The sequence below is a fragment of the Gavia stellata genome, chromosome 15 (genome assembly GCF_030936135.1).
Source record: "Gavia stellata isolate bGavSte3 chromosome 15, bGavSte3.hap2, whole genome shotgun sequence".
Classification (NCBI taxonomy): Eukaryota; Metazoa; Chordata; class Aves; order Gaviiformes; family Gaviidae; genus Gavia; species Gavia stellata.
This window is the reverse complement of record NC_082608.1, coordinates 5690598-5812923: the sequence shown is the minus strand read 5'-3', so window position 1 is coordinate 5812923 and position 122326 is coordinate 5690598. Positions and strand designations below refer to the sequence as shown.

General features: G+C 34.7%; 1 protein-coding gene across 3 annotated transcripts; it reads right to left on the bottom strand.

The window, feature by feature from the left end:
- Positions 1–45798: 45798 nt before the first annotated feature.
- Positions 45799–119556, bottom strand: RPGRIP1L (RPGRIP1 like). Of its 3 annotated transcripts, XM_059824692.1 has the most exons (25): positions 119472–119556; positions 118541–118685; positions 115884–116182; positions 113246–113345; positions 110919–111062; positions 104555–104660; positions 100731–100877; positions 99475–99548; positions 95253–95392; positions 90247–90353; positions 89964–90014; positions 88579–88758; positions 87825–87942; positions 86317–86769; positions 84591–84732; positions 82182–82564; positions 78850–79058; positions 77556–77622; positions 75788–75804; positions 74044–74206; positions 72831–72910; positions 63062–63245; positions 56985–57069; positions 50106–50239; positions 45799–46688 (listed from the first exon to the last, which is right to left on the bottom strand). In XM_059824692.1, the coding sequence occupies exons 1-25, from the start codon at positions 119554–119556 to the stop codon at positions 46585–46587; spliced, it is 3717 nt and encodes a 1238-aa protein (XP_059680675.1). In that variant the 3' UTR covers positions 45799–46584. The 3 variants fall into 3 exon arrangements, with proteins under 3 accessions (XP_059680675.1, XP_059680676.1, XP_059680677.1); XM_059824693.1 differs by lacking the exons at positions 75788–75804; positions 78850–79058; positions 82182–82564 and having other exon boundaries at positions 72801–72928; positions 74044–74192; positions 77528–77622; ... (1 more) ...; positions 89964–90021; positions 90248–90353; XM_059824694.1 differs by lacking the exons at positions 75788–75804; positions 78850–79058; positions 82182–82564; positions 89964–90014 and having other exon boundaries at positions 72801–72928; positions 74044–74221; positions 77539–77622; positions 84581–84732.
- Positions 119557–122326: the final 2770 nt, after the last annotated feature.

The window sequence follows — 122326 nt, the reverse complement described above, 5'->3', positions numbered from 1 at the left end:
TTTTACAGAGCACAGCTCAGCTGGATTTTTTCCTTATTTACGTTTTAGTAATACATACCAGCTTCTGATACTATCGCTGAGCAGGTATACGTACATAGACGCACAGAGTGTTGGTTTATAGTTAACTGTACATACGTATACATACAAAATTCAGCTCTAGAAAGGTGCTGAAGAGAAGGAGCGAAATAAAAATAAAACTCAGGAGTTAGTTTTTGTTAGTAATCAGACTTTTTCTGAGCCCAGTAGAACAATTACAAAAACGCTATACCAAAACTGAAGTAATTTGTCAAGGTTTGGAAGATGACAACAAAATCTATGCTATCTCAAGTTCAAGAATTACAGAGAAAATAAAAAAATCAATGATTACAGGGTGGACTTTTTTTGTTCTAAGCTATGAGTAAAAATACCATGCTAAGGTTATCACTTGCCTCAATTATTGTAGCCTTCTCCTATCTTCCTGTCCTCAAAACACCACTTTAAAATCTTCAGTCAGTTAATAACGTTATTATTCTGGCCAAACCCCTGTCTCAGCTTCTAAAACCCTGTTGCAATTTCCTATTCTTCCGTGTTTCAAATGCCAGCTCTTTGCCCGCACCTCTGAAGTGCTGTACCGCTTCCGTTCGGGTTCATGTCCTACATCATCTACCTTCCACTGCCCCATGCAGTAGCAGCCACCTTTACCTGCTTTTCTTTCTTCATATCTTTCCTGCTCTCTGTAGTTTCTTTTTTTCTGCTCTAAATGTTTTCCCACCATCTCTCCTGTGAAGGTTATGTTTCCAGAAATCTTTTTTACATGGTTACCTTCATCAGCAGGCTTTTCAGACCCAACCATTCCTCAAAGTGTCTAGCCTGTATTAGGTCCTGATCTTGCTAAGGAATGCAAGATGATCATTAAATGCTCATTTACATGTTACGCAGATGCCGTAGATCTTATACTGCAAAATTCTGTGGCTTGAACAATGTTTTTGTGTTAATTGAGTGTACATGTTCAGGACGTTGCAAAACTATATCGCAGTCAATGTGAGTAATATTTTAACTTTGATACCAAGGATTGAGAGGAATACCTCATCGAGCCATCAAACACAATACTGTTAATCCTCCAAACCCCACTATAGTCCAAAGTTTCCTATTTTGCCAGCTACAGAAATAATACTTTGACAAGAAAGAAACTAATTTTTGTCTAACACATTTTCTTAAATGCTTTTCTCTGAACTACTGATAAGCAAAACACTTTTTCTATCTTTTTTTACTAGAACCACCTGAAATTAATGTACAGATCTACAACACCGTCACCTGTGTGAACCCAGAAGCAGTATCTGTTTGCAATCTGGATGCAAGGTCATCACTCAAAGTAGTGTGTCTGTGCTCAAATGATGCTAAATGTTTTCCTAAAAATATCAAAGCACCCTGGTTTAGGTCCCTGGATTTGTTGCATCATTTTGTCCTGTGTATGATCAAGTGAGGAAATCTGAAAACACGGCTTTCAATAAAATGTGATAGTAAATCTTTGGGTGTATGCATAAACCTCACTTAGCAGTACGGATGGTACTACTGCAGTGTAATAAAATTTCCTCCCTCTTTTTCTTGTGAAACCCAAAGCCCAGCCAAACAGATGTTCTCAGGTGAGCTTTACACATCAGGAAAGTTAAATGAATACATAGTTTACATGCTGGTAAATCAATAATACCAGAATAGCTAAACTTAAATATAATTACTTTGAAGAAGAACGCAGAAAGTTGACCTGCAAGCTGAACAAAAATACAGAAGCCTCAAAAAATTACATGGTAGACTAGATTCCCTTCTTGGTCATACCAGATCTGAATGAATTCTACTTAACAAAAATCTTTGTATTTTGACCGATATAAGAAAATAATATGGCTTAGAATGCTTTTGGTATATTGCTTACCTTATGAAAGGTTTCTTTCTCTATGGCTTGGTACCTGTAGAAAGTATTATAAGATTAATACAAGTCTAAATAACCTTTAGATAGTTTTTTCCCTGCCTTTAGGTGCTTTGTACCTGTTTCACCCAGAAGTCGAAATACAGTAAGGAATTTCACTTAAAACAATGTGTTTAGGCTAGCATAGGAAAAAAGTGTTGGCCAAGATTTTCCACAATACTTATGTTCATGCCCCAAACCCACAGCTACTCCTAATCCAAAACCTGAAATTGCCAAGCACCTACCTGCGTCTCTGTGGAAGAAGGAAGAGGGTGATCGCCCTATCGTTTAAGGCACGTTCAGTATTATGTTTAATTGTTCAGCGTGCAAAGCCTCCGGAGAGTTCTGGCTGACGGACCCCGGGGCAGGATTTGGCCCTGCGGTGGCAGCAGGTTGGAGAAGTGACCTGAACGAAAGAGCGGGGAGAGAGGTTCAACGGAGTGTTTAGCCTGCGGGAGCGCTCGGCGCCGCTAGGTGGCGCTGTGCAGCTGCTCTGGTGGCACGGTGCCGTCCCCGGGCAGCGGAGTGGCGCGGAGGCGGGACTGCCCGGAACGCGACAGATGCTGGACGGCAAAAAGGAATCCTCTCCCAGCCGCAAACAAATACGTATGCCTACCTCCCACTGAAGTCCCCAGTAGTTCTACGGGGAGACTAGTAAAAGAATTTTGAAAAATAACCCATGTAACTACACAAAACGTTACCTTACTTGATAACTACCAGTAGTAACATGACTTTTTCTCCTGAAAAATGCAAAGGTGAAAGATGGTATTTTCTCTTTTTCAAAGCTAAAAAGCAGAATTACAACCGTGGTTAAAAACCTGAACCTCTGAACATCTTTTTCATACTTTCAAGTGCAATTCCTTTGTAGTTTGTATACTAGAAGAACATACTAGCAACACTTTATAGAACAATGCAAGTAAAAATAAAAGCAGTCGAGTAGTCAATTTAGATTGATTTATTTTTTTTACCTTTGTGAAAATGGTGTCGTCTCTGATGCAGGGGTTACTTTAAATTTCTCCATGCTGGTCTCTATTTGCTTAATTGCTAATGGTGAATATGGAGTTGCTGAGAACGGGACATATCCTCCTTTCAGTAAACCAAGAGAGAGATACTATCAGATCCCTAAAACATGTTGATAAACATACAAGAATATTTTAAAATGTGTGGTTTTCATTTTAAATACGTCTATGAATCAGTGACTGGAAGGAGGTTATTTCACAGTCCACAACAACAGAAGTTGTCCGTAAGGAGGAATACATCATGTCACAGTTCTGTCATCATTCTGAAGGACAGTAGTACAAACAACAACTAGGTAAACTGTTTGGAATGGATATTTTCTGGTAAGGCTGGAGCTATTCAATGTCTCTGGCCCTTCCTGCTAGGCAATGCCAGATAGATATTTAATTTGGGAAGGCCTCCCCAAAATTTATTACCCAAAATGCTAGTTCCCATACAGGCCTTCATAGCTTGACGGAAAATGCTGTCCAGATCCGTGGCTCCCACAACACGTGCTGGCGCATGGGTCTCCTGAGCTGCTTTGGCACACTGCTCCACTTGGATTTGAAAGTAAGTACCATTTTTCTCAGTTTCACCCAGATTTACCTTAGCCCAAGACAAGCCTGTTAACAAAGAGTAAGAAAGAAAAGATCAAAATTAGTAAAGATTAATTAGAAGTTCAGGGTTTTTAGGAACAAAATTGGAAACAAACAGCAAATCAAATACAAAACCTCCTTCTAGCTTACACTTAATAGCGTCATATTTCTCTAGTTTCTTAAAACCAAGCATAAGCTGAAAACTTTTTCTTATAGTACTGTCAGTTAAAGATGTTGTACTTATTTTTCCTAACGTTTTTTATTACAATGAAATTGCTAAATGGATATAGCTATAGATGCACCAACATAAAAATGCTTTTGACTGCATATTTCTTTTTCCCTAAGGAAGAGATAAGACGAAACAGCGCTAACTGCATCATCAAAATTTGTTATTTAGTTCTTAGGGTAGAATCGCAGGATCTACTGTTGGTCTCTGCTCAGTCAGCAGCAAACTCACTATTATAACAGAGGGGCAGAAATATTAAATTTATTTATTCCCCATAGGAAGCCTCCTATCTACCTAGACTCACTTCATATAAAAAAGAAAACATATGTATATACTATTCAGCCACTTTTATATTTGCGTGGTTGTCAATGTATTTAAGAACATGAGAGATTGGCTGTACTGATGGTTCCTGAACAGCTGAAGCCATCAAAGACTAATTAAAGATCACATCATAGCCTTCAGACTACCCTTTCTTCCATGTCTCACATTGTGGAAAACCTACATTAAACATTTAAATCTGAATGTATTTCAGCTTCCTTAATTTATGAGCTAGAAGCCTTAGTTATTGTGAGTCCAACTGTGCAGAATTCAGAACCGTAAAACTTCTAAAACTGACTTACAGTACTTTTTTTATTCCTTTTTTATTGGCTTACATAGTAGCTCTTACCTGAATGGCGAGAATCACAGTTCTAAGATGAATTTTGATTCTGCACAGTATGATTTTGGAAGTAATTCCCCATTTTGAGGAGAGGAAGGAGTATTTTATCAATAAATTTAAAAAAAAAGTTGGATACCTGAATCTGACTAGAGGCTTATAATGTCAGAATAAATCCCTTTGAAGTCATCTTAGATCCCAATTGCACTCTTTTTCTACTTACGGGAATACTTGCTTATAGGGTAAAATATCCCAGAAAAGATAAGTGGTTGAGAGGCACTCAATTTGTTTGTCACACATTTTGAAAATATGTTCCGTGGGTATCAAAATCATATGAATCCTCTGCCTTGTAAATGCTAACACGTAAAATCAATCTAAAAACTATAAATCTATAGAACTTATTTATATATAGACATTTTCAGGATAAGAGCCTATATTTAATTCTTACCTACGTATGTCTACTGATGAATTAAAATTCCTCATTTTAGATTTTTTTACAGCCATTCTTTGATAATTTTTCAGAAGGTGTTAATTAGACTTACAGCTGTAATTACTATTTCCTTATGAATAAGTTTTTTTTTTTTTTTTGCAATACCTTCCTTTCATGGAACATTTTGAATCATAATCATGTAAAACATACTTTCAAACAAATATGTATGTAATCTCACACTCTCAACAATAACTAAGATTACAGAGTAATCAGATTAAAGAATCTTTTTGAAAAATCAGTTTTGCAGAGAGTAGTCATTAATGTGCGTCTGTATGAGACAACTTTGGCAAATCAGTGAACACAGTCTGTGTAAACAACCTTTGATCAGTGGTTTCCACAATATCATTATGAACTCCAGTTTTTGCTGTAATGGTATGATATGATGAGTGAAAGGCAGACCAAAACCAATTCATAACTGTGATTTTCCATCTGAAAATTAATTTGTTGACTGAAAAATACCTACATTGTTATGTCTTATCATCTCTGAAATTAAGTAGGACTATTTTTTTTCCTCTACTCACACCTTGAGCCAGATTTCTACAAAAAAGTCACTTTCCTCCTTTCATCTTCTTATTACTTTCCTGGTAAAGTGACATATTAAGCCAGTAAGTAAGTGGTTGGTAATTTTCAAAAGCTGCATATTTAAAAAACTGAGTGTATGACTGATCAAAGAACTGAGTATGAAGAGTAAAGACTGGAAAGAGAGGGTGAATATGCAAAGGAAGCTATCACATTCAATAAGAAACAGCTATGAAAAGCTACCAAAGATCGTGTCTGCCTAGCTCAACTAATACAGTTCCAAATAGAGACGATTTAGGGCTCCCTAGTCCAGAACACATTAGTAAGAATTAGCAAGATCTGATACTTCGAGAAATAATGCAGAATGTCCTCTCTATGTGAGAAAGAGTATCACATCAGACCAGTTAAACATCACAGCTCAAATATGAGAGTTGAAAAGTTTACACCCTCTATGTCTCTTCAGCTAAAAAAACCAAACCCCACATCTCAACCATATGAAACAGTACTGAGCTCCTTGCTTCAAAGGCAGAAAGAAAAAGCAGGGTATGAACATGTCTTCTAGTAAACCCCTATGCAGAAAGACATGTGCTTAAATAAATGGCATGCCACTTGGCAGCACCTTATATCCCATGCTTCCAATCCATGCCCTAATGTCCTGCCTTCTTAGGGCTCATCCAGCCCCTCGGTGAGCCAGTCTCAATTACTAGCTGCCCTGTCAGGCAGTCTAACATGTAAAGTTGGTGACTGCAGTATTCCAACGAATGAAAAGTTTGTGAGAAAGGTTGTTTCTTTTCCTTCCATCCCTCCAAACAGAAACTATAGCCAATGCTACCTACTCGGAGTTTATAACTCGGGACAGAGGAGCTATGTTTGCATACATAAAGGACGGAATGAAAACTCAGGAATGCCCCTCTCGCCCCCCAGGTTTTTTGGGATTCTATATTCTGTATATATATTTCTGGCTTAAACTAAACAGAAATACTATAGACAGTAAAAAAGAAAGCAATTACTACATTTAGCTCTTTCTAAAGGTGAGAAATAAAAGAAAAAGGTGAGAAATAAAAGAAAACAAAGAGAAATAAAAGACTAACAGCCTAGCATCTTCCCACAGCCTGCGCATCCTGGCATTTGGGGTAGAAGTAGATGTGGTACAGTCATTCTTCCACTGGAAGCAGGCATCTAAGAGCTGGTTATGTCTCAGACTTATTCTCAAATTTTTAGCCAACCAAGCTAAGCTGATGGGTGGTGTGGGAAAATAGAGTAACGTTTTGGTTCCACTGCAAATGGATCCCTTGCAATGAGCAAGAGAGAAGCAAGAACACTGACTCAGATGACTGACTATCTTGGAAATGCAGTTGGATTCAGAATCTGGCTATCTTCAGTTAGAGCTGAAGAGCCTCAGAAAAACAAACATTGGTAGAAGGAAAATCAAATATCTGCTCAGCAGGAAGCGATTTAAAGGCAAATAAGGTTATTGTTAGCTTCTACTGCATCATGACCAAGATACAGAAACTTCCGCCTGCCTCCCAATTCTGACTATTCACAATCAGTTTGACTAGACACAAATTAATGTTTTAGGGACATTACAGACCAATTAAATGTATTGACAGAATTCCTGTTAACTTCAACAAGATTTCAGTTGAGATACTTCATCTATGAATAAGAACTTATGTTGGCAAAAAAACCTTCAAGAGAACACCTCTGTCCACATCTGTTTCAAGTGTTTTATTTTTTAGCTGAATTTTGGTAGCTTTTCTATGCCACCTGCAACCTTTTCTTCGTTGGTTAGTTTAAGTTTGTACCTTCCATTCGGTTCTTTCTGTTTCCTCAAGGTGCTGTGATTCTCTTTTCATTCAGTCCTATCTTCTGTCCATTTGACAGTTACCAGAACCACAAGATGCTGGGAAGTTTAATTTTTCTTCTTTTTTAAGGGACACAAGTAGTGTCTCAGCAGCTTCAAAACATGGCTTGTCTGTTTGTGGTTTCCCTTTATTACATAGCATTTTGTTCTAAAAAGCAAGAGTGTGAACTGAGATTAGATTTAAACTGAGTATTTCCAAACATCATGAGAATTCCTCGATCAAATAAAACTTTCATCTTAATTATCCTTAATAATTTCCACTTTGCAAATATAAGGTCCCTTAATGCCTTTGGAAAATGAAGATTATGAGAAAGAGACTATACGAAGATAATCATGTCTCATTTTGCAGAATTTTAAACACCTTCTTTCGGATAGTAAATCTAATATTAATTAATATCAGGGTATAATATTAGATTTCGCTCTCTTATGAAAATCCTGGATAGAATGTTCCCTGATGCAGTATTTTCTGTGTTATTTTATATATTGGTTCCAATTTATAGTAGAGCGTATTGCTGAAAAATGTCATGTAACTTAGTCAATAGCCAAGCAAAGAGCTACTGTGACAATTGAATTAGTTTTCGTTATTTCAGTACAGACTATGTAATTATAAATTAATTTTTCTTTTCACTACCTCTGAAAATCCTGCCCACCAAAGTTTTGAACACAGGTGGGTGCTTTGGGTATTTGGGCTGGAGGGGAATTCCCTGTTTTCTTTAATTTATGACAACCTCAGTCTGTGTGTACGTGTATACACAAGTCTGTGTATACACAAGTCTGTGTATACAAGTGCACAGAGTGCTAATCCAAACACACCAATACCTTATTTAAGTCATTATGGCAGCTGCACACCAAGCCAAGCACTGTATTTTTAGAAAAACTCATATTATTTTCATTTTCTGTAATATACTATTCAGTATCCCATCACCTTCTAAAACAAATTTGTCTGAAACTAAGATATTGCTACAAAAAAATATAGGCAACGATTTCTTTTTAAGGCTGTTGCTACTTCCCATTCTAAGATGGATAAGCATGCTCTTAAAAAGGAACATGCGATGGGTTGTATACAAAAAGGAGAAAGTGAGCCAACTTTAAAACAATAGTAGCACAACAGCTGTACTTCCATGTGAGAAAACCATTAAGCGTACAATAGTTAACATTTCTTCCAAACACTCATTACATTTCATAAAGCCAAATCAGCCACCATGGCAAAATAAGAGTATTTAGAATTAAAATCTTTTTAATATTAGAGATTAGAAAGGATCAACAACCACCATAAGGACAGGAAAATGAAACTCTCCTTCCTTCCTCTCTGAGTGTTTTCGTGATTAATCTGGAGTAAAGATTTAGTTTCAAAACATTCTTTAGGGCTTGGTGTTGAAGTTTGCTGTGGCTGGCCTCTTTAGAAATCTGGTTTAAAACCTACCTCCCATTTAATTAGCAGAAAATATTTTGAATCTGCTCCTATTGACTAAAATGGCATGGAATCGGTCAGGCCTAAAATTAGCTAAGTAGATCTATATTTTTTAAAAAGAACCTCCCCCTAAAAACAAACAAAACCAACAAAAGACCCCACAACAAAAAACAAAAAAACCCACAAAACCCAGAAACAAAACAAAAGAAAAAACCCCCAAACCCCAAGCAATCAGGCAAAATAAAGTACTTTACAACTGGTAATGCAGATTAATATTTTGATCTCACTATAAAATTATTCCTTACTGAACTATGACAATAAATAACATTATATCAAGAACTTTAACAAGTCATATGGCACTTCTGCATCCTTGAATTACAGAAAGGATGAGGTGGGAGGGGTCCTCTGGAGATTGTCTGGTCCAACCCTCCTGCTCAGAGCAGGGTCAGCTGGAGCAGATTCCCAGGACCACATCCAGCTGGGTTTTGAGAATCTCCAAAGATGGAGAGACAGCACAACCTTTCTGAGCAGCCTGCTCCACTACTTGATCACCCTCACAAGACCTCCAGTTTCACGCACTGTCTATATAGGCTACTGTGCAGCAGTAGCAACAGACAGTGGTCTGCAGTGAACCACTATTTGGGTCAGAACACAGTATGAAATCAAAGGTAAATTATGGAAGAGGACAGGATGAGGAACTGTGTTCTACAGGAAAAAATGCCAGGTAAACTCTAACAGCCATGCAGACTGGTGAAAAGATCTTTAGTAGTCTCAAACTTAAAAGAAAAACCGCTCATCTCCCTTTCCTCCTCACTAGATCTCCATCTATGGGTGTTTGGAAATTTTTATGCCTTTACCAATTTCCTTTGATGAAAATTTTGTTATTCAGGAAGGATAATAAGAGCTCAGAGTTAGAATAAATCTACATTGCTATGTGTAATGTAGAAGAGGAGTATCCAAGATCATTCATGAAGTAGAAGCAGCCTAGGCAGGTAATACTGTGGCATCTAGCTAGAGTGTGCTTCTGAAACCTACAGCCCACATTTCATGTTTGGGTATATATACTACACTGCGGCATACAGTCCAGTTGAACTCCATTGCACAGGCTGTCAGATTTAGAATGTTTTATATCATAACCTATGAGAGATCCCAGTGCTGGGTTGATAACAGACATAATACATTTTTCCCTAGAAAATAAAAGCTCAATATTAGCTGCCCATTACAACTGCTATGCCTCCCTGCCCCCCCAAATAAAGATTAATGTTATACCAAACACTGCTCAGATATCTGATGTCATTACTTGTGATAAAAACAGGCAAAGAGCCATGTACACATAAAAAGCTGGTGAAATGCCATGTTAAGGGATATGTTAATTTTGCTAAAAACTACTGAGAAAGAACTCAATTACAAGATGAAAGAAAACAGAGAGAAAATGCTGGGAGATAAATATCTTTTTAGTCTAGTGTGGAAAGCCATAACAAGAACCAATTTCAAACAAGACATTCAGTAAGTATTTTAATAGTGAGAGTGATTAACCACTTCAGCTAACTACTGAAAGGAGTTATTTTATATCTCTTGATTTCTTCAAAGTGAGTTTGAAAATCTCAGAGTATAGATTTATTTTATGTAGCTACTGGGTTCAATATCACACTGGCTGGATGAAATGTAATGGCCTACCACAAAGGCTGGAGGTGACTTCTGTGATTTAATGGGCTCTTCTGTTCAAATGTGGACTTTCTGAATTTGGGCAGCTGAAGAAACTATCCTCATGTTAATATTACAACTAATTACTCTCTTTCTATATCTGAATACTATTAGATTGAGTTTATACGAATAGAAAAGATGTCCTCAACTTCAACTGACTTAAAATACTAGTCCTTCCTCTGACCTACCAACAGAATCCCAGTTAAGCTCAATGCAGGACTTTGAATAAAAAGAGGGAAGCTGAACATTGGCGTATTCTCGCACAGGCAATTTTAGTCTGGTTATTCATTTTCTTTAAAATAAACCATTAAGTACTTGCTGTTTGGAATACATTTACAAATACAAGTATTTTGGGCTTCTAATGAGTATTCCACTGATGTGGAATCACCCCCAAAATACGGGATCGTGATTATTATCAGATGGCAGTGACTGCTGTATTAACTGTGCAGTGAAGGAGCTAAGGTTTGTGTTACATGGATAAATTCCTCATTTTTACATCCACCATCCATCATAGTAGAATCTACTGGAAAATGGAGTACAAATCATTCACGAATTTGCAACAGTAAGTTGAGCTAGTTCTGTGCTGTATCATTTCTGGAAGTGAATGCCTTTGTTTTACACCCTAAGGGCTGCTCATATGCATAAATAGCCCCCTTTTTTTCTGTTTCTGAATCACAGTGTCCAGCCAATACAAAAAAAATTATGAAGTATGAAAACTGCACGTATCTCCCCCACAGAACAATAACAAGATCTATACTTTGATTTCCTGGGAAATAAAAACTATAGCTATACTTCCTGTCAGCCCATTTCTTTGAACATGTTCTCTTCGTAATTTGGATTTTGAATCGAGTTTAAATGGCAGTTAAAAATTGTATGTGGCAGTACACAAGGAAATTTAGCTTGACAGCTTGGACATCAAAACTAAAAATAAATGACTTCACATCCAAATAATAAGTAATAACAATGTTAGCCTGCATAAGAATAGCAGGACTGGATTCAAATACAATATTAATTTTAGGGATATGAGTGACTAGGGAGAGACAGAGGCAAAGAAACAAATCCTTCATATAGCAATAGTCTCTTCTTATCCCCCAGGCAACTGGCTGCCTTTCACCTCAGCGGCAGAGCAATTATGTGGCATAATGACTGCAGTGCAAATAAGCAGAGAGATTTTATTAAACCAAATGAGCAAATCATCTGCGTATTATTGCGATTTGATTGACAGTGACAAGTGTCGAGCAGACACGGATGTGAATATGATAAAGAAGCTTGCAGGAAAGCTCTTGATAATGTTACTCTTGATAAAGTTGCTCGGCAAACCTCTCTAAGTAAATAAAGGGGAAAGAATATGATGCATATTAATTCGCGTAGTTTGCAACCTGCCACAGGACTAGAGGAAAAGTTGCAATAGGTTCAGCACATGGCATTTCATATGAATTCTAAAATTGCATTTATGAGTCTCATAGACTTTACAATAATATATTAATATTAAAAGTAAAGGTCATTCCACATAACAGTTAAGCTGCCTGAGCTTCAACCTTTATATCAATAACAGACTCGGGCTGGGGGCATAAGGAGGAGGAGGAAAACAAGTGGAATGATCTGAATAATGTAAAATGTTACTTTGAAAGATCGCTGCCTTTTGCGGGGATGTCCGTTTACACATTTGTACTTTCAGTGGACCATTACATTTCTGACAGGCCTGCCATCAGAATCATTAAATCAATACCTTTCATATGGGAATGTGATTAATTGGCATGGGCCTTCAGGCCTCCATATAAGCCACTCTTACATTAATGACTCCCTTATGACATCATAGCTGCACAGATTCCAAAGTTTCCCATCGTTGCAGTCGGCATGGAACTCAGGATAATTACTTTTGGCACATGGAATGAATTAACCAAGGTGACTGGGAAGCTTTGACAGCAACACCCATGGAAGAAAAGCAGTGGGGATAAAAGCACCTGTGCTGTAATGGCACTACAGTCCTGAATAAATTTGGGCTTACAAGTTGAAATTGTTTTAGTGGATAAACCATGTGCTAAATAGTTCTCTTTCCTCCACTCCTTCATTTTTTATTATTATTATTTTAAATTTGAATGTGAACAAGCAACAGCACTATGCCACACTTCAGTTAACATTCTTTTGACATCAAGTACCATCAAGTTGAAAATTTTCACTCTTTGAAAAAGAATTGTATCTGAGAGGAAACGTTCTTGTCATATGAAGTACACTGTAAACTGTGGAAAACATTTCTGATTTATGTTGTAATACTGATTTTAATATCTATTTGGACATATTTCAAAGAGACCTGCTTTGCAAGCTTCTGCATACTCTGAGCTGATTCCTACAAATTCTGTGCTTAACTATGCAAGTAAACTTCAGCAGAGGCATTCAAGAGCTGGTGGGCTCAGAATAGCTGAGGCCTGATAAAAAAAATACTTAATCCCTTTATAACTTACTTACATGAAAGATACCACAAATACATTTTCCATGATTTGAGCCCTCCAAACTCTAATGAGCAGTCCAAGGGGTATGAACTAAGAAAAAAAAAATTACAATAGAATAAAATATTTAGTACAAAATCCATTTGTTATAACATTTGTTATAATTTGTTGTATAAACCATTTGTTATAATAAAAATTGTACTTACACAAATATTAGAATGTATAATTTAAAGCATGAGATGGCATTGATTCCACAAAAAGGAACTAGAGTATTCGGTAAAATGAATCACTCTACTAACCTAGTCCAGTTGTTGGAAATTAATTAGTAGTTTGTTGTTTATATGAAAATCAGAATGAATTTCATACAGCTGCAGGTTTTTCACTGTTTCGGAGTAAAATGTAGCAAAAGTATAGACAATGCCAGGAAAAAACTGACAGCATAAGAATTTCCTAAGCTTTAACATTGCTGTTTGTGGGTTTGTGTTTTTTTTTAATACTTTGAATATAATCTTTAACTTTTTTTGTTCTTTTTGGTAAACAGGTTTAAGAAATAGTACAACCTAGACAATTTTAAAGTACCTAATATTCTTCAAAGTGCATCCAAGTTGATGCACTCTTGTCATTAAATATAAAAGTAAATACTCTCGTTACCAGATTTTGCTCATCTTCAAAACCTAATTACTGGTATGCAGCATTTTTTACCACAAAGCAGTTAAACAAATATCTAAATAAGTCAATTGAAGTCCAAATCATCTCATTCTAAAGAATTAATTTTCCTCTAGTAGAAAGTCTGAAATTTTAAAATCTAAAAATTCATTTCATTGTAAGATTTAAATACTAAGTAAATTATTTGATATTTAAACTAAATATTAACTACTCAGAAGAGTTTTATGAGTTTTCTTAAAGTGCTTGTGAGCCTTCTGGGGTAAATTGTAATCACATCATTACTGCCACTTCAAAAATAGTGCATGTTATAACCTAAAATGCAAAATTTCTTTTAAGAGACAATTTAGAACCCGTAACCATTCAAAACAAAAAAATTAATCACATATTCAAAGTTAAGTGACATAGTGATGTTTTCTGAGACTACAGAGAGTGGATTTGAGAAAATAGTGTTAATCGCTGTTCATTTTACTGAGATGCTGTTAATTGCATGCCAAAAAAATGACTCAAAGGTATTATAGGAAATTAAAGAAATATGGACATTTCAAATCTTTTGTATTGACATTATTGTCACTTCTGTCACACTTAAAATAGAAACAAAAATAAATAATTTCTCTTCTTAAAAGAACAAAATTTGTTAAGAATGGTGAAACACTACCTTCCACTTTTAGTCTATGGCTAGAACTTCACATGTCCCTCCTTAACCTTCAGGCTCCTTTAACAAAGTCAATGAAACGGTAGGTGTGCATGTCTTCAATTTAAGTTTTAAGTAATGCACACACAGAAAGCTATTATTTTTCTGAAAATTTAGAAAAGAAAAAAAAAACCCAAAGTTTTTACAATTGGGGAAATAGGACTGAGAGGATGAATGAATGCTATATAAGTCTTACTTCTTTGTAAAACTGTTACGATCCCCTTTAAAAAAAGAAGAATGTTTGTACTCATAGTGGAAACCTGAAAATTTGGCAGAAGACAACATGAATCTGTTCACTCTAAGAAAACAATTCAATTTTATTTTTAAAAATCATCTGTCTGTACATTTATGCAAAATGAGTATGGATATGCAAGCGTTTAAGTTGAGCAAAACCAGACATTAACCTAGTCATGATTACTGGGCAGATCAAAAGGTTGACTCACTTTGTAACCCTACTTTTCAGGGTACGCAAATATTAGGTAGTCCATTGGGGATAGAGTCTTCACTCCTTGCTTTTGTGGAATCAGAATTGATTCTGATGTGGAGTAAGGCTGGCCCTTCTGGAAGGAAAGAAAAGAAAAAAAAAAAAGTCAATCAAACAAAGAAACAAACAGAGGACAGATTTTAGACCCTAATCCGAGATGCTCAAGTTCTTGAAATGAAGTGTGCTGCAAGTAGCATTTACTGACCCTACATTTTTTGTATCATTAAAATCTTATCTATCTTCCTATTTTAACACAATATTTATGAGGAACAAAAATTTGCTAATAGTCCAGTAGTGGAAAACACATATTTCTAGAGCTAAAACATGAATAAGAAAAACATTTTACATTTATTTTCTAAAAATATTATTTCTTAATTATTTTCAGGGATCCTTTGAGGGAGATAACCAGATGTTATAATAACCACTGTCATAATGTTTCTCTAAAATAAGACTTCAAAGCAGAATTGCAACCTAGGCAATGTTTAAGCAATTAATTTTTTATTAAATGTCAAACAGCAAGCATCTTCAGATGCTCCATTCTTTTTCTGAAAAATTGAACTGATTTGCTTAAGTAGTAATATTAATTAGGGACTTACCTTAAGAAAACACTAACATTGGTGTTAATTTCACATTCAGTATTCCCACCTTATTCAGTTTAGTATTTAAGCACATATTGAAGAGTAAGCATATGCTAGCTATTATTTCCAAGTTTGACCGTTCTAGGAAGCCTGGAGGATATGAGCTATTGAAGGCTAAACCAAAACATGTTATGGGCTATACTTTGTATAAAATAATTGATGGCTATAGAGATAAAAAGCATGTATCACTGCACATCTCAGTAAACACACAGCAAAAAACAATCACAAATTGCCAATGCATGTGGCCCTAGATTCTTCATCTTTTAATTCGGCAAAAGCTTTCATTGTTCTGGAGTTCTTACAAAGCTTATTGAGAATCCCTAGCAATCAATGCACTATTATTGGCCTTTATTGCTGTTAATAAAACTGACAATGCTAGATATGGGTCTTACCACATTTCTCTATTCTCGTGTTATCTTTCAAAAATGGAAGCTGAGAATTAGATGTGAACTAAAGTCAGCAAGTTTACTCTTAAAACCAAAAATATGAAAGATAACTGTTAAGGGTGTGTTGGTATACCGCACAATTTATATTGATATTAGATATTTAACTTGGGATGAACATGTTATGAGAAGCAGTCTACCTTTAAGATTAAACAATATATCTTCTTCCACCCTAGAGATAGCACTGCATCAGATAACTTATTTTGTTACAAGCCAAATTTTGTTTGTTCTTAAATCCAGGTATCAAATGCCTGTTCAGCTAAATAGGTTGCATCCAAAATAAGTTATTTTTAGTCAAAAAAATCTGAAACAAAGTGTAGTGAGAAAAGAAGTATTCAGTTGTTGTTAAAGAAAACTACATGTTGAAATGGATCTTGCCACTAAATCCTGAACTAAAATGGATTTCGTTTCTCTGGTAATATCAAAGCAGTGCAATATATAACATAGTTTTAACAGTAAATAGAAGAACTTAACTACCGTTACGTAGTTAAGATAGTTAGATACCAAAGTCATTTTTGAAAGGGCTTCTTTCTTATCATGCAGGCTGAGGCTGTTCTAACTTGCAATTTGAGGACTGATCCTGGTCACAAGAAGGTGGAAATATAAATACATTTCAAATCATTTTTGCATCATACTATCCAAGCTTAGGATCAAGTGCTATCAGTCACAGTCTTGACAGTCTGTCACCTTACTATATTCATTGTAAGAAGTATTAAGACTATAATAACAAATGCCAAATAAAAATCTGCCATTTAAAAGTAACATAGAAGTGTTCAAACCAAATGGTTCCACTGCACTTCAGAAATAATGAGATACTACAGATAGAGAAGACTCTGATATGAATCCCTCTTTGGGGAGGATCATAGCATTTGTGAAACTAGGTAACATTTTAGAATTAAAAAAAAAAAAAAATCAGTTAAATTACAGGACACTTTAGGCAAGTATTATTCATCTATACTGTGAACTGTAGCTCTGCCTCAGCTCCAGATAGTCCAATATCATGTCTAATGATAAGAAGTCATGATTAGTTTCTGTTTTACATGCAAAACTGAAAATCCAGAAGCAAAGTGCTAGGTCAGGGGTTCCCTGCTAGCTCAGAGGGTAAAGTGGTGCCTTCTTACGGGTATCCCATTCATACCTCATCTTGCGTGACCTGTTAGCTTATGAACTCTGACAAGATCACTGCCCGAGGTAAGGTGGTATGGCTGGAGGCCATAACAAAATGTGTGAGCAGTACAGGCATTCCAGCTAGGCTACAAAATTCTCAGTGATGTCCGTAAGAAAGAGCGCCTTTCTGAAACAGCTAATGCAGAGGTCACACACAATTTGTAAACTTAATCAAATTGGAATACATCCTGCACAACACAGAACAGTTTGTGAAGACTGAAGGTAATCATAAAACAGACCATCAGATTTTGTCTCAACCCTTTCATCCTTTCCCATTAAAAGCACCTTTAATATAGGACTCATCATTTAAAAAAAAAGCGAACCATACCCAAATACCTTAGTCACTCTACTAGAACCTATCATTTATTTTGATACATTCTGTGATACTGACACTAATGAACTTTAATAGAGATGAGATTTTTTTAAATTTTACTTTAGAAAAGAAAAACACAGAACTTTTGAGAAAGTAGGAAAGCTAAGAACTCATACTGCACAAAATATGAAACACAACTACCTCTTTTAAATTAAAACATTTGGGGGAAAGCTAGAGAAACAAAGGAATGAATATATGGCTCAAAAGTACAAAGAGTCATAGAATGGACATTCATTATCAATATTCTACCTCGAACAAAAAAGGGGGAATATTCTGAGAGAGGAGAAAGCAAAGTAGGTAAAAATGATTGTGTCTAAATCTCAGCATTGCCCTTGCAGCCAACTGGGACCCAGGCAGGGTCCATGCTACGTCTCTCAGTCCCAGTCATACCCCCTGCCCCACGCAATACACTCCTTCCCAAGTTGTCCAGATTGCGGGATGATGATTTAGACAAGTTAATCCTATTTAGATAATTTCATGTCAACATGTTAAACTTGTGTTCTATACCAAACCCCCTAACTATTACCAGTCATATCTCAAAAGAACTGAAGTAGGTGGTTGACAATAATAGTAAAAGGGAATTTTTTTTTTCTTCCTTTAATTCAAACACTCAGAGGGAGAAAAACATGCCTCCAAACCAATGAACATGCAATTGTATTAAACCCAGCATATGCTTAGCCAGTGGATGCATTTCTGTTGCTCAGGGTGGCACCAGAAGTTACATGTTATATTTTTCATTCTCTCCAGTGGTAATTTCTCGGTCATTTACCTCCTCAATAATAATGTTTAGCTGAGTAAAATAATGCTTTAGGCTTTATGTCTTAAAGGTTCTTCCCCCTTTGCCCCCCTCAGTAGCATGACTGATTTCAGCCCTTTAGAAAAATAAGCTTACTTATGAGACATTAGTGGCATTATTGCCTCCTTTAATATTCGTGACAGTCTCCAGCAAATGTATCACAAGTTGGCATTTATTAGTGCTAGGCACAAGTAAGGGGCATGTTATTTGATTTGAATAACAGCTTGGAGCTACAGTTTGAGTCCAGAAATATATTAGTCAGAAACAATCTCATTTAATAACACAGAAACTAATAAAAGAAAAGTATTCCAACTGATTCAAAATTGAATTTATGAATATTGCTTAGTAGGATTAATGATCAAAAACTGAACCTGTTTGTCATGTTATAACAGACTTTTCGATTTAAATGCAAAACTAGAAGTCAATGAGTCCAATGGATTGTATATTGCTTTGAAGAAAACCAGTTCATTTTACACATAAGCTTTGAAATTGGCAATAAACTTTAATTACAGGGTCAGATAATCAAATTATAATCAAATAGCCTCACATAAAATCTATGTTTGAAATTAATGAGATACAATTCTACCAGTCTGTAATATTGTACCTCTGAAACTTACTAAAAGACATTTCATTTTCATTTAAAAGTCACCTTAAGGACTTTTCCCTCAATTTCTTCTGCATAGCTCAATTTTATTTGGAAATGTCTCATTTTTAGACCACACAGTTCTAAAGATTTTTGCATATGGAAAAATCGTTTGTTATTCCACAGGTTTTTTTTTTATTGCTAATAAGAATTTTAAATATAGCAATATTAGAAATCTTTCAAGTAGATGCATATTTATGCATTTTTAGAGAAAGCCACAGTTCAGATAATAAAGCTGTATAGTTGTTCAAATGCACATACTTATTAAAATTTTCATTTAAGATGAAATTCTTGATGACTGATCTTAACTTGCAAGTGCAAACATATATGCTAGTGCTACTGCATAATCTGTTTTTTTGGGGGGGTATACAACCATGATAATTTCTCCCTACATGTCTTACCTTATTTGGAAGAAGAAATATGTCTTATATTTAGAACAAGAGATAGAAAGAGTAAATCCAAACCCACTCTGGCTTTCTTAAAGATTTGCTGTGTGGCTTCAGGCAAGTCACGTTGTATTTTATAGCCAAGCTTTCTCAAGTAAAAGGGCAGTTACAGCTTAGTACAACTTCAGTACAACTTCATTGGGTTTATCATGGGACCTTATTAATTGTACTATGATTATCAAAATGAAGATGCAACATTGTTGGATAGATAATGTCAAACCTCATTAAACATGCAACTGTAAAAGTACAGAAAAAGTAAAGTACTTAAAGCTCTATCATTCTACTGAATGGTAATATAAGTGCTTGATAGGCTACAATGTAATTTTTAAAAACCTATGCCAAAATTAACAAACCTTATACCAGAAGTACAATTCTAAAATTTTGCTACTAAGCAAAATATTTGTACTTCTAAAAATCAAGTTATTCCAAGTTAAAAAATAACAATTGATGAAAATAACTATTTAACACAGCTAATCATCTCCTTAGATGGAGTAAAACAAGGAAAATTAGAACTGTTGCACAAGAAAATCTCTACTCAGTAAACTTGGGTATGAACTTATGAAAGAGTAGTTACTTACCACATCTCAGTTAGGCCCCAGTAGGGCACTGTAGTCTCCCTAAGCTAGAAAATCCATGGAGAGAATGGCTCCTCAAGATCTCAGGTGAGCTAGGTCTGGACCTGCGTCCCTGTGCAAATACTTGCACTACATGCCAAACACAATACACTGAGCGGCATTAATCAGCAACTGTGAGGCACGTGTTTGTAAAGGACTGGTCTCGACAGGCGCCTTGCTAAATGATGCCCTCCTCAGCTGCAGACCCATACCCGCAACCTCTCTCATAGTCCCCAGCCCCATGCCGGACAGCTCTCCCCTATCAGTGGAGGACAAATGACCTTCTGTGTCTCACACACAGAGTTTAAAGCAGAAAGACAGCACTGCTGCTATGCAATAACATGAGCTGCAAAGGAAGCTGACTGACAGATCTATAGGCGTGGGGCAGCTTAAATGTCTTTCGGTAAGTAGCAAATTACTTTCATTTACTAAGAACTAAGACCATACACACAGCTTCTTAGTGTAGAGTAGCATCTATTCACATGTCCATGCCCTAAAACTCTCTTAATACTGACATTTTTTCAGAGAACACAAATGAAGCTTTAGAAAGTTAAGGGAATATTACAACAATTCCTGTTGATTCTTCCAGTGTGAGAAGCAACAAAGTTGTATCATTCGAATCACAACAAAGATTTTTAAGAAGTAATTGTCACTAGTATAATTGCTCAAAATTGTTAATATCCCCGATTATTACGGGTCATACTGTGAAATGTTAAGTACTGAGATGGGGTAGGAGCCTTTGTCATTCATAGTTCAGCCTTTTTGTCTGTCCTATGCATCATATTTGGAATAGTTTTAAAAACTCTTAAGCAGTGGGAATTCCCTAACCCCATTTGTGAAATTAATCTACAACTTTACATATCTCACCATTATAAAGTTTGTCTTTCATTTGTGTGATCTACTTTCTGTCCGTCTTATCACTTCATAGCAACATAAACAAACATCTTCCTTGATGTTTACACAATTCAAATATTAGCTCCTTTCTATTCTACCACATACAGCTATCATTTAGGCAAGTTATGCTGGCTAATACATTCAAGCCAACCAAAAACCAACCACAAAACAAAACAGAATATGTATTGTTAAAAGCAGAACTTTCTTCTCTTTGCTGATAAGCAAGATTGAAAATGTTCACATTTTACGTGGTATCTCTGCCTGCCCCAGCTACAAATGTCTCATGGTTTCAGTCATAATAAACCTGTGTTTTGTCCCCTTTATTTTCTGTATATATATTTAACCAGAAAAGATAAATTACAGTTAAACTTCTGTCTGTAATACATTTGACTGGAAAAGAGTGATATGTGCTTACATATGCATGCTAAAATTATGCTTCCACTATGGTATCAATATAAATTCAAAGTAAAAATATCAAGCCGAAACATGCAACTGCTTTAATTTTGATTGAAGTCTGTACATCATAACGCTTCCCTGCCCCTCCCTCCCCTGGTAATGTTTTCAAGCTATATGTGTTTCCCCCCCATGCCCCCAATCAGTTTCTGAGTGTTTTATTTCCTTGCAGAGGACAAAAGCCAATAAGGACAAATACAACTTACCTAGCAAACATCTAGAAAGCTGCAAACAACTTTAATTGAGCTTGACATGTTAGCACTTAAGGCAACAGGTCACAAGAGCAGATGAAAGAAAAGACAAAGTTGAGGATTGACACGCTCATGAGACTTTTATGAATCCATTTGTACAGCAGCAGTTTGCTGGATGCTTTGCAGAGTGGAGAGAAAGTCCAGTCAAACACCTTACCTGTCGAGGCCTTAAGCATTCTCTTCAGATGGATGCTTTGCATTCTGATGGTGACAAGGTAGATTGACTTGAATCACGCTGGTTAAAGTGTGAATTTTGATGGTGATTAAAATCAGCAAGATGCCTCAAGTAATAGAAGTTTTCCTACTTTTTCAACTCCAACCTCTCAATTTTCAGTGAGCATTAAAATTAACTAATTTGGTAGCATAGCCTAGCATTAAAAGCAGAGTTACCACAAGCAGTATATTAACAACAGTTTAGGGCATGTAGAATTTTCAGAGGAATAAAGCTGGAGGAGAAAGGAATTGTGAAGATCTCACCTGTATCATGGTGATCAGGTGAAACTGCAGCTTTATGCAGTGATTGTCACATAGCATAAGAACAGCCTGGAGGTTACAGGCAGCTCACTGTTTGCCAGTTGAAGCATACTGACATGTTCATTTTGTACGAAATTTCTTTAGCTTCAAAGTTTTGAGGTTTTTTTTCACCCCTTCTGACTTTTACAGAAAAACATATGTTTTGGATAGGAATCCAAATTCCTTCTCTATGAACGCAACACCAAGTTGTTACTCTTGGACATACTATTACACCATTTTTTTACCTGAGTTTTGAAAAAAAACAAACAAGCAAAAGAACCCCACCAAAACCACTCCAACAGCCAAAAGCTTACTAACCTTCGTTCGTTTCCATTTGAAAAGAAACAGATGCTGAAGTCAGGTGTTTTCTTCCTTTAATCCTGTGTATTTATAAAGAATGCACAACATCTTTGAACAGATGGAAATTGTTTCTTTGCTTCTTGCTTCAAAGTCTTTGTTAGTCAGCACATCATACAATCATTATACTGAGGCAATTTTACTGAAATCCTTGTTATCACATCATCTATTCCTTATGAACAACTCTGAATAAAGTCTTGGGATCCAATGTATCCCATTCAATACTTCTTATATACGTATCAGTATTTTATTGGATCCCTCAAAGGAGTCCTGCTTTTCATTCTCCTAGGATTGTAAAATCATGCTCGGAGACATTATAAAAAGTACAGCTAAGTGTCCTTACCTGCTAGTGTGTTTTAATTTTTGCAGAAATAAACATGTTTTTTATCTACAGGATTTCTACATCATCCAATTTTTTTTTTTTCCTTTTTAGGAACTTCATCCATGAAAACAGTATTTTTTTCAGTTCACTACAAAACACTCTATGAAATCTCTTGAGGGTATTTACAAAGGTTATACTTAACCTAGTGGTCTAAGCTCTCATGATTTCTTCTTTCTGGCAAGAAATTATTCCACCCAAAAGGTGGTCCATCAAGGTTTGGTGAAGTTCCTGATCTGAGTCACTTTGCAAGCAACTTGTTGTTCTCTACAGACTAGAGAGCTTGGCAAACTTACTAAAACAATTCAAGTCTTTAACCTCAGCCCAAGTGCAACCAGCTTCTCCTTGGTTTCTTATAGGCCATTTTGTGAAAATGTCCAGAGTTGCTAGACTGTGAGAACCTCACTCAGGTCCAAACATAATGTGCAAAATGCCAAAGTTCCTGCAGTTCAGCAGTTTAAAAATCATAATGTTATCTCCTTTTTCTCAAAAAATTAAGTACAGTCTGATGTTACAGGTACCCATCACTTGAGAGGCCCAACCAGCATAAATAAAATGACCCCACACTTAGAGGGGCCAGATTCTGTTCATCTTTCTGTGTCTCCTGTGATCTGACATACCAACCACATTTATCTGTGCACACCAATGCCCCATCCTTGCCATCATCAACTATTTTTCATCTCCTGTAGAACACTTCATATTTCACATTGTGAACAACAAGGTTTTATTGTGATGCCTCAAAAAGATAGTTTCTCAAGTAAGCAGCGTATCAGAGCTTGTTCACAGATAGCACAAATTTCAAGATTCTACTTTCAGTTTCAGCAACTCATGGGCCTAGAATAGAAAAGGCTTTTTAAATTTTTTTTTACCAAGTTCACTCATTCCTATTTATGGAAACACTTGCAACTAGCAATCAAAATGCCATATGAATGCAACAGTAGCATTACCATGATTGTGCTCAAGTCTGCGGCACAGTGTGGTAGATCCGTAACTGCTTGGCAAGTTTCCCTCAGAATACCTGAATCCACAGAATCATTGAATGAGATGCATGGTCTATCCTGATCATAAATTTCCAACTAAGAAAATAGTCTTTAACCATAGCTATGAGTTACTTTTGCAATAATTTGTTTTTGGAAAACTCCTACCCCCGCACATCCTCCCCCTGACCTCCCACCCTGGTAATAAGCTAGCAATATCTCAAACCCTTTGTGTTCCTGTGTCAACACGATCCCAAAACTGTAAGTGTTAGCAGCTGTGCACAATATGAAAGGGTTCTGGAAACACAGGGAGACTAAAACAGGAGCAATCACAAGAGCCTCTTTGACTCTCAAAATGCTAAATCACATACTGCTGATCACAGAAATGGTTTCCTTTCTTTACCCAACTTATGTAGTGGTTTTGCTGTTCTGGCCAACCTACAAATGAACTTTTTGTAATAGGAGGCCTAAAAACTCTGAACATATGTGAGTATCCAAAGAGTTGGCAAGTTTTGGACAGCCTCAGCTATCTTTTCATTGTGAAAATTTCTCCTCACTGATTGTATACTCAAAATAATTTACGTGGTTTAAAAGCTATTCACATATCTTTGGATTAAATTTTAAATTCATACTGTAAGGTTACTGTGTTTTTAAATGCATTGGTTCCTGCTCATCAAAATTTTGCATGCATCAAAATACAATTTAGGTAGGCTGGAAAAGAAGAGTGCAACAATGTTCTGTAAGCCTGTAAAACACGGTGATGCTTACAACACCACAAGACAAAAAGGCATCACTTTAAATGACCACAGACCTTGTCCTTCTCTGTAAGCAGGCTCTTTCTTGTCTTCCACATTTTCTTGTATTTGCTGATGTCTTTTTTTACAGTCCACTCTAGAAGAACAGCAGAAACCTGCCACAGTGTTAAGGGTATTATCTACTCATGACTTAAAAACACCAAAACAAACCAAAACCCAACACACAAATCTTTCAAAATTATTTTACTGAATTTCCTATAGTTCACCGAATATCTAGTGCTGCAAGCTTTTTCTTTAGTTGACCTGCAAGTGCTTTTTATGCCTCTAACAATTGTAAAGAAATTTCCCTTCCCCCTACTGGCAAACGGTGAGAAACAGAGCTAACAACTGTTTCTCCCATATTTTCAAAATTGCATTAGCTCAGCCTTGTTGATTTGGAGCACTATTCCTGATTTTTAACCGGATAGTTTCTTTAATAATTTTACTGTTCCTCATTTAGTGGGGAGCACTGCAATGAAACCAGTCTAGAGAGATACTTTTTGTGCCCACATCCAACTCCCTTTTCTTAACAATATTTTCCTATAGCAGCATCTGATAGAGCTGCTTGTTCTCATTTTGCAACTCTTGTTTCTTTCCTTAATATTTCTTACTTGTCACAAACATTCAGGAAGCAGACACACATCCATTCCCGTTTCAGATCCGCAAGAACATTAGCAAATAATAGTTTCGACATACAGGTTACCAGGGGGTACCATTGTCTGCTCCACAGTAATCATGTGTGCATTCCCTTACTGCACACTACCCTCCAGTAAATAGGAAGATAGTGTACCTCACTGCTCTTGAGGTACTGGAAGTAAGCAACTTAAATCTACCCTCAGTAGACAGCTATTGCTAAGAGTTTTGCAACTGCATGGAGGGCTGCTGCAAATGGATGCAGAGAAAGCATTCACTTTCTTAATTTCAGAAGAAAATTAAGAACTGGAATTTTTTTTGTGTGCTATTTATTAAAAAGTTATTAACTATTTAAAAAAACCCTAAATAATTATTTGTTTATTCATTATTTCAATTACTCCGTCTTCCTTTTCTAATTAGAAAGCCCAATGTTCCACCTCAGTTAATAGACAGTTGTCACATTCTTTAACAACCCTCTTTTTAGATTCTTACAACTTTTTAATGTGCTTGGTCATGCTCAAGCAAATGCCCACTATTCCATGCATTACTTAGCTACTATTATGCAGTCGGTAGTGAAACTCTCATTAGTACAGATTAACTGTTCATATACAAAAACTGAGATACTGATCTTTGTACCTCTAAGCTTTGTCCTGTCAACTTCATGTGTCTATTTGCTTAAGTGTGAGACTTTCAGTAAACCATGTCAATGCTTTGTATTGTCCCACATTTAGCCCTCCTTTTTATTGCCGTTTTTGATATTCAACTATTTCCCCTAATTTACTACCTACTTCTACTTGTTTTATAAGTGAAGGACAAGATTTGGGTATTTTTTGTTTGCTTGTTTTTACTTATCTAAGATTAATTATTCAATAGATTAACATACAGACAGTAATAAAGAAATAAACATACTTGCACTTACGCATTGCTCAGCTTCCATTTTCCTCACAAGGAGCTGTTTTCTGGTTGACTGTTCCAAGGACTGGAAGACCTAAGTCAAATTCCAATTCATATGTGGATGGCAAAAAGTACCAAATAAAAGAGCACTATTTCAGTTATTTAGTTATGTTAAGTACTGTAACTGTTTCTAAATATTATCTTAAATTGAGGGTGAGGATTACATCCAATCTATTTTAACTCAAGGTCAACAGTGGCTTAAAACCAAGAGGATACAAGAAGCCCATTAACACATTTATATTGAAAGTACTGGAATGGTGCTCATCATCTGAGGAACGATGTTCTTGAAGAGCCTCTCAAATGGAAATAGTGAGGGGGAAAAAATCCTAACAATTTTAAAGATGGAACTTGATAAATGTGCGAGTGAGATGATATGATAAGATTCTCTGTGCCTGCTAGCCTTTGATAATAAAACTACTTGAAATTTAAGCCAACCCTACCAGAATACTGACATACAAAGAAACAGTCAATATAACCTTATTTGCTGCTCTACTGGAAATAATTAGAGATCAGATACTTTAACTGTGGCTGCAAATCGGCTTGAAGCATGCTGACCCAAATAAAAAGAGAGAGTTTATTATGTTAAACATGGTGAATCGGTGAAGCCCCAGAAGCAGCGATAGCTGCCATCAGTGGTAAGATTTTCTTTCTCGTGACTGTAGATGGAGCCCTAACATAAGTAAATACCCTCTCGGCAACGCAAGTTCAGAATTTTATAGAATATATTTAGAGGCTTTTCAGCATTTTTACGTTATTGAGGTTTTAATTTTCAGGACAAACAATGTGAGAAACCCACTGTTTTCCTGGTTTCTTAATATGCCAAACTGATTCAGTTCTCCTCAAAAATCCAGAAAGAAAGAAAAACAGTTGCTCAACTTTTATTCTGTCCTGCAATTATCACCTAATCTAACCTTCTCTAACGATTTCTCTGCTTAAGGGCACCTCTAGGGCTGTCAGTCCAGCTGAATTCATTTAGCAAATGAAATCCAAACCTGACAATTCTTATTCATCCCCTACACCCATTACTCCTTTCATAATTTTATGCTACTGTACTAAAAGGTAAGGCAACAGGCCATTCTGTGGATTTTATTGTATTACATATAAAACATACTGCTGAAATATGGATTGTAGGAATCTTAGTGAGGAAGGAGGGATCTTAGCACCATCTGACTAAAAGATGTTAGATAAAAGAGGAGCTATTTATAGGAGTAAAATATGTCTACAGTTATCACTGCGGCTAACAATACAGGGTTCATGAGTATAATTAATCCTTTCCTTCCTATAACTCACTTGTTCAAAACCCAAAGTATTTCTTGAGTTCTTGCAGCAAAACAAACACAAACTTCCACAAAACAAATAAGCAGAAATGTCAAAACAATACATTCTTTCATACTTTTCAAGATATTTTGTCTGTTTCAAACTCTTAAGAAACAACTGGTATCACTCATGTTCTCGAAGTCCAAATATATATGCAGGGACTATTGGTATTGGATTGGTATTTGGAACCAGGGTCTGAACATAGAGAGCTGTAACAACCAGAAACACTTTTAGAATACTACTACTACTACTAGTTGGGTTTTTTTTTTTTTTTGGTTTTTTTTTTGTTTTTTTTTGTTTTTTTTTTTTTTTTACAAAGTTAATGAAAACGTTAATTTTATATCATGATTGGCTAATCTCTCTGGTTCTAAAAGTTGTGTTCCAAGAAGTTCGCATGGCCAAAGGTCACTCTCAAGAGAGACATTGAGAGAAAAGGGAAGGAACAGCACGGCTTACAGGTAGAAAGCAGAAATAGGGACCCTGTACTGCACTGTGGGATGGGATTGGGTCGCTTCACTGCCTCTTAAAGTCCGCAGTTTAAGGTAATTACAAGCCCATATATTGCCTTCTATATTCACATGACATAGCTTCTTGACCAACACTCAAATACATGTGAGCCACAGGTGATGTAAAAGATAGCAATCGATCGCAAATGCTTTATATCCCTTAATTTATGTGAAACGAACAAGTACATGAGTTTATTTTGAGACCAAGGTTAACTTCTGGTAAACATCTGTGAAACTCAGAGTTTTACATGCACTAATTGTCCAAAAATATTATTTTTTAGTACATGTTCATTAAAGTGAATTTCTGATTGTACAGTAAAGTTGTACAATTATCAGTTCATGTTACATTACTTAATGATGGGACAGGTATCTCAATTTGAACTAGCCAGTACTTCCAGGTTCAATACATTTACATTGAATATAGACACAGAAGTTGAATATAAACTAGAATTCAAACTGCTGTTTAGTTGGGTCAATTACACACCCTATGCATTTCATATAAATTGTGTATTTAATATCAGTAATTGCTGTGAAGATAATTTTCAGATTGAAAATTATTTGCTGATTCAATTAACTTGTTAGGTTAATAATAAAAGCACTTGGGGATATCTAAGTTTATTGCATGGTAATGGATTCTCAGAAGAGAAAGATGATATAACCTATTCATTATAAATTGTTTCTTTCAGTTGGACTTGGACTATAAAGGTACTAAAGGTTAAGAATATATTATGCTGATTTGCAGCTTGGTTTTGTTAATTTTCCCTAGTTTTGGAATCAATTATTTTGTAGTCATTTATAGAATACAAAATTGTCTATAAGGAGATGAATTGTTTTAAACCAATGAACTAACAGTTATCTTCTCATCACTCAGAAAATTTCCCTAAATGGCTGATCATAACCCTCTTCAGCTACTTTAATTTCTTTATTCAGTCATAAGACAAAGATAGCTGGTAATTTTTACATACAATTTTTTTAACTCAAGGAAAATGATACTAAATTCAGTCTATCAAGATGCTGAAATATGCTCCAAGTTACATTGTATGAAATATCATAGATGTCTGTGTGTTCTATTTAAATAATTTTTTTCAGATTCTACCTAATTAAAGTAAAATCAAATTGCTTTTAAAAGCTAACCTGTCCAAAACATGCACAATAAATTCTTATGTGAGCTATTCATTATTTTAATATGTAATCACTTATACAATACTGTTGAATAGATGTAGATACTATATAACATCAAGAGATCTATTTAATTCTCTCTCTTTATAAAGATGAATAAAGAAATGAGCAGAGAAAATGAAGAAAATAGGTCAGTTCTGTTCTATGGTGACAGAATCAATATATTTAAACCAGCACAACATAGTTCAGAGAACTCCCCTTAGAGCTCCAGTGTTTGAAAGCACTTATTTGAGCTTCTACTTCATGACTTGGATCACATCTGAAAAGTAAGGAAACTGGATTTAAATGCAGCATCTTTGGGTACCTGTTGACCCACAGACTGAATCATGCATCTGCAGCTTCTAAACCCTGAAGTAAATATGTTACATAATTAGGTGTAGCAAGATAATCTTATATTTCAAGAAATTCATTAGCCAAATAAAAGAATCCTTTAACTAAAACAGTTATAGCAATTCATTTTATTAAGATCAACATGGTACGTTATTTATTTATTTCAGAACTCTGCTAAGGCCTTTTTTAATATATGACAGTAGAATTTGTTTTCTGGTGTTCTGGCTTACATTAGATAACCATTTTTGGATTTTATGCAAGACATATGGAAAAACTCATCACTGATTTACTGCACATTTCCACACACAGTCAAACTAATATCTGATCACTATTGAAGAAGCAAAACCCTGCTTGGCAGTGAATACATAAGCAAATTTCCAAACACATGGATGTGTGCAGCCTTGTGCAAGAAAGCCTCTGATAGTCAAAATACAAGCCAATACACTGCAGCATTTACTGGGAAAAGATAATGGAAAATTTAAATAGGGATTTATTTTCACTTCAGAAACTACTGCAACTGAAACAATTGCAATAAAGTCACATAAAAATATTGCAATATCAATCTCCAATACTTTGTATGATAAGTTTTGTGTTTTACAATTTATCTATATGAAACACGTTGGGAACTTATTTTTAATAACTCTGGAAGATTACAGTTTTGAATGTTAGTCATGAAGATGAATCTTTGGTTATCAGTTAAATGTTTTTAATTCCCTTCATTCTTTTGGGTGACAATTTGCATTTACCCATGCTGCTGCTTCCAAGAATAAAAGGTGAATACTCTACCTCAGTATTGTTTTCAACTTTCTGTCCTAAACTACTTTTTTTGCGAATTTCAGTTAGGCCAACAAGGCTAGTTTTAGTATTGCCACAGCAGGTGGAATGATCTTTACCCCATTCCTGTTGTACAATGTGTTTTGTGAGACTCTTGTCAAGTTATTTCAGAGCCTATTAGGAACAATATACTGCAGAAGTTAGTGTCTTCCAAAAGTAAGATTTAATTATTTTCACATTTTACTACAGACAAAGCTAATAATTAGAAGGCGTCATTTCAGTTAATCAGAAATCCATCCTCTGATTAAGGACTCATACATTTCTTTCCTCGGGGAAAAAACCCCAACAAAACAAAACAGTGACCACTAATCCTGATTTGGGAAGTATTTAACTGCAGGGCATGGTTCACAGATGTTTTTGCATCCTCAATATCTTTATGGGCGAGACAGTTAACTTTGATGATATGAAAATGTCAAGAAGAATTATCAGGGAGAAAAAACTCAAAATGTTTTCTGAGGTTAAATGGCAATAAGGAGCCATCTTTCTTCAAGAAGTAGAAGCAAGTATAACCCATTTTTGATGAGCAGATGGTCCCCTTGAACAAAAGGAGAAGGAGTCCACTGAAAAAGAGTATTTGAAAAGCAAAATCATGCCTCTTGCTAGATATTTTCTGTCATGTGTACATAGTAGTTAATCCGTTTTTTAGCAAGATTAGCTGTCAGATTAACACATTCTCCATGGGAGTCACAGTTAGTCTAAACCAAGGATGTGCCTGAAGAATGATGTGCACCCACATGAAGGAAGGTCTACAGAGGCTGACTTACAACATCACTGTGGAATGCAAATCCTGCTTTTTTTTTTTTTTTTTTTTTTTTGCTAATGCTGGCCAGAGTTCTACAAACAGCCATTCTCAATTGCTCTATCATGCTGAGTTGATACAAGCCTTGATGTGGATTTGAACATCCATATGCAGGCCTTGCATCTGCCACACACATCCATGTATTAACTCCAGGGCATATATGCCTCTATTGTTCTGGACAGTATATATAAAGATATTAAAAAATTTACTTACTCAAAACGCTCTTTGAATACAGTGGTTTTATCCATTCAAGAGCATTTGACTTCTTCTGGAAAGACAAGTTTAAGTCAATTCAATTTCATAGTAGAACAAGAAGATACGATCTGTGAACAGCATATTTTCTTATCAACCAAGGGACCACAGATGGAAGTTTTCACAAGCAGCTGACAGGTGTCAATATCCTGTTTAAAAAACACACCCTGAGTATATGTACCTATTGTTATATCTATCAGAGACCACGTAAAGAAATATCATAAAAGTAATTTCATCTCACTTCAACAATGGTCCATTTGGAATAACTTGCTTCTGGAGACATCATCTTACAAAAGATTGCACTATAACATGTGACTGCAGCTCAGAGTTAAAGACCTTGCATTTCACTTCACAGCATTATTATGCTCTCCACTCTTACTCAATCTGTGGCTTTATTTCTCACCCTTCAGCAGGCCAACAAAGCCCCTTTTTTGCACAGCCTGTAGCTGTATCTTTTTATAATCTTCCAAAGTTAATAGCCAAGCTAAACGAAGGCAAAGCCTGCTCTGAAACAAGCTTTGTTCCAATACATGAAGATTTGGCAAGAAAAGGAAGCCTTCCTATGGAAGCTGGTTAGAAGACAAGTCACAGCCAAACATTCAAAGTGGTGGCTGAAGGATCTGAGGCTTTTGTGCATAGTCAATGTTTGCTATCTATAGAAGCAGCTAAAAGTAAAGAAATAAGCTTTTATTTTCTTGCCTTTGGCTCTCTGTATTTGGTCATGAACTATCTAAACAGTCCTGGCGTACCTTGCAGGCACATAGGCCAGCTGTTGTCTATGGGCAACCCCATATATGCAACAGAGCACAGATCAGAATATGAACATTATATGTTTATAATCTAAAGACACTCAACTGCCATTTGAGTATAATTCACAGTTACTTGTAATTAGAAAATCTGTAGAAGTCAGCTAACTCTAAAAAACAACAACAAGAAAAAAAAAAACCCACCCAAAACTTTTATGTGCAACTCTATTAAGGAATTTAATTCACTCAGAAATGAGCAAGCATCAGAGTTTAGACCAAAGACATTAGATACAGAACAGATGATTCCATGCAGTCTTTTGTATCAAAACAAGCTTGTTTAATACATTTTACCAGTCCAGGTCAGAAAAGATTCTAAAATCAGATATTAAAAAATTTGAGGCAAAGAGCATCTTAAATAGCAATTTGGAGAAGACAAAAGTATTTTTAAGTGGCTCACCTAGTCTTGCTTTTAAAACCAAGTACGCAACACGCTATATGCTTCCTCAAAGCAATGCAATTTCTGATTGCATGAGAGTTAGCTTCAAGTCCTAAGTCTCTTCAATTGCATTAAAAAACATTATAGAAAGAAGCAAGGGCAATTCCAATCAAGTATTATTCCAATCATCCACATCCAGTGCACTGTAATAAGGAAACAGTGAGGTAACTGACAGAGGCTGAGTGAGTACTGCCAGTCTTACTAGTAATGGGTCATTCAACATAGTCAGCTAATTAATACAGATGTCCCACCTATTTCACATTCTCTCCAACTCTAAGTAATAACATCCCAGGGTCAGTAAATTCAAAAGTAATTAATAGAAGAAGCAAACATGGACACAACTTATGTTTGAAGATTTCCTGAATTCACCAGGAAACAGGAATCCATGTTAAGATCAAGCTGAGATGCAGTATTGCCCTGTAACCTAAGACGCTCAACTGACTAGTAGCTCCTGTATCAAGCATTTACCTCCACAGAGAGAAACAATAACTACTAATTCGTTTCATTCTTTGTTCTAAAAATGAATTATTGACATAAATACTATCCCAGTACAAATGCTGATGTTATTTCATGTTGATAAATGAAGGTAGTTCCTGCCCCTTTATTTTATATCCAAAGCACCAGTGTAGAGGTGGGGAATCACCTGATTTAATGCAGATGATAATGAAATAGTAGAAAAACAGATGACTAATGAAAACTGACAGGTTTTGTATGTATTTGAGCTAAGGGATTTTTTTTTTTTTTGTCCAGTAGAAATGTTGTTTGAATTGTTCCCCTTATTTCATTTTACATTTCAAAACAACATTCTTTTCTAAGTAGACAATAGGAACCAAGGCAAGAAACTGCATTAAATAAATCTCTAAAAATCTTTCTAACAGGCTTCAGGCTATGCTGTACTTATTCTTTCAAACATTTCCATGTAAAATCAGATGTTAACTCTCTGAGTGAACCCATGTGCAAACTCTTTATTCATCAGATTAATGGCTGTGAAGCAACAGGCAACTGAACACATTTTCACTCACATAAGGTATTCATGACTTTCCAGAAAACTTCACATTATTGCAACTACTTTTCAGTCAAATATGTTGCATCTAGTGAAGAAGGGAATAAATTGCAACAAGGTTTAATGGGAAACTACAGTAAATGTATTGATACAGGTAGGTTGTTTTTTTAAACAGGACCTTGCTATTAATTTGACAGATGGATTTTTGCCTTGCTATACATTTGAAAACAAAACAAAAACCAGCCTTTGCCCTGGGATACTTCAGTGCAATATCTTTCTTTGTTGCTGCTTTTATGCTGATCCAAAGCACAATCAATAGAAGAATTTAGTCAGCTTCTGTGCTATACCAGCTAAGCAATATGTTAAGATTGGACTTGGTTGGACTTGATGATCTTACAGGTCTTTTCCAACCTTAGTGATTCTGTGATTGATAATCTATAGGGTGTAAATATAGAGGAAAATACAAAAAGTCAATATTCTATATTACATTTGCATTTATACTGCAGATTAGTACACACATTTAAATTTATACAACATACCATCTCAAATATACACAGCTATATACACAACTAATGGTAGGGCTTCAATTCTGGTCACTTTGATCAGCAGGAACAGGGTAGATACAGACAAGTCAAGCTACAAGAAGAGCAATGAACTCAATAACATTTGATGTAAAGGTGATAATATAGAAGTGAAATTAAGGAGTGACTCAACATTCATACATATGATAAAATCTGAACTACAGTAGTAATGTCAAAATGCAAAACCCTGAAACTTCAGTAAAATCTCTTCAAATATCTGGTCAACCTTTAAGTTTCTAGGATTAAAGTACTTTTTTTTTTTTTTTTCTTTTTCTGAACATCTGCAATATTGCCAGATCCCTGCTTTTTAGGTTGATCATTCTACATCCTTTCAGAAATACTGCATCAGATCTGTTACTTGGTCTGACCCTGTTTGTGAATGCTTACAAATATGATTGTTATGTTCTTTTTGTTTTTAATTTAATGCAGATAAATTTACACTGTTTGTTTGGGTTACAGTGAAACCTTGTTAAACTGAACATTTTAGGGCCACATCACAGTTCAAATGAGAGGAAGTTCAAACTTGTGCAACACAGTGGTTGCTCGTTCAAGTATGTATTTTCACATACACTAATGACTTCAAAGCATATGTACTAAACCCTAAATTCTTGAAATTATGATAGTGGCTGGAAGAACAGAAATAGTGGCAAGTCAGCAAACCACAGAGTGATAATTTGATTACTGGGTTACAGAATAGTTAAGTTCCACTGTGACCCCAAACTTAAAACTGTGTACAGTTCATGACCTCTGGCATGCAAGGAATTCAAGAAAAAAGAACCTGAACAATTAGAATACATGACCTGTATTGTGCTTCAGCTCTCATAATGTCAGTTCCTGATTGCTTTTTGTTCTTTTTCCACTTTAAAAGCATCTGCTATAGTGTTTTCCCAAGCAGGACTATGCTGTATGCAGTATACTGTTGAAGAACTCTTTTGAGCAGCGAAGTATAAAGCCTAACAACCAAGAGGCTAATATATAAGGTTTAATTTCATGTTCCAATATAAATGACTTAAAATTTATATTGTGGAGTCAGATCAAAGGTCCATCTAGCTGATTATCCTGATTGCTGCAATGTCTAAGAGTGCCTATTTAGGCAACAGGGAAAGACTATATAACACATGCTCCTAACATTCTCTCACCCTCCATCTATTTTCAGCTCAGGTCATTTCTGAGCCACGAGAGGGTTCTAAGTATTCGGTAAGCCTCCATGGATATCTGTTAGTTAAGCTTGTTCTGTTGTCCCCTGTAGGCATGCAAAGCTTAACATTTAGAGCAACATCCAAGGAGAAGCTGCCACTGCGGGCTGTTATCTCCCCAACAGTGCCAGTGAATCCTCAAAAGAGAAACAGATCTTCTACACAAATTAAGTAGTACAGACAGGAGGAACAGGTACTAGGACTGAGAGGAAAAGAATGTGTGTTGCTCAAAAATACACCATTATCCCTGCAATCTCAGTCCTTGTACAGTTAGTTGTGTTGCCAGTTTGCCATTGACATATCCTCAATTCCCGCCAACTGCCTCTAGGCACTTTTTTTTCCTACTTTTTCTCTTTCCAAAATAATTTCTGTGTGCTACACGATTTGTAAAATGCTTTAAGAATTCCTTGTTGGAAACTGCAAACCAAAGATTGGATTTGAAAATACTGTTATTTCATAAAAATATCCAACAAAAATGGTATCTAAATCTTAATAATAACAATGTAATAAATCTTAATAATATCAATGTGATATCAGTTGTCATCTGCTACAATGTTGTTTGGCATTTATTACTGAATCATTTAAGATCCTTATATGCAAATTGTTCTGACAGACATAATTCGAAAGCATAAACATTGGCAATTGTTTTGTTAGCACTGTAGCTGTTTTCAAGTACCATTTGTGCAGTATAAATAAGAACACATACTCACATTGTGACTAGGACAATGCTTTACAAGCTTCCCAAAGGTTTGGCATTTGTGATTAATTTCTTCTCAGTCTTTAAATTATTTATGCGTGTAATGATTTTGAACTGCTAACTCACATTGCTGACAAATTCTCAGTAAGCATCCATAGGTAGTTAAGCTGAACTAACTACTACTATTTAGGGAATAAACAAAAAGTTAATTTACAGTATTCTGAAGAGGAGCATTTCAAAAACTTAAAAGTTTGTCTCTTTCTTTCTTTCGTAATGGCCACAACAATTTGAACAAACAAAAAATTACTCAAATTAACCATGTGTGGTTGGTATATCATAGAAGGATACTCTATGATTATTGTATAATTGAAATAAAAGGTCAGAAGGGGGTAATCTGCAGCAACTAACTAGACACTGGAAATTAGTATTTTAAACCAAATCCCTTTATAGGTTCATAACACCCAGCATGGATACAGATTCCCTCAAAATTACATTTTTTTAAACTCCAAGTCTCTCTATATATGGAATGAAACACCAATCAGTATCTCAATAACATTTTTCTTAGTCACACATTTATTCCCTTGTGTCTGTAATCTCTCTTTTCCCCTCCTAAACTGGCTTTTCACCATTTATCTAACATTGTATGCATTGAATGGTAGAGTTACACTGTGTAGAAACCCAAGAAATTTCCATTGGAATAAACAAGTAGGAAAACCGATAAGGTTACTTCAATTTAATTCCTCCAATTTTATATATATATATTAAATGCCAAATCTGCTTCACACTCATGTACAGGCCTGAATAAAACTAAACAGATCACTTAATTTTCGTATTTAATTTGTTCAGTGCTACCTGTTGGCTTTCACTGGTGCGCTCTTATGACTGGTGCTCATTTTCTTCCTGTAACATCTGATCTTCTATGTACCATATGTCCCTATGAAATTCTAAAATTTAGAATTAAAATACGCTCTTTAAAGGAACAGTAGACAAATTAATCTCAAATTTTGTGAATTACTATTCTGTATGCAAATGTCACGTAAGGCAGTAGGGGGCACCTTTCACCCAGAAGTCGTACTTTATGCATTCTGATATATAATACAATGACGTGAAGTGGGTACTTTCAGTACTTACCTAAGTTTATTGTGTGGTCTATATCAATTTTGTAAAATGGAAGGTTTCATTTTTAAACTCCCATTTTGTTCTCCAGGCAGTGTGCTGAGGAAATATCTGGTTTTATACTAGAAAAATGCTGCAAGATAAAATAACAAACTACAGTCTCAAAGCTGTTGAGAAATGAAGGAGAAGGACAATTATATTCCTCTAGTTTGCTGTCACGGGATTGGTGAGAAACCAATCTCAAAAAGATTATTTTTCCACACTTAAATTTTGATAAATAATTCTTCCTTGAATAAGCAATTTATAAAAGCAATAATTTAACACCCTAAAAACCAGAGCAGGGACTAATATAAAAGTTGATATAAATAGCAAAATATTAATGGTATTAACATGCATAACTAGATTATGTTTAACAATAAATCCATATTTAAGAATAAATTGATGTTCTACACTGTGTGTCAAATTTTCTATCACTTGAAAAAATGAAAGTTTTGCCATGAATTTCCCCTGACACCGAATGCTAAAAACAGGCATGGCATCAAAGGATAAAACCAGTCAAACAAAGTAGTATTTTTTCCAAGTGTACTTAACTATATTATACAACTATGATACGTGGATTAAAAATCATATAATTTATGGAATTTAATATGCAACTGATTTCCCTTTAAAATTTATATTTCATTTTTTAAATTATCAGATTGGTGAAAGTAAAGAAGTAGAGTAGCACTGAAAGTATTTTCACACCAAACCTAGTCAAGTAGAACAATAACACTCGTAATAAACCCACAAAACTAGGGCTAGTCTTGCTATAGCGTTCACAAAATAAAGCGGTTAGGCCTAGCATGTGATTTTAGCAAATTTGGGCAGAACCATGATTTCAAGTGAAGGATGTAAAATGCTGGGAACCAAATCATATAGAACTTCATGCTCCATTTACACTTCAAACTTCAGAGTAAAATACACTGGATGTCAAACTGCAGTAACAAAGTGAGAAACTCACTGCAGACCTTTCTTCTAAAGTGTCCTGAGATCCTTCCATAATTCAGGTGGGTAACTAAATGCAACAGCCTTTGTTAGTGGGTCAGAATAAATTGTTATGACTGTCTCGTCTGGCTATAAACCCAAAGCAAATGCACTATGTTTTTATTTTTCTCAGTGATGTAGCTAACAATTATTTCTCTAAACATAACCCCACCTTAAAATATGAATCTCCCATTTTCAGTTAGTGCACTTAAACTGCATTTTATTTAATAGCCAGAGCATAACATAAACAAGGATTACAAGATGTGAAAAACATCCACCTTCCAGCAGTTCCTGAAATGAACTTACATTTTCATGTTAAAGAGCACGTGTGTAACTGGTACCAACAGTACTACTTTACAAACAAAACCAATCATAAAAAGAATAGTTAAAAAAAAAAGCAGAGCAGACATTTTACCCCAAGAGATTACTTGAGATTACCTCATGATCCCACAGTTTGTGCTGTTTTACAAATTACGGGGTGGGCGTTTTTTGTTGTTTGGTTGCTTTTTTGGTCTTTTAACCTACAGCTGAGAAGCATCATGCTCTTTTATTACTGTGTTTTGAGAGGACTGAACTCCAGGTGAAACCTAACAGTTGATTTCCAGTCCCTTTTTCTCCCCCTGATGATTTTCTCTCTGAGTGCCCTTTCATGAGTTGGCATGCCAGGACTCAACTTCCAGTTCATTTGCCTCCTCACTTGTATCCAGAGCTTGATTTCAAATGGACAGTAGGAGATGTGGTTCCTCAGGCTGAGGAGGGTCATCCTGGAGGGACAGCCAAACTAACTAACTGTGAAGTTCAGTTCCGTCCTTTCTCTTCCCTTGGTACGAAATAATCTATATGTGGCAGACTTGCTTCCATTAAAACCCTGGTAAGTGTGCCCCAAAGGCAAAACAGCTGCAAAGGTTTATGGAAACCTCCTTTCTCCTAAGGTAAAAGCTTCAAGAAAACAGGCTTAATACTAAAACAGGCAAATGAACAAAGACAAAACCAGACTCACGCCATCCCCTGCCTGCTGTCCCTCCAGGACCCCCTCCAGTGCAAACACCTGCGGCCCACCCTCTCCCTTGCATCCGAAACCAGCCCTGGTTACATGTGCTGCGGAGACGTTCAGTATGAAAGGTCACTTTGTACAGGACACTGACTTCTTTACAGTGTTTACTTCTCTCTCCATTTCCTCATCCTATTTTTTCTCCTTCCTTGTCTCCCAGGATATCTCCTGTGTGACTTCCCCAACCTCAGACCCACCTTTTCCCTCCATTTCCTCACTGACGTACAGCAATCCCAAGAAGGAGCCCATATTCCTCAGGCATTCAAAAATTATGACCCCCTTTGCAGCCACTTAACTTACTCTAGGTAGAGGTAACTCTTAGATCTCACAGGTCCTACCTTGACTTTCTTCTTCACCATCTGCTACCGCAGCAGCCGGGCTGCTGCCCGCTGTCTCCTGACCCGGGCGGGTGAGAGCAGGGCAGCGGGCAGCAGTGGGGGAGCACAGCGGCTGCGCTCAGAGCGCCCAGCGTGCCTCTGCTCCAGCTGCAGTCATACAGCTTTTCCTCAAGCAGCCTGAGCAGAAGCTGGAAGGGTTATGAAAGATGGCTACTCCTTTCTGCTTTCTCCCAGATGACGGGCACTGATGTGTAGAACTAGCTTAAATACAACAGAACAGTCACAAGTAGTTATGTTTCTTCTCTCATTAATTGTAAAGCCTCATTTCCTCACACGGTAGGCATAAAGCTAGAAGGGAAGCTTCCAGAAAATGGCTAATTAATTTCATCTTTCATTAGAAGGGAAGCTTCCAGAAAATGGCTAATTAATTTCATCTTTCATTTGAATAAAAGCCTCTATTTCACCAGTATCCCAAATGCTTTTATTTGGCACCTTTTCAAGAATTCTTTCTGTTGGGAGGAAAGGAAACTTTTGGGGAAATGGTGGGGTTGGACAAGGTAACCTCCAGAGGTCCTCTCCAGCCTCAACCTTTCTGTAACCCTGTGATTTTTTGAGGCAGTGCTCTCTGGTTACAAAGAAGTCCTGAAGTCCATTGAGAGTGCAACAGGAAAGAAATTCTAACAAACAATATCCACAGTTACAATATGGAAATATCCCAATCTGTTGTCCTCTTAACTAGAAACTAATTCTATACCCCAAGAGCTTAATCTCTTTGCTCTACATCTTTCTGCACTCTACTTGTTTTCTGTCGCCATTGCAACTTGCTGAAAGTGCATCAAAATTTAGAATCAACTAAGTGCAAGGAGTAAGGTTATGGGCCTGATAGGATGTGGTCTTCCTGCTTACTGGAGTGCAAGTCAAACAAAAAGTATTTTGATTTATAGCATCTAAGAAGTTCTTGTCAATTTTTCTCAAAGCCTTTCTATACATTGATTTTAAAAACAAAACTCACCTTTAGTAGAAAAGTCTTCCTTCCACTTACCTGCTGTAGGGAGACTGTCCCCCAGAGAATGATGAAAATGGAGAAACATCATGTCTCACACCCTACAGACTTCGTAACACTCAACTTCTGTGCTCTCCCCTAAATAGGCCAATTCAGAAAGAGAAGACACTGAAGAGATTTAACAAAGCTACGGTAATCAGTGCTTTCCACAACACGTATGCTGTTGTAGGATCCGTTTATAGCTGTACAGGAGCCATGTTACAGGCCCCTATCCTATTGTCTGATGATGTGGGTGGAAATGTAATCCCTCGTTACTCTCACAAACTTCTGTGAAAAGCTCTGTTACTAAAGACTTGCTCAGATTATATTTATTGTATGCTGCTACACAATTGATACTGCTTTATAAATAGTTCCATTTTTGTGTATTTCATCTAAGATGTAAATTATACCATTGACATTACCAACCTATTGGAAAGTTTCCAAATGGGTCTGGTTTTGGTATACTACAATAACTGCTTATTACAGAGGAAAGAAGGTTAAAGAACATTTTCAAAATGTAGAGAGATTTTCCGTATGTTCTCTTCTTAAGTTTGCTGTGTTTTATTTCCTATTCATGTACTGTGTTTGGATTCAAATGCTGATTGATGTTTCCACCTTCCATTTCTCTGGGGAAATTGCCTTGTATATGGTAAAACATTTTTGGTTTTTTATTATCATTGAAGTCAAAGGCTATCAGCTATTGTAGCTATTTATCCTGATGAGTAGGTAATCAGAATAATCACTGCTTGCATGATAGTTCCTCAAGCAAAAGAAACGTCACTTTACTGATTTTTTTTTTTTTGTAGTAGTAGTAGAAGGACCACATTTTTCCAATGGGTTTTCAAGGAAAGTTCAGTTCTTGCAGCTTCAATGCATAAGGAAATACTTTTGCATTCAACAAGAATGACAGTTTGTCTAAATGGAAAAGATATTATTTTCCAAATCCACAAAAATGTTAAACAAATCATTGCTAGATCATGTGGAAGACCTGTCTTGCACTGTTGCAGCTATTGATGTTGGACTACTTAAGTAAGATATATTTTGATACAGAGAATGGGTGTGGAAAGAGGTTCCAGGTTTATATCCCCGTTTCTCACAGCTCAGGGAACACAGTTTCTTTGTAAATCCAAAATGTGTTAAGAATTCATGAATGAAGTATAATTTCAATGTGAATCTGGTCTTGTTTGATTTATCTGTTTGTTTTCTTACTCTTAAAATAATCTAAGCCTAATATAACAAAACCAGGAATAAACCACAGTAAATTGGAAAACATGCTACTACATGAAATCTACATAAAAATTATCTGAGCAAACTACATTGTTAACAATAACATAGCAATTTTTTGTCAATTACTTCAGAAAACTGGATGGAAATTTGATGGCATACTGCAAGGAAGTAGGCATGAAAGTCAACACTAAAATGCCTCGTTATTTGCATTTCTGTGTAAGATGTTAAATGGCTGAAACACATGACAAACAAGGCCATCCATAGAATTAAAAATTAAAAAAAAATAAAAATTAGGTGATTAGATGCTCTATTAAGTGCAAAAGCTGCTTTCACATGCTTAGTTCTTGATTTGGCTTCAATTTGGATTGAAGTCATGTTCAGAAATGTATCTCCTTTTTTCACCATGAGGACAGTCAGGCATTGGAACAGGTTGCTCAGAGAAGTTATGCGGTCTCCATCCTTGGAGGTCTTCAAGGCCAGATAGGACAAAGCCTTGAGCAACGTGGTCTAACATTATAGCTAATCCTGTAGCAGGTTGGACTAGAGATCACCCAATGTCCCTTCTAACCTGAATGATCCTGTCCTGATGTAGTATTGTGGTAGAACTACTAGTATTAAGAACCTATAAGCATTTCTGTTTGAAGGTTTGTAATCGCTTATTTTCTTAGACAAAATATCCTCAACTGGTATCTGATAATTTACAATTTGTTTGAAATGAAACTTTGCTAGGACTGAGTTAGACCTCGATCCCATGAAGTGTTGAGAGCTTGAAGTATGATTCAGCAAGGACCTTAGAAGTAAGAAAAGCTTTTAAATACCTCTAAAGCTCACAGATGCACGATTTAGGAGGAGTTTGGTGCTTATGAATTAAGACCAAAGACTCTATGTTATATGTGACTTTCAAGGTTTCATGTCCTGTGAGTGCTAAGATTATACTACAAGAAACAAAATATAGGTCAAATTCTTCCCTTGAGAAATTATTCTGATGAAATCAAGTTCTTGAAAAGTTACCTCATCCCATTTTAAACGATGTAAACAGAATTAAAATTTGTCAGCAATACCAAAGGAACTAACAAAAAGCACAGATCAATACGCCTGTAGCATACTGTGCCACAAGCAAATATTTATCACATGCATACAAAGGTATCAAACTGAACTTATATTCTGCAATCAATTTCATACAGGCAACGTAATGCATTCAATTCAGTATTTGTTGCAAGATTGGGATCTAGTCCAATTACTAAGGCCTGTATCATAAACAGTAACATTAAGGAAGTCTTATAAGAATATTTATAGTCTTGGGGAATATCCCAAAAAACTGATGGTGAAATCATTATCATCACCTGCAAAAAGGCCTGTCTATCCAACTGCAACATAAAATACTTCTCTGGCTTTGAAACGTGCAATTAAGTTTGTTGCACAATTTTAAGTCAGTATTTGAATTTACTTCTCAGTTCTAATACAAAACAAGAAAATTAAATTTAACAGCTAATATTTAGTCTTGATATCTTTGGTGACTTCTTGAGTTATGATAATGTCTTACTATGCCTTGAAATAATAAAAAGCATTTTAAAAGAATATTACTATTAACTTAAATACTGATCTTCGGTTGTAGAAGTTCTGTAAGGCAAGTTATTATAATTTTTTGTCATGTGATATCTACTCTTTTAAGCATATAATGAGATAAGCTGCAACTTACTGTACAGCAAAATTGATCGAGTTCATACAGATGTTACCTTGGTTCATGATGTATTTGCTCTTCTAGCTTCCATCCCTAGGTTAAGGTTGTAACAGGTTAAAGCCAACATTATTAAAATTAAAAAAAAGGCTTTTTGAGCTAAACTTAAGTTTCCATCTTGATAAACACACCTGGGACACCTGGAGAATAGCAGCTATTATATCACAGGAGAAGATTTCACAGCAAAGCTATAAGCTGTAGCAATTAATGGGAAAACATATAAAATAACAAAACGGATCATGTGACCATGACCAATTCATCTTATGCAGGACCACTGCTGCATCCAAGTTACACCATAGAAAAAATTTATCTATTCCACAAAAATTAATTTTAATTAAGCAACATTTTGAAGTATGGTAGTACCCAGCATTAATAAGGGTCCTTCTTTAAAATGCAAAAAGGGTTGTGCTTACTAACATACTGCACACAAAAAAGGATACTTTTTGCCTTAGTCTAGAGAGTACATAGATACAAGTTTTCTTTAAGATATTCATAGCTAATATCTGGACAAAATAGTACTAGATTACATTTTTCACTTTCCCTGAACAGTGCAGCATTTAGATTTAGGATTTAAGAGCATGTTGGAAATACAGACTACTTAATGCAAGAACAAAACTTTCTAGTGTATTCATATGTTTAGGTTGCATAAGATAACACAATCCATCTGTTGGAAAAATCCTCACTGAATATTATATCTGTCTTAGTAACAAACATGAACAGAAATCAAGATTATTTTTTTTAAATGCAAAACTGAGCAACACTGAGCCTTACAAAGAAATATGTTTAGGAACCTGAGGCAAATTATACATGTTAATGTTGGAGTCACTGAGAACAGTTAACACAATGTAACCAAATGTCAACTGGAATATTTTGCAGTAACTTACCGAAGAGGTCTGTGTTTAATGAATATATGAACGCTTGGTTTCTAAGTTTCCAACTTCAGATGGCGAAGATTAAGTGCTAAGGGTGTTACTGTAAATGTTTAAGTGCGATGAACATCACTGATTTTCCAATTTTACCACGTGGTTTATTTCAGAAGAAAACAAGCACCAGTTACATAGTTCTCCTGCAAGTCAGTAAACAGTCACACACGAAAACTCAATACAATTTGCTTCTTTGTTTATGTGCAGGATATTTAGTTTGGTTTGCAAAGTATTAGAAGAATAATAAGAACCTTCTGACAGAATACCGCAACTAAATTTCTAAAAAGCCACTCAGTTAATCTCAGTGTTGAATCTAGCTGTTTCAAATTATTGTAACGTATAGTAACAGTCTTATTGACAATATAGATGCACAGAGCCAAAAAAAGCTAGAAATAGTGGCCAAAATGATGAACTAAGCGCCAGCCCAAATGACAACAAACATATGGCCATTAACTGAAGAAAGGAGGGGTTTAGAAATGCAGCTGTCTGTGGTCTCCTAAAAGTTCCAGAGGAATGAAATGCCGTAAGGATTGGCAAAGTCTGGATGAGAAGTACTACTGAAGATGGTAGGTTCTAAAATGGAGTCAACCATCGGTTCATGTTGGAATTCAGAGATTTCTGTGGTCAGAATATATTCATTCCATTGGCCTCATAATGTACATCAACAAATTAATATTGTATGGATGTCATTTCAAAGCCTACTGAAGACGAAGAGCCATTATTGAAGCCATTAGAGCACAGATGGTTCAAACTATATGCAGATATTCAAACTTGCATTTCTGCATTATAGCTGGTTTTTTTTTCTGTTGAACTGTAATGAATTGTCTCATAATCTATTCCATCTTCTTGCCATTAGCAGGCTTTGAATGTTCACAAATAGGAGCAAAGAACTCATTTTCCAGAGCTTTAATCACACAAAGAGGGAATGCCTAATTCTCTAAATGAAATGGTCTGTGATCACTGAAGCAGAGATTTAATATATCACGGCAAATTAGGTAGATTTTAATAAATTACTTATCTCTCTGAATACTTTACATATGCTTATGAAGAAACATAGCCTGTTTGCAAACAGTGGAAATCCACAGCCTATAAAATCCTTTGAAGAAAATGACAAATAAAAAAGTAAATTAAAAAATGTATTATAACCTAGTTCTCAAGAGACAATCCTTTTGCAGCATTGATTCACAGCTCCATTAAAAATATCAATTAAATCCTTCACTGAGATTGGTTAAAAGCTGGAAAATTAACTTTCCAAGCTAGACACTGGTTATTCAGATACAACAATTCATTGTGTATGTTTGATGTAAGTTCTGAAAGTGACAAAAAACAAATGAAAACACAGTTGCCTGTCCCTACAGCTCAAACTAGGTGAAGCAAAAGCTGATACTATATGGCTTCTTTTTGTGCTTTGACAGATGTTGGCTGAAAGTAAATCTTTTACTGTACAGACAAATGATTGTGCCTGCCCTCCCCCTACTTCAAATCATGATAATCATAAACAGCTGATTATAATGTTAGTAGAGGGGTAAAAGTTATTTAAAAAAAGGTTGCAGTAATTTAATAAGTCCTGCAACTAGCCTCATTTTTTATATTTAATTGATAGGAACTGCATGCATCAAAGAAAACACATACTGAGATTTAATGTGCATAAAATGGATATTAGCATTTTAAAGAGGCAGATTAACACATTAATCCAAGTAATTTTCATATATTGCTTTTAATAAAATCTTCACAGTATAAAATTCTTAATGAGGCTAATCACAGGCATTTCATTTAGTGGGGTGATTAGGGATAACATAAAAGTATTTTTAATCAGTTTTCTAAGGCTTATGGTTTTTTTATTAAAAATTAAAAATTTTACTTGCATTTTTATTACTGTTTTATGTATGAAAAAAATCTTGAAAATGCAAATAAAGCACATCATTCAATCATGTAGGTATTAATTATTTACAAGACGTTGTCCATTGTGGAGAGATTCTTAGCCTTAGGGGGGAAATATAAAAACAAACAGACTGAAAAGTATACAAAACTTTACAACTACAAATCAAGCGTCCTTTTCATATAAATTATACATTAAATATACTGTAAGAATTACAAAGATCTCATCTTTGAAGCACTATCAAGCATGTATTTACACTGGGAGAAGGAACTTCTGTAGGCAAACTTCCCTTTCATGCCTCCTAGTCATCTTCACATTCCTCATAGACAGAGTGCAGCACACGGAGGGCTTCCACTGTTACTTTGAGCTTTCCAATTACCACACTATCATCTTGTGAATCAAAAACTAGAAAGGAAACATCAGAAAACAGCATTAGCAATTTCATTTAAGGTTTTGCTTTTGTTCTGATAATTTTCCTTAGCATTTGGACAGATTAAAAGGCACCTAGCATGTGCTTTAAAAAGAGAAAAAAAAAAAAAAAAGAAATCTTCCAGTTCAGGCACACAGCCTACTGGAAACTGAGCACTATAAGAACTAGAATGTACATCAATAAAAGTATTAGTGTTGGAATTAGCTTTGAAATAAAGAAAACCATCTGTATGATAATTGCCTATATAAATTAATTATTTTTCACAATACATACATATAGATGTTTCAAACTTTATTAAAGACATATATGCATACTTATAAATAGTTTTAAGTAAAAAATATACCAGTTAATGCTTTTTCTACACTGTGAGTATGACCGGTCCAAATCAGCCTGGACAATTATTAGTATTTAAATAGTAAATTGTTTTTTCCAGTTGGTGCAATGCAAAATTATTTTAATTTCAGGCTTCTATGTGTTGTAAAATAGTGACGTGTAGACAAAGACAGCATTTCCCCTAGACTAAACTACTTAACTACCTTCATTTTTGTGTATGTGGGTTTTAAAGTAGTATTTAAAATTTCTGTTTTACAGAAATTAGCTAACATAATTTAAAATTGCACTCTTTTACAATATCTAAGTAAGCCCAAAGGGCCACAATCTCTGCTGCTGTGATTAAAAACATGCTGCTAACAGTCAAAGATGAGGCTCCTTCCCAGTCCTGCATAAAAAGCAATGAGGCTGCCTAACATGACTCTAGAAGGAATTAGAATAAAAACAAATACTCTTGACAGCATATCTTTTCAAAGCAAATTATACAGCAGACAAATGGTGAGGTTATGTATTTACTATATAAACTGGGATAAGTACTCTGGGACATGCAGTGATACTGCATGCTACAACTTCCAGGGTGCTGGGACAGCTCAGAAGAGGTTTGGAGAAGGAAAAACATGGCATAAACCTTCCATCATTTACTTTGTTGATAGAGCTATTACAGGACAGATTGGATGCTATTCTTAGAGATCCAACCCATTTTGTATATCCTTGGACAAATCACTCAGTGAACTGTCAACTGAAGAGCAGACTTCAGGGGACATTATTCTTTTTACTTATAAGAACAGTATGATAACTGTAATTAACGATATCAAGAAGATAACATTAATTCTATTTTCTCAGTTTTAATATTATCATATTATCTCTGAGACATATTGTTATATGTCTTGTCTATACTCTTTTTCAACCAGCCCCTTGCTTAGCCATCCACTTAATTGCTTCAAATTTCATGTAGGCCACTTTCACACAATCAGCAATGAAAGTAGCAAGATATGAAAAAGATACACGCCTGCAGTCCTCAAAAAGAATGAAGGACTGGAATCTAACTTAAGAATGATTAGATCTTCATGTAGTAGTGTCCTATGAATTTCCCTATGTCTAGGTTTATTCTTTTTCTCTCAAACCAATATCCACCTCAGAGAATGTGTGGAACATTATTTAGGAATTTTATTTATTATGCCATTACATTTAATTGAAGTCTGTGTCCAGATCTTAAGAACAGATCCTTTTACAATGACTGTGTCCAAGAAAATATACTGATATATTCTACTTTTGCCATGATCTGACATATATTAACATAAAATTCATTTCAATTCTCTGAAAGTTCTAAGTTTTCAGAAAATATGGTTATGGATGCAATAAAAAAAATCTAAACTGTACAGCATCTGCAGGGAAGGGGAGAAGTGTGGATAAGAATAAGAATAAAAGCATTTCTATCTATTATTATCACTTTCATAGATATAATGTTCAAAAAGTAAAAATTAGTTCAAATGTCTTATAATTAGGGGAAGAAATGCTCCTCACAATATTGAAGTAGTTGTCATTACATAGTAATGATTACCTTTTGACAGAACAACAACTAGTAACAAAAAAGAGTCTTTCCTGTCATAATTATTATCGCAGATGATGATTAGGAGTTTTAAGAGTTTTGTGAAAGGTGACTTCCAAGGGTACAAAATTATATTTATATCACTAATCAGTCTTATCAAATGGGAATTATGACAATGGGAATTATGGTCATAAAATCCAGAACAAAAACAATTTTCCAGTGAGAGACTATAAAACACCTTTTTGGAGGAGATGTGCTACTTGGAGAAAAATTATTGGTGGAGAAAAGATTAAGTGGTTCAGCCACAGTTAGAAGTGCATCAAATCTGTATATTATTTTTCCAGGGTATGGAAATTTGATTCTTCTTAGAATTTTCCTTATCGTGTTCCTGGAACTTTGATGCATACTTTGAGTATTTTAGCTACAGCATGGATGCAAATCATGCATGATAACAGAAATGGATAAGAAAGCTTATTTCTTTCCCTCACTACTCAGCTCCCCATCACTCAAGGTATGGTAATTAGACGCCGCAGTAGAACTGGTGAAGTCACATTAGCTCGGCATTCTACTTGGGCTAACTAGAATTCTTGCTATTGCAAAGGATACCTTATGAACATGGGTGTACTGCATCTAGTAATCAAGCTGGTTCACTTACTGTTATAGGAGAGTAACCGTTTTATAACAGATACACTGTCAGCTTCTTCACTGAGCTTTACCACAATGGGGAAAGAGGATGGAGAGGAACAGGTTAAGGAGGAAAATGCACCATTGATAACCATGTCTCTGCTACCTTGGGGAACAGGAAAGTCTAAGCAAGGAGAATCTTTTCCTTCACTGTCTATGAAAGGACCTAGTAGCCTTCTCTAGTTTTCTTATCAGCATTACAAAAATGCTGTCTTATGCTCCAGGAAATGGAAGATTCCACACCTCCTACTCACTTCACCTTGCTTTAATGAGTCACAGTGGAAGTTCAGTCACAGGCTGTTACAGAATGATGCTTACTCTAAACTGATACCTAACCAAAGCCACCAGTATTTCATATTGTCTCAGATACAGGTTTCATATGGAGGACACAAGCCTCAGGTGCTTTGGGGGTTTTAACATAACTTCAAATAAGATATACACATTAGCAATACAGAATTACTGACATAAATTTTAATAATGCAATATGTGTTTATAGTCCTACTAGCATGAAGTATGTTGTAGAAAATAGAGAATTATAGTAAGTGGACAAGTCCTGAAAGTTCTTAGGTTTTACAAACTAATTACTGTGAGCTGGGAATGCTCCTTGGTTTTGGGTTTTTTTAAACAGATTTTAAGGAATAACAACAGTATACAGTTTTTGCAGACTTTTGCAAACAAATGTGGAAGCCATTAGTTAATATTAAAGAGTTTCTTATTGAAACAATGTCAAGCAATTACTTGCACAGTAAAGCTTGCACAGAAAAGCAGAAATTCAACAAATAATTTTTAGGTTAGAAAAGGTTACAAGAAAGTAATCTCTAAAATTTACCATCAATATCTTGCTCAATGATATCTCTTTGCTTCTGGAATATCTCTCTCAAACTGACATGAGCAAAACCGATATCTTCGCATTCAAGATCCTGTTCATCTTCTGGGGGATCACTGACCACTGTAAATCGTAGGCTAAGCATTTAAAAAAAAAAAAAAAGATATTTTACCTTCAAAAAGAGTTAAAAATAACTCAGAAACCAGAGAAAAAGGCAAAAAAACCACACTCTATTTTACCAGTTAAGCATAAAACAGAACTCTTATCAATTACATTCACCATTTTCCAGGACAAAAATAGACTGAGACCCTTTCTTTTAAATCTTCCCTCCCTCTTTAGCATTATTTAGCAGTACTAGAAGGACAGAGAGGTTGTAACCACAGATCTGCAGGCTTATAGAATTGTTTCATTTTTCTCGCCCCCTCCCCACCCTCCTGTGGCACAATTCTTGTTCATATGGCAGTGACAGGCAGAATAGTCTAAGGATTAAAGACTTTTTCACATTTGAAACTTGTAAGTTTGTTTAGCTCAGCTGCTGAATCAACTGTTCAAGTTTTTTAATTCCTTTACATTTACCCCCCCATAGGTAAAAATCAAGATTGTATCTATGTACTTTGAGGCTTATATAGTAAAACTCATTTATATAAAATAACTAAAAAGATAGTTAGGGGGGTTTGTTGTTGTTTTGGGGTTTTAATTTTTACTGTGTTGACCATACCATGCAAGTTATTTGATGTGAAGAAATAAAAACTATTCATAAGCAATAATGGAAGGTTTAGATTAAATGCAATTATGTTTTGTTGGTTAAAACCTTTTAATACCATAAATTTGTTAAAAAAAGTTCAACTACTTTAATTCAGTCAGGCCACATAAGATGAACTCGTATGATTATTTCAGCTTTGATGTGGAGCATGCTTATGAAGTAAAACTTTTCAGTTGTCCCCAGTTATGGTGCTTTATTTGCATAGTAGTCTTGGAACATGTTAATTGGATTCCTGTTGCACTGGACTAAACTAAACTGAAGATATGCTCCAGGAGTACCTACCCCTAATGCACTCCACTGCAATAGACATTCAGCCAGTAGGATCAACTACTATTCTGAATTCTCAAAATCATCCTAAAAATCTATGTACTGTGAATATCAGACCATTAGCAACAACAGCTTTGTGCTGGAGATTCTCTGGTCTGCACCACTTGATAATTTAGATCTAGCCTTAGTAAACTTTAAGCCATGCATTTTCTTGGCTTTACATTGAATGGTGTGGGAGACATGAGATAAATAATTGAGAAAGACAAACCATATCAAATGTTTTCCTGATATCAGAAATACAAGCCATATTCAATGAAGCAAGTATTTCCAAACACCAAGTGCAAAATATTTAGCTGAAAGTTACTGAGAATTTTCACACCTCATTTAGATACTTGGAGAGTATATTCTAGCCACGAACACATTCCACAAAAAAAACCAGGAACCTAAAGGCAGTTCTGTCAAAATAGTATCTTTCTAACATTGTCTTGTGTATTCATTATTTAAAGTTGGACCTTGCATAGCAATTTGTCCTGCACTTGTTCCCTCTGACCAAAACATCTTGTATTCTATCTTCATTATTCTGTTTCTGTTTTACACATAAAAAACTTCACATGAGTAGAGCCTGGATACAAAGGCCTTTCAGTATTTACTGTGCTATCTAAACACAGCCTGTTTGTCCATCCCAAACATCTAAGCCCAACAACTATACAAAAGATTTGCATTTCTTCGGTGAACTTAAATTACACTCATTGCAGCCAAGTATGGCTTTTCTTTTAAACACATAATTCCAGTATTGTGCTGGAGCTGACTTGAGTTAGTGGTTTGTGTTGGGGCCAAAAACACCGAGACTGACAAAATGACAGGAATTCAGAGCTAACTGCTTTTTTTGGTATGTCTTGGCAACGTTGTTTAAACTATGAATGCTTGTGAGCTTTACAGCCTAAAAATGTTACAATAAGCATAATTCCAAATGAGTAACAATCAAGTTGTGTAAAGTCCAAGTCTACAGAAAAGGATAATCAAATCTCCCTAAAAGACTTTAAACATAACAACAACAACTGCAACATGCTTTTATAGTAGTTTATTTTTGTGCTTGGCTCTTACTAACAAATATTTATTATAGAAAATATATACATAAATATTTATTTGTCCCTAAAACCAGACACCTATTGAAAATATGTGTGCTTAAAAAAAAAATTTGTGGAGGCCAAAAAGGAAAAATATGACAGCTATTTCCAACAGCAGGTGGCTTGATTAAGCATAATGGATCTAACTTAAGATTTTGGCACAGAGCAAAGCAGCAGCAGAACTGCCAAAATGCAATCAAAAAGAAAGAAATAGTTAAATGTGCAAGATAAATATTAAATAAAATAAAAACAAATTAAAACTTACAAGAATAACTGATAAAACTGTTGCGTATTGGGAAAAGATCTGTTTTGTTATGATTCAGTGTTAATGTTAAATCAAATCAGTTGGAGAAACCAGCTTAGCAGTTAAGACAGTAATAGAAGAGGAAGAGATTAGTGCTGGATTAATTTTTATCACTTAAGGGTACAAACTACTACTAAAATTTTCACTAAAGCATAAACGAAAAGGAGGCCTAGTAACATTTGGGACAGTACCTTATAGCCAAAGTGGAGAGTTGTTCATACTGGTCCACTTTCTGGTTCAGATCATATGCAAGTATTTTACATGAATAGAGCAAGCTTCAACAAACAGATCAAAAGAACTGCATCTCTAACAACTTATAGTTCCAATATGCCTAAAAGATCATAATATTGGATTAAATCTTTGCTGCTAATCAGGAAGGCAGAGATTTGAATTCTGGATCTCATGGGAATACTCCAACTAGCAGACTGCAAGAATGGTACCACAATCACTTTGACTTTTGTATTTTCTAAAAATATTAAAAGCGCTTTAAATTTAGAAAATATTTAAACATTATATCCAGTATGCTTTAACTTGCTTTCTTCATTTGCCAAAAATTGCAAGAGTTTTATTTTCAAGTTGAACTGGCTAAAAAGACACAATTTACATTGCCTTGGAACATACTGCACATGAACAGACTCCTCACTCTGCTTCAGCATAGAATGCACAAATGTGCAGCTAGTGTCCCATCTTACCTTAACACTGCCTCACTTATGTAAGAGACTTTGACGGAAGTCAGAATATCAAATTCATACAAGGATTCTTACATAAAGCTATGTATAGCGTTCCTCTCCCGTACTTCTCTCTAGGATCCTAGACTTTCTCTCTAGCTCATTTCCAGATTTCTTTCTTATAACACCAGGTATTCCTTGCAGGAATTCCATGCCTACTGACAGAATAAGAAAAAATCTTGACATCTTATTAAATGTACTGTGTGGGAAGATATTTGCTAGCCACCTCAAGAAAGACTAGAGAACTAAATGAAACTTGTCTGCTAATAAAGGGCCAAAAGAAAAGTAAAAAATAATAATTGCCTTAAGCTTAAAACAGGCTTTACAATGAAGCAAAAAAACCTGGAACAAATATTTATTGTTGTTATGATAACACTTCAAGGTGTCATCACCAGCAGGGAATTTAGAGTGCCTGGACAAAGCCGTGGTGTAGGCAAATTTGATTCTAATTCTTTATTCCAGAGATCAGTCATTTCTAAGCAGCAAGGAGAAAACCTTGTGTGTTAATATAGTACATTAATGCGAAGCTAACATGGTACACATGCGCTATACCCCTATAATGTGGGTGCATAGGTTTTGTTACTTTGGAGAACAATGACTTCCTATAGTCTGTTTCTTGGAGTAACAATCATTTCCTACCAAGAAATGATGCACCTGTCAGGATCAGCCTGGAAACCTCTTGCATAAACCTGCTCACTCTTGTTATCACAGCAGGGTGACTATTAGAAGAATGGATTCCTCCATGCTTCACATATGTCTCTTTTGACACTTGTCAGAAGAGCATATACTCTATCGCCAGGTCTGCAAGCATTGCAAGTACAATCTGGCATGAGGAATCAGTTTCTCTACATGACCCAAATTTCTACGCTCTTAAAATGCTGAAAGGCAACAGTGGAATACAAACAGGATGAAGAATAAAAGATAACTATGACACAGTTACAGTAGTTAAATGGACTGCCAGAAATGCCTCCTGTTATTAACCAATTTAAAGACTTGAACATGTAAGTAAATAACTATTGGGTTCAGATGATAAAATAATAATTTTGTATCCTTTTTTCCCCCCAAAGTTTTACAAATATTAGTAAGTATAGCTTTGTAACATAAATAATTTAATTTGAATCCCTATTGAACAGAAAAAGAAACAAAAAGGCTACCCATGTCACACAATACAGCTATAAGAAAAAGCAAGTGTTCTGACAAAATTTCCGTATTAATGATAGAGAAATTGTCTGTCTAAAAACATAGATAAAGACAAAAGATGCTTAACAAAAGAGAATAACCATCTTTGTGGTATGCAACAATTATTAACCTAAGTAGAATTTCAAACAGTCTTCCTAGTCTCCTACTACCTCATGATCATGTATTTTATATTTTATATCATTCTATTTAGCAGCATATTTTTTTTATTTTCTTGAATACTGAATATTCTTGCATTTTCTGCCACTAAAGCTATTTATTCAATGTGGAACCAAAATCAATATTTCTAATAAACACTTACAATGATTCCATATAAAAAAAAATGAAATTGAAAGAAAAGAGAAATCAACTTTGTTTTGAAATTTTACCTTTTAATGAACAGTAAACCCCACTCCCAACAAATAAACATAATTTCCCATATAAATGCCATGTCAATCTACATTCATTTGTTTGTAAGTATAAACTAAGAGTATAAAGCTGTGAAATTAACTATTTTCAGGGCCAAGTTGGCTCCTGTTTCAACTATAGGATTAGGCTATAGTTGCAATTTTGGCTTAGCAATAATTTTATCTATTGTATTAATATCTCTTTTAACACCTGAGAATAATTATCTTTTTCAAGGGACATTCATTAATGTGACTCTCCTTTTGGAAGACAAAAATAGCACATGATGTTATCTATTTCTTTATGTTCTAATATGGACCCGATCATTATGAGTATCATTTCTAACAACATTAATTGTGACACGGAGAAAGTTCACCTGAAAACTTAATACACCACCTAATAAACCACTTAATAAAACACTATCTATGCTCCTATAATCTGGCATAGCACAAACACCAATAAAGTGTCAGGCTAAACCATGTGCAGGCAATTTTCAATGATATTTATATTCTTGATAATTTGGTTTCCTGAGCTTTAAAGCATTAGTTTAGTTCAGTTCCTGTTTCAGCTGAAAAAAATCTCTTGAGATTAGTTTGTAAGGCTTGTGATAGAAAACATGTGCTGAAGATATAACTAGGCCAGGTTTAAAATGCATAGAGTTCAAAACATTTGGTATATAGGCAGAATCTTTCCATAAATTTTGTTTCTTGGTGGCCCTCTTGGTAGGCTGAAGTGGGGAATGGGACTATTGATGAACTTCCCTGCCTTGCTATTTAGTCAACACAGAATTGAAATTCTACCACAGACCAAACTAGACACACCGATAAATACAGAAAACAATCTACCTAGTAACACAGAGGACCGTACCATGATGGCACACATAAAAGATGAATGCTTCTGTTGTGGGAAAAAGCTTGCTGGTGTTATTTTACCTTATTTTTACCTTAGGTTTGTTAAATATTTACTAATATTTACTAGATATCTAAGTATTTATAGGTGAAATTGAAGCCTACAGACTAGCTATTTTCCTTCGCTGAATTATCCCTCAGAAAAAAAAAGAATATTTTGTCCTCAGTATTGTTAAATTCTTAGTAGAACATGTTACCCACTTTCCTAATCTATATGGTAAAATATGGTAAATGCTTGCTTAATAAGTGAAGACTACTAAATCTCCAAACCTATGAATATTTTGGTATGGTATTTCCATCCCAACAAGTAATCATTTCATGGTGTTCCCTGCTCCATTCCAGTAAAGCCTGTTTTCTGGCCAAGACATGAAACTCAGCTTTAGAAGGGAAATGGAATGAAGAAAGATCACTCTCTTTCTTACTGCAGAGAGAATCTGTGATTTGTGAATAAATAGGTATTTAAAAGATTTACAAGTAACTCCTACACTTCAAATACAATCAGCAGGTATTCTACTCTTCTGCAAATTAAATGCATCTTTAAATTAATAATTGTTCCATTTTAATGAAGATTGACCTTCAAGAGGAAACAGAATCGAAGTATGTCATTCCTTTTCTCAAAATAATGCGCATTTTATCTCAATCAAAAAATTTGAATAAGAACAAATTTATTATTATGAGCTTGGACAAGACTAACTCATACTCTTTCTCATATGTATACATATAATAGCTGCCTGCTACATCTACATATATTTATATATGTTTCTGGAAATTCTAGGGCCAAGGAATGATTTCTGAAGCTCTTATACTCCTTTTAGTACTCTGAATTCAGAAAGCAACAGATGTATTACTCTACCATCAGGTAGATATGTGCTTTTCAAGTTCATTATTGATAGAAAGCTGATGATAGAAGCTCTCTTATGCAAAACGAGATTGTCATAAAAACAAAAAAGAAAACACAGCACTAAACCAACATCAACAGAGGTTGCAATATTCCATGCCACATGAACCTACTCAGAGAAGAAAAGTAAATCAATCACCACATCAGAATGTAGGTATCATTCCTAGCTGAAACAACATTTTCTCTAGTTATTTAGTTACGTATTAACTTCTCAGGGATACCTCCTCAAGAAAGTCAAACAACAAGGCAAACCATAAGCATTATTTATAAAGACCTTTTATAGAGTTTTTTAGCACTAATATGTACCTGTCAGTATGCAGATCTGGCTTTAGAAGCATAGACTTGAGATACTCTCTTCTTGCATGATTATTTGCCTTATCCACATGTATCACTGCAAAGCAAATTGGAATTAATATAATTAGTTATCAGTTGTTATTAATCTTTTAGAAGAAAGAGCATGAAGAAAAGAACAAAGAAAAATAAACATTTTTTGCCCTTGTCTTTCCTAAGGTAAAACAACAATGTTAGAATCAAATTTGAAAGGTCATGTGATCTAATGGCGTGTCACTGGCAGGTTTATGTGCACACTGTCAAAAAAGATACAAGCAGCATCTAAGCATACCGCATAGCTGTCATTTGCTGTTAATGGCAATAGCAGTCATGATTTTAAAAGCCAGTGGTCTTTATTGCTTTGTATTTGAAGTGATTTACTGCATTTTCTCCCACTGAGGAAGCTAGTGATAATGATAATGCATGGCAGAGTGCTTGTCCTTTTTGACAGCCTCAGTAATTTAATCCTCCTTTCCTGCCACAATATTTCAACAAGAGAAACATCTAGACCAATGGACTGGAGAAAATCCACAGCCTGGGGAGTGTGTGTGAGTGCTCTGAAAGCCTTTTGTTGTTTTAATTTAAAATACAAACACAAAGACCAGCTTTTAATTTTTGTACCATTAATATGACTTACACTGAAAAATAGCCTTGGTTTGGAAAAAACCAACAAAAGAATGAGAAACAGGGTTTTAGGAAATTCTTTAAGAAGTTTTTGGGCATCTTATATTAAGAAAGGAGCTGCTTTCTTGCAAATGGTATCAGCCTACAAGTATCAGTAAACTACTGTGAAAGATTACAAAAATTCAGGATGTGAAAATTGAAAAACAGTGTTAGAGGAATTTTTTTTTTTTTTTTTTTTAAGTAAGAAATGCAGCCAAAATAATTTTGCTAGGACAGAACTAGAATGAATACAACCCTCTGAGAAACAAACATAGCTCTTAGGAACATTTTTCATTTGTTTTTGAGGGCAGGAGGAAGAGCTAGAAATTTGTCTGCATTTAATATTCCAACATCTTTAATATTCACTCTCTTCTAGTTACTCTGCCGCTGTACTCAAAAAAGCTCTTTTTCACTCTCCACATCACATTAAGGTTTCCTTTTCCTATATGCTGACAGAAATCTTTAACATATTTCATGCTGTCTTCTGCTATCCAAAATAAACTTATTTGTATAAACAGAAATTACCAATTCTACCAAGAAGCAGAGAGTATTGGAATACAGGAGTACTAAAAGAGATAAGAAGGCTCAAATTAATTCCTTGCAGAGGGATTTATTGAGGGACGTATCTCTATAAAAGTCCTTCTAGGAAGGACTTTAATACACCTTCCAGAGTTACTGGTTCTCCAGTTTTCTCCAAAGCTGCTCCTCAGCTCTTACCCGGCCAGCAGAATCGCTATCAGAAATCAGTTACTTTCAGAAAACAGCCAGTACAATTGGTATCTGAACCATTCAATCAAAGGAATCTGCAATTTAACACCTTTTTCTCTACTAACAGAAAGCAAAGCATTGGTGCTCTATCCTGGAATCCTTAGTTTCCACCCACAACAGTCTTACTTTCTTACACAGGTTAAAAGAAGCTGTTACCGCCATCTGCTATTCTTTTGGGCATGTGGATGACTTTCCACATGTGCTGCTGTCATGGCCAAGTGCTCCTGGGGCCACGACAGGAAGTGATGGGGAGCAGCAGGGAGACAGATGGACAGCCAAAGAACTTCAAAGGAGCTGCCACATCAACAGATTCCTCCCTTTCCCGTAAGCACCCCAAATGGAATTTCCTAAGTTTACTAATTCTGTATCTAAAACAATTTTAAATGAAATTATTTACAAACCTAAAGAGTTCGAATTCATTTCACTCAATGGAAAAATTCAGACTAGCAAGTAAAACATTCAGGACAAGAACTCGATTCAAGTCTGGGGAAAATGATTAACCATAGTGAAAATATAATTTTAGACCCTGATGAATAACATGCTTCCGTATCACCCTTTAGTACTGCCTGAACTTAGAATTCTAACATTGCTCCAAGGCACAGAACATCTCATATTCCTATCCAGTTAGTTGCAAAAATAATTCAGAATTAACTTGTGACAGTCTGCATCTAAAATTCTAATTTTGAAGTTTGTCCTAAAGAAGCACGAAAACCTGAAGATCACAATGACCCTGGAACCTTGTTAAAAATCACTGCAATTCCAAACGTTAACATAGCTGGTTCTGTTTTCACTTTCTAACAAAACCAAATAACTACGTGATGAAGCAGAGTTTCATCACAATGATGAAGAAAAAATGCCTCACAGGGTTGAGCTTTAATGGAGAAAAGGAATAAACACGAAGGAGTATTAAAAAGCTTTCTGATGCAAGGCCTTAACTTTGTCATTTGAGTTCTACTGAGGAATGCACATTTTAGCACATGGATCTTCAGAAGTTTATTTTTAGTAAAAAAATAAACCCCATCATCTCTCCCCCACCTCCCCTTCCTTTGGTCTCTTTACACTTGTACTTCAAGTTGTTCAAATAACCACCTGTTCACTCAAAAGAGAAAGCTTTCTGATTAAACGTCATATAAAATCTTTGCAAAATTTCTTCTTTCTTCTACTTTCTTCTACTTCTGCTGCCTGTTCTCTAGAACCATTGTATACAGCGATAAGGACACATTTCAGACCATCTATCAACCATACTTTCTAATAACTGTCTTGCCATCTGAGCGTTTTCATAGTTAAGTCTTCACATTCAATAAATATGAATGCTTTTTGTTAACAACATTTATGAACTAACCTTAGCTTCGTAATATAAGTAATTGTGGCCTTGACAAGAAAAATGTTTATTTTACTGAAATTAAGAGTCAAATATCAATAGATATGAGGGAGACTAGGCTTTGTTTGCTTGGAGCAACATGTTTCCCTATGTTTTTCTGACAGTTAAACTGCCATTACGTTCACTTTAAAGCACATGTTGTGACATGACTGGAAATAAATAATTTCTGGCACACAATTTTAAACTGTATTAAAAAGTTAAAATACAAATCCATTGCTTACTCTGCTCTGTAACACACCCTAACATCAAAACCAAACCATACCAAAACAAACCCCAGCAAAAAATCAGAATCCTTCCTTTTTACCAAAATACAGGACAGACTCATGGTGTGAGCACAACTTGGCAAGTTCTACTTTTCTTTTAATTTATGGGACTGTAGTGTTTGGAAGCATTCTTGGATATTCTAGTAACTCTTTCCACCGCTAACGAACACAACAGCTCCTCTCCTTAGTCAGTATTGCCATCAGTAGACATAACACTTAATGTCATGGGAAATCAAGAGTTATGCAGTATAACCTTAGAGCGTATAAACCTCCCATTCAAGTTTCTGTTCCAAGACTTTGGGAAAAAGAAAATGATCTTTTAACCATTCCTAGTCAAAAAGTCATAGTCAAAATAAACAATTAATGTCAAGTTACATGCTCTAACCACTTGTGAAAAGGGAAATTCATAGGATCTTGTATGTCCAGATCAATGGAGTTCCACTATATTGTTTTTCAACAAGATTCTGTTAATCTTCTGGTATCTTGCATGTCAAGCAATGACAGCGAAGAATGTGCAAAAGGTATAGGAAAACTCCAAATGTTTTTTAAGCAATGAATCTCATGGAGCCTTCTGTATCAGTTAAGATGTTTTTAAAACAGTCCAGCTGTTCCAGTTAAAAATAATTTAAATGTTTTATTTAGAAGAATTAATTCTTTTTTTAGATTACTTATGGATTTACCCTGATTTTCTCCATGCAAAAATCTAGAAGACTATTAGTTTCCTTCTAAGCTCAAAGTAAATTTCTTTCTATCCATGCAAATCTCATTTTTATTAAAAATATTCAATTAACCTCAAATATTCAACATACTCAAATCTAATTAGACATGAATAAGAGATGCAGTAAAGCTATCGTAAACACACATGCAGATTTCATTACTATTATCTTACTGGCTTTCCAACTGACATTATCAAAAAGCAGATTCATTAGGTTTTTTTCCCCCTATACGCAAAGCTAATCTTGAGTAGAAATTAGATGACCAATTATCTAAGCAAAACTCTACAAATAACAGCCACATTAGTATTATGCTGCAGAATATAGTCCTGAAGCAATTATGACCAAAACCACCTTTTGATACTGATTTGTTAGGATATTTTAAAGTTTAAACAGTTCTATATTTGATACTTAAGCAGTAAATAGAAAAATCGAAATTATGAAGCCAGGTTTTGACTAGCAGAAATATGATACAGCACTACCAGATTGGAAAGCCTTATGAATTACAGTCTATACAAAGCATGATACTATTTTCAAATCTCACACCTTGAAATATATTTAAGTTTCATAATTGTCTTAAGAGTCTGAAATTTCATTCTGTATTCATCACACCTTTGCTGCCTTTTGCTAGTTTAACTTTGCAGAGTCAATACTTAAAAAACTAATATTACACTTAGACCATACCAAATATACACAGGAAATCAGAATATTGTGTAATAATTTTTATACCTTCTGAATACTTCTAATATTCAAAGCAATGAGAATTCAAGAAGCAAGACAAATTAAAAGTATTAGATAGCTTTTATTGGCTTATGGTATTATTTCAATGAGGCTTTAAAGAATTTATTTCCATCATGTCTGCCTATCTAGAACATTTGGAAAAGTGTTTACAGCAGCTAGCAAGATGAATATTGTTCAGCTCATAAAAAGAGTTCTTACTTATCTGATGTCTCATTTAGTATACGATGCCAAAAATCCCATTTGTTTGAATGGAAGTAAGCCTCAGTGAATGTAAGAGTTTGCGGGGCTGTTAGTTTTTGTGATTTTGTGTTGTGGTTTTTTTTTTTAAGGCCTTACAAAGATTACTGTCTTTCTCAAAGTCACAGAAGTTAACACATTGTGCCCTGTCCTCTACTGTCCTCTATATTCTCTCTCAAATGGGCAGTCCCACTATAGCAATGCTTGATGTGACATCTATGAGTGATTTCAGTCTTCAACTATGGGGTAATCCAATAGTTTATGAGTATTAGGAGGATATAAATGAGTAAATTCTTTACCAAGTCTCCTTCTAAAATCAGGTTCCTAGATTATAGCAATTTTAAAGATCTGACTGTGACACCACCTTTGCAAAGCTGCTTTTACAAAATTATTTTTAAAAGAATGCTTAATTTGAATGTCTGTATTAATGGTGTGTCACAAATAGCAAACTGATTCACCTGCTCCAGGATACTCTCAGCTAAAAATGCAATACTTCCAAGTCCAAGCCAACATGAAGCACTCAGACTGAATCTTAAATGAAATAGACTTTAACAGGAAAAAAAGTTAATGAAGAATTGAAATACTATGAAATAGCTGGGAAAATAATTAACAAGAGAATTATCAATTATTACAATAGTTCTGTGTATGCTATTAGTGTAAATTACATTATGTATTGACATAAAGTATTTTCAAATGTTCATTTATTAGAGAATTTAGCATATGAAACATGCAGAATTAAGCATTATGAAGTAAATAGCAATGTATTAGTATTAAACATGGCTGAATAACTTCCTATTTCAAGAAGTTCTTTTTAAAGGAACACTGAGTATTCCCAAGCGATGATCAAGTCCAATTACGTATTTTCTCTTTTCAACTGTATTTTCGTTGTACGTGGTTACATGGAATGTTTTTCTTTTGCTGTATCATCATGTACTGATAGAGAAATCGGTTCACCATGTTCTTTTAAAAAGAATACATAAATTTTAGTTATGTATATCCTAATTTAAAAATGTATGCGCTAGCAGCATATTTAAATATATTGCAGTGTTATCACTTCATACACAAGCCTACTTCAATAATTCATTCTATACTTGATAATTGTATCCTTACCCCATTTCTTAAAAACCACCTTCAATATTTCCCAAAATATTTGGGAAATAGACAAATACAATCGTTACACAGATATATGCAACTATAATATACAGAAGTAGGATCCATTCAGAGGCATTTTCGTAAGACAGAATTTAAGAGAAGAAACAAGCCTGCTCAGGAGTACATCACACTTACCATTGCTATAGTTATAGTGAATCCTCTTACCACCTGTTGGTTTTGGAAGTGAGAGTGGGGTCTCCTCTGCAAGGAAATTGTATAATCTGCATTCTACAAACAGCTGCTGTATTGTTTCATCTGATGCAATTCGTGACTCAGTAAGACTGAGCGATATAATTTCAATCCGGATTTTTTCAGTTGCCTATTTAAAAACAAAGCACAAACATAATACAAATTATTTTGTGTTTCTTGAAGTGTCAACACAAAACAAACAAACAAACATACATGTGAATCATTGGCTATTTTGTATGATTAACACTGATCGATTGATTTTGACATAGACACAATGAGATTCTAAAGCCCCAGGGTTTGTAGTTAAGAATATTGTTGCAACAGATACTGATTTACATTTGGTGTTGAATGTTTTTGCAATAGTCATACTCTGCTGGAGAAGATTAGGTTAAGGTTATCTTCATGTACAAATGGTATCTGAACCACAAATTTCAGTTGCCATTATTTTTAGCTACACAGCAAAGTGATCCTGTAATGCTTCAAATAGTCTCAGTACTATTAGGTACCAAGGTTTTCCAAATGAAAGAGAACTGTTACTCAGTGCCTACTGCAGACTATACTACAAATAGTTCAATAAAAAAAACATCAAGTCACAAAGTAGTTAGGCATGTAAAGTAGCACTTTATTTATACAGAATTCAACTTCGTATACTGAACTTTTCCATTTAAATCAAATATACATTTAAAAGTTAAAATTAACAATATGATAATAAATTTAATATCCCAATTGTTCTTCACCAGAGCCTATTCTTATTATTTTTAACTAAAATGACATTTTTCTGTTGCTTATATGAAATTGTTTCATACTGATTGGCAAAGTCTATGTTATTTGCGTACAGATAAATTTTAATAAGCTATATGTATTTAAGTGGGAACGTCAGACTCAACAGAAAGAGGCATAAATATTTCCCTAGGTAACTCTGCAATTCAAAGACAGAAAAGCCACTATGGTTTCAAAATTGGAGTACATAGGTGACCATTCAAAGATGAGATTCTTCAAAGAGCAAACAGAACATGTTGGAGTTCAGAAATCTAAAAAAACCTTTTTTTACTTCTTTTCAAGTTCATAACTTTATTTAAGATATTTCCCCATATGGAAATATTTTGACAATTTTTGATTGTAAACTTAGGTCACTTGAAGTAATAAACTATATTCAAAAGATTAGCTTTCTAGATTCAGTGTTGGAACTGCAAGTCAATATTCTAATTTATTATGGAGATAGCTTATTTTTTTCCAAGCAAATTACATAATTAATCAAACTGAAAAGCAGGTGTTATCCTACTGTAAAAATATCCATCATATAGAACAATTTCCATTTCTGTCAAGCCCTTTCAATATTTGATGAAGTAATTTTACCCCCTCCTTTCAAAAGACATTTCCCTTTATTATGTATCCTAAGACACTTTAACTAAAAACCCAAATCTGAATATTTCAATAAGGTTGTTTTATTATTCAGTAGATTCATGGAAATTTTACTAGGATGACAGAGAAAATTCCACACCATTCTGTCTCCACTAATACAGGTACACGGCTTCAGCTGGCAATATTACTGGGATTAGCATAGAATGATGAAATATTTAAAAGAATTTTTTTTCTAAAATCTAATAAATCAAATGACTGCCAAATGTCATTAAAGTGATGGTCTTTGACTTGAATATGCTTTTCATATTCAAATTTGAAAAGAAAGAGATGAAAGCCTGGAAAGGTTACTCAGTTTCAACTAATAACCTCAAGCACTCTACATTCACATGCATAAAAAATGAAATTGGCTCTATTGTCTAATTTTACTTCAGAAACAACTCTTTTCTTCTTGCACTGAAGAGATATATTAGCATCTGTATTTAAAGTGATACGCTGAGTGGTTTTGTTTGCCCCAAAGTATTTAGCAGCTATGTCACACTAGTTTGTACACAGGCAGTAGTTTATGAATCAAGTCCAAATACAATATCCTGTATTATTAAGTATTCCGTTTACATATCTTAAAATTTGTTTGACATATTTAACACTTGTAATTGCATACTGTAGGCAAAGAATATTACAGTTTTTCATGGATAGCAGGGTAAATCCAGGTATTCCGCTTTCTAACTTATAAGGAAGCAAATAAGTGAGTCATACTATTAGAAAATAGTAAGAAAAAATAATCAATTACTTTAGAGCTTAACAGTCAAGAATATCTTAAGGCCTAGTTTTGTTAATATTAAACATGAATACAGCATATACAAAGGAGAACATAAACTGATTAAAAGAAGATATTTACAAATAAAAAATACAGAACTGCTTAAGAACAGCAGAGATAGCATGTCATATTTCACTACTAATACAAAAGCATTTGTATTATGTAGCTAAGCTGAAAATATATGTAGCATCCAATATACGATAAGAATTAATTTTTAAACAACCATTTATATTTCTATGATGCAGAGTGAAGTATGTTATTTAAATCTTTTCCTAAGTTGTTTTCTTTAAACCTTGGTCTCATTTATTAGGTACTATTCAAGTCCAAAATGGGTAGTTTGTCATGACCAATTACTTCCCACAAATCATTCTACTTTGGATGGGAATAAAATTAGTCTTTAAATTTAAATTTAGTATTTAAACCAAAATATAATATGAAATTTCCTCTAACAGACAGACTGGACACACATATTAAAATAAAGAATACTAAATGCTTTCAAAGACTGTCTCTGAGAAACAGGTTCAGTGCTTTCATTTCAAGTGAGGAAAACATGGCCAAGATACTTAGTCTATGTCAATATCCTTTCTTTACCATTTAATATTGACTTGTGTTAATTAACACTACCTAGAGATTTGGAAGAATCACTGAACTCCTTCAACAAGCTTTAGGATTAGGTTAAGTACTAAATGTATTGGACATCACATCAGAATTTGAAGTCTCAATATAACTTTTCTCATCTTTCTGATTTCTGAGATTAAAAAAGCTTTTTTTAATTCCATAAAAAGTCTTGACTGCCATCTTCAAGAAGCTTTATATTCCATATTTCGATTCCTTTTTGGTCACAGTAAAACGCTAAGACTTGATGTGAATAATAAAATTCCAATTGACTCAAATGGGCCACAATAGTATCCCACAGAATTAAGGGTTTTACAAAAAAGAGAACAGCAGCATTGAAAATGCCTTGCTTATAGGAACAATGTAAACAATGTTCTTACTTTTCACATCCAATTTTAACTAATATATTGCCCTTGAAAAACTCAAAATAACTTCTTAACTCTAAGATGAACTTGAATCCTATCTTATCTTTACCAATGCTCAAAAATATTTGTTTTACTCCTTAATGTTTTATGTATTTATTTCCACAGTCCACTTATTCACTTGTTCCCTTCTTTTTCAAGCAGAGAGCATTTCAGATAAACTATAAGCTACTGTCCAATAATCACAAGTAATCATCCATTCGCTATCAATACTTCAATCACTATCAATATAACTTGATAGACAAATATATTTATTGAATGAGAAATCATCCTCTTCCTCTATCAAGTGCCAAATTCCTGTGATCATCTTATTAACCATGTCAGAAGAGAGCTGCAAAGGAATGCTATCACAGGAATGTCAATCTAATTTAACTGTTCAAAGACACAAACGTTACTCATTAAGTAATTATGATTAGCAGGTCAAAATCTTCCATATACACATAAAAATGCATATTACAGAAAACTATTCTAGTCCTTAACTGTATGCTGTGGTTTCTCATGTTAGGAGCAACATAATCTGTTTTTAGATTTTCCCCACAATGGTGTAGATGTGAGAATAGAAAGAGGGATATGGAAATGCTCCCTGTTCCTTCTCCAAACGGATGGGACTTACACAAGTGCATGCACTTTATACTCTCCCTAAGACCTGGGACAAAGAGATCTCTGTTCAATAGCACTTTTGGAGTCGGATTGACTGTGAAGGAGGGAAAGGCACATATAATCTTCCCCCAGCATCACTGTTTTTGCCATGTGGTAGGAGGAGAATGCAATGGCACAAGGTTAGCACCAAAATAAGGTTCGATGCAATCCCTTCAGCTCTGTCTAGAATTAAGAACACACTAAACAAAAAAAAAAAATCTATTTGAGACAAAGAGTACGTCTCTGATTGCTGCCATTTTATCTAGTGGAGTCCAAATTCATCATTTTCAGAGCATGAATTAATCTTTAATATCTTCAAAGGCATGAATTACTTGCTACAGCTTGAGACAATACAATGATTAGATACTGCCTCTTCTATGCAAATCTATAACTTATCCATCAATGCATTGACTTCTTTCAGAAAAGACAATTTCTAATTCAGTATAAAACACCAAATATTTTAGAAAATTCGAAGTTCTTGAGGGATGTGAAGCTTTCCCACCATGACAACTATACATCTGAACTTAAAGTCACATTTGCACTTTGCTCAGAATACAACTTTTGATCACTTGAATAATACACTTTTTGCCCTTCAAATGGCTGGCCTCCCCCACCCTTTCTGAAGAATAAACATAAAATTGTTCAACGTTTCTCCTGAAGTTGAATTCTTTTTAAAGATTTAGTTTTGCAACTTGCCTGTGGCACTGCCTCAACTAACAGCTTTTGAAGATAAACTGTTTCTAGGGATGAATAAATACAAAAAAGCAGATACATCTAGAGCTGTTTGACTGGTGAGATACAAACTTCCTTAACTCTGAGTTTCATTTTCTTCCCAAGAAGTGGGGATGGCTACATAAACAATATTGTTACAGTCCTGAACTAAGCTACACCCCTCTCTACTGCAGACTATCTCAAAGAGGAGACTTCATTCTTTTTTTTTAGTGTTTAAACACTCACTGTTGATTATACCACCAGATAAAGAACAAATACCAACTTTATCAAATCTCAAAGCCAGTTAGCTACATCAGTACCAACTAGTCACACAATTAAGTAATCCAAATGCTCTGTAGACTTACAATTAACTTTCATTTCAAAAGGAAGCATGATCCTTAAGTAAATAAGCATGAAAGACTGAAAATTTCTCCATAAAGACAGGTCTTTCTCTGTACATTTTTGGTATGCTAATACACATCAACATTTAACTTACAGAAATAAGATGAAATAAGTAGCAGTATTATGTAAAAAACTAAACAAAGACAAATAGAATTTCTGCTTTTGTATATATCTATGCATGTATTTTTTCTATAGGTAGATCTTCTGGTTCTGGTTTGATTTAAAAAATAAATTAAATTTCAAAAATCTGTATTTGAAAGTTAATCCATTTAGGAAAAAAACCCCTTAGTATGGGAAGAAAGCAGAAGTATCAGTATAGCATTTTCGTTTGTTAAGAGTGTAACTGTAGTGAAAAAAAAATAATCAAATTGCACATTTTTAATACAGCTGTTCTTTTTATTTAGAGCTTTAATACTTAACATTTGATACTGTGTCGTCATCCCCCCCATTATAGTATTGCATGGGGACAATATCAACATGCAAAAATAAATGGAATTTGATTCTCTCTCATATTATCCACAGTGTGGAAAAAAATTATGCTTGGTGATATATAACACAGCTAATCAAAACTCAAATTTAATTTCAAATCCCATCCTTTGCTTTCTAGACCTCCAGTTAGAAAAATACTACTTTCTACTTGTAAAGTCACCATAACTTACTTCCATGTCAATAAGCTCTGATAAATACAGTCTCTCAAATAAGCAACTGAGGAGCATTCATATTCATAACCACAAAAAATATTACCAGCTAAAATATTACCAGTTAAAAATGGCTCCTGTTGATGCTTTTCCTGTGGGCTTATGCACTCAGCCTCAAATCTGACTTTCTATTTAAATTAATATTCTGACTAATTAGTTTTATTTGTTACCTAAAAAGTAATGGGTTAGCTAATGACTTAAGAGTTTGTTAATCATAATCACAGTCTTAATAATTTTAAAAGCTGGTGTTTGGGGTTTTTTTGGTATTATTTCTCCCTCTTCTTTCAGTTCTTCCATCAAGAAGAATGACTTGTAGAACATGCTTCTAATTATTACTTCAAAGTATATTTGACAAGCGCTAGAAGTTGTAAATCCATCATTTCCATGTAGCACCTATTCAAACTACTGTCATCTCAAACTTTATGAGTGGTAAAAGACAACTTAGGTCTTTCCTGGATTCTTCAAACCTTCACTCTTATACTTTAGTTCCTGTCTAATAGTGACCATCATAGCAAACAATCACCTTAAAGATGGAGAAAGGTAAATGCTCCTTTTTAATCTTAGACCCATCAGTGCTCCTTGAAAGTACTGACTATAAAGCTTCAATAAGTTACTTTTATCTTACTCTGATGAGATAAGTTCTGTTTCATGAATTTTATTTCTTGTTTTATTAAATATGCTGGTGCAGCACTTCCCCAATTTCTTACAGAAGAAAAGCACAAAGCAACTAAGGTTAGATCTAGACAAGACTAAGAGAATATAAAGGATTAGTATTTCTGGCACAGTAGAATCAAGCCAACTCAGCAACACAGGGTAATACTAAAACCCTATAATTTTAGTTCTCTAAATTCAGATTAGATAGTCACAGATCAAGGCAGTTTAAGAAAAGCATTGAGCATTCAGAAATCTCCCCGAAGTACACCAAAGGTACTCAAGTCCTGCAGAAAATAAATGTAAAGAGAAATCAAGACGGCCAAAATTTAAAATTGCAATACAATGACCAAATAATTTTCTTTTTTTCAGTGAATGCTCTCTCATAAGAGGAAATGCACTATTCAAGTAATTGTACAAGAAAGGCATAGTAAAAGGAAAAGTATTTATTGCTTTGCTATACATAAGCTTTATGCTTTACATCTTCCCACCTTTGCACAAAGATATTTCATTAACCAGCAGAATCACAAGCAATTGGTATTGCTTTTTAATGGTGTTTAAGAGAGATTTTAATGTCAAAATTAATTAGACCCTGAGATCTTAGTTTACAGGAACTGATAATGACAGTTTTCAATAAACTGCTATTAGCGCAAGATAATGCACTCACAGTATCTGCAACAAAAAAGAGAGACGTAAACACACCTATAGTAAAAATGGGACCACCAGCGAATATATTGTTTTTGCCAATAATTGCCTTATGGGCACATTTTAAGACAACTCAGAAGCTGACAGCAGTAAATTTTATTGTGATAACTGAATGCTATATTATCTCCTGCAAGGATAAAGCATAGACATGGAGGTGAAACGGAGGAGGGGATGGAAGAGAAAAGATTTTTTTATATATATATATATATTTTAAATATAAAGACCATGCCAAAGAAAATGCAAATTCCCAGTTTTGATGTCTATTTTGAGAATCTGAAACAAGGCTTTTAATCAATGTATTATACATCAAATTGATAATGTTAACTTCTGATTATTCAAATGTATGAAATATTCATAGAGAACTGTCCAAACTTTTACATTTCTCAGACTTCTTTTCTCTATTAATTATCATGCCTGGAAGCTTTTTAGTAAAAGCAGCAGCCATCAGCCTGACTGAACCTGACAAGCTAGCAAGGCCCAATTACACTGGCACTCTGTGGCACTTTGATGTACTGGAAACGAAAAGAGATAGGGGCAAATTGTATAGCACATTATGTTAATGACTTGATTTAATCCAGCCACTAAACTTTATGTAGCCTGTTAAAAAAGATGCTAACACTAATTACGCCACTTTGGAAAGGAAAGAAGGGGACAAGCATTTCATACCGACAAAGTGAAGCTCATAAATGTTGTAAATGAAATGAAACAAAATGAAGTAATCTATGATTAATTATACATCACAGACAAGAAGAAAAGAGAAAGAAGCAAGTGGTACAGCTAAGTACTGGAAAATCTGTTAGATACCCTTTATGATCAACATATCTAAGAAGTAACCATGAACTGTCTAATTTGCAACATGCAAAAAAGAAACAGTATGATCTTAAATGGCTTAAACAGTTTGGCATACAACTCAGATTTATAGGATAATTAGCATAACGATCTCTAAAAATCACAAGTCTTATTTACAGTGTTTGATTACCAGCAGGAGATTTATCTCAAAAGATAAAAGGCAGTTATTTTTAATCTTAAAAAAATACCAATTCAATCACAATTTTCACGTGCTGTATTCTATAATTAACCCAAGATTTCAAATATACCAATGCCTATTTTTAAAATCCAATTTGTATCAAACATGTTGCCTTAATAGTTTAAAGCTTTTGTTGTCTTATCTACCCTTCTTGAACATGCACTTTGTTACCAGAGGAACAGAGCAATGGAGAGAGGTAGAAATTTCTGAATGAAATTAATCTACACTCAAAATCCTCTCAGAATTGTTCTTAAATGATAAAATGAAATCCAGGATAACTAGAAATATATAGACCAACCGTATTATAGTTTGACTTAATGGTGATGAGTAGCACTCATTTTAGTTCTCAAAATTACAGGAGAAACAATTTTTTAACGTTTTACATATAAACAATGCAATTCTGTCTTCAAAAGTACCTTCTGTGTCTTTCTGCAGCATATATAAGTGATAGCATTTCTAAATCTCTTCTACAACTTAGGAAAAAAAAAAGGAGCAATATTTCTCCTACAAAGCATTGCTTCTTGTTGCTAGTTACTTTGTAAGATGTCACACAGCCTTGAAAAAAGGATAAAAACCCCCATCAAACTACCCCTAGGTTATCACATTGCAGAACATTAAAAAAAGTTAAGACTGATAGGATATAACAGTACACCCCTGTTCCTTTAAAAGAAGGCTAAGACAGACCAGAGAAGTATTAACTGTTAGAAGTAGTATAATCAATTTCAAGTGCTAGTTTTGTATGTTTTAAGATTGTTCAGTCAATGTTAGATCTAAAAGGATGAAATATTCTTATTTTTTTAGAGAACTATACTATCAAAGTACTGGTCGAAGTAAATTTTCCAAGTTCGTATTTTGCTGTGTTATTTTGTATATATGACATTATGCTCATTAATTGCTGGTTTTAAGAACAGTCAAGAAAATATCTTTACTGTACATGCCCACAAATAATAATAGAAAAAGAAGTACACTGAAGTGATTGGATACTGTACGTGTACAAACTTTATTGAAAACAGTTCTAAAACTGTTGGGAAGTCAAGAACAAAAATAAATCTATGTGGATGAACTAGAAAATATATGCAACGTTTGCATGTTATTAACAACCTCAAGCTTATGCAATTGCCATTTCAACCACATTCAATCAAGTCAACATACTGGGATGAAACACAGTGGGTAGCTAAGCATTGTAGATTTATAACATGCCTTGACAAGTGAAATCATCCTCCCCTTCCTCAGAAAGCACTGGAAGAAGCAGAAAAGCACATTTTCCCACATAAAGACAACAGGTAGGACTGAACAACAAGACTAAGTTCTTGATGTTCACATTACAACAGTTATCCTTCATTAGGGACATTTTGTGCAGGACTAAAATTTGAATTCAGATTGAAACTAATTAGAAATATCTACTTCTAAATGTGTATGACAATAATGGAAAAGATGACAACAAATTTCCGCATTAACAAAACACCTATAAATCACACGCACAATACAGTCAGGTTAACTTTTTTTCTGTGAAAAGGTGTCTCTTTGAACTGGAAACAGGAAAACATGCAATTGTTGAAAATGCCTTAGAATCTGTCCTTAGATATAGTAAAGCTACTCTTAGAGGACATTAGGCTTAGAATCTTTTTCTTAGACTTACCAAATAATTGCCATAAATACTCTGACCCACCTGTTTAATATTCTTGGATACTGGACTTGAAACAATACAGTCATCGCTGTCAGTTATTATTGATTCAATGGCATCATTTTCTTGTTTATCATCTTGATCTGCAAAAAAAACCCAAAAACCCACAAACCCCAATGTAGTTAAAACCCCCTGTATTTGTAGACCACCTGAGACTTGCTGAGAAACCTGATAGCAATATATTTGTTTTTCTAATAAATAAAGCATAAGTGCCAGGTAAATCTTCTCTTCCTTGCAGAAGATTAACACTGGCAAATCAATGACCTTTAAAGTAATCTAAATTGTATTTTCTTCTGATTTCCTAAAAAAATAATAATGTTTCCCAGATGAAAATTGATGAGTGGAATGATACAAGTCCTGTGATGAACTGATATATGAACAACAGTTAGCTTTATAAAAGAACATAGCCTGAATTTGTGATTTCCTCTGACTATATTTAACACCATGCACATGTAAAGAAGAATGTACTTTTTTTTTTTAAAAAAAAGTAGTTCTGTATGCAGGTGGATTATTTTCTGAAGCATTCAGGTCTCTTTTCTCTGCAGCAAATTACTTATAAACACAACAGGGATTCAACATCATGGTTTTCCAATTTCCAATTTTTCTAATGAATTCTTATGCAGAAGCTGCAAGCAACTGAACATAAAATTTGAGCATTATGCTTTTACCTTAAACTTGGTATCATGGACTTGGTTTATTTCAATGATAAATAGTTTAAGCTCAGAGGTGGAACAGGATGACCCGGCTTTTATAATCTTTAAATAAATCTGCCTTTAACACAGATGTGATAAGACATACTACCCTTCTCACTGTCTGAAAGGATTTGATATCAGCATTGGCTATTATCTGCAGACAAAAGGATCATATTCATTAAAATAGTCTTTAGAACAGCATAGTTCTAAGGGAGAATATAAAGACATTTAAAATAGAAGCCAGGTTTCCTTTAATATTTTATGAATCTAGGTCAGATACCAGATTTTTGCATTCAATTACAATACAGTTTCCATTTGGGAAGAAAATAACACCACCATATCCACCACCCAGTTTCAGCTATAAAGTATACCGGAATATCATTTCTGTCATGAAGCTTCTCATAATGAGGCAGCTCCCACTGCTAGTAAGAAATGCTTAAGAAAATGGAGAGAGACATAGATTTATTAAGAAAATACAGTTACTTATTCATAAAAATGAACTCTACCTTCTGGTTCCAATTCTTCAGTTATTTCTGTCTCATCTCCAGAGGTAACTGAGCTTTGGTCAGCCAACTGCCTCTCTGACAGATGTGAGAGGTCTTCTTTTTCCTGTTGAATTTCTTCAGCCATCTCCTTCACCTTATCATCTGCTAGCCTTTCTTGTTTAACCTCATGTACCACATGCTATATAAAAATAAACAAACTTACGGTCTTTATAACACTCCTTGAATAGTGAAAGTTACTGAAGTTCAAAACTTGAAGACTTATGGCTCACATTCCTTATACATAGCCTTTAAACAATTACATTGCTTACACAGTGCAGGAAGCTATGAGAAGTTGTCAACTGCAGTAACAAATAATTGATAACAGTAGAAAGACAATTTTCTAACGATGTATATTTGTGAAAACATAACTATTACAATCATTTGGTACCTGTCAACATACATACAGCCTGTTAGATTTCCAGATTCATTTATATTTCAGCTCTTTCAGTTCTACACAACTCAGTTAAAAAAAAAACACCACCAAACCACCACCACCTTACTCAGTTGGCAATTTTATAACTTAAATTACACAATATTTTTGGTTTCAAAAGTAAACTAAAATATAATTTTAAAAAAAATTGGCTTTGGTACAAAATACAAACATGTTACCTAAGGTAAGGGAACTTTAGTGTATAGCTTACTCTGAAGTAGTCTTATTCCCTTCTTTCTCTTTGAGTACGATTACATAGAATAATACCTCATCAATGGATATAACATTACAGACATGGCATCTTCCATGGAAATTTGCTGGAGACCTATGCATTATTTATTATCCAACAATTCTCCTCTAGGACTGAATTTTCCACAGAGACACTGACGCCTCACCTCCCACCCTCAGAATCCATGAGATCACTTTCAGCTGTCCACAGAACATCTGGGTTTTCCAAAACTGAACCTGAAGAGTTATTTCTATTCTAACACATTTGGAGCCACACAAAGCAAAGCAATGTTAACAAACACTTAAGAGCCTCATTCTATAAACAAAGGTTATCCTTGAAGTTTTCAAGTCATAGAAAACAGACTTTACATCTCTTATGCTCCTCCTTGGCATAGATAATGCGTCATAACCACTGTGGTTTAGACAATGTTTGGCCATTCTTTTTAATTCCTTCAGTGCCAGACTTGCATTCCGTGGATAAAATTTTCAGAAAGAGAATACTTTTTGATTATTCCACTTGACCAATACCACCTGATGTGGTAGGAGACTTAACTTCTCAAAGTCCCAGATCAGCTTTAAAGTAGAAAAGTGAAAGGAAAAGCCAGGGGTTAAATGTCGTGTTACACCACTAAAAACTACAGTTTGCCAATCTGCCACAACTTACTTTCACAACCAGTTGGACCATTACAAATTACAATATTTAATACTTTTCTTCTGCTTGGAATGCTACCTGTTTAGCAATATTCCAAAGTTACTGAATTTCTTCTTCTTCATTTCCCCCTGCTATATAATGGTAATTTTCAGAGGGAAGACAAAATAAACTTCAACCAAACATAGAAGGAAGTAAGTAGAGATATTCCTCCCCTTCTAATGGCCAAAAAAGCAAGATTGTCATCACAAGGAATCACTTTTTTCATGTTTCAGAGTTTTTGAGATCTTACTTGACTGTAGTTTGATTTTTGATGCATGACTCCAAAGAAATAACATACACATGGAATTCAAAAGCCATATATTATATAAAACCACCAAACCCGAATAATCTCATACCTCGGAAACACTTGGAACTCTTGAGGCCTTCATCTTCTGTGCAAGTTCCATGTTATCTTCAACAACAGAGCCCTAAGTTATAGGTAAAATAAGGGGAAGCCTTTAATATATAGCAGACAAACACACAAAAGTAGGTAAAAATTTACTGGTGGAGAAGCATTTGGACAGGAAAAAAGGTCCTCCTTTGCTTCCCTGCATTAGCATTACTGCTTCTATCCTCTGCTATAGCTTCTACCTATGAGGCTGGACAATTCTTACAAATGGTTTGGGCGAGTCAAACCATTCATCCCACTTTTTAATGAGTCTCCTTTTCCAAAAACAATGATTTGCTTTGTCCTGCGTCACATTAATATCCAAGAAATATATTCTCTGCTATTCAGATAACAAACAGAAAAATGAAACAGACTGCTACTGTACAGTTTTAGTCTGTTGAACTTCTAATTCTCTTGCATGGACACTCTTGCCATTTCACCACAAGATTTAGACATCAGAGAAACCCCAGCTATTTCATTATTTAGTTCTAACAGTACTTTTGTCCCTAACCAGACAGTGAGGCTTGGATTTTTAAAACAGCTAAGGGAGCTGCCCACCCAGTAATGAAGATTTCTGATGGAGACAGAGCAGCTATCTCCCTTAGAAAATCCTAGTTTGTGAAAAATTGTAGAACTTTGAGAAGTTACTGTTTGGACAACTGAAGATACATTCTGTGTGTAACTATATGGCTAACATTTCAGTTTTCCATATATTTAAGCTCTCAAAAGATTTGATTTCACCAACATTTGACTTTTTTTTTTTTAAGTTAATAAATACAAGAGATCTACTTAATTCTTAGTTCTAGTCTATACTGTATGGCTCAAAACAAAGTTACAATCACGGTAAACCAAACAATAGCAGAAGAACCTGTGAATTGAAAACTGATGTTAACATTTCAAAAAATAAATCCAATCAAGGCATTTACAAATGAAAAAAAAATTATCACAGCTAGTTTTTTGTTAATTAATGCAACATAATATAATCAGCTAATAATAATACTCATAACCTTTTAAAGTGTTATGAGTATGTTAAAGAACCTACCTTAACTTACTGGATTTAAGCAAATGAGTAAATACAGCCTATTCTCAGTTCTCTGAAGGCAGATTATTTAAGATCAAATGAAAATTTACACCATATAGCAGATATGTTTGAGTTAGTTCCATGCAGACCCTCCTAGAGTCTGGAAGGATGTACCCATCATAGTGCATCCCAAGTTCAGAAGTGTAATTGTTTTCACAGTGTGTGTAATCTCAGCTGATAAACCTTCTTTAAGAGGTGACTCCGAACTGTGTCAAATTGTGTATCTCATTAGCACAACACTCAGAATCTGTTTGGATCAAGCTGGTTTCTGTAGAGCCATTTATATGTCTGTGCAAGTGGTATACTGTACAAAGACCCTTTAATTAATAACCCAGAGAGCTGAGAAACACAGCGCAGAGACAGTTGATTGGTCCTGTTAGAATCTGCCGTAAGTCTATGAAAGTTGAAGCTTGTAAACTGGAGGCTAGCAAGCAATTCTGAGAGTCACACAAATATCCCCGTATTGTATCCCCCACCTATATGCAGTACTACGCTATCATTCATTGCCTGGGACATCCCAGTTTTGTGCTGCTAAAATAATTGAGTGTTCTCGATTATTAGTTCTACAAATTGTCCATACTGAGACATAAGTAGCCTTTCTTGCTTCAACATGCGCAAGCAAAATACTTAAAACTTACTGCCATCTGTATTGTACCAAGATCTGGAAAAGATACTTTCTTGTCTGCTTGAGCTGCACGCTGCCTTGGTTTGGGCGTTGGTTTCTGTAATAAAACAAATATAGTTGAACACCATTTATTGCCATATTCTAACCATCTTTTTTACAGTAAATTTTGAGGGACCCCAATTTTTCCTCAAAACCAAATCTAACTGCACTAAATTCAATTCTAAACAGGCAAGATGATGTAGATGATGTTTGAACAAGCAACCCCCCCAAATGGAGATACCTTTCAAAATTCAGCCACAAATGGGCGTAAAACTCTACAGAACATCTGTGGAATGCAATGCGAGTTCCAAGTGAGAAATAATTGTAGGACTGAAGCCAGTGGTATCATATATGTAGCAAAATGATTTATTATTATAATTTTTTGCGTGCTTGATTTCTTTTCTTGTTCTGTAGGCTTACCATATCTTTGACACCTTTCCTCATGCCACTCCCTTTGGAGAATTTTAACACAGAAACAGAAAAGAGACTGGTAATAGCTGCAAGATTAACAAATGATCCAGAAATATTTCTGTCATGATATTATAATACAGAAGACAAAAAATAATATAGAAGGAGTGGTTTATTAATCTTCATGCTTTACTCTCTTGATGAAGGTAGAAATTATTCTCCATTTCCACTGATTTTTTATTTTTTTTTTGTTTACACAAAAAAATTCCTTACAGTACTTTTAATTTATGAGTGATTTTTAAGAAGCTATTGGGTATCTTAGCACCATGCTCCAGGCACCAAAATAACAAAGAGTATGGTGCAGATACACCTATGTATCTGTACATATGGCTTGGGTCTGGCTCCTTGAGAATTCTTTTGGCTCAAAGCTACCCCAAATAACTGAGTTCTGTCTGAGTTTCTAAGAGACCACAGAATCAATAGCTGATTTCATGACTGTCATAAATTTCAACTGTAGCCCTGAAGTTGCACAAGCATGTGACTGCATTTTATGTAGGACATCTACATTGGAAAGAGAATTAATAAGCACTAAATTTATAGGGAAGACATTTAATGTTTGTTATTTCTCCTCTCTTTTCTCCCTGCCCTTTTGCTGACCAGTTATCTACCATTATAAAGACTTTTAAACGTTCTGGATACAAGAAAGATTTCACTTCCCAAAGGAAGTCAGAGATGGTTGTTACATGAAGTATTTGTACTATGCATTATTTTACAGTAAGGACAAATCCTGCTCATCAGGGAAGAACTAAATGACCTGCTGTAATAGGTCTTTTATATCTCTCAACTTCTGTGATTTGGTTAAATTACTTACTGTCACTGATGAAATAAAAGAAGGAGGCAGGGCTGGAGTCTGCATTTTTTCCTCTGCTAGTAATTTAGTTGCCATTGATTTCTCATTTTGAATATAATTCACTAAGTCTGCAGCCATTGTTGATCCACTTGGTGGTAGGTAGACAAACTTCCATTTTAATTCAACTGTGATGGTACCAGTAGCACGTCTTTCAGAATCTGTTAGTTCAAAAGTACCTGAAAGCAAAATGCAAATCTTGTCTGAATTATCTTATTCTATACATATACAAGAAAATGCAATGCAAAACTGAATGGGATTCAGGAATTAAGTAACTTAATAGTCTCCATTTTAGAAGTTAAATAGTGTCAAAATACTGTGTTTTGTAGATCCAAATATATCCAATATAACACTGTGGACATTCAAAAATACAGGATTTAAAAGGGACTGGATTACTGTGTTCATTCAAGAAGTCCTGTAGGTTTCTCGGATATCCAATACCTTATAACTAATTCTTATTGGCATCTTTCGAAAGATCTAACTAAAACATTTCCATGTTTTACTAATACTAACTTTTGTTAAAGAAAATTTAAGGGTTTTAAAAATCTGCGAGTTGCTAAATCTTTATTGAAGAAGAAACACCCAAAATTCACTTGCAAATTTTTTCCCATTATCCATTTATATGGGATAATTATAGAATCATATTTTAAAATTTTCATGATTGCCTTATAGTTGACAATGAAATAATCATTAAGCAGCTTTTATATTATAAACACCATAGCAAATTTGTAACTGATATCAACTTGCAGGGAGCAGTTGATGCACTGAAGGCAGGGCCGGATTTAATACAGTAGAAAAATGGTCTGATGGAAACCTCACGAAGTTCAACAAAAGCAAATACAAAGTCCTGCATCAGCACAGGAAGCAGAACAGACTGGCCACAAGCAGTCTTGCAGAAAAAGAGCTGGTCCTGTTTCACAAAAATAATATAAGCCAGGCAAGCTGTGTCTTGGCAGCAAAGGATGCCAACTGCACCCTGGCCTGTATTAGCAAGAATGCAGTCAAGTAGGTCCAGGGAAGTTTCATACTTTCTCTACTCAACATCGATGAGATACCATCTGGAATACTATGTCCAGTTTTGGCCTCTCCAGCACAAGTAAGACATTGACATTCTGCAGCAGATCCAGCGGAGGGCTATAAAGAGCTTGAGGGCATTGGAGCACATGACATAGAAGAGGCTGAAAGAAGTGATTTGTTCAACCTTCAGAAGAGGAGGCTCAGAGGGGATCTTATTGCCACCTATCAGGAGGGTGTGGAAAAGACAGAACCAGAGGTGCACAGCAGAAGGACAGCCAACAGACACAAATTGGAACATGGGAAATCCCAGCTCTGTAAGGAAGACATTTTTATTATGAGGGTGATCAAACATTGGAACAGGTTGACCAGACAGGTACTAGATCTCTGACCTTCAAGATACTCAAAATTTAACTTGGCAAAGTCCTGAGCAACTTGCTGTACCTGGGTCAGGAGGCTGGACTAGATCATATCAGGAGTTCCAGTCGACAATGACTCTAAGATTCCAAAGCAGTACATTTTGAAAGTCAGGTTTCAGTCACCCCTTCCAACCTGATGTTAAGACTAACAGGGCCCTTCTACCTATTAATGAAAGATACTCATAATATAGTAGTGTGAGAAATATAACTGGTAAATTTGGTAGGCTTCTCAAGGCAAAAAACAGTGGTAAAAGACAGATGCAAACAGATTACTAAAATGCTAACAAAAAAGAAAACCTCAATAATTGATTAGCACTTGAATTTAGTCATTGCTAGGGTGACACATCATTCCAACTATAATTATTTATCAAATCATAATTATTCCATACCTGGGCCAGTACAGAGAACAGAAAAAGGATTTAAAAGACTTTTCATCCATGCTAAGACCATGATAAATGAATGTTTGGACACCAGGTTCCTTTGATTAAATTTATTTTTTTTTTTACTTGTGGATTTTAAAGAAAATATTTACTTCTTTCTCTTAAATCTCAGAAAATGTCATGAGGGGAAAAAAATCCTGCTATTGCAATCCACCCTGTAAGGTACAGGCATCCTGCTCAGATTCATTGTTGTTGATGGATAATCACAAAAACAAACACCACTTTAAAATTTGAGTTAAAATGCAACAATGCTGGAACATTCTGTTAGTACTGTCTTACTAAACAACAGAGATATTAAAAACTTCTTCTCTCCCTTGGTCTTTTCTTTCTCTAATGTTTGAAGTTTAATGTTTATATTAAAAAATTCATTCATCAGTTTCAAAGCTCTAACACAGACTTTTCACTAGCCACAACTTAAGTAATACTGAGATGCAAAATTTCTTTCCAGGATTTCATTGGAGTTTAAAATTCTGTCAGACATGAACAGTGGATGAACGGTATGGGTTTTTAGAATCATAGAATCACTTAGGTTGGAAAAGACCTTTAAGATCATCGAGTCCAAATGCAAACCTAACCCTGCCAAGTCCACCACTAAACCATGTCCCTAAGCACCTCATCCACATGTCTTTTAAGTACATCCAGGGATGATGACTCATCCACCTCCCTGGGCAGCCTGTTCCAATGCATGACAACTCTTTTTGTGAAGAAATTTTTCCTAATCTCCAATCTAAACCTCCCCATGCACTACTTGAGGCCATTTCCTCTTGTCCTATCACTTGTCACTTGGGAGAAAAGACCAACACCCACCTCACCACAACCCCCTTTCAGGTAGCTGTAGAGAGAGATAAGGTCTCCCCTCAGCCTCCTCTTCTCCAGACTGAACAACTCCAGTTCCCTCAGCTCCTCCTCATAAGACTTGTGTTCCAGACCCCTCACCAGCTTCGTCGCCCTTCTCTGGACACACTCCAGCACCTCAATGTCCTTCTTGTAGCGAGGGACCCAGAACTGAACATAGGATTCGAGGTGCGGCCTCACCAGTGCCCGGTACAGGGGGACAATCACTTCCGAGTCGTTCTGGCCACACTGTTTCTGATACAGGCCAGGATGCCCTTGGCCTTCTTGGCCACCTGGGCACACTGCTGGCTCATATTCAACTGGTTGTTGATCAACACCCCCAGGTCCTTTTCCGTCAGGCAGCTTTCCAGCCACTCGTCCCCAAGCCTGTAGTGTTGCGTGGGGTTGTTGTGACCCAAGTGCAGGACCCGGCACTTGGCCTTGTTGAATCTCATACATCTGGCCTCGGCCCATCAATCCAGCCTGTCCAGATCCCTCTGTAGAGCCTTTCTTTAGTTTGGTTCTTAAAGAGGTTTAAAGAGATACTAAACAGGAAGTGAAGATTTTGTTAAGTTTAAAGAGGTCTAATTCTTACCTGAGATACATCTGTCATGGGCTAAAGAAATAAGAGGCACAGTGGCTTTCCCTACATAAGCACCTTCTTCCGTTTCACCATCATCAAATACATAAAAGGTTACGAATTCTGATTTTAGGTATCGGTCTAAATCTGCATTCATTGGCACTTGGAAACACATATGGTCATCTATTTGTGGGTTGTTGCTGCTAGGAATGATGGGAGTATCATGGTCTGCAAAATCAAAGAACTTGTAGACAACATAAGGATTTGGCTGAAGATGTTTTTTTCGGGACTGTAGATTGTTACAACATTTTATTGTAATGTGGAGTTCATTTAAATTGCCATCTGTTGAAGTGCTGACTTGGGCAGTTCTGAGTATCTGCTGCTTTAAATGAGAAAGAAGTTAAATTAAAAACATTAGAATTCTTATGTTGGCAAACTCTAAGAACTATATAAATAGAAGAAATAATCAGTTATTTCAATGACGCTCCAACTACTGTTGAATTTTATATGTCAAAATATTACTTGTTCCATAAATTCAATGACATCTTTCTTGGGTTGTTGGTATAAGGAAAGAAAAGGTTAATCCTTTCAGGTCTGTGATTGTTTGCTTTATTCTTCTAAAGTTTTATGATCTACTTGTCATTTGATTATCTACAAAGCAGTGAAGATCACAGTTTTAAGAGTGATTCATATCTAGTGCCACTTTAAAGTTAAGGATTCTGATCCTGACAGCTATTCTGTGTCAAGAAATTTTCATAAATGTAGTCCCTTTTATATATGTTCTTTTCAATAATTAAAAATGTACTGCAGATTCCTCTGGTTTTTTTCTTCCTCCAAAACCTTTACCTACATAAACAACTGACAAAAATTGGAAATCAGCATGCGAAGAGTAATAATAAATGTTTGAGATAAATTAAAAAACTCAATGATGTCACAAATTTTTTGAATTACTTATCAGTATGGCTTGTACATAATGTGGAACCCCTAGCTGGCAAACTGGGAAATTAATTTTAATAAAAATTAAAGAATAAAAAGAAAACAAATAACATGACTATCTTAAATGAGTAATCCCCATCCATATTGATCTCAAAAGGCTCTACTTTTTCACTGTAATATGTCACAGCTATTTGCATTAATTGTGCATAATTATCTTGCTTGTGGAAGCCAGAGTTCTGTCTTCTGGTATATGGGGAAACACGTATCAATTTGATTTCGTGTGATAAAATGTTCAATATTTTGATTAAATAATCCACACTGAAATAGTTAATGAGAAAACCAAACATGACAGTTTAAGTCCTTAATACACAACCTTAAGACTGCTATTTCTGGCTACACACAGAATTGGAAGAAAAAAATTTATAGCCATTTATATACATTTTATATGTATGTTTAACTAGTGAAAGCTTAAATTTTGGAACGCACAACTGAAGCTACTTTTGCAGCTGCAGACTGACAGAACCCTTAACATAATGTAACCATCTGCTATATGACTTTTAGTATCTGCCATGAAACATTTCTGAAAACTGCAGTGTTTCAAACAGCTCTGTAGAAGCTGTTCTTAATTTCTGCCATTTTTCCTATTTTATTTTCTCCTGTAGAATCAGTATATTTCAGTTGCCATGTTTAAATTCGCAATTTTACAATAATTACAACAAAATGCTCTGTTCCACATGCCTTATCTTTCAACTGTGTTTGGATTGGTAACACAACTAGAAATAATATAATCAAAAATAGAGAAAACTAAATAACAGATTTTGGCATTTAACAATGGCCAGATTTCGTGAGTTAGTTAAAAATACCTCCGATTCTTTTAAAAATCAAATTTAAAGCAAATGTTACCAAAGACGAAGTTATTCTGAAAATGCCTACACTGACCTTTAATAGAATTCATACACTAAACATACTTCTCAGATTACATCATGGAATCCATTGAGATTCTAGTATAATATAAATTTACATTATGGAATAATATAAAACATTACAGTTACTCCAGACTTACAGTAATTTAAACAGCTATAGATAAAATAAATTGCCCGTTAGAATACTCTAAAGTGTTTTAATTTATACTTTTCAACCTGATTAATAATTGTTTAAGAAATAAAACCAAACACATCTGAAAGTCCCTTATTTTTCTGTCTGCGACCCTTATTTAAAATATTCTAGTGATAATTTCAGTAAAAATAAATAACTGAAGTTGAAGACTTTGCCTCTTCAGGAAAGCTATAATCCAACTGGTTCTTTAACCCTTCATACGAAAAACACGTCATTCAACTGCTAAAGATATTTTCCAGTTCAAGAACCTTTAACTTTGTTAACCTTGAACATATTAAGACTTGAAGTAAACTATTTGAACGGAGAAAGTTATTTTGAACAGTTTATTCTATCAAAACTATGAAGTACAAACCCAAACATACCTGGGATGGTTGTTCACGTTCCCTAAAATTGGATGTTATATACCCCAGAGCCTTTGATCTCTCTCTGTAGAGACTAATAGCTTGATCCATAGGAACTCTTAACCTGATCCAGTATTCTATGGTACCATAATTTTCAATGTTTTCTTTGATTCCTAAGGAATAAATACGTATGGGATTGCATTAATTTTCTCTTCAATATTAAAGTATTTAAGTTAAAAGCTAGGAAAGGCTACAAATTCAAGATTAGTTATCTTGTGATTATGCATTATGACAGTGTTTGTGACATGATATATGCAGTTCACATTAGAAACAGAAACAACTCCTCTGGCTCTACATGTATGATCCAAAACATGACCATTTTTTCATATTGTAATCTGCAATATTTACTGTCCAAGCTATAGAGTCAAGTCAAGTTCATTATTTTAATCTCTTTAAGGCAAATAAAGCTTAGGACAGCTCTGTATGTCAACAGTTGGAAATGTCCCATAAAGTGGTATGCAGTTTAAATTACTGGCAAAAATACCACTTCATAATGGCTTATTAAACCAGATTTTTGACAAAAGTGGGCAGTTAGAGGTCTCTGAATATACTGACCTGACAAAATACTTCTAAAGGAGCAACTAAGCAGCACAAAATATTAAGTATTTCTTAAAAAAAGGCTTGTCTGGGATATCTTAAAAAAATGGATTAAATTAAAAGGAAAAAACATGCACAAAACCTAAACCAACTCCCTCATAGATTATGCTACTATATGAAATATTATTAACTGTAATCACCATCATTTACACCTTTTTGATGCCTTACGACTATTATATGAAGATCTCTGACTTACCAATTTAAATTACAACCATTGCAACCATTTCTTCCTTTATTTATTGATAAGGAATGAGGGGATATATTTATGACATTTGGGCCAGATATAAAGCACTGATGTTTGATAGTCTTATAATGCAGAAATGGTTTTGGTTTTAATGTATATTCTGCCAACAGAGAAATTGCATATGCAGAAGTGTAATATATTTAAATGAAATTAAATTCTTCTAAGACTTCACTGAAATTACTGTGTGTTTCACAGTTGAAGTAAGTAGGGTCCCCTTGTATCAGTAACAGTCTCAGAGGATGAAGGAAACTTGCATTAAACAATGAAAACACTATTAACAATATATAAAATAATAAAGCAAAATGAAAAAGACTATCAGTGTTATTTTAAAATATCTTCTCTACAGTATTCATAGAGAAATTCTAACATATGAATAGTACTACAATGCAATCAAGTACGCTGCTCTACTCACTACTTTTCTCCATGTTGTTTTTGTATAATTCTGTTGAGTAAGGTGATACTTTTATTAAAATTCTTTACGTGTGTAGTAGTAACACTTTGCAAGTAACTTTTATACAAGACAAAGAATCACTTGCTATTTTCTGACAAGATTCTATAATGCCATTTCCAGCATGTCACATACTTCTGTTGTCACGTACTTCAGGATCACTGTATTAGCACCATCTTTGTCCTCAGCCATTATGGGCAAAACTGCACCTGTCAGAGCTTTCCCACAACTGTTGGTAGAATCACCAGAACATGCTGCACATCCAACAGGAAATACCATGTTGTGTAAACCTTTTTTTTTTTTCTTTTGAAATAGTAATACATAAATTCATTGTTGGCCAAAGACACATTACTTAATTGTCACTTACAATATAGCATCAAACAGAATACTTTTTGATATGTAAATTACCAACTAAATTTGCTGTGCTGTAGATCTTCCCATTCTTTTCCAAGATTTCGTGGAACTTCAGTTGACACGCAGCAACTGTTTCATAATCTGTGCCATATGCGTGATGAACCTCAAGTGTGATACTGTTTTGCTGTATATAGTGCAAGAAGCAGTCATCAGCCTGCACAAGATACTGAGAAGTGAAGTCATACGATGGGGTACGCCCATAAACTACTGGGGTTATCTGAAGTTCAAAGTCATAGAATGCGTAAGTACAAAAAGTTGCAGGTTCATGGTCACCAAAAGCATGCATAGCTCCAGAAGAGAAGATCACTTTGCTGATATGAATTTCAAAAAGGTTCTCTCCTCTTCCTAAATGTAAAATTTCATCAAATTCATCCACTGGATCACCTGGCAATATTTCTGGTCTGGATTTATGTGGTTTTGTACCATAGACAATATCGCTTAGTTGGGCTGCAACAAATAAAACAAAATAGAACTACAACTTAACCATCTTGTTTAAAATTCAGATCTAATTAATGACTTAGTACAGAGGAGAAAAGCACATTTCCATTATATTAACAATGTTACTTTCTTAAAAGCGTTTCCAAAAAAGAAATCACACATTTAAAATCATACATTTACTGCTCATTTAGCACACTGACAACAATCAAGAATACCTCCACAATGGAGCTGCTTCAATACACATAAAAATAGACACAGGCCTCTAACAATTACTAACAGATTACATGGGAGTTAACAAGCAAAAATTCAGAAGTCTTATGCAATGATCAAAATAAGTATCACTACGCAAATGTAGCAGAGACTCAAGATACATATTTTTGTAGGGTTGAACTAAATTTGCCAGGGAAAGAAAGAATGCATCTGACACTTAACCTCTGTAGTATCTTGAGTGGACAGAACTATCAGCGAAGACCTTCACATGTTGCTTGGCCTCACAGGTGGCAAATGGTGAACAAATGAAAATACATGTTTACAGAATTAGGACATAAATCATCATGCAGTCCTTTAGTACAGGGGATGCAACTCAGAGACAAACCATGAAAATTGTTATGACATTGGGGTTTTTAAGGTATCCTATTTCAGGCTTCCTATGCACTTTTCACACACTGAAGCCATTAAAACAGCATTTTAAATGCATCATATTGAAATATTCCATAGGTATATTATACCATGACTTTGGGATTTTTAGCAACACATAAAATGGTTATGTAATGATAGGACAGCAAAATAAAAGGTTGACCATAAATGGATGATTTATTTAAAAAAAAAAAAAATCTAATCCTATTCAGCAACAGCTGCAGCATAAACTGCTTTGTTGAATTTTGTTTGATAACTTTATCATTTAAGTCAATGAAACAACACACAGCTAATTTTCCATGAAAGAACGGACCTTTCTGCTAGTTTTATGAATGGAAAGGTGTTTCAACTGAAGAAAAAATGTACAACAATAATTTGCAAGAGATAAAATATAAAAAAAATTAGACAAGAATACACTTTAAAGATACCTTCTAGTTTTCTGATGCGTGCAGCTCTAATATCAAGAAGATGGACATACTGTTCCAGTTTCAACTCATAGTCTTTTTGTAGACTTTCCATCTTTCGTGTCACTGCTTCTACTTCAGTCTGAAAAGAATTTGCACACAAAAAGGACTTTTGTGGGTTGTCTGCACTGATGCTGCACATGCTTTCGGATACAAATTAAAATACAGTTAGATTTGAGGAAAGAACATTTACAGTACACAAAAATAGCAGCAATTTTTAATTCAGCAGTACAGAAATCAGTTTGAATTTCACCAAAATCTAAAAAAATTATTAAGAAAAGAAGACTAGCTATTCTTTCAGGACAATGCTTCTAATAGTTTCTTTAATGATTGTTTTGTTTTAAACTTGGATTAATCGAATGAAAAGTCAAAATATGATCTGCAGTAATCCAGCACAAGAGAGTAAAAGCAGAGTGTTGTGGAAAAGGAAGCTTATTTGATAAGTACACTTACTATTTTTCCTGTGAGGACCTGATAAGAGCTCAGAGATAATCCCAAGAAGGCATGGTTTGAGGGCTCTGGTCAGGATGAGTTAAAAGACTAAAGTTATAGTCTTTCAGGTCTCACACTTTTTAAACAATACTTTCAACAACAGCAAATCTTAAAACAGACTGGCTTTGTTGCTGAATTTGCAAGTCTTAATTATGACAAGTTCCAGTGCTACAACTGTTAAAATGTTATTATCAGGTTATTTTCCACTGTGAGCAGAGTTTAGTACCTGGTAACCTTTGTTAATTTTGTGCTGCACAATTAACATATTCCTTGTCTTTTCAAGTTCTTGTACTGTTTCCGCATGTGTTAATTGCAGTTCTTGCATGGAGCGTTCTAAATCTTTATGGATATCATCTTCTACTTTTTCCAAAAACATAAGGTCCTCGTTCTTCTGCTGCTTTCGAACCTGGAGCAAATTTGAAAAATTATTAGAACAAACTTTTGCAAAATATTTGGATGTATTTGTGCCTGGCTAAATGTAACACTGGGATAAAATTTTGGAACAACAATAAGACAATAAGCATAACTTTGTAAATTTTGAACATGTGGTAACAAAAAATAGGAATAAGGTACACCAGTAAGTGTCAGGACAGTATTCAGTAACGTAGTCTCATGATTATCAGGAACCAATTAAAATGTATGAGATATTGAGAAGCAATCACTCCTGTCTATCCAATGAAAATACAAACCCCTTAATATATTTGCCTTTTATATAATTAATAACCCTGCTTCAGTGAATGTACAAAACCTGAATTATTCTTCTCAAGTGTGCACTGCTTCTGTTATTAATACTGGGGTTTTAATTTTCATCTAGGTTTTCCTTTTTCTTTCTTTTTTTCATTATCATTATAGAATTATCATTTGCATTTCAGTAGCAGAAAAAGATTCTATTTACAGTAAAGACTTCCTCAGGAAAATAAAACATAAGTCACTGGAACAGTGGAAACTTAATGCAAACTTATTTATGCAGTGATTTCTTCCCCCCACCCCCACTTCATTTTCAATTTCACTGTAAACAATAAAATGACAACTTATGTGCAAGAGAAAAAAATAGAACATTTTCTCGGGTTTTTTTTCTGTTTTAATAAAGAAAGAGAATTTGCTAAGCATCGCTGAATTGCATTTTAGAACTTCCATTGATTATAGTATACTCCCATAAATTATAGAATTAATAAAGAAAAAGGTATTTTAATGAACATTATAGGAAGAACATGATGGCATGATAAGTCATTTAACTGAGAAAAAGTTATTTTTAAAAAAAAGCTTGTGAATCTGGTTTAATCGACTTTTGACGTTATAATGAATTATCTACATAACTCTAGACTTCATCCTGGCAATTTTTTCCACCTTCCCTTCTGCTTCACTGTAACTGCAAAATGACAAAAGCCCATATATGAGCTTGACACATTAACTACTAAAAGATGCACAAATAATTCAGCCCTTGAAAATCCCAGGCACTGTGTAGAAAACATGTAATGGTCAACCAAGAGTTTAAAAAAAAAAAAAACAACAAATGCAAAATATACAGAATCATAGAATGGTTTGGGTTGGAAGGGACCTTAAAGATCATCTAGTTCCAACACCCATTTTTGCTCATTCTTTGTAAGTTACCTTTATAAGTGAGAGGGCTTCACTGAGTTCTGCCACATCAATATCACTTTCCTGAAACAGAAATACTTCATCAAAAGGTTTTATCAGATGTGAATGATTATCAAAGAAATACATTCAGAATAACAAGATGTGTTCTCACTAGATATTACATTTTGCTTGATATCATGAGTACATAAATACTGTTATATTTCTGTATTCTTTTACTTTCAAGAAGTATTTGCACTATGCATAAAACACACAACAGGGTTTTTTTGCTCATATTCTAAACAGAAATAGAGTTCACCTTGGTCAAAAACTTCATGTGATTTTTCAGTTCATCTAGTTGTTGCTTATGTTCCAGGTAGCATAACTGCAGGTCTTTATTCTCTTGCATCAGCTTTTCCTTCTGGTCTTAACACAGAAAAAGAACAAAATATTCTACTTAATTGATTATAAAAATTATAAACTTGCTTTTTCATATTAACTTATGCATGAATTTTTCATTTTAAAATGTACAAACTAATTTATTTTGTATAGGGAAATTTTTGGTATTAACAAACAGGAAGAGAGGGAGAGAAAGCTACTCCTCTTTGATCTGGTACTGGTGTATGGATTAAAAAAAGGAAAACATTCTTACTTTTATTAAAACGGAACCTACAGTGTCAAAAATCTACACTTTGTGTATTTCTAAATAGAAAGATATCCCCAACTAAGTACAGCTTTCTGTTTTGGGGGGAGTGAGAGAAGAGGGGAATAGAGAGGATATAAAAACTCTTTGTTAATCTGAATGACTAAACACCATTAAAGTTATCAGTAGAAGGTTACACAGATTTTACACAAATACCCACTAATGCATAGCTACATCCACAATGATTTCTCAATAAGATGTGAGAAAAAAACGTAAGAATTCAGCAAAACAATTTAGTTATAACAACATACCTTGTTTCACATGGAAAAGTTTTAAAAGCAAGTTTTTTTCAAAATCACTGAGGTTTCTAAGGAACAAAAGTACTCTCTCACTTTCCTCCCCTGGCCAAACTCCTTATTCTCTTGATAACAATGTTTTTTCTCCTTCCATTTTTTCCAGTGTTTTTTGAAAGTCCCGAAGTTATATTCTCATACCATGTGCTTAAATACTATGAATTCATATTTTAGGTCAGAATGATATAAATGTTAACTGTCAACCTGACATGCAAGCATTAGCCTCTGTAATTCCCATCTGCACTCATGGGAGTTGATTGGTAAAACATTACATACTTAGTTGAGAATATATTCCACTGATTTCAATAAAATAGTCCACAATATCTTTTTAATGCTGAAATCTTTTCTGTTGACCCTCAGGGCATGATGCACAACTTAACTATTTTTACAGAATAGCTTTTCGGTTTAGAGGCTTGAACTCAGCAGGAAACAGGTGGCTGAGATGCTAGTCTCAAGGGTTTTGAAATGTTTCAAAAATTGACATCAGGTTAGTTTTAATTTTGCAGAGTTTATATATCAAATGACATCTTCACTAAAAATGAATCATCTGTAATGCCATTGCTTCTATACACAGTAGCCTGACTCATACATACATGTGTTGGGACTCCTCAAGAGTCACTTCCAATTCAAACACATAATCACCAGTACGGTTTTAATTCTCTGCAGTTATGAGCAAAACGTAATGCATTTGGGCAACTGAGAAGAAAATATAATTAGAAACATTAAGGGCTAAAAATGAGAAAGCAAGTAAGAAAACAATTAAAATAAGCCTTGTCAATGGGCAGAGGAGGCAGGCCTTCATAAAAGATGGTGAAACACCTATCAGCAATTGAGTCTTCTGGACTCTTCCAAATAATACACCAAAAGACCTACATCTGTTGGCAGGTCTCCTACAGAGAAAAAGTGCCCCTCATGCTGATGTTCTTTCTTTTCCCTACAATATAAACTGAGATCTGAACTGGCACTTTTTCCAGGGATAAGGAGAAAAGATAACCCTCCTCAACTACTTCTATCTCATTGTCATGCATTTTCTGACAAGAGCAGCAAGCTCAGTTCACTCTTTTTCTAACATGAACCCCAGTGAAGTTTTTCTACACATTTTTAATATTCATTCACACTTGCTGCTTAAAAAGTTAACTTCAAAACTGTAAATGCTATATAGAAAGGGAACTAGCTTTTGTTCAAATTGAGGCAATTTCAACAGCTTGTTGAACCAAAATGGGCCAATCTGCCAAGAGCACAGCTCAAGTCTACCTCAGCACTGTCCATGTTGCCTCTCCAGATTCTCAACAGGCTGCATTTCTATGATCCCGACCAAAGATAAAAATGCAAGACATGCAGGGAAAGAGGCAGGAGGAAAGGGAATACTTCTGCAATAGCCTTTAGGGAACAGAAGTGACAGAAGGGTCCTGCCATTCAATTTTCCCATATAACTACACTGTTTTTCATCAGGAGCCACTCAAACTCTCTATTGGTTGTTTCCACTTATAATACTATCAGCACTGACTGGAGCACACTTGGATCGAGGCTAGTGCTGTATGCTGGCTACTAAGCAAGCTAAGCTAAACTGTATGCTGGCTAAGCTAAACAAGCTTGCTTCCCCTAATTTAACCCAAAAGCTGCAACTGAAGGGAAAGAAGAGGGGGCACAGAAGATGCGATTCTCACACCATTGGTGACCACATCCCACAAGAACACATCATCACAACAATATCAGGGTTTTCAGTAGCAAGGCTATGACAGTAACAGCACAAGAAAGAGGGAAAAACACTGTCCCGGAGGCTTTGGAAAACACTGCCACAGCAGCTTGCAGGAAAGGCTACAAAAGCCACAAGTGGAAGCAGGCTACAGAGTTGCAGATAGCCCTCTGTGTTGCTAAGGACCTTATAAGACACCTAAGGGACTGTGTAATAATAATAATACTCTTCTCAGCTGTAATCAAAATACACATTGTGCTAATATATGCAATCCCATTCAAAATCAGAATTGAATAAACTTGCACGGCTGTCTTCCACTTTAAATATTTGTACATATTCACAGAACATGAAAATAATTAGAATCTTGATCAGCAAAAGCCTCCACATTTGTTCACCACCTACATAAATTCACAGGAAGAGTTCTTACAGACCAATCAGTACCAACCAGGTAGCAGGGGAGAAGAAAAGAAAATGGTCACTGTCTTTCCCTGTAAATAAAAGAAGTACACACTTCCAAGACAACCAAGACCTATTTTGCTTACTATCCCATAATCTAACCTACCATCATGTAGAAGAGCATCTATCCTCCCCTCTTCCTTGCCAAACCCTCTATTTGTCTAGGTCCAATTTAGGGCAACAGGATTGCCTTCTTTGTTAGCCCAAGGAATAAAACTGGAACTGTATTTATGCTGATTTTTTGGTAGTTTTACAGACAGAAGAACAATATTTAGAGAGTGAAATATAATTTTTACTCGTATATTGTAATTTAAGGCTAAGGAGATATCAAAAAGACAAGAAATGCAAGAATAAATGATTAAGGGCAACAGGGCAGGGGGAAGGGTGATAAAGCATCTTCAAATACCATATTCTAAAAAAAAAAAAAAGGCAAACATATTGCATATTCACAGCGTGAATAAGTTATTCTGTTTTCTGTCTAAATGTATTTCTTTTAAATATTACAAAACACATTATGAAGTTATGAATAGAAAAATACTACTCAAAAATTCAGATCCAAATTACAGGATCACTCTAAAAGACAGATACTGAAGGAGGATATTGAAAAAGGCAACATGATGTTAGTCTCCTGCAGCATTAAGAGTTTTCAAGACTTCATTTATTTTAACATCTTTCTTAGTCCTGTAAAGTAAGTTTTGAAAACAGATTCATATTCCAAACTACAAAAGGTAGACAAGACACTATTTCTACACTAGTTCCAGGCAGCAGGTTAAGACAAACAGTACTTGAGTTCTGCTGAACTTAAAGGGATGTGCAGCAAAGGCAGATACTCCGAAGTATGTGATTGAAGAAACTTATACTGCCCAAGTTTTGTTAAAGACAAGAAGCTGTAATCAAATCCTAGATACCTGGGCCTTGAAGGGTGTTACAACATTTACTCAAGCTGCAGCAACTTCAATTCAATAGAAACTGAAAGTATAGTAACCTGCTAATCCAGTTTAAGAGTACAAGCAGCTATTAAGTGCCAAACTGGGGAAGGGGTGGTAAAGACTTGCCACTTAAACGTAATGCCCATAGGAAGGATAGAAGATGGAAGGTGTGCCTGATTTTCCACATTCAACTTAACCAAAAAACAGTATGGCCAAAACATTTTCATGCTCTTAGTATGACTTTAAATTTTGCATTGCATAATCAAACTGTCATTAACAACTGTGTCTAACTGTCAGTATGTCATAACTTCATATTATTGTGGCTTAAGGCATCTTATTTATTTTAGTATCACTTAAGGCTAATTTTGCAAACACTTGCTGTGGTCAAGTAAAGTGTTTAAATATTTAATTCAGTATTTGAAGTCAGTAGAGCTACTCAGAATCTTAATGGTAAGCACATGCTGAATTTGAGCCATAATCATAAGAATTATTCACATCAAGTTGGCCCACTTCATTCCATTAGATTGTTCACAGAAATACACCTTTTGAAAATACACATTTGAAGAATCAACTCTAAAAATATTTAGTTCACTTCCTGCCTGTGCTCTTGCTTTGTAAACTTAATGTTGCCACAGCATATCACAGTATTGAGATAAAAAAAAGATTGCAAGGTCTTAAAGATTCCCTGAGAAGTTGTCCTGCAGCATGGGAAAAACACATATGAAATAATCTGTTCAGCAGAATGGAAGAAAAAGGTATTACTGTAAATGTACATAGTCATAAATAAAAATCAGTGTATACTGAAAATATTAAAAAATTCTGAATTCACAAAGTTGAAAGACAATTAACCATCTTCAAGGGACTATTTAGGCTTCATGTAACTTTGTGCAGTAAATAAAATTAGAATAGTGGTTTATAATTTGAGAGGGAATGTAAGATGGTCCTCTTTTCCATAAGAATTTTCAATGGGGAGGAGAGGAGAAATACAGAATAAAGAGTAAATATTAACCCAACAGATGAAGAATGAATGCCGCTGGAGTTATATGATCCTCATTCAGCACATAACATGTATTGGGTCAATATTTGTACTTAACAGCTGGTCATAACTTAAGCATATTGTTCAAATGTACACTTAAAAGGCAGCTTGGAAATCACTAACAGAAACTATACTTTTCTGGGCAATATACCTGAACTCCAGCACAGGAGTTCTCACGTCATGAGAAAATCATAGTTATTTCAGAAATATACCTCTTTCTACTTTGATCTTGTCAAGGATTTCATTTTTGTCTGCTAAATCAGATTCGATAGCAGTCTCTAGTTCAGCAATTTGCAGTTTCAGTTGCTGTTCCTTTAATTTCCATTGCTGTTCATGGGTCATACTGAAGACACTGCAATAAAACATGTGGCATGTGAAAAACGTTTAGAAATCAGCTTCAACAGAAAATAATAAAGAAAAAAGCTTTTAGTGGCACAGAGACCACTGTCATCATGTCTTAGGAATTAAGTAAACATATGCTGGTCTGCTGCCGTTGAAACCAAGGCGCCTTTCTCAGGCTGCGGTTAAAAAACATGAAAGAGTTTGTGGGATGAGCAGAGGAACTGGCCTTAATTTAGAGCTCCAAAGTCAGAAAAGTTGGCAGCATGCAACATTTGTGGGACTAGAAAAGGAATTCAGATGCATATCCCAGAGTAATCCACAACTCCAAACCTCAGCAACTGACAACTGACAAAACCATTCTTTCCGCATACAAAACCTCTTAATGTACAGAACTGGGATCACCCACCTGATTTCTTTTAAATCTGTGAAACATGCAGAGCCTAAAGTCAGTTGCCTGTTCAAAGAAATGTTGACCACAATGTGACAACAGTTTTCTCATACTGTAAAACAACAATTCTGATACTGATTAAGAAGCACATATAAAGTAATCTTTCTCCTACTTTAAGAAATAAGAAACAGTGGTGGGCAAAGAAATTAGAATAACTATTTTGCCTGTAACACATTATTTACTTGTGAACTACCAATCTATGTGCAATAAGAATTGCATGGACACAGAATCAGAACTGCTGAAACCACAACAAAATGTGTAACTCAGACTGAAACAAAATTAAGTATGTTATATAATTTACAGTATAATTCCCACTAGGTAACAAGACAAAGCAATGCAATGTGCTTTCATATAATTTAGACAGTACTATGGTCTTCATATTATTATTATTCAATACTTTCATTCTTATTGACTGGAAAAATAGTCGTCTTCTTAACCAATCATAAACCAGTTTATTCACTTTTGTATTCTGTTAAAAATCAGAAATTGCAGGGTTTTTTTAAACAGAAGAGTCAGTTCCTCAACTCTTCACTTTGGTGAAGCTCACCAGGTAAAAAAGTTTTTTTACATATACACATGTATAGAAAAAAATCTTCTGATATCTATCTATTTATCAATCTGTCTCTCCCAGAGATCTACAAAACAAAAGCCTCAACCAAAAAAAACACAGAGGAGAAGAGAGAAATATCGCAGAAGGGACAGGCCACATAGCTTTGCAGACTGTACATACTGACTGAAAGAGACCTGCCTGTTTTGATGGCTATGACTACATAAAGTGGTTCTGAGTATATATAAGTGCTTTTATATCTAATTTATTTGAAGAATGACCTTAAGATTAAAGAAAAAAAAACATACCATGAATTGTAGACTCTAAAGTATATGGCAAGAGTTTATATTCTTGATTTGTGATCTTCATAAAAACAGTTCTATCGCTCTGTATTGTCTTTTTTCTCATACTATATCTACCTCACCTATTTATACAGTTCTCTAGACATATACCATCTTATAGTGTGATAGTGTCTTCTATGGCATACATGAACTTAAGCAATGCTTCTAAGTCCTATAGTAATATATACTTCGCTCTGCCATAATTTTGAAGATAATGTGCAGCAAATATAATGCACTGAACTCACAATCATTTCCATAATACTGCATAGGCACAGAAAAGACAGTGTGTTCTGTAATTACTTAGACTTACCACTCTTCAAAGCTTGATTGGCTCCCGAAAGGAAAGAATAAATCTTAGCAAGAAGAGATATCAAATACCCTTAGTTTTCACACTTCCAAAAATCTTTTTAATGTTTAAAGTTTTAATGACCATGGTATCTAGTTATATGTGCATTTGTTATTCTTTAGGTACAATTACTTCACATAAAATTGTAGCTACACATTATTTCAGTTTTTCAAAAGACTATGCTGGCAAAAACATAATTAACAGTTATTATGATAGTAATTCAGAATTTAGATGTTTAAATGAAGAACATTTTAGAAGACAGGTTTTATCCAAGACTATATAATGCTAATGTTTATGTCGGTTTGAACTGAGTTCACTTCTGTCGCTTTCTTCCTTTCATTTTTAAGATTACTTTTACTTGAATTCATGTGGAATTTCTTTCACATTTACTGTATTTCACTGGAGTTGGAGCCATCTGGGTAACTATAAATGGTCAACCACATCTGGCACTGTTTCCTTTGCAGGGAGTTTAAGCATTGCTAGATTTGCATTACAAGGTCATATGAAAACAATTCCTCCAAACCTTTTATCCAAACAAATTGTTTTCTTGGATACTGACTAAATATTAAGAGTCAACTGACAAATTTGTACTTGTTCTTTGTAAACTTTTCAGATCCAGTTCTGCAGTCTTAGCTTTGGCAAAACTCACATCAACTTCAAATTAATTTCAAAAAAAATAAAATTAGCAAAGAATGGGTTTATGCCTCTTTTCCTCCATTAAAAAAAGAAATATAAATTTGTTAATTATCTGGCACCTGTGGACACTGGCCTATCCACTGCTAGCAACAGGCAAGCTGTAGTAAAGTTGCGTTGTTCAAATGGGCAACAGAAGAAGCTGGCCATTAAAACAGTAGTTATAATGAAATGATACATTTCTCTTTCTAATTTCTTGTTACCTATATAGTAATACAGAATGATGAAACATGAATCAAAGTTTAAATGGGAGTATATGAAAAGACAGATCATTTTAGGTAAAAGAAAAGCCATATTGTAGATTACTGGGTTTTGAGAGAACCATACTTAAAATTACCTAGTTAAACATCTTTTTAAGTTATCCCACTACGATTTAAATAGAATTTTTCTATTTAAAGAAATTTAAATAGAAAATTTCAAGCCAAGATTGTAAATTGATTTGTTAACTAAGAGTTCTTTCTCTGCATAATGATAGAGGAGAAAAAAAATCATAATCAGAAATATTTATAACATGATCAGACTTTGGAGGAATCTACAACAATGAACTTAAGCGAGAGACAACCGACCAACTGCCCCTATACAAAACTCTAAATATTGTGATTATACAACTGTTATATCTCATATGTAAAAAAAATGTTTTAAGCTATTTGTACTCACTTTTTTTACTACTATAATTTTTAATTTCACCATAGAAAGTACAAAAAGTATAATAAGTATTGTAAGAATACTATAAATAACATTTGATATCACTCACACTGTGTTTAGTCATTGGTATTTTTTGATAGACACCACACTGACAAACCAAACAAACTTTAAGAGGAGAAATAATTTTGATATGAGAAAAGACTCCAAGCATTTTACCTACTTCGAGGCAATTATTAGCTCTAGGAAATTTGTCTTATTTTCTAACCCTTTTCAGTATAAAAGGCCACATGGTTTCACAATAAAGGAAAAGTTCATTTGAAGGTCATTTTTTTCCTTTAATATCCTTGTGGCAAACGAGTATAATTACTTCTTTTCTGTACCAGAGAATTTCTGAATCATATCTGGCAATGTAACTTCATTTTCATTGTAAGCACTGCTGATAAAATTTATACAACTTATTATGTATAGGCACATTTGTAAAAACTTACATGAGCCTATACAAAAACTTCAAGCAGAACCAGTACAAGTGAAATGGTAGCCAAAACAAACAAACCACGCCTCAAAAATAAACTGTCAAATATGAGACTCTGTATAGGTCCACTGAGAAGCGCTGGAAAAACTTATACAAAAAGTTCAAACACCCCTCTTTCCCAAATAAAATAAAATAAAATAAAATAAAATAGGAATATATGTCTACCTAGATGTATTCTTCTTTCAACAATAACACTAAAAAAATTATTAGAAGTTCAAATAAGAATTTTTTGCATTGATATTCAAAATAAAGTGACTTCTACTTATTTTTAATTAGATTTTTAACAAGAAATAATCTACTATTTTGAGAGTATTAGAACAAGTATGGAAGCTGCTCCACTTCTACAGAACAGATGAAATACAGACAGAACACCATAAAAGTTTCCATATATACTTACTGATACGATGAACTGTAGCATGAATATATTTACTGGTGTGCACAATCACGCAACATGCATATTCACATTCAAGCACACAGTATATGAAGACCTATTAAACAGAACAGGAATCAAGTTTTTTATATACAGAAACGATAGCTTACCTGTTATACAGCTTATCATAGTTTTCCCTCAAGAGTTCCTTCTCTTTTTCAAGATCATTTATTCTTTCTTCTAACTAAAATGAAAAAGGAAGTTTCAAGCAATGCACAGCACAAAAGGAATTTACAATGAATGTGTAAAGACAATTAGTAAATAATTTGTAGGTATTGTCAGGCTTATTTGTTCTTTTTATACGACTGTCTCTTAGAAGCTTCAAAATAACACTTCTTTTCACCACATGGCTTTACATTTGGCCCAGACAGTCTTTTACATGTTGTTTATATGAAGCTGAGACTAACATGTCACAGTTGAACAACAGTATCTAATCACATACTCCCTTATGCCAAAAAAAAAAAAAACTATAGCATTAAAATTTTTTATTTCCATTTTGGTAAGTGAGTATTAGTATTAACTAGTTAATGGCTCCTGTAAAGTAAATATTTTTTTATTGACCTTATAGAAACAACAAGTCCTTGCTTTCAAAATCTTCACTAAAGCAGGATATGGTTTTGAAGATATGAGCTGCTTTAACCCAGAAGATATGCCCTACACGCATTACAGTAGTTTAAAGGTTTGGAGGAAATATCTATGAGGTAACCTTAGTAAACTTGGTTCATGTAAAACACATTCAAAACAGGTAAAGCAGGTGGTAAAACCAAACTGAAGTTGCTACAAAATGTAAGAAAAAACAAGTAAGTTTGTAGACTCTTACTCCTCATATGTTGAAGAGAATGAGGAATACAACACTTGATTTTTAGTACTGTATCTGGGCAACTGTTAGTGATGAAACTTGTCTCTGGGAGCCACTAGACAAAGAAATAGAAGTGACTGATTTGAACTACTGAGTAATATGTAATACTACACTGTACTGTAATTAAATCAGGTTGAAGTAATACTAAAAAACTAGCAATATGTGATCAATAAATCAAGTATTATGATTTTTGTCTGGTTAACAAACCACTTATTTAGTATCAGAATTGACAGGAAATCCTATGCTTTAAGCTCAAATATTGTCCAAACACTGGTGCAGTGATTATATGGCATGGGGACCAGGTATGGTTCATGATTCTATGAAATGCAAGCAGCAGCCACAGGATTTTCTTTTTAATGGGATAAAAGTATATGTATTACCATGACAGTCTTACGTTTGAAAGGTCTATTCACATCTCCGCAATTAAAAGGTATCCCTTCGTTAACTTTTCCCTTACTTATGTGTACTACCTAAAGCAGACTCTAGCTCTCTTGAACACAATCTTACCTCCTCTGCCCTTCGGTTTGAAATAGTTACTGATTGCAATTCTTTTTCAAGATGGAGGCACTTTGACCGCTCCTCTTTAAGCTGTAGATTCAATTCATCACCTTTTGCTATTAAAGCATCATGGCTAGTCTTCAAGTTCCTTTGGTTCTATGAAAAGGAAGGAAAGAAAATCCAGAAAACAAATAAAATAAATCAGACTTAGTAGAATGTTACAACACAAGTAGAATATTCAACCAGTGGTCTCTCATAGCAGTATTTAATATATATTCTCAATGTGGTCAACAGGAGACACTCTTGAACTAAGTAACTGAAAGCAACTTTTCATCATGCATGGCCAGGAGAAGGTGGCATTCTTGTTACTCTCATGAACATTAAACCCTCAGTTCAGTCATGATGAAAATGACCAAGAAATACATCTGTTAAGCAATTAAAAGATTTTGCTGTGGTTACAGTGGTTAGACATGCTGACCAAAAACACTGCAGTAGCAAGCAAAAATGAATGTTGACCACAGTTATGTTAATCACAGAACTTGCCACAGCTCTGTTAACCCTTAATTGTAGATATATAATCGTTTCATAATCCTAATGCACTCAGTTCTATTTTCCTGCTACCAGTAATTTAACGGGGGACTTATTTTACAGTTTAATTTACTTCAATGGATTACATTAAGACATATTTAACCAATTTTAGTATTAAATGGAGGATGCTGATAGAACCTCTATTTCAAGAATATTAATTCATATTATACTGTCTACATTCCACAATGCTTTAATAAAGCCTCATTCATTAAGAATTTCAATGTAAATCACATTCCAAGTACAACTTGAAACAAAACAGCCCAAAAGCCAATCTCCTGTTTAATAAAATGATTATATGAAAATTCATGTCAAATACATTTATGAGTACAGATAACGTTTAATGATCATAGACAGAAAAAAGTTAGCTTCATTTTTTCCATATAATATTCCTACAAAGTAGTTAAATGGAGAAGCTGAATGTGAATCCTGTACAAATTGTTTAGGTTCACATGCAGTCTGAATATCCTAGAAACAAGCGAAAAACCCACAGAAAACCCAATCACCAACCTGATCTTCGGCCTCTCATATCTCATTTCTCCAAAGAAAAATATCATGGAGAATAAATAATATTAGCAATCAGTCTTATTTCAGAGATGTAATGAAGTGTATTACTCATCAATTTTTAACAGCCTTTCTTCAGTGTTCCTCTTGTCCTGTCCTATATCTGTGAGCTGTATTTCAATAACTTCAAAAAATGACACCTTAAAAATCATTCTTTTACACTCTTTCCATTTCTCACCAAATTTCTTTCCTTTCTCTTCAAAATCAGAATCCTTACAGTCTCTAACCCTTCCAACTGCCCAAGTGAATGCATCTTTTCTTTCCATTCTCTCAGCTTCAGTTTTCTCCCCAAAGTTCTTTTCCATTTCAGTAACTTCTGTCACTTCAACCCATGATATATGAAGAAAAAAAAAAAAACAACCACCTCGGCAAAGCTGCCTTTCATAGGCCATTTCACCCTTATCTCTTTCCTTAATTTCCAAAACAGTTGTAAACAAATTCAACAATCTCATTAAAAGCACTAAAAATATCCTCCTGAAAAATCTCCCTGCTTCAACTTCATTCTAATGCTTCAGTGTCTTTGTTACTCTCCAGACCACTTTGGATTAACTTTCCTCGTTAACGTTAAGGGGACCATGACTTCACCCTCACTATTTATTTTTTTTTTTTCCAAAATGCATTCTTTACCTGGATATTCTTCTATATCCGTGTGTTCTGTCAGCACCTTTTTTTCCATTATGCCCAAACTGTTTTCTATCCTGCTCCCCCTGGAGTATCCCAAGACTCGGGTCATGGCAACAATTGAGATGATGATTCTAGTTTAATATTTCTAGTCTGGAATTTTATTTCTTTGGGAAACTTGCCTTGATATTGTTGTCAATTAGAAATAACTCATTTAAAGAAAATGGATATATACCTCCTAGAAATATTGCACAAGTGAACATAAACTGCTCTCAATTACAGTTGTGAAATTGTTGCACCAATTGTTCAAGAGAATTAACTCTCTATAGTATTTTAAATTGTAGTTGCACAGGTTAGTTGCACAGTCTGTAATTAAAGCAAACAAATATACCGATAGGATCAAATATATAATCCAAACAGTTTCAGGGTCCTTTGTTCTTCTAAGCGGACTGCACAATTCCTTTGTTCAACTGGCTACATTAAAATTCTTTATCAACAAAACTGTCTTGTAAATGTTTGGTAGCAAGCTCAACTTCAGTATCATTAGATGGAACAGGATAATAGGCTCTTATCATTCTGTGGTTTCACATTTTGGCCTGACTCAAGTTCAAGGAATTATATGGGTTTCAATTGGTAGAAGCTGAAAGTAAATGATAATGAACTCAATAGTCATAAAAATCACCAAGATAAACATAAAAAAATACTAAAAACTGCTCTGTTGCTAAGTACTTTACATGCCTTCTAAACTAGAAATTTTGGATTTTGCAGTTATTCACATTTAGTAGACATGTTTCAAACATTCAAATGATTGGAAATGGGAAAACCATTGGATCCATTAACTTGTAAAAAAAAAAAAAGAGACAGAAAACACACTCATCCTTTTCAAAAATGCAGCTTTCACTGTGAATATTAGAAACAATGTCTTCAAATACCAGTTTGAATCCTAGGCATGTGTTTCTATTCAGCTGCTGCCAAGAAAGAGGCATAAGTACTTGATGTTTGCTGTAAATTACCAAGAAGTCGCATATGATTTAAAATGGAACAGTTTACTTACCGCTTTCTATTTAAGAACTCAAAAAGCCATGTGAAACCTGTCTCCCCTGGAATTTACATTCTACATCGTTCACCCTGTGAAAGATTAGATTTGAGCTACTAACAGAAGAGCTGCTTTGGCAGAGGAGATACAGGTATTACACCAGGGGAGGGAAGCAAAGCAAAGCAAAACATAGAAGCCGAAAAACACAGGAAAAAAAGGAATGGAACAAAAATCTAATGGCACAAGTGTTACTTAGCATGCTAAAATAACAAGAAGCAGGCAGCAGTAAGAGTTTACAAGGATATCTAGTGCTTCCACCTCATAAGGCTAGGATACTTTATAAAGCTGTACTGCATGTACGATTCCTACTCACAGGAACTCTCCCATTTCTAAGCTGTTATCACACTACCATTGTCTGTATACACATGCAGTTCTCCAAATACATATGGGAAGAAGCAGAAAAATGCTGTATAACTAAAACCCTATATAGAATCTACCATGCAGTTGCGTATTCTGGTGATATTGTCATAAAACTGCTCTTTTTATAAAGAAAATCTATTACTTACAGTAGGCCTCTAAAAGAATTTCCATGAACCTATGAACACAAGTTAAGTCCTAATGTCAGAACTCTAAACAGCCAAACGTCCCAAACTTCATCAAAGACTGATAAAGTGAGGGGGTCTGGTACCCTTTCTTTAGTAAATCAGTACATTTAAGTCAAAAGCCTCTTTTTAAATGACCAGGAATCTCTTTAGATAGCCAGACAACTCAGTTCATTCTCCACAATTTGCCTGGGATGGCTTTGCAGATAAAATCTTTAAGACCTGCTAGACCCTTCTGAAAAAACAGTAATTTTAAGATTAAAGAAGCCCTATGCATTTGGAGTAGCTTGGGTACAATGTATTATGTGGTTAATTTTCATGTACTCAGCATTGACTCAGAATCAAGACCTGTGTATATTTATTTTCCATTTATGCATGCTTATGTGACAAGAGTAAAGGAATGTTACTGACCAAATTGCAATTACCTCTTGAAGCTGGAGAAATTTTCCTTCCATTGCTGAAAGAGCATTGCTTTTCTCAACCAGCTGTTTACGGGCCTTGATCATTTCCACGTTATCCCGAATGTTTAGCCTTCAAAATTGTATTAAAAAGAAATGCATCATGAGCTTAAAGATACAAAATGAATTATCTTACTATTTTGTCTTGAAAAGTTGAAATCCTTTGCAAGTCAGCTTTCTACAACACATTTGGGAGAAGATTTAATGTGTAATACCCAAAGCAAGTTCTTCTTCTATAATCCACATTGCAGAATTTAGGTAAATAAACATTCTACTGCATGATGACATAGCAGCTTCCATCAATACATATACATCTTTGTTTATTGTATTAAACTTTATATGACAGGAAGATAAAACAATCCTATACCTAAAGAATCCCTACACTTCTTTTCCATCCTCCAAAGTATTTGGTGCCAGCAGATTATCATTTTATGGGTAAACTTATCAAATATTGCTAAGAAAAAGTGACTTAGCAATTTATACTATAATAACTTAAGGCTGGCATTCAAACAAGCTGCAGGTGTGTCTTAACTACATGAAAATCACTTAATATCCATGTAGATGTTCTATATTGTTACAATTCTAAGATTAATTTGAGAATGTACTGTTTAATAGAAAGTATGTTTAAAATAATTCAAAATGTAAATAAATAATTATTTCTGATTTTTTTCCTTACTTCAAACAGTGAAACTAAACCCCATTATTTTCACAGCTTCTTCAATTATGGGAAGAGAAACCAATTCCGATTTGTATTAATATAAAATATGATAAAATCAGAATAAATCTTTAGCATTTGAAAAGGTAATTTCTCTTCCAATATTTATCTATTTTAGACATATTGGAGGAACTGTCACAATGCCATGCTGGAGCAAGAAAATGGACTACAAAGCTTACACATCTGTAAACCAGCTGAGTACGTGAAATATTTTCCTTTTATTCTGTAAAATATCAAAGCCTATTGTGTTTTGGCATTACCCAGTTAATTGTCCTTACATAGACGATAAACACACTCACAAACCTGAGATCTTCCGCAAGAAACAGCCCTAACGCAATGATAAAACTATCATGTGTCTAAAACGTGTTATCTACATAAACTAAACTTGCGATGAGTATAGACAGCAGCACTGTCTCATGCTAGATATTTAAAAGCTAATCTAGTGGCACGTTTTTATTAATCTTGTTCCACACATCAAACAAAAGGCTCTGATGCCTTCAAAGGGTTTTTCTTTTCCTTTTTTTCCCCTTCTTTTTTTAAGCAGGGGGCTTTTTCTTTTTTTTTTTTTTAAAGCAGGGGGCTTTTGGTTTTTTCTTTTTAAGTAGAAAAGGAGCAGATGATAGTGAAATTTATGATGTACAGATGTAAACCCCATGGCTCCTGACAATCAACATTAACTATTTTTTCAACAGTGAATGAAACAGCATTTGATTTAAACAGGTTTGGAGTACTGATATTATGAAGTAAATTATTCAAATTTGGAAGTGAAAAATTACTTTTTATTGGGATCATTTCAATTCTTACAATTATAAGTGTATTTATTTCATAAAGTTTCTAGCTACAGAAAGCATGTGCCATTAATTTCTTATTAGTGCACTACATCGATCACAATCTCAGCTCTCATTATAGGCTAGAGCAACAAAATTGTTTCTCTACAGTACTTCTACAACATTACATTTATTTATTTAAATAAAATATGTCCAAGAAATGTCCAATGCATCTAGGTACATGACAAGGAGCTTGCTGTTGAAGAACAAAATCATTTCAGATTTCATGGGCAAGGCAAAGTTAATTGAGGAAGATTCTGTTGGGAAGATTCATTTTTCTATAAATGAAGTCACAGAAGAGTAGAATAGAATAGAAATTTATTATCTACACGGCTTTCTCCCTCCCAGGTAGCTGATGTGTTCTGCTCCCAGAATATCTGCCCAGGTATTCTAATATAACTTAAAAATAGGGGTTATGTACAGATTTGATGTGAAAGTCAATGCTATCTTCCAGTTATATAGCTAATATTTTGCTCAAAGAATAACAAAGTAATGTGTATTACTAAATAAAGCTGTACTAAGATAGCTCATTCAGTATTTTCTCTATTGCCAAAAAAGCCAAAAAATCTGCCACAGAACCTGAAGACGTGGAGATAGACCTGAGGCAGAAGTTAGAAAAAGAAAAGGATCTAATATCCCTTTTGAGGCAGCAACCTGAATTAATGGGCGTACTGATTTAGCTCTAGTACGCCGTCTGCCACAAGCGCAGAAACAAGGAACATGAACTCTACCCTTCCACTCTAAACCTCATCTTAAAGCTAGATTAAAAAGTCTGAAATTGGAAATGAAGTTAGGAGAAAGTGACTCTTTAAAAAGCTAAGAATTATGTTTGGGGTTAATGTCTGAAGTACACCAAAGAGACAATCTCTTTTCCAGACCTCTTATCATTTGGATTAAAAGCATACAGAGTGGGGTACCAATAACGGGCTGGGGACCAGCTGTGTGGGAATGGGGACTGATAGCAACCTACACCAGAAGGAAATGATTAAAGAAAAGATCTTGACCTGCACTGTACAAATTTATGCCAGTAAATCCCAGATGGCTAAGCTAATAAAATTGAGGTCTAATTAAACCACATCCCTTGCATCTTGTCTTTACTTCCATATGAGCAGGACATGGATACAATACTGAGACTACTCTTAGAGAGTCCTGACTATTGTATCAGCTGGACTAGTGGCTCAAAAACTTTCCCCGTTCACATTCAGAACAAGAAAAATAGGCAAGTAAAGAAATATCACCACCATACTTCTCAGGATCACTTACTCTCTGTCTAGCAAAATAAACTAAAGGTTTCTAGGCTAATAGTTCTCAATCACAAATGCATCAATGGCCAAGATATATACATAGACTCCCAAGCAGGGAAGCAAAGAATAGAACATCAATGTGCAGTACTCTTCTCATTTTACAATTCTTAGGAACTAATAGGATTATATGTTGATATGCGTTATGTTCTTTCCTTTACCTCTTATTCCTTATAGGAAGTCAAATATAAAGGGGAAAAAACCCCACACTTAACAATGTTTACCTTCCAGTAGCACCTTTATGTTATAATTGATAGTATATTTGCAATAAGGAAAACATTAACATTGCATCAACAGCTGTAGCATCTAAGTTATTAAGATTATTTAAGTTCCAATATAAAATTATATATTTGTTTGCCTGGCTAAAGAGCTATCTAGAAATGAAAAAAAGTCATGAACTTTAGGAAAACTGTTTAAATATGAAAAATCAGATACGGAATTGCAAATGCAAGGGTTTCTTTTATATTAGACATGATTTAGCAAATTCATATACATTCTGTAGTCTCTCAAAATGACATGTGACTAACATGTCCCACATTTTAATCTAGGTCTGCAATGATATAATGCAAACACAGAAGTCATGAGTGCATCAGACATGATACTCCTGTCCAAAAATCCACACATTTAATAGGTCTAATTCCGAAGTCATGATACAGCAAAAAATGCCAAAGGAATTAAAAACTGACTGGCAAATAAGCTTTTTCATTAAAAACCAAACAAACAAAACACAAAAACCCCCGCAAGCACGTGCAAATACCAAGTACCTGTTTCACAAATGCATTTTGGGGTGGCTTTAAAAATGTTTTTGGAAAGTACCATGAGCAATTTAGTTACTTGAAGCTAGCTGCTTGTAAAATGTGATTGTTTGGATTTAATGTTTTTAACTTGCACACTGTGCATCATAGACATTAAACCATGAGGTTATCATCGTTTTGGCCATCTTTAAATTAGAAACAGTCAGGCTAAATGCAGTTAAATTTTGTACATAAGAAAATGTGTTTAGTATAACAACCCATAGGCCAAGTTTTGCCCTTAAGTCAGAATTAAGTCAGAATTATATATTCCTGAAACAATCCCCAAACAATCTCTAATGAAATATTGAAAAAAAAAATTGATTGCAGCCATGTTATTAGAATCATTTTGAGGAGTACACTGCATATGAAATCAGCTCTGTTATGCAGCTCTTGTGTTGTTATACAGAAGCTGTAGTGAAGCTGCAAAGGCACCTTTAAAATATAACTGTATTTCTTGTGGGTATAGGACTCATGATAACTAGTATCTCCCTCCCTCACCACTGATGGATCAATGATTATTAACTATGGCTGCTTTACTACATGGAAACTACAGTTATTTCAATCACAAGAATTTCTTAATCATGCAGCAGAATAAAGAGTGTTTACCTAAAGGTTGAAAGTAACCTAATTTTGTTAACACCAGGCAGAGATCAAATGGTACTACAACATGAAGAGTGGTGGAAGCACATTTATTATGTCCTCTTGGCACCATACAGTTCCTAAGTAATTTCAACAGATTAACTGTCTTTGGGTAGCAACATAACTAGATGACAGCCAAACGTATTCTTACAGAACACAATAAAAAGCTGGCAGTTGGACCAAAATTCAAAGACATAAGCTACAAAGAGGAAATAAGATGACCTTATCAGTCACCCAAATTTCCAATTTTTCCTCCAGTATTCCAGTATTGACAGTTTCTCTCTGCTGATGCAAAGAAGATCAAAAATAAGAATTACATAGAAGCTATAAATCTATTTGTGTAATAAAATAACTAATACAGACTGTTCTGGATAGCAATTAAAGACTTCCAAGAAAGAAAGCTAATGAAAATCTTCTAAAGATAATATGTACCTAGTACCTATGGTTACAGTTAAACCTGGAGAGAATAGCACCACTTTAAGTTCTGGCTCCGGATCATTCAGCATAAAAAAAAAAAAAACCAAACTTGAAAAACATGGGGATTAACAGCTTTCCATGAAGTATTCTAGTGGGAAAATTATAGAACTCACACTATTCTGGGTATGCACTAGAGGACATTTTTCAATTTCTTTCCCAGTGTCTTCAGCCAAACACAGTTACTCTTAAATACATAATGTATCTTTTATCCAGTTTCAAACAAGAAATAAACTATAACGGAAATAATTCCAGAACTTCAACCATGACTTCACAGATTGTAACTTAGGTCAAGTATCATGGATCTTATACAAGTAATTTGATAAACATAAACAAATAAGTATCTGCACTAGTTTTTATAGCCTGACTTCATTTAAGGATTTTTTACCTGAATTTGAAGTGCACCTTTACTTTAAAACTCCTTAAAAATTTCACAGAAACATGGTAGCTGACATCGAATTTAGAAGTTACGTTCAGTTTCTGACTGCTGTACTTAAAGAACAGTGTTTACCTATAGGAAAATGAAGCACAGAAGTTCTTCGAGATTTGTATCAGATTATTTTGAAATCATGAAAAAATCTTTTAAATATTTTCTGAATTCACCGTCAGCACAGACTGAGAAATTATTTATGATTACAACTTCTTTAACCTATTTAAACTACATAAAGGAAATTCTGAATAGGGGAGACTTATGACTTTGTGAATAATTTAACAGCAAACATTATGATGTATTATTTATGTAGTCCCACTGATGCACAAAAGAATGCTCACACATAATAACGGGGTGCCTCTCTTGAAAGGCAGTTAAAGAACTGACCACGTATTTCTCATCCAAGTAGAACTTTCATTGAAATCAAATGAGTAAGGAATGCAGGATCATGCCGTATTAGATCCTTAACAGAATTAAAAGTAACAGGCTGAAATTGAAACAGTGAAAAGAGGGAAAATATATGCAAAGTTAGATAATTTTGTGTATATTTTTGCAAAAGTGAAAGAAGAAAAAGAAAAGAGATTAAACTAACAGAGGCTTTACTGTGAAACACATTCTTCAAGCATGTTTGTCTGGCTTTGTTTCACTGCACTACTATACCATATTCCTTCAAAAATATGCTATTCTACTCTTACAGGGGCATTATTTTTCTACTGTTTGTAGACTACGAATTAACAATGAGTATTAATGAACATTACATTATCCACTATGAACCTATATCTAAAATGTTCTAAGAATTATATTGAAGAAATAATAGATTACTAAAATTATGATTAAAATGTAATTAATTAATTAAATTTAACTTCAAATGAATCTGGTTCAGCTGGAAACTAATTCTCTAAAATGGTAATTATGAACCTCTCTGTTTATTTGTGAAAAAACATAATAATCTATTATCATAACAATCTCCTTGCTTAGAATTATCCACGGCTATTTGGTAAAACATTTTATGACTTAGTTTCACCAAAGGGGAAATAAATGAATAAAGCACTTATTTCGTAACAGAACAAGTAATTTCACAGCTATATATAAACATTATCACATAGCTCTTCTAATGCTTCCACCACGGAGTTTTCTATTTTTCACAATACCTTTGGCTTGTTGCTTCTTGCTCTTTCAGCCGTAGGACGGATTCTTCAATTTCCTTTTCTTTCCTTCTTAGCTGACTCAGAAGCATCTCTCTGGCATGTTCTAGTTCCTCAATGTGTCCCCTTTGGGACTCAATCACAGTCTCCCTGCAAGTACAAGCATCTTATGTTCCAAACCCAGGTAAGTATTTAATAAAAGAAAAAAATCAAATGAATACTCGAGAGCAAAAATTTTAAGTGTTCAGCAAAATTTGTATTTCTTAATGACACGCATCACAACAGAGGTTTAAGAGTTCAACTTACTATGAAAATAATTAAAGATCACCACATGAGAAAATGTGAATAGTACAATAAATAGATAAATAATTCCAACACATTATCAAACACAACACAAACAACATAATACTCTTAAAATAAATGTTTATGTGGACTGAATAATGTTTAGCAGAACCTAGCTGACATCACTGTTTACGGTTTCTTATATTCTATATTAAACCTACCCTCCTTCCAATCCATTAGTACCAAGTGTTTTATGAAAAGCAAAACGCCGTTACTAGCTATCAAAAGAATATGAGATCTTCAACGGATGGAGCAGTGAGAGTAATTTTTAAGCTTTTATGCTGAGATAGGTAACTTTACACAAAAAAAAAAAAAAATCAGATGATGTGTCTTTAACAGTGGAATTTATGCAATAAATACAACTGAAAAAAGAAAGACAGAAAACTATAGAGATCAGAGTTCTAATATTTTTTAGTAGGCCACAACTTTGCCATTTTTATTTGCTTGACAAGTTAATCTCAGATATCTTTTCCAAGAACATTTTTTCTAATAAGAATAAGCAACAATTTATCTACAATTTTTTCCACTCTAGCTTTTGATGCGTAAGCTACAGTTCTTCATTACTTCATAAACCTATTGTAGACTTAAAAGTACCTTGAGCTATTTGGCCATGTTTTTGCTTTTGTACCTAAGTGCACCATTCTGAGCAACTGTGGTTATTTTTTCCACCTCTGTGAGAACTGAAATCTCTGAAAAAAACTGCTATTTGAATGTTTTCTGCATTATAACACAATGTTTTTGATCAGTCTTAGGAGAAAAGCTATTGTGAACACCAAGATCCATGGCAGTCTTAATAGATAGCTCTTATTTTCCTAGTCTTCAAAAGTGATAGGTATAGGAGAAATAGCCCTTTCTAGGCCCATCACTATAAAATTACTAAAGATTTTTTGTTTCAGTAACAACATTCATGCATTATAATAATAATGCAAAGTATTATAAAAAATTATAACTTCAGCAAGGGTTAAATTCAGACAGGATGCTAGCAAGAGTGCAATTTAAACATCGTTAAATAATTTAAATTTATTTATCAAAATAATTTTAAGAATATTTCTGTAAAATTATTTCCTATGATCCCACTAAATCTTTGTGTTTACAAAACTTCAAGCACAAAATATGTATTTGCACATTAATTCATGTATTTGCACACTCAGCTTGCCCATTTATTGAAAATTTAGCACTTACAGATATTGTAGTAAATCTGATTTAGGTAAATCATTATGGAGAGAAACACACATACTGAAAGTAGCTTTTAGAAAACCAGATGTCTAAAAAGCATAATAGGTTCCAATATACTTTGGAGAAGAAAAATGTTCTAATCAGACCTCAATATCTTTAAATTCAATGTTACTATCTTTTCTCCACCCTATATAACACCTCTCTGTTCTCATGCAGTCTCTACATTAAGGATGTTCTCAAGAGTTTCCTGAGCTTCAATTTCAGTTAAAATGTGCAACTGGACTACAATCAACTTTCAAAATGCAGAAGTGAATCAAAATCATTTCACATTGCTATCCCATACTGCACTTTTTGCAACTTATTCATAAAATCTGACCACCTCTAGAAATGCAGCTTAAATGCATGAGTGTAACACATTCAATACAGTCACCACTTGCCTGGCTTATCCTACACATTCTAGGAGTTATGTTGGTATTAATTTTGCAGCCAAGATTCTTTCTGCTTTTGTCAGTTTTGTCCAGTAGTAAGCTAGGCAGTGTTGCATCCTAGCAAAAAGAGAGGCTCACTACTGAAGATCAATTTTAACTTCCAGCCAAATTGTTATGTACCTACGTTTTGCATTCTAAATTCCTGTTCCTATGTTTTCCTTATCGTAAAACACTTCTGCATTGTTACCAGTGTTACTGTTGTCAGATCAAACAACTTCACTTTATTTTCTGAAGTAAAAACTTCTGAAAAATGTATTTTTTTCCTTCAAGAAAGCCACAACTTTTAACAATTATGTTGATAAAAATTAAGAAATGTGAAAATCATACAAATTTCTTATTTCAGCCCTTGGATCCTCAAGCAGACTCTGTCCAGATCTTGACAGCACAAGGTTAGGTGATCTCACTTCTAAATCCTGAAATCTCATTCCTGAAAACAAAGAAAAGATAAATTTTTGTCACGCTGAATAAAAAAGCATTTAATAAAGCAACAATCTCTCTGCAGTACAAACACTTACCACTCCTATGTAGATTCCATAAAAAGTATTTTTACATCAAATTCACATGTAAAGAGATAATCAGAGTATCTACAACATAGCTGCTGTAAAATTTGAACTATGGGCAATACAGCATGCACTGTTAAAGACAAGTGTTAAAGACATGTCTTGAAATGTTTTTCTTAGAAGATTTTACTTTTAAAGACAGAGAACAGAGATAGTGTCTTCAAAGAAGAACAATATCAGGAACATGGACTTGTAATCACTTTTTCTCTGATAGCATTTCCTTTACAAAATCACAAGTGTCATTTACCTAGACAAGCAACTACAGGACTGTTTTTAGCAGAAGTGCAAATAATTTCCTTATGTTCTTTAGAAGCATACTAAGTCCCTGGTGAAGAAGAAAAGTGAGAAATTACTTAAGGAAGAATTGTTGGTTCAGGAGTAAAAGTAATGGTTTCTCTGAATCTTTCTCCTTTTTCTCTTTCTCCAGCAAGAAGAAATTAATGAAGTTTTGAGGTGGGAACAAACTATGAATTAAATTTCAAATACAGCATTAAGGCTGCCATCCCTCAGTCCCCAAAACTAAGTCATTTAGGTTCAAGGTACAACGATACCAGCAGGTTCACAAAATGACTGAAAAAAATTTACCTACTTTGCATTTGTGCCGAGTTAACCTGATTTATTTATATATTTCGAATTTTAATCTTTAAGTACTATTTTAAGGTGTCCAAGTTCTGAGTATTGGTTACTAGATTTTTAATAACAGTCTTCACCTTAGAAAAGTATGTTCAAGAAATTGCATATGCATAGCACTCAAATTATCAGAACGTCTTCTCATTTGGACAAGGTCTTAGAACTGAGATAGGCACACTAGAACTTCTGTGAAATTTCTGAACGTTATTATCTGAACTGGACGTTCTGCAGACAATTTTTCCTTTTTTTTTTTCTTCCTCATGGTCTCTTCAGTTTAAGAACCACTGCCTCAACCAATGTGGCCCCAATCCTAGTTCTGCACAGGACATCTTTGATCTGGATCTGTTCTTATGCCAAGAGAAGTCCTCACAGCATGCCATATCAACATTTGATCTTTAATCCTTGAACCAAGTTGCTCTTTTCTCTCTGCTAGCATTGGGCCTGAATAAATTTATTATAATTCTACCCTTTTGTTGCATTGTTAAAACAAACAAAAAATTGATTTGGGAATAAAACTGCCTAATTCATGACAAAAAATGTGAAAAGGTAGGTGTATTTAAAATGTCAAAACTTGCACTCTATTCAAATTAAAGAAGCAAAGTGGCAGAGCTAATTGCTTTTTATTGCCTGTCTAAAAACATGAGAATTGTTTCTGTTTCCATATACCTGAATAATCAACATAACCAAAACAAAGACCAGTGGGAGGTTGAAATGGAGAAAAAACACAATATAACTGGCCATCAGCCTGATCCATAGCTTGTAGAAGTTAAGTAGACAATTCTGCTGACTCAGTTTTGACTCAGGGCCAACATAGCTGTCTTGTCTTTTTTTAAAGCACATTAGGACAAGAGGAAATGGCCTCAAGTTGCGCCAGGGGAGGTTTAGGCTGGATATTAGGAAAAATTTCTTTACTGAGAGAGTGGTGAAGCATTGGAACAGGCTGCCCAGGGAGGTGGTGGAGTCACCATCACTGGAGGTGTTCAAAAAACGTGTAGACGTGGCACTGCGGGACATGCTTTAGTGGGCACGGTGGGGTTGGGTTGATGGTTGGACTTGATGATCTTACAGGTCTTTTCCAGCCTTAATGATTCTGTGATCTGTAGAGCGTATAAGTTAACCTGTCTTCTACAAATGTTCATACGAAAACAGAAAAGTTTTAAAGTGTAATTTCCAAATGTAGCTACAATAAAGGACTGAGAGTGAGACTGCCTTAAGCAGTAAGTCTTGACAGTAAAAAGCATCATTAAAGATGGCTGCATTGTGGTATTTGCTTTAGAAAGTCCACACATGTAACACATTTTTCAAGTCTGCAGTGTTGTGCACACATGTAGCAAGAGACTAGAACAAACCTTGAAATTAAAAAACGGAAAAACATGTGCAAACAAACTGCAGATGTAAAACTTTGTTATAACATGATAATGCTAAACTTTTTCATATACTTCTTTTATAAGCCTTTAACATGTAGAGAAGTTATACTAAGAAAGTTCCATGATTTTAACTATTGGAAAACTTGCTTGACAACAACTTTATTTTCAATATGTACTTTTGTTTTACCCCTACACCACAGTGGATTCTCAAAATAAGGACTTCAAAGGCAAACAAGTTATCATGACTGCTATAAATAAATAAATACAAGAAAAAGGGGTAAGAACAATCTTTCTGCCTACAGGTACTATTGCCCACTGATGAACAGAAAAGAGTATGTGCTTGCTACAGTGAAGCAATAATTAGTAGTACCTATATAAACCACTATTTTTAATAAAGGTGAATTATACCGTTCTTTGTGTGCTCCGGCATGCCAGCAGCCTCAGTCACTTTTTTGAGACCAGTGTTAATACGAGATTGAACATAGCTGTACGGACAAGGCCTATGGCCTTGAATCTGGAGCTGCTGTTTAGTTGAAATCAGTTTGCTGCGGAGGCTCTCGTTTTGTTTCTCAAGCTCACGAGCTCTCTCTTGCAAATGCTCAATCATTTCTTCCAGCTCCACAGCCTGACCCAGCCGCTTGGGGCCGCCACCAACCTGTTCAGACCTTTTTTTATCATTAACAAGCCGTATTAACTTGGTGGCCATTCTGGGGAAAATAATAAAAAAAGATGAAAAAGAATGTGAAAAGTCAGCATAAAAAGCATTCTGTTGAAAGAAACATAATCACTGTGAAGACTTCAGCATAGAACCTGAATAATAAATTTCAGGTTTTGATATAACTATTACTGCCTGTGAAGAACTCTTTGAAGATAATTGAAACCACTGTGCAGCAATCTGCTTTATAGCACTGACAAATAACAGTTTCCTAAGGCTTATCATTTAAGGTTAGTAAAGGGAGGACACATATTTACTCCATATGCTGCTTAAATGTAATTTTTAACGCATGACCTTATATAGGAACCTCTGCATGCTGTTAAGTAAAGTTACAGATTTGGGATGTGGTGGGGCAAACTATAAAAGCTACAATTCCACAAAACATTCAACTATTGAAAGAATGCTAATAATATGCAACATTCCAAGAATATATCATTTCTAGTATTTTAGGATTTAAATATGTATTTCAGTTCTAAAGTGGCTAAAATATATAGGTGGGGATATTTAAGAAGGTACTCCAGAAAAAGAGACTTAATAGTTCTCATTACCATACTCAATTTTATACTTGGTAAGTATTACCAATGTGCTTCAGAGAAGGAACGGTTAGCTGAAGAATATAATTAGATACAGAGGGTATGGTTTTCATCTATCTTTAAAAGGATACAAATTTTGCTTTTGGCATTTCAAGAGTTGTACCTTTGATTTCCTTTAGTTTTGATAAACATTGGTAAGCTAGAACAAAAGGCAGAGAGGGCACATGGAGGTGATGTAATATACAAGAACAGAAAACATACCCGGCAGTGAATGGAAAAAACTTGGCATATAAAGAAAGAAAAGGTGGCTTTGATGAGAGAGGCAAGTTCAAGACTTTACAAAATTGGTCGCACATCTTCAAGACCTGTATCTAGTTTACAGGGAATCTATTTTTGCAGGCCCAGAAAGAAAACTGAAAATAAGGACACACTTCATTTGTTTAAAGGGGCTTGTTTTATTTTTGTATACTTGTGGACAGAAGCTTCTACTTAGAAGAACAAAAGTGAAACAAAAAAAATCCATAATAACTTTAGGATGTCACAGAATGTTACTCGCCTGTAAGCGGGTTTTTTGTTTATTTGGGTTTTTTCCATGTACTTCTACTGCAAATTCATTCCAAACATTTAGTTGCAAGGGTTTTGGCATGAGGGATGCTGGGAAAGAAATTTAGCTTGAGGAGTTAAGATTTTTCTCTGGCAATCTAGACAAACACTGTATTTTGTATTTTCTGTGCCTTAAAATATTAATCCAGGTATTCCAATGTGGACATTCTGTATAATTTTACCTAAGTGGATGATGAGTGCATTTCATAAGTCATCTAAAAGAAACACAGGAAATGCCACTTGGAATAAGCAAACAATTCATTTGTTCTGCCATTTTGTATTTGACAGTAGTGTGACAGAAAAGATGGAAGTTATGTCATGCTGCTCAATTAGATCCTGATTCACTGAATACTGAGTCAAAAAGAAACAATGTTTTGGACTTTAGAAAAGTATGAAATAGTTCCATCTACAGAGACAGTATTTTCAGATGCCCTTTCATGAATTGGTTAGCTTCTGATCAGAAGCTAGCTTAGATGCAGCAAGATTTTATTAGCTTAAGTACAGCACAGTGGGAACACCACATCACAGTGGTTTTGGATTAATTAGTGCTCCTGGAATATAGTAATACCACAAACAGTTCTGCTGAGTCCAGATTGGTTTGACAGCACAGCACTAAGTTTAATAATAAGCCTACAGTTGCTTGCGTATGTTTGGGTACACGGGGTATTGTGCTCTCCATGCTCCTTGGGACTTCTTCAATGAAGTTATCTATTACCCTGAATAAAGGAGAGCTGATCATAATTAGAAAGATATTTTAGGGTTAACTAGATGGTAAAAGGCTAGATGCTAGTCAACTTCTTGGAGGACAGAGAAGGACAAAAAAAGGGGCAGAATCTCTCTGTATAGGCCATTTTGATTTTAGGACAAAATTCCTGATAAATAATTAGGCTTCTATAGCCTCTTCTTCAGTTCCCAGAATACCTGTTATATTTGTACTCGGACAGCATAGCTATGAACCCAAGGTACCAACTCTCAAGTGGTGGATAGCAGTGTACCTCTCTACATGGAGATTTAATACTGTCCATTGCAAAAAAATATCCTACATACTACACAGACAACCAGAAATCAATACAAAAATTAATTCCGATGAGTGATTTTTGCTACTGCTTTAAAAAGTGCTCTGAGAGAAATCAGCGTGATTTTTAATTTGTTGTTAATGCTTTAAAGGGCAAAAATGTTATTGTGAGTTAAAATAAAAACATTAAAACTGATACCTTTTAATTTTCTCCTCTTGCTTATTTGCATGCTGTTTGAGTAAGATGTTCTCATCACGTAAACGAAGAAATCTGTCTTCCAGTTCCTCTCGACTGATTCGTGATACAGCTTGTCGAGCTTTTATATTCCGTGTAGTTGATGATTCTACCCAAACCAAGACAACTTTAAATTACCTTCAATACATTCAACAACATGTAATCCAAAGTCTAATTCATTTTGAAATACTGGGGGGGGGGGGGGGAGGAAGTTTTGAAGTAATTTGGTATTTTACACTTGTATGAGTCAACTAATTTTTTCAGATTTATTGGCATATTAATCACTTCCTTTTCCCTCCCTCTTACAGATAAAAAAAGTAATTCAAATAATACACCAAACTGACTACCTACTAGATAACACAAAGGAAATAGTTTAGCAACTAACAAGGTACTGTCAAACATACTACTTAAATAAGATGATCATTACCACAGAGATGCTTTCTAATCTGTTTCAAAGTTAACATGCTCTCTTGAAGCTTGAAAACATTAACACGTATTTCTGTAAATTTACTCAGATAACAAGACTAAGCCCAGTAGTTCCATTCTAATAGCAGCTGAGTAACATATCAGAATTGCATAGTACTTTTGGTTCTCATTTTGTTAAACAGGTCTGGCCTTGTCCTCAATTCAGCAAAAAAGCCCTCTTTTCTTCTGGAAGGATGAACTTTATAGCTCAATGAGGTTTCCAGTTTTTAGCATCTCACAGCAACTCCACTCTTATAACAAGCAACATGAACACAGAATAGGTCATAGTATCTTTCGGAATTTAACCCAGATTTTGAATGGTATTTGAACTTAATTTTGTGAGTGGGAATGTTAGAAACATATTTAGAAAGAAACTAAAGAAGCCACTGATCAAAGTCTGTAACTGTAATAAATAGCAGCTGGTACAAACCTTGTAATCCTCCAATTCCAGCTAGAGTTAGACCTACATCTCTCACCGGCAGGTCCCCCACAGTTTCATCAGCTGGAACAAACATGGCTTATCTACGGATAACAAAATTCAAATGAAATTCTTCTCCATCTGGAAACTAAACTGTGAGACTAGAATGAACTACAATACATCATATAAAATGAAGGAAAAAGTAATGACAGATTCACTGAAATGACAGACTCATACATTACTGCAAATGCTCCTATCTCACCTGTATTGCTCAGAGGACAATCTAAAATTTCAAGTTTAACATTATGCCAGTTTTAATCCGTGCACAAAATATGGCTTCTTTGTTATGCAATAACTCCAATTCTATTTAATGTAAGTAGAATTAGCCCTTTAAAGTTCTAGTTCTGTTGTCTTCAGCAATCTTTGGGCTAAGGCCATATTTCTAAGTGCATGTGGGAGGGGAACCTGTGGGGTTTTTTTTGTTTTTTAATTGTTTGTTTTTTCATTTTAAAAGAGGTCAAAGCTTAAGGCATCAACTCGTAGATGAGTAATGCCATCTTCCACATTTTGAATGGGACTCTTCGAAACAGAGGTGCTGGGGGTTATGAAGTCATTTCAGTGTTGCCTACCATTCTCTTAGTCTTCTTTCAATCATTGTCGTAAGTGAAATTACTTTCTAAGATAGAGACTCCTCTATGAATGATTCTCATAAATCTGAACACATTTCTTTCTTGAGGCAACAGAAAGCTTAGCTACATGACAAAGTGAGATTAGGAAAGTATTAATGTGAGAAAGTAGTGCATTTGTTTTAGTGTAATATATGAAGATACTTGTTAACAACTACTGTTTCTTTCTTCTCTTCCAGTGTAGAAAATGAGATGTTGGCCATAGAGTCAAGTAAGGCTGAAATAGCATAAAAAGAGAGACATGAAGTCCGTTGGACAGTCTTTTTTTCCTCTGTTGTTACACTCTTCAGGTGATATAAATCCTTAGTGAATCTAAAAACATCTAGGAAAGCATTGGGAAATTAACAGTGATATTACTGAAGACCTTCATCAGAGGACAAGAGTGACACAGCATAACCCGCAGACATTCCATGAAGTAACTGTTAATTCTATCATAACCAAAACTGCTGATAAAGATATGCCTTTCTTCTACCAGCAAAGTCGTCTATCGTAAACAAGTCTCCTTATGGCTTTGTCCAAAAGGAATGAAAAGGATTAATGGAACTTTAGTTTCCAAGTCGTCAATCTTGCTTTCAATCTTTTGGTTTATTCATCATGACTGCTGAAATGCCTGAACTGATCAACACTTGTAGATTAGCAATAAGGTTGTGGTTTCCATGTTGTCAGTCACAGAAACAGAGAATAATACTTCATGATGTTGAGGTCCATGGCACGCAGCCATTGTAACCAATGGCACAATTCTAATGACAGATACCTATCAATTGGCATCCAGCTCCTCAGTGTTCTCAGATCTTTTCTGTGTTATTCACACAAATCCCTCAAAACTTTTTTGAAATTTGTTAAATTAGCGCTACCTGCAGTCATTGAGTTCACTCAGGTCTAGGTTCATTATTCCAGTTATTATTATATGTCACTGTATCAATATCACCATGGCAACTGAGATTAAAGTGAAAGAGAAATGTTTACCTCTAGATGATCAATCTAAATGTGGTTCATGATGGTAGCGAGGAGAAGATGCTACCATTATACGTCTTTCTAGAATGTGGCTGTCTTAGTCTTCATAAATCAAAATTGACAGGCAAATTTCACAGCGGTCAAGAGCTAAACAAATATTTTATCAGCATGACTCCACAATGTTTGTGATCTATCAAAATCATGCTTCAAAAACTCTAGCACAGTAACAGGCACAGGCAAACATTACTGTTTTTCACTATTTGCCACTTGCTAAACAAACTTTGCTATGGATATCTACCTGTTATTTTCAGTGTGAAAGAAATCAATTCATTTACAAAGACAAAACACACATGCTTGCCCCTCAAATAAACAAACAAAAAACCCCTTGTCAGTAGTAATCCATTACTGGCTGCAGCAAAAACACGGAAATATTTTAAGTTGTAAGCAAACATAGCAGGGCTGTAGAAGCAAACCAGTTTTTACTGGCAACTTGACATGACTTGAAGACAAGTGACAAAATGAAGCTGCTATAAATCTAAAGTCCCAAAAACTTAGAAAGGTGAAATTTTCAAAAGTAAAAGGAAGAATTAGTTGTTTCATTTTCATTACAAAGTGATGGAAATTAAGCATTCAGCTTCCTTTTCTGTCCTGGGCCACAGGAAAAGAAAAAACCAAATTCACTGTTTTTACGAAAAAGAGTGTTTTTAGATATAGTACAAACCTGCCTCCTGGTTTTAGGGAGGCAAAATATAATTACAGATTTAGAATTTGGCCTGGCAATTTATTTGCCTCATTAGTAACATAAGAACCACCTATGCCTTTAATATTCACTAACAACCATCATTTATGCTTCTTCTCTGAGAGAGGACACTTCAAACAGCAAATCATGTGTTACATACGTTAGTTACTTTTTGAGTATTACCTCAGTGTCAATCACAAACACTTAAACAAAATTACTTTCCTTGCAGTCACCAGTTCCAGCATTATTTCTATAAGCATATGAGATTTCTCCACAGAGTTCCGTATTACTTTGGCAAGCATTTCCAAAGCTATTAAAACTGACAAAATTGTACAGCAACACTGCTACAAAAGTGATTGTATTTAAGATTCCAGCATTTCCTAAAATAAAGCATAATAAAGCCAAAGAGATAGAAATTTGTATTTGCATCTGGACAGATCCACATGCCATGCTGAACCTGAACAACTTAAACCAGTTTTTATTTCCAA

Excerpts from the sequence above, each read along its gene's own strand:
- RPGRIP1L (XM_059824692.1), bottom strand. The coding sequence starts at position 119,556 with ATGTTTGTTCCAGCTGATGAAACTGTGGGGGACCTGCCGGTGAGAGAT. Across the intron at positions 118,686-119,471 it reads TGGAATTGGAGGATTACAAG|AATCATCAACTACACGGAAT; the intron begins GTTTGTACCAGC and ends TGGTTTGGGTAG. Across the intron at positions 99,549-100,730 it reads CAAACCGAAGGGCAGAGGAG|TTAGAAGAAAGAATAAATGA; the intron begins GTAAGATTGTGT and ends TTTTCATTTTAG.